The sequence below is a fragment of the Corvus hawaiiensis genome, chromosome 26 (genome assembly GCF_020740725.1).
Source record: "Corvus hawaiiensis isolate bCorHaw1 chromosome 26, bCorHaw1.pri.cur, whole genome shotgun sequence".
Lineage (NCBI taxonomy): Eukaryota > Metazoa > Chordata > Aves > Passeriformes > Corvidae > Corvus > Corvus hawaiiensis.
In genome coordinates this window covers 19,519,325-19,663,503 of record NC_063238.1, presented here as the reverse complement: position 1 = coordinate 19,663,503, position 144,179 = coordinate 19,519,325, and the positions used below count along the sequence as shown (strand labels likewise).

Genomic DNA, 144,179 nt, shown 5'->3' with positions numbered 1-144,179 from the left:
ACTTCAAATTGAAGCTTCCTTCTTTATACTTAGTGTCCACCGGGTGCCAGGAGGGTACAGCAGCTCTGTTCTTCCTCAAATCAAAAGTTACTTTAGATCTTTACCTGCTTTTTTTCAGAGTATCTTACCCAGGTATGGAATGACACTGATATTGTTTGGTTTCATGACCAAAGACTCAGAGGTGTTTCTGACTAAAAATTAACTGCACTTGAAACGGAAAAAAGTGCTCAAATGAAAGTGTAGGACAATATTTTCCTTGTTCCCCTCAAACTGCCCCTCAGAACTAAAAATCAGAGATCAAATTAAAATTGTATATGATGCCAACATTTAGAAGTGTCTAACAAATTTAAAACTACCTAATTATCTCTGTAATATTAATCCATTCAATACTAGAAAAGAAAGTAGAAAAAAGGAATTAAAAGTTTCTTCAAATACCATTTGACTGACATTAGTAAACAAATTAAATGATTTTACAGAAGAAAGGGATCTAGATATTTAGATGTGATATAGATATTTAATAATAATATAATACTTATGGGGTAGCAACCTCTGACAAATAACAAAGGAAGGAATCTTGAGTATATGTAATGTGATTAAGAGGAGATTAATATATTAAATAAAGGTTTTTGAAAGCAGCTGGTGTCTTCAAGATGACCAAGAAAGTGCTTAACGGTTATGGTAACACAGAGAGATGGAGCTGGACTGTGAAGGAATTTAAAACCCATAAACCATTTTCCTGCCAATAAGGATTATATTTTCCAGTGTGAACTGCTTCTTAATTGAGACTGAAAATTCCTCCATTATTCTAAAATTAAGGTTAACTGGAAATAGCACCAATACTGTAAAATAAGTGACAGATGTGCAATCAAGAAAAGATAACATGAATACACTTTACAAGAATGGCAATTCCAGTTACAAATAACAGAAGACGTCTCCCTTTCTGTAAATGAAGACTTCTTTACCATTATAATTTCTGTCTGTCATAATCTACTGTAGTAAAATTAATGCAGCCCAGGAAATTGCAGCTTTGTAACAGCAGCAGCCCTACATACATTTGCATGAGTGTTCTGTAGTGACAGGAATAGAATATATGGCATAAAAAGTTACTGAAAATAGACTTGTCTAGTCACTGGCCAAATGCTACCCGTTGCTTTTGGGAACAGAGGGTGTTGACAGGAGAGACTGTCAGTGCAGCGAGCATGACCCTTCCTGCAGCTCTGGTGTGCTGTTCTCCTGCCTCTGTAGCCCTGCAGGTGGGAAGGAGTGGGTTGGAGGAACAACCACTTTCTGCAGCATTAGGTGCTGTCAGCCTCCTAAGTCATCACTGAATAACATAATGTTCCTTGTCTGTGTTTTGCCAGTGGGAGGGTGACTTATCACACAACTGTAATGGGATGAGCAGTGTTGATGGAGCTAAAGGTAAAATTCTTCTGCAGATAACAGGTTCATATTTAATTCCTGTGCTCTGTAGATCTACTGTCTAATTTCTGCAGAGAAAAAATCCCTTTCCCAATTAAAAATGTGTATGGAATTGTATGCTGTGTTCCCATTTTCATGGTGCTTGTATACTTTTGCATGTGAATAAATTACAGACACATTCGTTAAAAGAAAAAAAAGAAAAGAAAGTGAAACATTTCACCATACTAACTGTTCCAGAGCTTATCACATGGTTGTGCATATCAACGCCAAGTCCCAAGCCTACCTGGAGCTGGAAGTCTGTGCTAGGTTGTGGCATGGTACAAAGGACAGAACTGAGAAGTGTTTTCAAAAGCCTTGCCTATCTTTCAAAATATGCTCTCAAATACTGTTCTGGACGCCGTATTATATTCTTATATTAGTTTGTGTTGCATTACCTGAAACCACATATTCCAATCTATAGTTACTTATTTTCATAACTGGTACAGGATTATTATATCCTGCATCTCATGCTACACCCAGTAATGTAATTACATTTCTCAGACTATCTACAGTATGAAATTTTATCTTGTCATAGACTTGATCTTGCAGCACAGGATAGCTTTGCAAGTGAAAATCTTGAAAGAATTTGTGTGTGTGCATTGTATATGCTGCTCATCTGCACCTCTCTATATAACAGTTTTAAAACATAAGCGAGGTCTTGTATTAGCTTACTTTGCCTCTTCTAGTGTAATGAATCTGGGAAAATGTAAGAATAAGCTCTTTTCCTTCTATTTTTATTCAATATACTTGCCATGAGGAAGAAAATCGGTTTAGCAAACAGTTCCTTGACCCTATTCCAATTCTTACACTGTGAGTGAGAAGCTATGAGAATTTGCATAACCCATATGATGGCTGAATTTTTATTTGTATCTTTTTTGTCTTTTAAGTGATCAGTGTATTTCCCTGTCATACCACAGTAGGTTTAGGCTTGCAGACTCTAAGCATTATTGTGAAACTAAAAATAATAGACAGATAAAAAATTCTTATTGGAGGTTATTTGTTCTCAAATGTCACACCGACAATTACAATGGTACTTGAAAAAATCTGCACAATACAAACAGACTCCCTGAGATTTTTTTTTTTTTTTACACTTACTACTTATTAAACAGGTAAGATTAACAAAGAGTTGTAGTTGTTTATAATATTGATACACAAATACTTTTGCACTTGACAATGATCTTCAACATTTTCACTGGTTGGTCTCATGCAAAAGTTAAGATTCTTTTATCTAGGGAAAATAAAAAAAACAAACCAATGAGAGTGATAATTTTAGAATGAAGAAAAATTAAACAAGAGCATTACCAAGATCTTCAAAAGGTCACTCTAAGCATGGAACATTAATAAAAATAGAGGAAGAAAATATGTTGTACCCTGTTCATTTTATCTCTCTGCTAAATGTAAGCCTTGTCAATAACCAGTGTTATGAGGGCCTTGCTCAGCCCACATTTATTATTCATTATACAGAAGTTTATACAAAACAACAAGACTGAGGCAGGACAGAGAGGAGAATGTGTGATTCCGTTCTGTGACACCGGTGAAGACACCTTGAGAACCTTCTGTAAGGTTGTTCTCAGAGGTACAGTTCATTTGCCTGTGTCACTTTCAAAGCTGCATAGTAGCATGTTTTCAGTAGGAGGCATTTCCCATGGAGGCACGTGCTTGGATTCATAGTCTGTATCATTCAGCCTTCAGTGCTGGGAACCCCTGAGATGCCTTGGCAGCACAACCAAGTACCACAGCAAAGGCTGAGGTGTGCACAGGGTGTGCTGTGACTTGCCAATTGAAGGAGCCCAGGGGCAACATACGCAGAAAAGCACCTGAACTTGTGCTACAACACTGAACTCAAGTCGTGACGTGTCTTCTGGGTAGCTCAGGCACAAGCAGGGCTGCTCAGAGCAGAGCATCCTACCCACCAAACTGCACAGCAGTTGAATTAAACATCTCTTATAAGGCAGTAGTGTCTAGAGGAAGAGGAGCAGAAAGAAAGCAGTAAGTTCTTACTGCCTAAACTGTCTGCAGCCTGGCATTATCTGATGTTTGACTTTTTCCTTTAGAGCTCGGGTAACATCGAAGGAAGGCTTGTCACCAGCTGAGTGCATCCCCTGGTTTCTTGGTACACATTTAGGTACCATCCAGCTTCCCATGGATACTGCAGACAATGCTAGCGGATCTACACGTCAGGCTGCAATGTTTGGTTGGAAAGTCGTGTAGACCTTCGGCTACCTTTAAATACATGGGTGTGAAGTACTGAAAAACAGAGGCAGATGACTGAACTATTCCCTAATTGCTGCTATTTAGACTATAGCAGCTCAAGTGACTAGGGTTTAAAGAACACTGAAAAGTCAAGTCAAGGAGCTAGAGAAATGCTTATTTTTTTATCCCAAATAGGTACTTATTTAGATGACAGTCATATTTCCAAGAATAGGTCAGCATGCTGGGATGCTTAATAACAATAATTCTCAGCTGTATGTGCAGGCTTGAGCAGTCAGACTGAGTTGTGACATAGCTTTCCATGCAGGTCCCTGGGAGTGAAACTGAGGTTTACAAGTCTTCTTCAGAGGCACAAAAGAGCAGTTCAGTGGAGAAGGAGGTCCCACACAGATGAGTTGCTGTAGTTGCAGCAGGATGGACCAGGCATTGGTGGAACTCAGTGCTGCCTAGTTGGCAGCTTTACCAATGTATGAAATCTTTTCTGTCTTTTCCCAGACAAGAAAAATAGTAAAGAAATCTGGTTGCAGCTGCCAGTTCCTACAATAGGACTCCAAAAGAAAGCCTATATCTCTGTACTTGTTAAAAACTGGGCATGTGATAGCAAAATTATGTGCTGAAGATACAACCTTACTGGTAGTATTTACAAGCTACTTTTGACCTGCCAAGGTTGGCCTCACAGTACCTTATCAAGAAGGAGTTTGGGGCACAAAACACCTTGAGCCTTAGAAATCCTCACAAAAATAAAAACCTGTTAAGTATTTTGAAGCTGACTGAACACTGAAAGCTCAATATAATTTATACTAAAAAGACATCTTGCAGGTTAGTTACCACATTTTCCAATAGAAGTTTGCTATAGTATTACTGCATTTCTTGCATGATGAAGACAGCTGGCATAACACTACCAACTGCCTTGTAGCATGCTATCCCTTATATCAGAGCTCACTCATATTCAGAGTTTATTTCTGCAGGATAATAATGTTCAAAAACACAATTTTGCACCAAATGAGTAGTTGATTAATTCCATATTACAGTTATTAAAGTAATAATTTTTGAAATCTTCAAAAAAATAAACATCAGCCTTCATTTAATTTAATGTTTTGACTGTTTCTCATAGGCTCTCAAATACAATAATCTGTTTCTGTAGAACAGTTTGATTTCCTAGATTCAAATATGAAAAAAGGTCCTGCAGAATATTTTCAGAACGATGCAAGAAATCCTGTTTTATTTTATAAATTATATTATTAGAGAAGGGATATGACCAGCGTGTGAACTCTCAGGCCATGATCTCACCTTTACCCAGTTCTTACAACAACATCTGCCTTCCATGCAAGTCGTTTCAGGGAGTGGCTTGGTTCTGGTTAATCGCATTGTATGGGTGCTGGTGCCGCCGGGCAGTCGTGTCCACTTGTGTACGAAGCGCTTCTGCTGTTACTGCAGCCTGGCAATCTGACCGACGGACAGCAGAAGGACACGAGACAGGGGAGACAAACATCAGTTTTATCTCAATATGGTCTGATAAATTAATTAGGGAAGGCTATTTTCGCTCTTTGCCAGAGGCTTCCAGATGGTGCCTGAGTGGGCTGTCTAGCAAAAGGAAATTTAGTCCTTCCGTCCTGAGCGAGCTCGGTGGCACCAGGGACAGACTTCCCCGTTGAGCAGCAGATTTGATAACGAGTAGATTTATCTCCTCACCTTTAGAGCGCCCTTGAAGGTTCCCACCGGTATCACACCTCGGTGAGTGCCGCCTCAGTCCGTCTGCATCCCCAGAGTTCTTGAAAAGGGGCCTGGTTCCACCTAAATCGACTATAGCACTTCCCCGGTACTGATGTCAATATCCAAACACAGAGCTTAAAAAGACCTTACCAAAACAAGCAAACAAATAAAACCAGAAAAAAAACCCACACAACTCAACAAATGCACTTTTTTTTATTTTGGAAAAATTTATTTACAGAAGGAGGTTGGTACGTTTCTCTTCCAGACACCGCCCCCGGCCTGCCCCGCTCATTACCCCGTGCCGGGGGGCCGGCCGGCCCAGTGCCCGCCCCGCCGTCCCGCCTTCCCGCCCCGCTCTCATTCATTCCCAGCCCCTTCCTCTGCGCTCCTTCCCCTTCCCCGGCGCCGCCGGCCCGGCCGCCTCCCAGCCCCGCGCCCGGCAGCGGGCAGGGCCCTCCGCGCCGCAGCCATGGCCGCCGAGGGGGTGGACGAGCGCTCCCCGCTGCTCTCCGCGCCCGGCTCCGGCAGTGTCACCCCGACCGCGCCGCCCTACCTGCCGGACAGCAGCCCCCGAGGTAAGGCGGCTGCCGGCCCCCCGGCGCCGTGCCGGGCCGGGGGCCGGCGGGGCGGGGGGGTGGCCCTGGCGCTGTGGCTGTGGCTGGCGGGGGACGCGGCGCCTCCGCCCGGGGGCGGCGATGCGCGGCTCCCCCCGCCTCGGCCGGGGGCGGCGGGGCCGGGCCGGAGGCCGCCGGCGGGGGAGCCCCCGCCCCGCCCGGCGCCGGTGGGGAACAACAGGTAACGCCGCTCCGTGCCGGGTGCAGGCCGTGCTCCCCGCCGCGCTCCGGCCTGAGCGGCTCAGGAGGAAAAATAGAAGAAATTAAAATAATTGTTTGCAGGGGCAGAACAAGCCCGAACCGGTCTGCTTATTATAACTCGCTCGCATGCCGCAGCTTGCATGGTAATTGTTGGACTTGGGTTTCCCCATTAATTAGGAGCAGGATTAGGTGGAAGATCCGGAGCGGAGAGCAGCTCAGATGGGCACAGGCAGCTGCGGGAGGGGCACAGCGCAGGAGCTCAGCGGAGCCCAGCGCGCAGGTCGCCATCGCCGGTGGCCCTCGCAGCGTCACTGCCCAGAGGTGCCCAGGTGTGGTCAGCGCCTGTCCTGGCAGTCGCATTGAAATAACGAGGGGACTCAGTGCAATGTGGTAGCTGAAGTCCAAAACCACCAGGATGTCCTTGCAAACGCGTTTCAAGGCCATAGCTGGTTTTGGCTTTATTTTTAAAGCAAGTCCGATACTGCGGTTACAAATCTGTAGTCTTGGCATAATTATATGGTATTATCTTTCTTGCACAGATTTAGGAAAAATCATCTTGTTGATCAATACTCACTGATTTAATAAGTAGGTGAAAAAAAATTACTTAGAAAATATAAATTAGGATGTTATCAAAGTACATTAGTAGGGTTTTTTTTCCCTGGGTTTTTTTTCAGTTAACCGTTTTAGAGGAGAAACTGAGGTGTGGAGAAAGCTGAAGGAATGAAGACTAAATAAGATTAGAGTAGCTTTGCCAGCAGTACCCTTTAAAATGTCAGATTACAGTTCTTATCTCAATAGCTCCAGTGTGTTGGTCCTTTCTTAATAATTTCTATTAACTGTATAGATTCATGACATGCATGTAACTCGAATGAGTGAGCATCTGTCTGTTCTGGATAATATTTGAACTCGTGGAAAGCTAGTCCTTTTTGTCTTGATGTGAAAATGTATTTCGGTTAGGCCTGTAGTTTGTGTTGATTGTTTACTTTGATTTGAACTGGACAAAGGAATATTGGCCTAAAAAATAACAGAGGTTGGAGGCTTTAGTTTTTATTTGGGGCTTATTTGCAATCAATTTGTATAGTATTGGCATCATCCCCTAAGTGAAAAAAAATAAATCCATATACCCACCTTAGCTTACATTCTGGTGTTTGATGTTTTTATTCTTAGTGATCCTTATACTGTAACCATTACTTTTGCATACATTTCAATCTTTTTCTTTCTTGTACTTTTTTTTAAGCCTTTATAAATTTAAAAATAATGAAAATGCATTAGATTAGTGACTCTTGTTTGAACCCAGGATAAAACTCATGACCTGGAAACAAGCTGGACTCTAAATGCTCATTTCAGTTGGTAGCTCATTGTCCTCCTGTGTCTTCAATGGGCATCTGTTACTTGTGATAACTGGTTGGGCACTTACGATGGGGTGTGGTGCTTGAGATAAATGGCTTGCTCTCAAAAGTGAGGAGGAACCAACACAGAGCTTTCTTAAATGTTGAATATCTCTTGTTTGATGGGTCCATGAGCAAACATACTAGGTAGCACTTCAGAACTACTCTGATCAGAATTTTCCAGAGCTGTGACATAGGCCCAGTAGCTCTACTTCCCTTGCTCCGTCAGCTTTCCTTAGTGAAAGGATCTGTGGAAGCTAAACATCCTTTTTAGCTAACTGGCAGTCTTTATCTCTCTCCCTAGCACAAGGCTAGACTTTGAGGGAAGAAGCATTCTTGTGGAAAAATTTGGTTTGTTTCCAAAGCAAACTCCTTCTGCAGAGCTTCCTTGATTAACATCACCTGGATAGCGTGGAGTGGCAGAGGAAGGAGGAAGCTCTTTGTGTCAAAACTACCACCTGAATGTACATTAATAGGTTTATCCCTGTAATTATCTACTGTGCCCAATATGTCACCCTGAACTTTAGGTTAGAGAGACCATAGTTTGAAGGTAGCCTTCTCTTCCCTTGAGCTGCAGCTGAGACCCAGCTGATCCTTTCCTGTGTTAACTGGTGGATGGTTGAATCCTGGTAATGGCTCAGTGTTTGTTCTTGATGATGGAAGCAAGCAAGAAAAAATGTTTTCAGTGTGGATGCAGGCCACAGTATGTAACAAACTTTTCAGAACACAAAGGGTGGGACTATCAGTTCTGTTCCCTGTAGTAAGGTGATTAGTCAGTGCTTTTTTTGTTTGTTTCTTTTAGATTTTTTTTGGCTTTATCCGGGCATTCTTAGTTCTTAACAACTTATCTCTGACATCAATCATTTAACGTTTTCCCTTACCCACCCCCTCCCAGGTAATGATAAAGGATTTTTTTTTTAATCAAATAAAACAAACTCATTTCTGTTTGACCCAGGCAGGCTGCAAGTGGTTCTCTGTGGTTTCCACCCTTCAACTACCAAGGGAGGAAAGTGCACAAGCACCACAAGGAATTTCTCAGGTTGCAAATGGGATATCTGCCATTGCATCGCTATCCTGTGGGGGTGAGGAGGAAGTCAGATGTACTGCATGGTAGGGCACTTTGCTAATCTTGCTGAACTAATTGCTGTTAGGTTTTTTTGGTTTGGTTTTTTTGTTGTTGTTTTGTTGGGTTTTTTCCCATTGTTGTTTTTGTGGGGGTTTTTTTTGGTTTGGATTTTTTTGTTGTTGTTTTTTTAAGAAAAATTGATAATGCAGCTGTACACTGGTGTGTCAGCAGAAGGGAATTCAGTATCTCATTAAATGTCTCCTGGTGTGTATGTGAAGCTTGCCTACCACCCAGTCATGTCCAACATGACAGACCTTTATGAACTGGTTTTAGATATTATAGTTAGCCTGAAATTCAAGCTGTCCAAAAAAAAAAAAAAATAGTCACACTAAAAAAAAGGTATGCTAATGTGCTTTGAAACCTTTTTATTAAGGGGTAATGACCAGCTAACTCTGACACAATGTCTTTATTTTCCTTTTCGTCATCCCCCACCCCTCACCCTCCCCCAATATACTCTTCTTTACATTTAATTTTGGTGGCTTTTGCTGGTTTGTTTTTTGGAGCTCTTCAAAATGCATGTTTTCTTTAAGCATGAAGGTTGCAGTGCCAAGATACCTCATGCTTTACTGCTCCATAGCAAATGTTATTTGCTGCAGCACGGCTCTGAAAAGCAGCCATTATTCGCTTGCTATCTGATATTTGCTGAGCCAGCAGGACAGGAACAGCGAGGCTGCTTACCTGGAAGCCAAGCAGCTCCAGTATGAGGCTGGAGAAGTGGCTGGCACTGTGTGTAGGGGCTCACGCACCTCAGTTAACCAGCTTTCAAACTCCTAAGAGTTATCACTTGGAAATAGGGTATAGAAAATTATAAATGTCTAGAAGGTATGGTTGTCAATTTTTGAAGTGTTCCAGGATCGTGGAAAGCTGAAATGCTGGCGGCTGTGTGTTTCTTCACTTTCTGGTACCCTTAAAGATACTGTTTGCCTTAGTACAGCTACCCTGTTCCCAGCTCACAGAATTGAGGAAGTCACACTTTATATGGAGAGGACAAAGTCAAGAACTTTTGTAAAACAATTGTTGCTTTTCAGAAAAGCAACCTTCAAGCTGGGAGCGAACTGTCGAGGTGTCTTGACAGAGAGTTTGGTATTTAGCCTTTTGAACATGCCTTTTGTTTTCTGGCTGCCTGTTCCCCTAGCCAGAAAGCGTCAGCTGCTCACTGCAGGAGCAGTTAAGCAGCCTGCTGACTGCCAAAACCCCCTTGCAGCAGCCTTGACTTTGCCATTGTGGTTAAGACACTGCTGTCCCCATCATCCAAGTCTCTAACCTGGTTTCTGGAGTGCTCTAGTAGGCTTGAGCTTGTTTCTACCAAAATGTGTGGGTTGGGATTTTGTCTTGTGTGCATTTGTTTTTTAATGTCTTGTAATGTCCCATGTCCTGCATGTGGCAGCCTTACTTAAAATAGGGTATCACAGTACTGCAAAATACTGTTACTTAATTTTTTTTTTTCTGGATGCTGCATTTTTTCAGAATGTATTTCCTCAGAAGAAATAACAGTACTGCTACCTGATAATTTGCTTTGAAACTGTAACCAGTGTATCAGAGCTGACGTGTGAAGTTGACTTGCTCAAGAAATGGAGCATCAGTTTGTGTCATGAATTCAGAACTGCATTGCTGCATATAAGTTAATTTTGTTTCTGATCTGAAATAATTCAAGTATATTGGATGTGATTCTGAGACTCTCAAGGTATTAATCTTTTTCCTGCTCCCTCTGTGAGTTAAAAATCAAGCACAGGTCTGGGTCATATGTAGACCAAGTAGCAAAGAGAGATAGAGCATGATGGACAGCAATGCTGCTTCAAAGGTGTGTGATGACTTTTGGATCTGAAGGGCAGACAGGGTTTCTTGTATCCCTCCAGCTTATGACATTCACTTCAAGACAGAGTGAAGGAGTGGATGAGTGCTTTCTTACAGGCTTAAATTTAATACTCGGGCTTGTCAGCTTTGATAACAGCCTGTGATTTCCCTCACCACCCTCCAGCAGATACTGCTCTGCTCAATGCTGTTGGTAAACGGGGAGTAGGCTGATCTCTCACTGCTTCTCTGAAGAGTTTGTTAGCTGCTTGGATGTTATTTTTAAAAAACTTATTGAAGCCCAAGGCTGCAGAGCATTTCAAACTACTAGTATTTAAAAGGGTAAATATGAACTACTGAATATGCCTGTTCTTTATTTGCTTACCTGAAAAGCCCTGAACTTCTTGATGAAATAAAAGTCAGTGCTATTATATGCCAAAGAATTGTGGTGATAAGCTTGTGAGAGATCACTGTGTTGATTTTCATTCCATGGCTTCTTAAGCCTCAGAGGACCTTCAGTGTTTGCTCCCTGTTTTTTTGTGGGCTCAAGACTGACAAAGCTGGAGCCTGAAGTCTGCTCTTCCATGGAGGCCTGAGGCCACTAAAGCCTTCCTTGTGTTAGCCTCTCCAAAGTAGCTAAATACCTTCTTGTGCATTGGTACTTTGGCTCCTGATATCTGAAACCCTTAAAAGCAGAAACTTGGAGACTTTGGGTTTTTTTCTCAAGGCAGCATAAATTTGCTGTTGTTGTACTCAAAAAGGAAGCATTTCATGCCGCTTCCTATCCCAACACCTGTTTTCTTAACAGAACTTTTCTGTGTTTTTACCTGTAGTATTTGCTAAGATACAATAAACACTTGTTTGTATTTCAGTCTTTTTAGATATTTGTGAACACTGTTTATGACTCTGCCTACCTGTGTCTTGTTTTATTTTCTGGGGTCTTTTTCTTCAAAAGCCAGTCTCTGGTTGCTACTAATCTGTAGTAGGTTTGGGGGTTTTTAGTGTTTTTTCTCTGTGTATTCTCTAAAGACTGCAAAAAGTTGATGTGAAAATAAAGCTACACAGATAAGTGTTGTTGGATCCACATTTCTGGGGTGATTTACTGTGTGTTTATGTTGCTGGTTTGCTTTACCTACAGCTGTGGGTGATGCTTGGCTACACAGAAGTTGTGGAGAAGGGGCAAGCAAACTTAGGTTTGTTCTGTGTTTAGTATAAACACTGAATTTTGGGGTGTGTGGGTTTTTTCCTTTTTTGAGGCTGTGACTGCTAGAGATGATATTTGCTGGAAGTGTTTTAGGATCCTCTGGTTTTTCAGCTGAGATTTCCTTGTCTCTTGCAGCAGAGCTTCCTCCTCCGTACACTGCCATTGCAAGCCCAGATGCCAGCGGTGTTCCTGTGATAAACTGCCGTGTGTGCCAGTCACTGATCAATTTGGATGGCAAGCTGCACCAACATGTGGTTAAGTGCACGGTCTGCAATGAAGCTACGGTAAAACGGATTTTTAGCATTTTTCTTTTTGTGGGGGTAGAATGCATGTCCTCAGCTGGACAGGGCGGGTCCCTTCCTGCTATCCCTAGGGAAAAGGACAGTCAGCCCAGCTGACTGCCAGTGTGGCTGGCATGCAAGCTCGAGGCATATTGGCACAAGGATGGTCATAAGCAGTTGGAATAAATGTTCACGCAGTCGAGCTGGCTGTGCAGGATGTCTCCTTCCAAGGAGGACCAAAAGCAAAGATGTCATTTCAGTAATTACTCTTCTGTAAAGAAGGATGAAATTGGTTTTGATGGGATGAAGAGAAATGCAGAATTGAGTTATTCTGAGAGTGGGAGAAGCAAAGTAACTAACCTGCACCTCTGCCTGGATGAATGCCTTTCTCCTGAACTACTATTCAGTCACTTGGTTAGCTTGTAACAGACCACAATAAAACAACTTTGAAATGTTTAAGTCCTAGGTTCTTTTCCAGTGAACACAGACCTATTTGTTTGTTTTCCTCTTAACGGAAGTCTTCACTCTTTGGCCTCCTGCTTCTATTTTTTTTTTTTCTCCTCCTGTCAGTTTTAGTTTTGGGATGTGATACTGCAGTGCTCCACAGCTACTGCAAGCATTTGTATGAAAAACACTGGATTAGATTTATTATATGGATTTATTATATATTTATTATATGAAAAGAACTGTAAATTATGTCCAGAAAACAAGAAACCTTGAAACTGCAGGAAATTTTTTTTCCACTTAAAAGTGAGAGTAGAGAACCTGCCAGTGATAGTCACTTTCCTGGCCCATATATAATGTTTCAAGCCAAACAAAGCATTGTGCACCTTTTGATTTGCTGTATTAAAGGGACATTGAAACTTGACTCCCAGATTGGAGAAGGATAATTTCAGTACAGTTTAAAACAAGATTGCAGTTCAGTGATGCCTACATATTCTCTTAGTGACCAAGAAACAGACTGTGATCCTTTCACTGTTGAATAAAGCCATTGTACCAGGCAAGAAAGGTTGTTTGGTGTTTTGACTGGTTTTGGGTGGTTGTGGTTTGGGGTTTTTTTTTAATTTTTTTTTTAATATATCACTATTTAAGCTCACATTTAAAAAAATAACTGAACTGAAGCCTTGAATTGTCATTGCTAAAATACAGATGTTTTTTTCTGTGAGTTTGCAGAATTTGATTGTTTTAATAAGGAAATTTTCGCTTCTTAAGAAACAAAACTAGAAGTTTTTTCTGTTGACTCTGAAGTTTCCTCTGTAAGAGGAAGTGTATTTCTCTGTTAGCAAGAACTTTTCACTGAAGTTGTTCTGCTTTGTCATCCTGTTATGTGGAAAAAAGTGAATTGCTATGACTTCTGATGTGTGTTCTCTGGTGGTTGTGGTTCTTTGTTTTTTCTTTTGTTTAGCCAATCAAAAACCCTCCTTCAGGGAAGAAGTATGTTAGATGTCAATGTAACTGTCTCCTTATCTGTAAGGATACATCTCGGAAAATAGGCTGTCCAAGACCAAACTGGTAAGAATAAAATACTCTCAGTGCCTTGAGATAGTTTTCTTTAAAGCAACTGTTGTCTTTGTGTTGAGTATTTAAAACTAAAAGAAGTTCAAGCCTTGGTCTCTTTACATGGACTCTTACAGAGCATTACTGAACTGCTACAGACACAGGTATTGCCAATGTCCATTTTGAATATATTTTTTTAAGATTAACTTTAAAGAGGAAAAAGTTTCTTCTTTTAGTCTCAGATGTGTGTGTCTCATTTTAGCTACTTTGTAAGTCAAAACTAATGTAAAGAACAACAGAAGAAAATCCACTTCTTGTTTCTGTGACTTAACATTCATAATTTCATGGAGATTTAGTTATTGTAAACACACAGGATACTCACTTTGCTATGTTCAGAGTAGGGATTCAGAGCAAAATGGGAAACGGAGCAGTAGGTTGGCTTCAGTCCTGTTCTCCTTCTTAGTTATGCTGAGTTTTCATTCTCCTCTCAACTTTAATGTACACACTGCTTATAAAAGAAGCAATTGTGATTGCCATAGTGGTTGTTCTTACCATTGGGCTTAAGGTGTTAAAGACTCCAGAGGTAGGAGGAGTTTGATTGTAAGTGGTGCAGCTCTAAGAGAAGTGGAGAGGAAGGCTGAGCCTGCAGATGTGTGAGTGGGAGCTCTACCCCACCAAGTGCCCAAATCACCAGTCTGTTGGCTGCTCTGGTTTTGCAACATAGTTTGAGACTTGTGGCAATTACTCTTTTTCACTAATGCTCTGTTGGGGAGGACTTCAAAACATTCAAAACATTTTCTCAGAGTGCAAAAATGTTCATGGGATAGTTCAGTTATAGTATTACATGGCTGGTAACTAAACTAAATCAGAAGCTCCTTAATTTTATTAAAATAATCTCAAAAGCATACATCCAAGCTGTTTCCCTAAGATAGTCTATGTATTTGTCTTGCTAGAAACTGAACAAAATTGGTGTACTTTGAAGGAGAGAGTTGGGAGCATGCCCTGAATGGAAGACTCTGGATCGAAGGAAAGCCATTCAGAATAAAATTTTGGTTGTAGGTGGAGAGAGATTAAAAATTAAATGTTGCTTTAATTTTCCCCTTCACTTTTTTTGTTCTAAGAAGTCTCATCCTCATTCTGTTTCTAGTTGGTTAATTTGGGTACTGTCATTTTGGACTCACAAATTGTATCATTAAATTGGAAACCCATTGAACATAAAAGCAAATACTTAGAAACTTTTAAAGTAAATTGATTGCGTTTAGTCAACCTAGGGTGGTTTTCTTTTTTAGTTTACTCAATTTGAAAGGAATCTTTACTGTGCAAAATGTGGATATGCCTCTTATATTGATGTGGTTGTTAGTAGTGTGGGAAGGAGAACTAGGTTATGGAAGATCCTTACTCTTTCTACATGTTTCACATGGGTGTGTACATTTCAGTTCTCGGGCTTGCTCAGCCTGGGTATTAAGTTTTCATTTGTCTGTCACATGCTTGCAAGTCTTTGATCTCTATAGGGTTTAGGCTTGTATGGCTGATCTTAGAGGGAAAGAGAATATTTTTAAAACTGAAAACCCTTTGGAGAGAGACCAAAACTGGATGCATCAGCTGTTCAACAAGTAGATTATAGTTTAAAAGTGTAAGAATATTTGGTAGTGACTGAGCTAATTGCTTAAACGCATAGTGCTTCTCTTTTGGTAGCTTAATTACATGTGTATCTAATGTTCTCAACACAGTAGACGCATCATTACTCTTGGTCCAGTAATGCTGATTCCAGAAGAGCAGCCAGCTCAACCTGCCTTGCCAGTTCAACCAGATGGAACTAGAGTGGTGTGTGGGCACTGTGGAAATACATTCCTTGTAAGTAAAGCATCGGATTCTCCTTCTTGCCTCACCGTGCTGTCCCTCAAGCTGTTTGTTGTAAGCAGTTTTGAGAGTATATTGCCTCACTGTCTGGCATTATTGAGGAACCAAAACTTCTTCTGTACTCATTGTTATGGATGTATGGCTGCATTTCGTTATCTTTATATGTGTTTCGAGAAAACCTTTAACAGTCTTTCTGTGCATGGATAGATAAAGCCCAAAGTCTGTCTTACTGGTTAGTGATGTGAGAGTGGACAGTGCTGGAAAAGGAAGCTGGGCTTCCAGGTTCTGTTGCAGCTTGTAGTGGTGGCTGTGTTCTGCAGGGGCCAAGAGAGCAGTTCTGTCATTGCTGTATGAGCCCCTGAAAGCTGTTGGTTATGGCACTTGCCATTGGCATATCTGTAGGTTGTTGGAGAACTGGGGATTTTGGTTTAAATGCGAGAGTGACAGTTTATCCCATTTTTGAAGTGGAAGGATGCACGAATACTCTTCTGCTGTTGAACTCACTGTAGCCTTCTAAATGGGCAAGGTGCTGCCACACTTGAATTTTGATTGCAGTACACAAGTAAGCTAGCTTTGGCTTCATCATCCAGCTGTGCTTGAATCTGTCAGGTTTGTGAGTTGCAGGAAATGGCTAGGTAAGGGGTACAGTTAAAGGTAACAGTCACAAGAGAGGTGGCACATTCCTGAAACAAAGGATTATAAGACTCATAAAGATCAGAGAATACTCAAGTGCATGTTGTGCAAGGAAAAAGGAAGCTTAGGGGATGCCACTCCGTGTTGGCTTGTACCAGCAGAGAGAGAAGGATTCGCTTGTGATAGGCTCTGTAATGAAATAGGCTTGTGCCTTCAAGTCTTCAGGTTTATGGATCAGTGAGGTGCTTTCATGGCTTAACCCCAGCCAGCACCTCAGTACCACGCAGCTGCTTGCTCACTGCAAACACCACCCAGTCCCCCTGCCCCGGCGGTGGGGAGAACTGGAAAAAAGGTACAACTTCTGCATTGAGATAAAAACAATTTAGTGACTGAAACAAAAAGAAAAATACTGCTAATGGTGATAATAACAATAATAATAGTAATGAAAACAGAGAGAGAGGAATAAAACCCATGAGAAACAAGTGGTGCTCAATACAGTTGCTCACTACCTGCTGGCCCAGCCGGCAATCAGCATCTCCCAGCCAACTCCCCCCAGTTTGTGTACCAAACATAATGTTCTCTGGTATGGTATAGAATATCCCTTTGGCCAGCTCAGCTGAGCTGTCTTGGCAGTGCTCTCTCTCAGCTTCTTGTGCAGCTCTTTGCTGGCAGAGCATGGGAAACTGAAAAGTCCTTGACTCAGGGTAAACACTACATAGCAACAACTAAAACCTTAGCTTGTTACCAACATTGTTACTGAATCCAAAACAGAGCACTGTACCAGATATTAAGAAGAAAATTAGTACTCCCAGCTGAATCCAGGACAGGTGTGCTGTGATGCCTTAACTGTTGTAGTAGGTGATGAGTGCAGGGAGCAGGAGATGGCCCTTACACTTCTTTCTTCTTTATTTTTTCCGAAGAGAAACTATGATGATTTACAAGTAATGTGCTAACAGGAAAGCAGTTAGAGAGATGCTCAAGAAACATTCTATCTACTAATTCTGCTTATATATTAAAAAATATATTATTTCTTAAAACCCTTGCTGAAGAACAGTAGTCTGAAACTGATGATAGCTGAAGCGGGTTTTCTGTTTGCCTTTTTTTTGGCTGATCTTTAGGGACTTTCACAAGCATGGGAGTTTTACTTGTCTTTATCCTCTATTTATTTGTATAAGTACAGTCCAAATTAACTTTGTAGTTTAAGCTGTGAACTACTTCAGGTGAACATAAGGGAGTAAAACCAAATCCATAAAGGCTGATTTTGCCCATAACTACTAGATTATGCCTTAAAAGGCTAAGTTTTCTAGTTTGGGATTTGTGCATGTGACTTCATATCTTCTGGTTGCTTTAGGGAACTGCAACGTTTAGAACTTCGTAGTCCTATCTGCCAGGATAAGACCAATTTGTCCCTTCATAAGAAACTCTCTGAACCATTAGAAATTGGAAGCTTGCTATTTTTTTATGCTGAGTTATCAAGAAACAAACTCTTTTTTCCTCATGTTACACAGCTTTCCCACCAATCTTTTGCTTCCACTTTTTCTGTAATTAGGTCTGAGATTCTGAAAATAAAATTTTTAGTTAAGAAAAATCAGGAAATTGCTTGGATTTGAGAATGAGCAGAGAAGCAACAAAAAAGCATTTTAGCCAGCCTGGAAACTCAGTTTCTGAGTAAGTAATTCTGCCTTTCGATATCTCCTTGTGTGAAGAAAATACGTAGTGCTGGATGCATCTCTCAGCAACTCAGTAGGCTATCCCTTTTACTTTACTCGGCAGTTAAAAAAATAAAAAAAATAAGCAAAGCTAGAATCCCTGGGATGGAAAAGTCAAATTGTCATGTTCTGTGTTCTTTTAAGAGTATCAGCTTGTTCACCACCTTTCCAAGTTGGGTTTGTTTTGGCTTGGTTTTTTTTTCCATTTGAAAACATAACTGTGGGGGCTGTGCTTTGCTTGCCTCTGCATGTGGGGGGATGTTTTTCACAAATTATGAAAAGCATGCTCCTTGCTATGGAGTGCCTTAAAGTTTCTCTGTCTTAGCTGGAAGAATGGCTTAGTACTGATGTAAAATTGTAGCCAAACTATCAGTACTTCACATCTTGTTAATCAGATTTTTTTTTTTCCCTTGGTAACCTGGTAGAAGTTCTTTCTGTGTTAAGGTTTCTACTGTTTCTGGCAGATTTGGACTTGACAAGTGGAAAAAGGGGTAGAATAGAAAAGGAGGGCAGGAGGAGGGTTTAACTGTGTTGCTAAATATGAGTTTGATCTGGTTTGGGCTGTTTTGAGAGCTTTTGGACTTGGGCTGTGAAGTTACTGTTTCTGCCAGCAGCAGGTCATTCCCTGCTGTCCCTCCCTGAGGGGCCTCTGCCTGCAGTGGTCTGTGGCTGTCAGAGGCTGAGTTGCCTTTGGAAATGGGGGACAAGGGAGGGCTGTCCCTGTGTCCTCCCCCTCTCTGCCATCTTTTTGCTACTCTCCTGTTTTCAGAGGGACCTCAAGGACTAGAAGCTAGGAGCAAGCTATGAAAGCCACAGGCTGTAGGCTGAGCGCTGTGCCTTGTCACTTGTGCTTTGTCAATTTTTTTTTTTTTTAACTAATCAAATACAAAAATTACTTCTTATGAAATAATTGAATAGAAAACCCTTTTTTTTCAGAAAACTGAGACATGTTTTAGTTTGCAGAAGTATTTTGCTTTCCCAAAAGACCAGAGGGGAGTGGAGGGGAAGCTTGTTTTGCAGAAGCAGCTGTATGTGGGACTGTGTATGTATTTATGTGCATATGTCTTTTTTTTGGTTGTTTTTTTTTTTTTTCACTGTCTTGTGTTGAATGCACTTGGAACTATTTTAGTCTCAGAAGGAAAATATTTGACTGTTCTTCTAGTAATTCCTTTGATGGATGTCTACTTTTGTCCACAGTTGAAACACTGAAGAGCTCTGGATTCCTCATCTGTTCACCTGTGTTTCAGTATATCTAACCAGGAATTTGGGCTGTATTATTGCTTCAATTTAAAAAATCATTGTATTCTCAGCAGAGAGCTAAATTTCATGTAACTGTAACTTCTTAACAACATGAGTCAATATTGGGTACTTTAAAGCACTTTGGAATATGGGTAAAAAATGCCAGCTTAAGCATGATTTAGAGTGTACATGCACATAACCTTTCCTCACCATGCTAATATGATTTGAATTAGTGTAGTTTGAATGTCTTGTCACAATTTTGCTCTTTTTCTACACATCTGGTCTGTGTAAAAGGCATCATAACAGTTACTGCTTCTGTTATTTCCATGTAACTCTCAATGAAAACAGACTATTGCTGCCTCTTTTTTCCATCAGTATTTACAGCCCAAATACCTTTGAGTAGCCATTAATAATTTAGTCTAATTATTAGAAATTTTAAAACCCTGGAAAGATTGTTAATGAGTAACTAAAGAAATGCAGTTGCCTACACTGTGATATAGAAGTGAAACTGGTGTATGGAAGTGAATTTGAATTACAAATAGATAAAATATAGATCCTGGAATTAGACTCCCTTTTATTTCTGGAACTGCAGTTTAAAAAGCTGAAATAACTGCTCTGGTGAGGCCTCTCTCCATCCCCAGTACTGACAACTGCATCTTATCCCACTTTCACTGTGTAGAACTAAGGGAAATTGAGTAGGTTTTTGAAAGGGATGCAGAAAAATACTTAACTTGCTCCTCTGCCAGGAATGTGGAAGTAGAATTAATGCTCTTAAAATGCTTTGCTTGGATGGGGAGTATTACAGAAGTTTTATTAAGGAATAAAATAAAACTCTGCTAAATCAGTTTGGTCAAGTTTTGTAAGCAAATAATACCAGTTACATAGCTGTTCTGTAAATGTGTAAATGGATATTTCAGAACAAGGAAAAAAAAGATGGATTTCTTTTTAGTGGACATTTATCCCCAAGTAAATAAAACTGAGGGAGATGTTCAAGAGGTAGGAAAATGCTCTATGAATACCACGGTTTGAAACCTTGCTCACAGCAAAATCTCTTCATACTGACAAGGCATGAGAAGACACATGTTTCTTTACTCATAAAATCATAACTTTCTTCTCAGCTTTTAAGTGGTGCTTGCTGTAGGTTGGTGCTGCTTTCCTTCCATGCAAGGATGGGCTCTGATTTTGATTTGTGGTTGTAGCAGTTATAACACTGTTCACTTCAGCAGGCCAGCTTTCAGATTTCTCATGGAGATAAGACAGGTCCTAATGGAGGCATTGGTGATCTGCACTGTGGCTTCTTCCCCTGCTATTAAGTTGCAGTGTGACTTCTGCATAAATCCAGAAGGGAGAGGAGACAAAAACTGTAGTTCACCAAAAAAACTTCCAACTAACCTCCAGCTGAGAAAGGCAACAGAAGAGAGCTGCAGTTACAAAATAACTGCTTACAAGGAGAAGAAAAATAACCTTATTCATTTGATCAAGACAAGCGCGTTTAAAATGCTTGTTTAATACTAAGGTTATCACAGAATGAAATTTAACAGAACCTGTTGTTTTTAAGTGAGTATATCACTGTGTATCCCCTGGTTGAGTTAGTTCCAGGCATTGCTTTCACTAAGGCTATTTCCCACATAGGTTTTAGTCTGAGCATGGAAGGTGGTGACCATGGACAATTTTACATATCACCTTTTGAGCAGTTGTGTAAAGTAGCCAATAGTGCTATTTCCTTGATATAATACGTGATACCTGCTTTCTAAAATATTCTTTAACTAATCTTTCTGTGCACCCATAACTTAGTTTTCATAAATGATGCAAGGGTTGGGAAAAGATTGGAAAATACTTCTATCTGTAATTGTGCCAAAGAAAACACACTTACTTTGATTCAGGGTATATTCATAGTCTTTAAGTAAGATAAGAAAACCTATTAATATTATAATGTTGCCCATACTATGCCTGTGGATGCAACCACATTACATCAAGAAAATTCTATAATACTAAGGCAAGTCATGGGAAATGTTCACATGGGAATACCAATCTGATGTTCCCACTGATGAAAGGGCATCCTATTTCTAGAATAAAACAAGAAACAAGTCAAAGAAAGTCTGAGAAGCAAAATATTTTCATAGTGACATTTGACATTAAGTGCACAACCGTTTTCTCAGGTCGGTTTTTTCAACCTTTTTCTTTTTTTCTTTTTACAGTGGATGGAACTGAGGTTTAACACACTAGCAAAATGCCCACACTGCAAAAAAATGTAAGTTCTCTGAAGGCAAGGTTATACAAATTACTGTGAAGCAGCCAGTGTTTCTTCTGTAAAGGTCTTTGGAGTAAAATGCATTGGCTGTGCTGATTGTTTTTTCATGTTTATCTGAAGTTCAAGGCTAAAGCAGATCTTGTGTGCACGTGAATTCTCCATTCTTTGTGTAGAAATCAATAACTCTGACAAATCCAACCTGCATTTATGAAAATGCTCTGATTGAATTGACAGCGGCAAATATAAGTAGCTAACTATAGACAAGAATGGGTTGCTAAAATTAACATTTTATGTCCTTGAAATTTTACCTCTTCATACAGCAGTAATCAGATGTCATCTTTAAAGGTAGAACTTGAATTGTTTTATTGTAAAAGGAGGAAAGGAAGTAATCTTGTCTTAATTTGAAAGAGGGTTTACTGATACTATAAACTCAACAACTAACTTGTATTAAGCATCTTAATGCATTAGCTTGTTTAATGTTTATGAATTACTGTGGAATAACTGGTCTGTTCATTTGTTATTACTTCAACAAGAACAAGAAAAATTAGAATACAAGATCTATAAGAGTCTTTTTGGTTTTGGTTGGTTTTTTTTCTCCTTTTGCGTATTTGTTTGACCTCTCTTATCTGAGCTCAGGAATTCTTAATTTGAATTGTTGCACTACTAACATACTTTAAATTTGTATGGAATCTCAGCCACAGGATGTGAAATAAGACATAAATACTACTTCAGAGACTTTCATGTCCTGCTGATTTATTTAAATATTTGTCTTCCTTTGACAGTCAAGTGTGACTTCCAGTTAAAGGCGCAAATGTGTTTTCCACTGGGAATGGAGAACCTCAGCTGCGTTGCATGTTGTAAGAAAACTAGTAGGTCCCTTAGGAAGCAGAAGGCTTAGGATAAATGTACTGTAGGTGTGGGCATGGCCTGGCCTTCAACACTGGTTGAAGTCTTTTTGTTGGAGTATTTGATAGAGAAGTCAGTCTAGTGCTGTGTTTAACCTCAGCGGTGTAACCAACCCGGTGTGGAGTTGTGGATATGTGCTAATTTCCTTAGGGTAAATAAACTCAGTCTTGAGGAGATGCTGCTTTGCAGGGGTGTTTGTACTGGCACATTAAGTCCGTTCAGTCCTTGGGGAGGGGTTGGAGTTTTGCTGTTTGGTTTAAAGCTAATTGCAACTGTGTTTTACATTTTATGTCAGCCTTGTTAGCTGACCTTGGCTTTTCTCTTGACTCTCCTTAGGTCAGTATTATTTGTTGTTTAACCTTAAACACCAAAACAAACAGTAAAAACCAAACAAAAGAAATCAACCCCAACAATAGCAGCAGCAAAATAAACCATGCTCCAAGCAACAGTCAAAAGTCACAGCATGTGATCTTTTGGTCTGTCTTCTGTTGATTAATGTTGCTTCTGATTTAAATTCCAGCCGAACTTAAAGGTTTTCATGGTATTTTCTTCCATAGAGTGCAAAGCACGCTATCTGTATGTAGGAAAGCGGGAGCCTCTCTGCAGTGCAATTTGTGATAATTACAGCTTGCATGGCAGCTGTATTGCAGAAGGCAAAACAAATTTTAACAAGTGGGCAAGTCTGTCCTTGGGCTGAGGATGCAAACTGTGGAATATTGTAATTTAGCTTTGAATGAGTTGCTTGGTGCTTTCCCACACTTGATATGTGATGGCTGGGAGTTCTGCACTTCCAGCAGCATAGACATTTCTAATACATGGATTTAGGGCACAGCACAGGTGAGACAGAACTTTGAGTCATGATGATGGAATAAATAACTGTGGTGACCTGCTTTCTATCAGGACTTTGTCAGAGGTCATCATAGCCAAGTAGTTAGAAGGGAATGTAGGGTTTCATCTTATTAATGCAAAACTTCTTTCATGAGTAGCTGAGTAGCCAAATGTAGAACTGTTCATTCCTTCTGTTGGTTCAGTTGATGATTGTCACTGAAAAAAGGATAGTGTAGATTAAGGCAAAGGGCACCTTGAATCACTGCAACAGCAAGCTTTTCAAGGAGACATCAGCGGAGACTTGTAGATTCTCAAGTATTTTTCATAATTTTGTTTCAAATGTTTTTAAAAGTGCAGTGAATCTCTGCAAATTGTTTACGACCTTCCATTTGGTTGATGGGTACTAGATCTTTATGTTAAAAATGCCTTCTAAAACTGCAGGAGAGATCAGAAGTTATTACATGAAAAGGTTAGTAATGAAACGGTGTTCAGGAAGAAATAAAGCCATCATGCCTCATGGTACTTAAACCTCTCATATCTGAATGTAGGGGGAAATAGGATCTTGTTTGTTTTTAATCCCATCTATGTGCTACCATTGTGATACAACTTTGTTTTGTGACACACTTGTTTTGTCTTGCAAAATAACTTGGGAAATGTAGGAAATTAATTGTAGATGTAGAGATGTAGAGAATTAAGTCCTTATTTGGTAAATGACCAAATCTCTTTGGAAGTGGCCTATAAACCTGTCCTGTCTGTATAGGTAAATTGTTTGCAGACGCCTAACTGATGCGTAGTGGCTCTGCCTGACACAGGCCCTTCCTTGCATGTTATCCACTGCATTGGGAAACCAAATGTAGCTAATGAGGAAATTGTCATGATACAGTTTTATTTTATAGTGACACCTGGGAATGGGGGAGAAACTGTTTCTTTTTGCTGATTTAGTGTTCTTCTGTATTTTGAAATACCAGATGTTTTTCAGCTTGTTTTCCAAGAGTGAGAGATTTAGAGAAAGCTTCCAGTATTTTTCTCATTTAATGGTGGAGAAGAAGCAGGAAGTGGTTTTTTGTTTGCTGTTCTCTTTCTCAAGATGTATATTAAATCATCTAGAAAATTCAGGATCATGAATTCAGTTACTAGAAAGAGAATTGAATGGTACAAGTTATTATTTCAGAATGTCAAAAATACATATTTTTTTCTTTTAGAACCTATCTCTTTTACTTTTTAAGGTCTTCTAAAACTATGAACCTGAATGAATTTATAACACCTTTGCCCCTAAAGGACTTCTAGGAAAGAGAGAGATGTTGGAACCCCATCAATACTTTGGAGGCTAATTTCAACAGTGCTATTCAGCTTCAAAATATTAGCATTTTAATTTTCCTCTTAAAAACCTTCTTAAAAGCACGTCTGAAATCCTGGTCATAATTCCTATTATTTGGAGCACAAGAGACCCAGTATTCCTTCCTGTGCTACTTCTTTTGTAGCCTTTGTCCTGTGTGGCGATTTTCCCCTCTTCTAATTACTATCCGATGCTTTATTGGATGTGGCATCTTTTATATCTGCTGCTGCTGCTGCTGCCCAAAGGTCTGGCAGGTGCCTTTGCTTCCTCAGCAGCAGCTCAGGAAGAAGGAACTGCTGCTTTCTAGATAGCTCTGTAGAGAGTTCCCTCATATTCCCACAATGGAACTAATTGGTTGCTTCTGTGATATGAAAAAGTTCTTTTGATCCCATTTTTAATATTGCCAGATGTGCTTGTCAAAGTTGTCACAGTTGGTAGGTTTTTGGGGTAGAGTTTCAGCTTTCTTTATTCTAAGTTAGTTTGGGGTTTTTATTTGTAATTTGGGGTGGGTAGAGGGAAGCTTCACTATCTAGAGTGGGCCGGTGGCTAGTATCACTGTTGGGAGGTGATGGAAAAATGAATTATGATTTATTGGAACTCCTAGGTCTGTTATGTGACTGTATAAACTTTAATATCTTTATTTAATCATTGCTTTCTGTGGAAAGAGAAAGGCAGCTAAATTGAGACATTCTTAACATTTCCATTTTGTGGTATTTGAGTGGATGGTTTCTCCCCCAGCCTTTTTTACTGGATAGGAGGAGACACAGCTTGAGAGAAATATGGATGGAAAATACACATAGCACCTGCAATGTTATGATTACAAAAACAAAACTGTAAGTCAGATCTGAAACTGAAAGTCTCTTTCCCAGAATGAGCTTTGTCTCTGCGTGCAATACACAGCACAGTAAATATCATGTATGTTTTAGGTGTATTGAACATGACACTTTTGCCAGCTTATCTTATGGGTATCCAGCTCTGTAATAGAATTAACTTTGAGTACATAGCCATGAAATCCTGCAGAGGAGTAACCTAAGGTCACTCTGGCAAGCTCAGTCTCTTCCCTTTTCCCCTTTTGTAAAACTACTATTTGGTTTTATTATTTTTAACTCATGTAACTTGGAATTGAACAACATATCCCTTTTCTGGAATGGCTGTAGAGTGGCTTTTGAGGGAGTGTGTGGAGGTGTGAGAAGGTAAGATACCATTATTTGCCCAAGTGGGAATTCTCTTACCCTAATCATACCCCAAGCACCCTCCAGTGTCCCATTTCACTGTGTATTGTGAGGTTTTGCTAAGGAAGTCATTTCCCCATGGAAGCTAATGAGCAGTACTGTTTTGGGGACTTTTCCAGCTCCTCTGAAAATGGCTTGTGAGTAGTCACTTTATTCAACTCTTGCCTTGAAAGATGAAGCTCTGTGTGTTAGCTTGAGGATTGTGGTGGTGTTTGTTTGTTGGTTTTTTTTTTTTTTTTCTTGGAACATTTTAGAAATTCCTTGTAAAGAAATAATGTTGAAGTAAAGCTGCTTAAAGCAATCTATTTGAAGGCTTTCTAAGACAAATGCTTAAAAAATTTTAGTCACATGCTAAGCATATGAGGCCTTGCTATGTGGTTAATTAACTGGAGCCAGAAATTTGGTCAGTCATATGACACATGTACTTCTTCAATAATTTAGCCATACTTTCTTCTATTATGCATTTATCTTGAATATGCTGAACTATCTTGAGATGAAAACAACTTTCTCTTGCATCCTTAAACACAGAGTGAAAGCATTACACTATTTCCAAAGGTGCGTTGATCTCCCAGAAAGGTCTGAAGTACTTAACTAATGATAGCATGCTTCAAAGCACCTCTAAGATAGGTAATACATGCTTTATAAAAGCACTTCTGCCTCTCTAGTCCTTTTAACTGTGTTTCAGTGGACTTAAATCATGTTCCTATTTCCTTCATTAGTAAGCTGTATGTGATTGCAAATGTGTGACTGAAGATGTATTTGCTAAACAATGCTGAGCTTCTGGAATAATTTTCCTAACCTGTAGTAAATAATGTAATGTTTTATTTGCATTTTATATTCTGTTTGAGTGAAGCATTGTAATAGCTTGATGCAGCAGGTAGAGACAGAGCTGTCTGTCCTGGAGTTCATAGCCTAGATGATGAGTGACAGAACTTCCAGGGGATTTATTTACCTTGGTTGTCAGAAGTGATTTGTGCAGCTCATGTAAATTGTAGTAGAACTCAGAAAAAAATTGGAAAGTAAGAAGAACTTGTCATGTTCTTCAAGTTGCTAATACTGACTTAACGGCATGAAGAATTTCAGTATTTGGAGATGTTGAACATGGAAAAAAATTACATGTCTGTGACTAAAATGATTTGTATTTATCTTCAGAGCAGTTTAGCCACTGAACAGTACTGAATATCCAGGAAATGGATAGTGAAGGTTGTTATTAATGACATGTAGGGGTGGTAGAAGTTATTTTCAGTTTCTTAGATGCGGTGAAGTATTGAAGCCATATGCTGATGTACTAAAAGTCAAAAGCTTGTTTTTCAACCAACATGGAAGCTGAAAAGCAAACTTGAGCTTTGCCATCCAAAGGCTATCCAAGACAATTACTGGGGCGCACTGTGGGTACAGAAGGTAGGCACTCAAACTGTGGGTGTGGCACCATTCTCTTTCTTGTAAGCACCTAGATTTTTAGGTACTAGATAATCACTGATAGTTCCCCTTTAAAATAGTTACTGTTGATGGTAGGGGTGGTTTTTTGTGGTGTTTGTTATCTGTTTGGTTTGGAATTTTTTGTTTGCTTTTAATTTACAATACCATTTATTTTCTAACAGTTCTTCTGTTGGAAGTGCGCTGCCACGGAGGCGCTGCTGTGCATATATCACAATTGGAATGATATGCATCTTCATTGGTGTTGGATTAACTGTGAGTGATGTCCCATGATAAACTTGCAACTGTGTGCAGGGTTGTCCATGTTCAAAGGAGCTCTCTTAGTTGACCAGCTATTCTTTCCCCAGCATTTGCGTAAAACTTCCTAAATTGATGTGGTTTTTGTCATATCTATTAAAACTGTGGACTTAATCATCTGAGTTAGCCAGAAAAATGTAATTTTTTTTGTAAAAAAAAGGTATTCTGACACTTCGAGAATCTCTTCTTTCTGATGTTAAATTTGACTCTTCATCTCTAAAAACTGCAGTTTTATGAAAAATGGTTTACTTCACTGTAGAAATACTGGAACATCTTGCTCTTGCTAGAGCTCTCAAAACTTCCAGGTTTCCAGAAATACATGTTGCTGTATAGCCAGAAATATAAGTTCCACTGCAGTGAATGGGATTCCAAGTGCTAAAATATGTGTGTCTTTGTAATTTGTACAAGCTGTAAGGAGTAAAACCAGTTAATAAGCTATTTACAAATTAAAAGGCTCACCTTGTAGTTACTCTGTTATGTGGAAAGCTATCTGGCTTACCAGTATCTCATATGGGTTACTAGAGCCAACTTTCTACCTGGGAATCCCAGAAAAGTTCTTGCAAGGAAATACGTCCAGTGAATTCATAGGTGTAATTCTCATTATGCCTCTAACTTGCATTTTAACTTGAATAATTGCTTATGTGTGAGCCTAAATGAGTTATGAAGGATTTTCCAGGTTCTCTAATAGAAAAAAACCAGCCAGAAATAAAAACAGTGAGAGACAGATTTATTTTCCTTTTTTTAATGACCTTACTGAATTTGAAAATTATTTGAAAACATTTCTCCATGAGGTTTGTCCAGAGGCTTGTGTAGCCTCCATCCTTGGAGTTACTTGGGGTCTAACTGGGTTAAAATCCACCCTAGAGTTGACCCTGCTTTGACTGGGGAGTTGGCACTAGAAGGTCTCCTGATCTCCCTTTCAAGCTCAATTATCCTGTGGTTATGTAAAATTAAGCCAATAAAATACCCAATTTACCCTTATCAGAGTTGAAAAGGTGCTGAAATGCTTCTCCTTAATATAACTTGTTCTTCCCTGAAAAACAGATAGTGCTGTACGTTTGACACTACTCTTTTCTCTTTTTAGGTCGGTACACAAGATTTCGCCAGGCGATTTCACGCAACATATGTTTCTTGGGCTGTTGCTTATCTCTTAGGTTTAATCTGCCTCATTCGAGCCTGCTACTGGGGAGCCATTAAAGTCAGCTATCCAGAGCACAGTTTTGCATAGAGAAATTGTTAGATTATAGATGAACATCTAGTAGTTCTGGATATTACATCTTGGACACTTTTAAACCTTTCCTGTAAGGATTCCATTCTGTTCAAAGTAGTTTAAAGACTGGGGGTCTCTAAGAACAAATGTTCATTGCACTACATAATATGCAAATAGTTTGTTTTGCTGCTAGATTCCCTAGCTCTGAATACTAAAGCTGTGTTTACATGTTCATAACTCTGTCTTTATAGGCGTTGAATTTTATTTCAACAGACAGTATTAAGTTTTACATTTCCTTTGTCATGTTAAAATCTGTCTGCCATTTTTCTAGATGATCGTAAGAATTCAAAAGCAAGAGTGTTTATAAGTGTTTCTACAGTAGCTTCACATTTGTACTTAACATTTTAACTAAAACTATATTCAAGTGGCTTGCTTTAAAACCTAAGCAATAAGCATTTTGCTTGAACTGCTTTACTGCATCTTTTGCCTAAGATCATAGTGACCTTATTCAGGAAATGAAAGTCGTGCGTGTTTAAAAGACTGACACTGTTGCTAGAGAGACATTTGTAAACACTGTATGCTTGGAGATTTTCAGGTAGAGAGATGCTATTTTGATAGTCTAGTTAAATTTCCATTTATCCAGGATTGGATTTCAGTTAGGATAAATGCTTTCTCCTCAAGGATCCTGGGACTGAGGTTTTGGTTTGTTCTGTTTTTTTGTTGTTTCGGTTTTTTTTTTTTTTTTTAAACTGGCAAATCCTAAAAGCCATGCTCGGATTATGGAACTTAACTCTGGTTATTCTTACAAGTTCCTTTACAGGGTCTAAGGGAAGCATTTCATATGACTTGGTTTGTAATACTTCAGTGTCATGTAGATGACAATAAGATGGTGATGGGTTGCCTCTTACTTTCCTCTGATGGCATCAGATTTTCCCTGCTTGGGAGAGTTATGACACTGGTCACTGCAAAGGGAGACACTGTAAATTCTCATTAACTGCTGTAATAAGGAAATGAGTAAACTATTACTTGGACCATTCCATCAAAGTACATCTTGTCAATTTAGCACTGACTTGCCAAGAGAATACGGAAACAGAAAGTTTTTTCTAATGATGTATTCACAAAGGATTGAGGGACCAGTTCTTGCACTGCCCATCTTTATAATTTTAAACAAGTTTTTGCTAAATTCAGAAGGAATGTCCTGAGTGATTTAGACAACTGTAGTAATTTAGATATTGGGGTCAGATGGGTAAATTAATATGGATGTTTCAGGGATACATGTAATTTAAATTATCTATGTTCCTGCTAAGTCAAAATGATATTCGGATAAGGATTTTGGAGCACAATAAATGTAAATGATCAAACTGTAAATGATCTGTCTTTGTATGATGCTAAATGTATAAAAGCAGTAGCTCAGGATTACAATGTACCTTTTACAAATAAACTAATAAAGAAATAAAGATTATTATTCAAACTTAAATATATTTTGTTATTTATATGTAAAAAAAAAAGCATAAGTGGATGAATTTCCTAGTATGATACAGCAACCACAAAGGTATTGTACACCAAAGGTGAGCTCTGCATTTCTACCAAATGGCAGCCTCAGGAATATAAGAGGGCAATAATAAGTTGCTATTAGCTTGATGTTTTAGGAAGAATGAGGAAGTAAATAAGGGATGAAATCACTGTTGGGATTATATATTCTTTAGTCAATGGCTTATTGATGGATTAATATACTCCCTTCTTTTCCTAGTGCTTTTTACATTCCTTTACTGTTGGAATTTGCTGTAATCACTTTTCATTTGAACCTATGAATACTCTTTCTGCTACTTTGTGTTTCAAAGTATTGCCTGCGCTCCACATTGTGAAATGAAGTAGGCTGGGGCTGTACAGAAAATCATCCACTGCTTTTGTAACTTTAGTGAGGGTGTCAGTGGGAGGGGTCTGGGTATAATGTTATTTTAATGAATCAAAGGAATTAGTACTTTTCTCCCCTGCATTAAACTGTACTTTATTTCCTGTCTTGTGTTTCTCCTTTTTCATCTCAATCGTGTCCAGCAGAAAGGATGATACATGGACAAAGTAACTTATTTCTTCTGGAACAGAGTACTAGCACAATGTTTGCTACTACTTCCTTTTGCAAAGTAAAACACGGTAGTTATTTCTGTAAAATGTTACTACATTTCAACCATTGCTGGGTACATAGAATTGTGATCTTTTCCCCAGCTAAGAAATTGAATGGTAGAATCTGATGGGTCTTTACAAGAGACTCAAATGGATGGGGCCATTTATGAAGCAGGCTTGTTTGCAGACAGTCGAGATACTCTCTTCTGAACTCCATATCAATCCAATAAACTTCTCTGAACTTTAAATTTAAAAAAAAAAAATCCTGTCCTGTGCATATGGACCACTGGAACAACTTTCAGGTTTTATAATCACCCATTGTTTTTGGTGACTTTCATGGCCCTTTTTCCTTAAGGTATTATTTTTGTGTTCGGTATGGGAAGGAGTTATTCAAATTCACGATTAAGGGATTAAGGACCTTTGCACTTTGAGGTTTTAGTTCCCCCCTTCCCTGCTCTCCTTCCACTCCATTCCACCAAAGAGCTTTTATGCAAACTGTGTGTCCTTGACTAGGAAACACTTCAGACCTTAAACTGTGTTTAATTTTATAAGTGTAAACCTACTGATGAAGAAGTCATTTACTGATTTTATTTGTTGATATGTTGTCTTATGGGGCCAAGAGGGTAGTGTTTCTGAATATTAGGTTATCAGAAGATCTTAGTCACAAGCAGCATGTTGAAAGAAGCTAGATCTTTCAAATCAGCCTGATAAGAAAGTCAGCATGAAGTGCTTGAAGAAGATGCTGGAGCAGCTGTAGAGTCATTAGTGGTTATTGCTGAGAAATGGATGTTGTCTTTCAGTGTATGCTTTTATAAACAGAGGGAATGCTGGAGCAGCAGCTTCAGATGAAGTGCTAGAAAATCTTTGTAACTAACTTTAAGGACTTGAATAATAAATAGGTGAAAAGCAGCAAGACTATTTGCCATGTTAGATCTATCCCACTGCCTTTTCCAACAGCAAAAATTCCATACTGAATGAAGTATGCACTCCAAAAATATCTTTGAAATGTCCTTCTAAGCAAGCTTGAGAAACACATCAGTAAAATTATTCAAATATACTTATTATCAAACTGGGAAGATGTGGCAAGCCATGCATACCAGCTTTTTGGAAATACTTAATGTTTGTCAAGTTAGTATGCTGTTTATCTATTATAATTCCAGCTGTTAAAAACTGAAAGCAAGTTGGGTGACTGCATTAATTTGATTCATCCTGTTTTCCTACTTAATTCCTTATGTGTCATTTGGATTAACAGTACCAGGGACTGAGCTTTACCTTTCAAAAAAATCTGTTGTGGAAAAATGGATCAGTGTTGGAGAAATGAGTATCACTAAATTACTTGGAATAGAAAATTCTATCTGTAATATTTAGTATAATGTGTAGTATTTGAAAGCTGGGCTCTTACTATATTAAATCCCCCTTCATACTAAAAATTAGTTGCTTTACAGGGGCGTTACAAACCATGTTTGTCTCAGTAGCCAGATTAAATTGTCCCCCTTCCTCAGCCTTCCAACTGTGCCTATCCCAGGGCTCAGCAGCAGAGTTATACTGAAGGAGTGTGAGCAACTGCACTGTACACACATCACTGCAGGACAATACCCTGCTTGAAAATAATTTTGAAAGTCCCTCCTTAATTCAGATTTCTTTCCGTGATTTTATGGGTACTGGCGACCTGCAGCAGATTGCATGAATGTGAAGGAGCAAAAGGCTGGATGGAGGTCATGAAGGAGAGGGGAGAGAGGAACTTAATCCGATTTAAGTTATTTGCAAGATTTTTGTTATGGATATTTAAGCCAACAAGAAAAGAATATCTAGGCTCAGTTTACAACTTTAACCACAAAAGGGCTTCTATTTTAGAACAATAAAGCTACTTGTTAGCCTGATTAGCTAGCAACTCATCATGTTACACTTCACTGGAATCTGGGGGAGTCTACCAGGAAGGTATCCTTGTACCACTTTCTCTGCTTTTATATTCAGTTATAGGCATTAATGTTGTCTGGTTTTGGGGGGGAAAAAAAAAAAAAAGGACGTGACTGTAACAGACTTTGGATCTGGACCTGTATAACCTGCTTAAAACCTGGGTTTTATGGTTCTTCTTAAGAGTTCATTTGAAAGAAGTGTGTTCAGCTAAATCTTGTGAACAAAAGTAACAGATAGGACTATGGACTGGAAATTAATCTAGATGACAAGATGTATGTCATTGCAATGACTTAGTAAAATGATTATCAAGTGGGTCAAGGAACACTTGGCTAAACAATAAAGCTTGATGAGATGCATAGGGTCATATGGACAGTTGCATATTAGCATTTTATCCAATTACAGCATATCATGTAATGGAGAAACAACAATTTCAAAGTAAATAATGAGCAAGTAGCTCTTTGGCATGAATTTATATGAACTTGTAATGACATGGTTATAGTTCCAGCTTACTTAGATTTATGTGCATTACTTAATGTCTAAAACCACCCCAAACAATTGGAAGGGAATAAGAGACTGAGGTTAGAAAACACCTCTGAGGGCATGCTGCTTATTTTTTTTGCAATATTTCCTCGGGAAAATGATTTGGCTGACGGAATTTCAGGACTGATTTGAGTTAAATTGTGTAAGGATTTGCTGACAGGCTGAATAACATACAGCACTTTACCCTCATAGAAGGATCAGAGTCAATTTTTAGTATTTCCAAAGCAATCTTTAAATCTTCATTGTCCATTAATGAAGTCTCTTACGCATGTATAATATCTTTCTTGTCTTGCTTTCAATTTGTTAAAAAATTAGCAAAGTTGCCTAGATAGGAAATAGGTAGAGAATTTTATTTTAATATGGCTTGTCTGTGTAGTGTTATTGAAGTATATTGGGTCTTCTTTAATTTTGTAATGTGATTCTCATATTTTTCTTTGCATATTTTTAAATTTTATATCTGTAACTGATACCACTGTGTGTTGTATCTGCCAGTTTCTCAAGTTAAACTTATGAAGTATACCAAATCCTTGCCTATTTAAGGAATGCTTTTACAACATACTGAACATAATTTCTAACTATATCAGAGAGATAAAACATAGAGTGTCTTCAAGATATGAATCTTTAATACAAAATTTCTGTTCACCAGTAATTTAAAAGGTGTAACACATCTCCCAAGAAGCTCTACAAGCTTGGAGCCTATGCCCTGAGCAGGTTGTATGGCAAGGAACCCCAAACAGCCACCAGCCAGATGAACCAGCAGACACAAAAAATTTTCACAAGAGTTCTCTGGCTTCAGTTCTTCTTCAGTGAAAATGTAGTCACCCAAGGAGTCTTCCTTCAGAAATCTGAGTCTGACAAACTGGCATTCGCTGGGTTTTGGGTTTTTCTCCCCCATCAAAAATACTTGTCTCTAATCAGTGTGGAAAAGGGCTAAAAAAGTCTAGTGCTGTTTGTAGTTTGTGCACCTTTCTTATTTAGGAGTAAGAAAACAATACTTTGCATTCCTTTCAACATAAATGCACACTATTGTTATTTTGATGGACAGGTCAATGAACTAGAAAGCATGCTTTAAAAAATATTTAACTTGCCTAATATTTCCATTCTCTGAGCTTTAGTTGTCTCTTTGATGCTTATAATGCTAGATATTAATCTTTTAGATCAAAATTTTCCATCCCAAAAGTCTCATGTGTATTTTCTGTGCAGTTCCAGTTCAAATAGTACTGTTTTGCCAGGAATGAGAGCAGAGAAAAACTGTTTATGCTTATATAAAACCATATAGCTCTATACAATTTCAGCTATCCCTGCACTCTGCTTTGGAGCAGTTTGGTAGGATCAAGCTGCTGTTTTTAACTCCCCTGCAAAGTGATCTGAAATATGGCTGAGTTACAAGACTTAGGAAAAATGTGTGCTCTCAGTAGACATTTGTTAGAAGTAGTCAGCTAAAAACTTCAGAATATCTGTTTTGTACTGTATATCTGTTTCCTCTGAACTGGTTAAATTGGTGCCTTTATTCTGGAGGTACAGGAAATACACATGACCTTCCTGTAATTCCTCCTTCTATCATATCTGAAAGAAGAAAGGACCACCTCCCCCAGTATTGCAGGCTATTTTGTTGGCAATTGGGCAACATGAAGGAGGAAAATAAAGTAACAGGGAGTGTCAGGATGAAGAAGGAGCATAGAGGGGAATAGTGAGTGATAACAAAACTGAAGCAGGAAACACAATCCATGAGAATCAAACCAAGGAATCGAAACAGAGGAAATCACACTATGGAATCACACAGAGGAAAACACTATTAGGAAACACCTAATAATTTATTAATGACACTAAATTCTGCTTAAACCAACCTTTATGCAGACTGCTACGTTTGTCTGTGTGTGTGTGGCATGGTATGCCTTTTGGCACAGTATCTCGTCCATGAAGGATTGCAGCACCCTTGTGAAGATGCTTTCAGTACTCCATTGTCTATGGATCATTATCCACCTGACTTGGCAGCAATAGGATGAGGATGGAGAGAACCTGGGTTATGAGCTGGTCTTCTGGTCTTCCTCTTTGACACCAATGCTGCCTGCTTCAGCCTACCTTGTATCAGATCATGGAAGCTGGAAGACCTGTAGAGCAAAGCATTCCTTTTTGTGATTAAGACATTATTCCTCTTTGTGGTTAAGAGCACACTTCCCCACAAGTTCTCTCCATCAGCACTGTCCTGTGTGACTGAGGGACTCTGGCAGAAATGTCATGAGCTTGACAGCATCCAGAGAGAGCCTCTGTGTTCCAGGAAAAGGGGGAGCCCACATAAACCATATGTGGGTTAAATCACCCCATGTGGACTAAAACAAGAACTACAAGGGCGATCTTATTTTTTGTAGGTTTTTAAATTATAAATGAGTAAATGTCACAAAGCTGCTGTATTTAATGCTAAATTTAGATTGTCTAAACTGGACACTAGGGAGCTAAAGGAGCTAAGAGGAATGGTTAAAAATGCATGCGCAGTATAAAAAAAAACCTCAAAAAACCAAATCAGAGCCTGCTACGAAATGGCTTAGTTTTTCCTCAGAGATGCAGCTCTCATACAGATGCGCACACACACAAAAGTTTCTCATAATTGTTATGCATTAATCTCTTTCTAAGCTGGTTTGCAGTCAGCTTTCTTTGCAATCCCCAAAAAGGTGATGGGACACTTGTCACTGTAAGCATCTACTGTCTTATACAGTGTTAACAGGAAAACCAAATTGGCCCCAAATTCACAGATTTTATGCTGATTAGAAAAACACTACAGTAGTCTCATCTGCATATTGCTGAACTGGACAGAGGCTGTAGGTTTCCTGAAAAATCATTCAAATCCGCATTTCTAGTCCTCATCCAGTTTTGTTTAAAATGTCCTGTCACCAGTATCAGAGGGAATGGACTCCATGGACTGGGAGGCTTGCAACAAATAACACCTTTTGTTTGTGTTAACAGTGAAAAGAAGACACAACCTTAAATATGTGTTTTTCTTTCCAAATCTGGAAAACATAATGTAGCAGCTATTATTGATAATAAGACCCCTGATGTACAAACATAATTTATTTTACAAAGGCAGAAATGGCCATTTCTAGATAGTATCATATCAGCCTTCTAGATAGTATCAATAAGATACTATCTAGATCTGATATTAAATCTGTAACAGAAAGCTTAACAAGAATGCTTTTTTCCAGTTTAACAAAGTAATAATTAGTGAGAATAAACCTTTCTTCTTCATCTTTCTTTTAAAGTAGAAAGCAGAAAATGAAATCTGTTAAACATAGTGATTTTAAACTGTCATTAATACAGAACACAACCACTCCGCAGCCCTTCTGTTTCAATTTAGTTTAAAAAAACTAGTGCAATTGAATTGAAAAAAAAAATTATTTATTTTTTTGAAATCCAAAGTGAAAGCTTGAAAACTATTGATTTTTCCCATGCTTTAGCATTAAGAAGACAGAGAAGGGCAAGAGTGTGGAGAGCTCACTGTGATGCGTGGCTGCACATGGGGACAGCAGTGTTTGTCACACACAGGCGGCGAGGCACTGCTGGGGTGGGACACTGCCCTTCCCTACTGGAGAGAGGCAGCCTGGCTGTCACAGCAGCCAGCCCTTACTACAGTGACAGGAGGAGGACAGCAATACCATCACACAATGCAGAATGTTGTTATGCCCACGGCAGCTCATGTATTTTAATACAGCATTAAGTGTTGGTAATACTGATTTGATTTCTGAGAGTAGGCAGAGAAAGAAGATAATGAGAAATTTTACAATTCCTATGTTTTTATTTGTGAAATTTAATTTACTTCCCTACTAGGATTAACTGCTTTTGGTCTCACACCTGTAAGCACACAGGCTGGCTGAGCTGGAAAACTTGAATGGAATTTTCAAGTAACAGGAGATCCTAATCTTGGCTTGAAGGAAACCCTTGGCATGAGTTGATTTAATGAGATATTTATGTGAGCAGACTGAACTCTAAGTTTCCCATTCCATTATTATTTATGGAATTTCTGTCATTCTTTAAGTTTACAATATTTTCTAAATTGATGAGGAATATATGCTTCAATGAATATAACAATTTCTGACACTCTGACTAGAGTGATAGAACATTTTCTGTTTAGTACAACTATATAATGTAGTTTCAACAATGCTAACCTTGCTTGGATTCAGGACATCAAGTTCAGATTACTTCTCCTGCTAAAAATGGTATTGCTGATAAAGTGATGGATACCACTGTGGAGTCCCTGAAGTCACTTTCCAGGGGTGAGGTAACAGTGAACAAATTCCTGATCCAGGGCAGCACATGCCTAGTGTTCAGTGGGATACTGACAGTCCTGTTTAACTTTCCTGGGTGGAGAAGGTGGGACAGGTGGAGAGGGTCACAGCAGCTCACATGATGATTCCTCGTTGAAACTGGTATCCTAGTGATAGGCTTGTCTGAAGAATGACTGAGAAGACTCCCTCAAAATCTCAACTTCCTCAATGCTCTTGTGCTTAATTAAAACCTTTGGATTAAAAACTAAATAAATCTCAAAATGGGTTAAATTTGTTGATTAAACTGCAATTAATATGTTATTTAAAAGATTACTCCAGAAAAGTACAGTTTTTTCATAAATGCTGAGTTTGATTGGCAGTGGCAGTTAAAAGCATGAAAAGTTAAATACTTGTTTAAAAATATTTTTTTGTATTTACAAACTTTGAGGGAAAATGTCTTTTTATTACACAGTTTATATAAACAGACAATTTTTTTGCACATTTCTTTCACTACACTCATATGATAAACACTAAATCCAGATTAAAGCTCCATAAAAATACATTTTAAAAAAACTTCTAGTATAAGCTGTGGTATAAAAAATAGATAAATATGATGTACTGGTATAAATTTAATCCAGACCAAGACATATTATTAATGTAATATTTGTAAAGCCCCAGAAAGTAAGATTTATTAATTAAAACAAAGGAACACCTGTACCTGCCTTATGGGGCGAAATGTCTCTGCAACCTTATGCTCAGAGACAAACCAACAAACAGTATTTCCTACAAGGAAAGGAGAACTTGATCTGATTTTTTGATGTTTCTTTTTTATTTTTAGTAAGATGAAGGTAAAATCCTTTAGTTTTTTGGCATTTAGGAGGCCATGATGTGTACTTATTCTCACAAACATCAAACACTTCAACTGTTCATTTTACAAGCCGTGAATTACTTTTCTCAATTCTGACAAGAAAAAAAGACTTTTGCATATTCAGAAAATCAAATTAATGTTTATTCCTGGTGTAGTTATAGGGGTTCAGTTCCAAAATAGAATTTTTAGGTATTATTTTTGCTTTTTTGTGTGTATTTTTGTTTGGGTGCTTGGGGTTTTTTAATTATTCCTATGTTTGGTTAATGACAGCAACAATTCTTTCGTTTCTGACTTGCTGCTGTTACTTCTTTTCATTTGCTGTTTGATGACCTTTGCTTTTTCCCTGCCTTTATGAGACACACAGTAACTGATCAAGAGCATTTGGGTGAGAAAAAGCCTTCCTGGCCAGAACAACCTGAGATACAAACCAGCCAAAATTTGATGGGTCCACTGCCACAATGAAGTGGCAAGCTTAGATAGCTGAGAGTAAGTAAACAATGGGTGAATTGGAGCATAAACTGTACAGTTTCTGGCTTCTTTTAGCAGGATGATCCGCAGTAGGCAATGCCAAGCCAAGGCATACAATGCATTCATTTTCCCTTAGTGCGCCCCAGTGCAAGTGTTCTCTTGCCACACCTCTCCTGCTTCTGGCAATTAGTTTCTATCACAAGGAGTCTCTGCACAGGCAGGAGTTACTTCCCTAAGTCTATGAAACTGCTGTTTCTGGCAGAGAAAAAGCAGCTGCTAAGCAGACAGACAAAACTTGCTGCCTTTGTTCTGCACTCCTCTGAACTGCTATTTCTCAGATTGCTTCAATGCACTATCTTGGTCCTCTCATGCTAGCTCCCATGGCAAGAGATCAGTTCCACACAGTGAAGTGAAGCGCAGAATTTTGTTCTTTCTTACATTCTCACTGTCTTCGGCAGCACACACAGCAGCCAGATTATCTCTGTACAGGGGGTAGGTGTATGCTCCAAACTCTGTTTTAGGACAAGACTAAGGCTTATCCCCTGCCTCTTCTGAAATGGAGATGATGTATTTTGTAATGCAGAAAGATCAAATAGGCACTAAAGTTACACTGACTGCTATCTTCTTAGTTCATCTTTGCAAGCTACTAGGTATTCACTACCTAGAAGAACAGTGAATTGATGTAAGACAGGTACTAACTTAAAAGCTATAGAAATATTAATCTCTCTCATGTAAATAAATAAAAATTTAAATAGCAATATAAGTAAGGAACTTTATTCTGATTCCTTATAAATCAGCCATACCTCACATCTAGCAAAAGCTAAATAAGGTCATAATTATTCCATTCCAATAGTTAGCAATATGCATTTAGTAATTTTACAATATATTTCAAGGTGAAAAGCAAATCTTATTTCCCAGGGTGCATAAAAATGGATTAATTTACAAAGGATTGATTTTCAATTAGGTCATTCTTAATCTCATGCATATATATACATCTGAACACACTACAGCTGTATTAGCTTAAAATTATATTTCCTATTTGGCATGTAAACTAAAATTGTCAACAATTTGGATGACCGTGTCACAGCTATGACACAAACAATTATCTCAATCCAAAGAAGCATGAATGCATAGTTTTAATGTGTGTATTTTTTATAATCACTACTCTTTTGCACAGTTGATACATGTTTTCTTATCTCACATTCCAAACTTTGATCTCTTTTTTATGGCTGTTAATGCTCTTGGTCCTGACTATTCTGTCCACATTCTACTGCATCTTTATTTATCAGTACAGGTTTTGGTGCCATTTGCTGAATCATGCTGATTGAGTCTGAGTCTAAAGGTAGCAGTGTCTTAGTAATACAACTCTATATATACTCATGGTATTAAAAGCTATGACAACAATCTCAATCAGCCTAAGAACTAAACCCAACTCTCATGACTGAAATACTGGAAGGCAGAATTCTTCATTGCATTGAAGCATGAACTGATTTCTCTTGAAGTTTTTTTTTCAGATTCAGAAACTAATTCCAGCATATATAAAGGTCTTGTAATTCAGCTATGATAGATGCATCAGATGTAAGAATTCAGAGTAAAGGAATCTATACAAATAACAGGTGAAATTCTGGCCCAGAAAAAAAGAAGTGCAAACTTTCATTAAATCTATTAAGCCTTGATTTCAGAATTTCAGTTCTCCCAAAGCAAAATGAACTCTTATGGGACTGTTATTACTTATTAAATGTGTGAGTCTCTTTCCCTGTGAATATCTAAAACCACACAAGAGAACTGTATGTATGGGGGTTTTTTTTGTCTTTTGTTTTGTTGTTTAATCTATCTACTACTAAGTGTGTGTGTACAGATTATGAGTTTGTCACAAATAATGATAGATGAATTTTTATTGATTGATTCTAAGCAGAACCACAAATCTTTCCTAACTTCTTTACCTTATGCTTTTTTTAATGTAAAAAAAAAAAAAAAGCAAACAGCAGATACCTTTATACTTTCTGATACCCTCCTTTAGATACAAAGTTAGTTCATCAAGCTATTAGCTGCAGTCTATCAGTTTTCAGTCTCTAGGCATCAACTGTCCCATGGCATCTTCTTCCAGTATCCAATGAATCATGTAGCAAACTCAAGCTCTGCATCTGAGCTGTGCTCCCCACAGGCTAATTCTTCAACAGAGACATCATTTTGTGTATCAAAACAAAAGAGCAACACTGAGAAATGTGCAGTGCCAGTGCTGGACCAGGCAGTAAGCACACACCCTGCTGCCCAGCTACTCTGGACTCTACACAGCAGAGCCCACAGGTTTCATGGGCCTTTCTGCCTTTTAATCCTCCTGCCTGTGGCTTCTGGGATCCCTGTCAAGAAGCAGGATATGCAGCTGTTGTTTCAGAGCCTGCAAACTAAGGTCACTTGAAATGCTGATGTTCAGTGTCTGCACTTACTGAGAATATTCAGTGCCTCCGGAATGCACCTTCAGTTCAGGTGCAGTAATTAACCTCTGCAATTCAGTACTGCCATCCCTCAGCGATAGAGATGAACAAGGCAGACCTCCCCCAAAATAATGAATGTTTAGTTTTGATATACATTTTATTTATAAAATAATTTTATCTGTCATTTAGGGATTTTTTCGTACTTACACAGTGCTTTTGATCCATGTTGTTGAGATTTTTTTCTCCACATTTAAATAAATCAGAAATTTAAAGAAAAATATTGAGAATCTGTTACAATTAATGTTACCAGAAAATTAATTTTAAAGGGAAATACAAAATCCTAATTTGAGAAGTGTGACAGTTGACAGACTTGAAAGAATTTTTGTATGTAGAGAAAATATATTTGATGTATTATTTTATATAGTATTATATGCTGATCATAAACATTCCTCTGGTTACAGATGGTAAGCACTAAATACAGCAATAGCTTCCCACTTCTAATTCAACAATTTCTGTAGTCAGAAAGAACAAGATTAATACTCATGATTAATATTCTGAATTCTTAACTCTATTGAAAAATGAACCTCAATATATTAAGTAGCTCAATTTCAGGAACAGTCAGCAGGTGAAAGAGCTTTTATGTTCTTTCCCTAGGCTGCCCCCCCAGGGCAAGTTACTAGTTCAGCTGAAAGTAGCCACGTCACAAAAATAAAACTATAACATTCTGTGTGTGCACAATATATTTACATGTACATTTACGGTGTTTTTTCTGTTGACTGACTTAATAAGGGACACGACATTGGAAATAATGCCTTTTTTTTTTAAATTGCTTTGTGATTAAATTACTTTGAATGTGGCTTTAAGAAAAAAAAAAGTGTCTCCCAAAAAAGTACTGCTAAATAAACCACAATTATATATGCAAACAGACAGCTTACATTTGGCTGCACAACTGAATATCAAATTACACGGAAAATGGCTTTTTAAACTTGCAGCTACAAGTCTGCCCTCAGGCTGACCCAAAAGTCCCTTCATTTCAGCACAAAGTCATTACTTTGCTGTTAAGTGCCATCCATTACAAAACTAAAAGCACGTGCAATTACAATTACACGCTCATTTAGATGTGCAATTGCTCATTTTTACACGTGCAATGTTGATACTGTCTTTATTAAATGTCTTCTGCTTTCCTGAATCGTATCTAGTACAGGGAGCAAGTGCGACTGTGTCACTTCCTGCAATCTACAGCCTTGTGGAGCACAATCAGTATGTTAAAAAGAAATAATTTCCCTGATTAGTTCACCCAATAGAAAAACCAGTCGGTTCTGGGATGTTTTTTTTCCTACATATAAGCATTTTGTTCACACAGCTACAAAATCCTTTAATATTTATATTTGGCAACATATAGTAAATCTCTCTTGGCTAGACCTGTCATTGGCCCTTCAAATTAATTATTGTATATATCAGGTATTTGAGAGAACACTAGATTATCATCATTTAATGTAAGAACATAAACAATACCCACCAAATGAAGTAGAAATTTCCAGCAGTGTAATTGCCAGCACCAGAAAACTGGGAGACAATTGATAAGCGAACTGTTTTTTCTGCTTTATGTTTTCATTTTCCAGTCAGGAGCACAATTCTCTGCAGGCACAGGCAAAGTTGCTTAGGAGAGCAGGTTGCTGGGATCTGTGAAATGGCTGCAGTCCAGCGCTCCTTACGCCAGGCACTGGACAGCGGCCTCGTGCTATGCTGGCATTGCCAACTCATGGGCAGCAGCGTGTGAGGTGATAACTGTTCCTGCTGGGATGGTCAGCGCCTCAGAAAACAGCCATTACCAGCCCAAATATTCCCATCTTCCCAGCAGGCCCAGAAGCAACAAGCTTTCAAAATACCTGGCACACTCTCTTTTTTTTTGCCCTATTTCTGTTCTTGCCCCTTCTCCTTGCCTTACAGATCAAAAACAGCAGCCCAGTTTACAGCACCTGTGAAAACACAAGTGAGGGTTTTACTGTTTAGTTCATCCTTAGCATATTTAAATCTGTAAGAATACTGGAAGAACATGTACTTCTACATCTGTATGTGATACCATTTAAATATGTCAAGAAGGGTAGTGTTGATCTTGTGTGAATCTGGTTTGCACCTGGCACACTTCTTTCAAAAAGCACAACAGCTCCATGAAAAACCATACCCTTATCTTAGTTGCCCCATTGACTTTCCCATCAGTAACAGTTCTGGAGTAACAGCCAGAGACATTTAATATTTATGTGCACTTACATATTAATAATTGATAATTAGTTGTGATGTAGCTAAGGGAATGGTTGGTAAGAATAGGAGAGCAACTGTTTCACATGACAATCTCGTGAGAATAGATGGTGGGTCAGAAGAAACAGGACATGTCTGAGTATAAACTAATTCACGTGGGAGAAATTACTTTAAATCAGACCTTAAACAGCAGCAAATGGGTTAGTGAGTATGCAGATGTGCTGCATCAGTGCCTGCAAAGAGAAGGTGATAGCGCATCATGCGTGAACAGTTCAGGAAACCAAGTGGAACATGATGAGTTAGGAGAGAAGACTGTAGGAGGGTGACATCTGTATATAATAGCTGCTATTTCTGGGACAGTATTCTTCTCTAAATACCTAAGTTAATAAAAATCAGAGACTGCAGCAAAGAAGAGCCAAGCTGCATGATGGAAAAAATAAAACAGTCTTTATCATCTAGCCAGGAGTATAAATCCTAACAGTGGATATTAATAATTCAGTACTTGAGATTTATGTAATTATGTACTTAGTGTTACCTTCCTATTCTGAACCTCTGGAGTTCTTAGTAGGTGATACGAAATATATATGTTAAAAAAAAATCAACAAAAACTTAAGGACTTTTAATTAATGTTGTATACTTTTAAGTAAGGTGAAGTCCAGCAAACTAACATGAGGGAACTTTAGTCTGCTCCTCTGGGAGTTAGCAGGGCATGCCCATTGTTTTTGTTGATTACATGTTGTGAGAAAAAATGAGAAAAAATTTGTATTTCCAAACCATGAAGGATGCCATCACTTCTGTAACTGAGAAGCCAGAGGCTGTTCTCTGGTCCCTCCTGCCTGGTGCCATGGGGCAGATTGGCAAGGGCAGTTTTCCAATTCACTGACAGCTTTCCAAGGCCTGTGGATTGCCCTTTTCTTTCTGGATGAGGTTAGCTGTAGAGGCCTCACAGTTGTGTTCAAAAGTCGCTTATTTCTCCCAGTTTCCACTGTAAGGCCCTGACGGAACATGACTCCCCTTGTGGGACAGAGGACACCATCTTCATCTGTTTCCAGTCCCTCTCAGGTCTAACCCGAGAGGGAGCTGGGCAGCAGCACCTCATCTCGCCTCTCCTGCTCCTTGGCAGGGCCTCGTAGGGCACCTCTCAGGCGTGCACCGCTTCCCTGAATCCCAAGGGACCGCGGGAAGCGGCGGGAAGCGGCGGGGCAGCCCCGCGGAGCCGCCCGGCCGTGCCCGGCCCGCGGCGCGACGTTGAACGGCCCCGCCCGGCACGCGGCCGCGGCCGAGCCGCCGCGCGAAGACCGCCCCGCCCGACCGGCGCTGAGGGACGGACCGGGACCCACGGGCAGCGGGATCGCGGGGCAGGGGCGCTGCCGGCGGCTGGAGGTGGGCTGGGCATCCCCCGGCCCAAAGGAGGGCACGGAGGCTGTGGAGAGGGCGAGGGGCAGGGCAGCGGAGGGAGGTTTTGTTTCCTGGGGGCTGTGGGGTTCCGAGTGCGGGGCTGTTTCGGGCGAGAGGCCGGTCAGTTTCCCGTTACTCGTGGGGATTTTTCACGAAAATAGCATCAAATCCCCTTCACACATTTAGGAAAAAGCCTTCCAAACACTTCAGATGGGCTCTCGTAAGATGGTTGCTGTCAATGTCCAGCTTGTTAAGACACGAAAGCTGCAGAACTGCTGCTAGGCCTGTTAGCTGGAGCCAGAAAGCTTCCGTTCTGCTGGGCAGGTCTCCCACGGGAATGACCCCAAAGAAGAAGTGTGGCCTTGTAAGGGGGAATTCCCCTACTGCAGTAGTCTCTCATGGAAGCAGTTTATTTCTTAGGTATTAAAACTAATCTTTCTCCACTTTCCTTGATACTGATCAGAAAGAATACTCTGTTAATTGAGGAGGTTGGGCTAGACAACTTGTTGAGATCTTTTCTAGCCTCTTCCTGGGGGAGGGCAAGGGAAGAGGGGCAAAATGTGTTGTTTTGCTGTCACCACACAACTTGTTTTTATTGTCAGAACCCTACAAAAAAATACAGGTGTGCTGCATTCTGGAAGCTAGCCAGCCTAAAAAGCATGCATATCATGTCTAGTCAGGGCATGAAAGAAAACTTGACTGTTTGTTGGCGTTTTTTTTCACTCTTCTGATGCAAATATGTATTATTACAGCATTGCTTTCTGTGGATATTCAGTATCTAGGATGTGTGATTTATACAAGCATTCCTAATCTGGGTAAAATGAAATACGTCATCCGCATCTGTAGTCTTACTTAATTCAGCTACAGGAATTTTCATTGCTGCTTTTGACTACAGCTTTGAAGTCTTCCTTTTTTTAAGATAAGCGGGTAGGAAAATCAAAGAATCAAACCAGATTTTTTTTCCTAGCTTAGTTAAGTTGTTCTAATTCAGACCATTAAACAGTTGGTTTCTAGACCTGAGTGGGCTCAGACTTCGTATGTTGGAAAATTGTTACTTGACCAAGTGTTCAAAAAATTATAGTGTAGTAAATTCTCAGATGATTGTAAATTTTCTTCCTATGACACAAAGGCCAACTAAAGTGGGGTGTGATACTGGGTCTAATAGCCTAGCTTCTCTTTTCCTGTTTCATGCTGAAAATGGACAATGTAATTGTAACTCTTACAGTCATGATTATTTCTTGAATTTTTTTGCTATAACAATTATTTTCTTGTAAACTTTCTTAGAGAAAAAAAATCAGTATAATTTTTATTGTGTTGGTTGTTCTTTCTGCTATTCTTTTTCTATGAAAGAAGCTGAAATTCCTTCAAATCATAAAATCTCCCAGTTTACAAAAGAGATGGGAATGAGAAGGAGATACATTAAGATACAAATATTACAAATCAACATTTTCAAACTGATTGCTTACTTAAAGTGTGAGATTTTCCAGCACAGCACGACCTTAGCAGTTTTTGTTGCTTCTATAGTGGCTAAACTGAGTGGGAAGATACAAAAATGTTTAAATTTAACTAAAGTAGGTATTAAAAAACAGTCCTGTAAGTTTATGTAGATATGTAAGGAACTCCTGTGCAGACAACAGATTGATAAGGGGTATGCTGATGTTAATTAAATAAAAACCCGTTGAACCAAAATGTTAGAAACCCCCTTGTTTTCATCACATCCCCATCTCCTTTCTCCAAATATATACATAGACATACAGGGAAAAAATCTTGAGAAGAAGCTAGGGTAGCTCAATTGGAAGGAAAAAATGAGAGAGGTATCTGATTCTGTCTTCATGCAAATTTTATCCAGCATATTCAATCATCTAAAAAAAAAGTATGCATCAGACCTTTCTGCTTTTTCCTGCCCAGATATAATATTGCCTTGTCAAATGCAACTAACAGGGAGTAGGTAGATTGTTCCTGCTTAACATCCATATGTGAAACTGAATGCTAATGATTTCAGCTGCTTTTTTGAAGTGCGATGTTTCAAAATGTTACAGAAGCAAAAAAGTTTATTGGTAAATCCCTTCAGCCAGCACGACCTGTGCATCAACTGTCTTCTAAACAAGGTGAGTAGCATGGCTAAGGTGCAATTCACTTTACCAAAGTTTGGGTTATTTTTAGGGAAGTAACAAGGATGCGTGTCTTGTTTTGTTTTGTTTTGTTTTGAAGTTACTTTGTTATACTACAGTGGATAAATATCTTGCTGTGTGTTGAACTTAGTACATCATCTCTGTGATAAAATCTGAATTTAAACTATATTAGGTTTGTGCAGAACTCTTGGGTACTGCTCTTCTAGCTTGGCATCTGAAATCTGGCTTCAGAAAGCTGGATCAGGCTTCTCTGTTAAATTTGGGTTTCTTGGGGTAGTTAACTCTATTGAAAACATAAAATATACATAATTTAACAAATAGATTATTTAGGTTTTATTGCAAGTAGAGTACACTACACTGCATTGTTCTTATCTAGCTTTCATACAAGTTCAAAACAAAAAACCCAAAAAACTTTTATAAAAAAAATCATTCAGTATTTATGTCAGGTGTGAATATTTTGGTTTTAATTTTAAATCCCTATTGATTAAAATCCTAGATATTGCAGTATTATAGTTGTTCTTATGGTTAAGTTAGAAATTTCTGGTGACCAGAGAATCATCAGCTGTGCTGATGTGGACTGAAGCTAAGTGACATCATAAGTTTTTACTTTGTATAAAATTTATGGAAAAATGGAAAAGGGGTCATGTGGTGATGTAGAGCTTTTAAGTTGTGAATAAATGCCCATAAAATCTCTGTGCACCAAGGAATGTTCTTGGGGCAAGTATCACAAAATAATACTGTGGAGTCTATTGAAATTATTTTTTCTTAATGTTTTATGTTCACCAGCATCACCCATTTCATTAAACATTCGGACTGAATTACCCAGCAGCACTGAAGTATGTTTGCAGAGTAAGGTTAACTGGGTGAGTATTGAGTGAATATATAATTATTTATAAATTGGAGGTCAGCTGATCCGCTATGTAACCAAATTAAAACTATTTCCAGCTAGGAGTGTCCTTGACTCTGAATGTTTTAAACCAGCAGTGTCAGAACTGTTGAAAAGAGTGATGAGTTTCAGGGAGTTTCAGGAATGCCTTTCCCTGGTATTTGCATGCACTAATAGCTGAAAAATGCAGCTTAGGAATTTACGATTCTTATGAAAGTCTATGTGGCATTTCTTTAGTCTTCACTGAATTTAAGTCAGCTCTTTTAAACTTAGAATGCATTTATTCTGTCTTTGCTTATTATGTGTAAATAATAACATCAGGATTCTTTTGTTGCTACCACATGCACAAATTCATTTCAGACAGCAAACATAAAACTTTATTGCTAGAAGTGCTTGGGTTTGTACATGGTATGGATATGTCCTTCAGACTTGAAATTGGTTGTAGCTGTTTGCTGGAAAATGAAGTCTTCTAATTGGAATGCTTCATGTTGCATAGCCTGAGCTTGATTTTCTGTTGATTCTGATTTGAATGTTTTTTCAGAGCATTGATACAGGTTTTGTTAGAACAAATGCTGGCTCCTAAATTTTTACTTTTTTTTTTTTTTTAAGAGTTTTAGTAATCCTGTAGTCCTTCTTTATTGTGTTAAGCTTCTGCAAGATGCCTTTGACTTTAAAAAAAAAACAAAACAACTCAAGTTCCTGGGAGCCTATCTTTGATCCATCATAGGGAAATTAACACTTACACTTGTCTCTTGAGCAGTAATTACTCAGAAGAACAAACTACTTCCTTTTAAATAAGCCTCTCGTCATCAGTGTTGTAATACTCAGTTTCATCAGTATTTAGCTACATGTAGCTGCATATTGCATTTGTTTGAGGTATAGCTGTATTTTTTATATTTTTTAAAACTTTTTCTTTAACATAGTATACGGAAAAGACTTTTTAATAATACTTTTGACCATGAACTGTTTCATGGGTACCCCAAATGCCATCTGAGTAGTGCCCTATCCACCCCTGCTTGATGAGCAGTTTTCAGTTCTTGCCCCCTTCCCATCTGACTCAGAGTGATGTTAAGATACCTCAACTAAACCTGTAGAGCTTTTTCAGAGCTAAGACAAACTGATGAGGATAAACTGCTTTCCGACTTTCCAAAACACTCTTCAAGGTTTTGGCAGCTGGAAAAAACCTGGCATTATACTCTGGATACTGGGTCTTGATGCTTATGAAGCAAATGTTTTCGCTAAGTGGGAGAATCCAAGTCCATCCTTTGGTCTTAAGGAGAGTCCTTCCTGCTTTTGGTATTCCTGAATGTAGCAGCTTATGGCTGTGTTCTAGGTGGGATAATGGAAAAGGAGGGGATAACTGTGTTCTTTCTAAAAACTAGCAATAGGACTGTAAAATTCTGTGTAAAAAATGTCTCTCAAATATGTTCACCTGTATTGTTTTATTGAACTATTCCTTTACTGTATGTAATCAAGAGTAACATTCTACAGGTTCAAATTAAACTGTGCTACAACTGTTACTTTTAACTAAGAAACATGTATCCTTTTTTTAATACACTTAAAGGTGATTAGCTTCATAACTTTCCTTCCTATTGTAGTCATCTGAAATGACAGAAGTGAAGATCTTAACTCAAACTGTGATGCTCTGTCAACCAAAACAACATGAATCAGGAGCAAAAAAAGGTAAAATATTGCATGGGGAGCTGTGTCAGGTTTGTACTTTCTAGATGGAGGACACCTGAACTTTGAAGCGATGTGGGATGTATTTTATTTTTTCTTATCAGCCAGTGCATCGAGTTTGCAGAGCAATATGAAATTTTTCTGGTTTTCACATAACACTCTAGAGAAGATGTAAAAGTTGACTATAACTGAGGTGGAAAATTTCCACTGGTAGAATTGCTTGCATATAGGGATGTAACTGTCTTAAAAAAACCCAAAGAAACCCAACAAAACAAACAAAAAAACCCAACCAACCCCCCCAAAAAAAAAGACCCCAAACATAAAAATTTTTTCACACAAAATCCTGGGTTTGTATAGATGCCTTTGTGTGTAGAAGTACAGATTTGAGTTGCGTCCCTTAGCCTGCTGCAGGGCTTAGTTGTGGCATACAGACTATTGAATGTAATCAGGTTAAGAGCTCAGCATTTTGGCTTCCTTGTCCTGCTCTTCTATGGTGGTTCTGAAATAACAGTATTTGGGTGGTTAGATATGAATTAATTTTTTTTATGATTAATCCTGGTTTATTTTTGTGTCAGTACTGTCCTTAAGGTTTGCTCCTTATGCTTTTTTCTCTGTACTGACTGCCACTGTACTCATAGAGTATTGCTAGTTTAACCAAGTCCAACTTTTACTTCTTTTTTTTTTTCATTAAGGGATAATCTCAGATTTCAAACAAATTCTCACGGTACTTCTCTGCCCTGCTTCCTACCTGATTCTTCATTCTTAAACATGTCCCAGAAACTGCATCAGTGACGCAGGTTATTGAGACAATTTCTTTTGTCTGTGTCTTCCATCTTTTGTCTGTGGCATCCATCTGTAATCTCCAATCCTTAAGTAATCTCTGAAGATGTGCGTTGTTCTGTTGCTCTTAATACTCAAAAATTGAAAGAATTCTACTAAGTTTTATTGAGTTTTTTGTATTTTTGTCAGTCTGAGGTTGCCATCTCTCAGGTTCTTGAGCGGTAATTCTGTTCTGTCATGTGTTACTGACTTGAAAATAAGTCTTTTATGTATTCCCTTTCAGGTTCAGGTTCATTTCTTCTTTATCTTGATAAATATAATAGAGTTCTGTTCTTTGGATCTCGTTAGATGTCAGACATGTCAAGTTCTATGTGTTTGGTGGTGGCTTTCTGATACTTTCTTATTGTTTCTGCGTGTGGTGGGTAGAGATTGTTTTCTTCTACAAGACCTGAAATGGCTTCTCATCAGATCCTCATCTCTTGTATAAGCCATCACTTTGGATCTTTTTCAGTGGTTAATTTCTCTGTGATGCCTCCCTGAGTCTACTCCACAATTCTCCACAATGTCAAACTTTTTCTCACATTTGTTTTCAAAGGGCTTTTGTTGGTTTGCTGATTGTTGTAATCTTTTCCTTCACCGTAACACAACTTTAGAGGTCCTTCTATTCAGATACTGCTTATAAATAAGTCTTTTGTTTTCTTCTTTTTTTTCCTTGCATGGTAAAAATTCTTCTAGAACTCTCTTTATGTTCAGCTGTACTTAAAGCTCTAGATAATAATTTCCATTTGATATCTCTTCAGTCATACTGTGCTTTCAGTTATCTGTCTCAGCAGTTCTTAAGTGCAGCATGGGGTTCCCATGGCCCCACTTCTTGAGCTTTTCCAGGTGTCTCTGGATGGCATCCTGTCCTTCAGGTGTGTCAACTGCACCACTCAGGGTGGTGTCATCTGTAAATTTGCTGAGGGTGCCGTTGATCCTACTGTCTGTCATTGATAAAGATATTCAACAGTACTGGTCCAAATATGAAATGCTGAGGGACACGACTCATCACTCACTTATCTACATCCAGACACGACCACTACTCTTTGGATCTTAGGATGGTTTGGGTAGTAGAGGATTAAAAGGTCATCATGTTCTAACCCCCTGCCATGGGGACACCTGCCACTAGACCATGTTACTCAAAGCCCCACCCAGCATGATGATGAACACTCCCAGGGAGGGGGCATCCATAGCTTCTCTGTGCAGCTTTTTCCAGTGCCTCAGCATCCTCATAGTAAAGAATTTTTTCTTCATATCTAACCTAAGCCTACTGTCCCTCAGCTTAAGGCCATTCCCCCTTTTCCTATCACTACATGCCTTTGAAAAATCCCTCTCTAGCCTTCTTGTAGGCCACCACTAAGTACTGGAAGGCTACCCAAAAGTCTCCCAAGAGCCTTTTCTTCTCCAGGCTGAACAACCCCAACTATCTAAGCCTGTCTTCATAGGAGTAGTGTTCCAACCCTGTGATCAACTTAGGGACTCTCCTCTGGACTTGTTCCAACATGAGATCAGATGCAGCTGTCCAACCCGTTCCTCATCCAATGAACATCTAATCCATATCTCTCCAATTTGGAGAGAAGGCTTTTGTGGGGGACCGTGTCAAAGGCCTTACAGAAGTCATCATCTCCATAGGTTTTTAATCAAGGGGAGGAAAAAACAAACCGTTAAGTTTTCAAGTATGCTCATATTCTTTAAACTGTTCTTTTCAAAGTTGCTCACAAGCCCTGCCATAGGTTCACCAGTTACTGCAGTCGTTTGTGTTCAAAGGCAGGAAAAAATTAGTGTCATAGTTGACATCAGCTTCTTTCTTGTCAACATCCTACAGTCTGAGAAACAAAAACTGTTGTCCATCAGGTGACAGTGTAACAATCTTGCAGGAAGCCCGTAATTCCTAAAGGAATAAACTTCTTTGTCATCAAGGACCAGAGATGAAGTTTGTTCTTTCTTTGCCTAATTCCTTTCTTCTTGCTTCTGCTCTTGTTTGAGAATATCAATATTTTAAATACTTTAAAATACAGGCATTGCTAGAGATACTGTATCCAAAGCTATGCCACAGTAGAGATAGTGCTGTGAACTTGAATGAGAAGCCTGCATGTTCTGAGCAAAAGCCCTGGCTCTTGTTGGTTCAGCATAACCCCTCATAACTATTTCACTGCTATTAGTATGTTTGCCATTTACGTGCAGCAGATCTCGTAATTACTTTTAGGTGTTAAAAGACATTTAACTTACTAACTCTAAGAAAAGAGACTCATGGTTTTTGTTATCTCTCCCCTAGAAATACATGCCACTTTGGAGTGAGTTATAAACAGATTTTCTTGTGGGTTTCAAGACTAGTTTGTGGTGTTTCTGTTAATTAGAACAAGATACGGGAGTCTGTCTGGTGTAAGGTTGGATTCACTTTTTTTCTTCTTTTCTCTTGATTTACTGTGTAGGTTTGAAACAAAGTGAAATGCTCTGTAATTTACTTCAGATTTTCCTGATGCAAGATAAGACTTAAATTACTCCTGTTTTTAAAACTGATTTTTATATACCACATGTAGCATTTCTACTATTCTATAAGTAACCAAATAATTTTTCTGAATTCCCAATCTTAATCCCTTAAACAAGATGTTGAACTTAGTGATTTTGTATATTCACAGAAAGAATCCAATACAGCAGAGATTTCCTTCTGAAGCTTTCAAATGTTTCTCTCTCTCAGAAGAAGCCAGAGTTTCTTCCTGATCATCCAATCGTACTTGAAAAACCAGTAAGTACAATTTTTTTGTATTAAGTGAAGTTATAAAATCATCCATGGAGGTTTTGATAAGCCACTTGAGAGGGAACATTTTCCTTCAAACTAGCCTGCCAACTTGGTAAAAATTTCAAAGAACAGATTGTGCAGTTCAGCACAACTTCTGTATGTAACTTCTCCACTTGGTATTTGACATCTTACCCTGGTTAGTACCACTTAAAGGGAAAGGGGTTTTAATTTGTTTTCAGGAAAAATATCAGTTATCTTTCCATGTTTTCAAAATAAAAGAGAACAATCTTGATACATTTACATCTTGGTAAAAGTCTTAATCCAGTGTTTTAGTTGTCCATGCATCAGTGTCCACTACAAAGCCATTAATGAGCTCAATGCAGTTTGTATTATCATTATCTTTGATTTTGGGGAGAAATTAATAGAAATGAATGATGAATGTGAAGGATATCCATGTTTACTACCTTAATGTTTGTGATGAAATAATCCTCAAATATTTCACATGCTAGGAGAAAACATCTACTGGATCACATTCCAAACCCCAAGTGTGGGAAAATCTTCCGTGTAAACATTATCTTATTAAGTTAGGCTACATACTAGGTTGCTTTTGAGACCATGGGGATATAGTTCTGCTAGAAATAGGATTCCTCTTATGGAAAAGTATGTCCACATGATTACTGTGTTGGCCACATTTGGAGGCATTTTTAAGCTTTTAGAATTTCTGCCCTTCGAAAAAACAAAAATTAAGTAATACATGACCATAATCAGCTTTCCCTGGTTCTGACATTTTATGTCTATTTGTCCTCAAGATGAAAGCTTTATTTATTTGAAAACCTGCTTTCAGATTGGGAAGTTTCAGCTCCTTAATTTCCTAATTTACCCCCCTCTCCCACCACCTGTGTTTCTAAGGGGGACAGATTTTGATAATCTGTGTGCTTTCACGTTTACATTCCTAGGAAAAAGGAGGGTCCCTGCAGAAATCCCTGCTGAATTTTGGCTAATTCAGCCAAAATTCCAGTGTGTTGACTCATCTCATCATCCATTTTACTGCACAGAAACCAGAGGGATTGATGAGATGCATGTGTAAATTAAATGAATGATGGTTAAAAGTGGCAGAAGGTGGCCTGCGAATAAATTTCTAATGACAAACAGACAATCCTACAGTATTGTGTTTTGGAGCAGGTGGTTTTCAACAATTTGCCGCTGAATTGAGTATTCAGACAGTTCATGCCTATCTTAAGACTTTCCAAGTTCTGAATATTTGAAGCCGCTGCTGAACTATGTGCCCATTTATGAGTAAAAGTTGTATTTTCAGATGAAGAAAACTTCCTAGAGGGACTTGTACAAGGCAGATGCAGTTGTTACAGTTGGTGGACTGTGGACTGCATTTGTCCTGAAGGATACTGGGGGTTTTTTTTTAGATGTGGGGATCAGGGCTACCAATACATAGCTCAGCATTTGAACAGTTACTGTGTTGACACAGTCTTCTAGGAAAATTTTAGATTAAGTCTCTATGATTAATGAAAATAGCGCTGTTTGCCATTAAAAAAATCCCAAAACAAATTGTGAAATGTACATGGAGTAGAAAAGAGTTGCAAGCAGACCCAAATGAAAACTTTAGGTGCTCTGTTATAACTGAAGTAATTTGAGGTTTGGTTTCTCTTACAGGTGAAGAATAAACCTTTCATTGACATCTGCAAGAAGTGACATGTTGTTTGGAAGATCAGAAATCCATCAATGAGAGAGCTACATTTGATGTAGGTCTTCAAGATTTGGGTACTTGGGTGCCTGCAGATGGAAGGACGACCCTGGGAAACCTATGAAAATGCCTGTTTCTTGCTGTAATTGCCTAAATGCTTTAAGAGACAAACCTTTCATTTGTAAAGCCTGAAATGGTAATATGATTGAAGTGAAAATAAATAAATTTCACATATTGGTGTGGCAGATTTTTGTCATTGAATTGTTTGTGTTATGTAGCCATATATTTTGCCTGACCATAGATTCTAAAAAAATACTTGACTGGGACTTCTTGCTTTCTCTCAACTCCCTTCCTTAGAAGTAAAGATGGAACAACAAATACTGGCTGTGTCAAATAACAGATGTCTTAGGGCATCTACTCCTCTAGTTTTTGAGGTTTTTTTGGCAAAACTTGACTTGTTTCTTCTTAATTCGAAATCTTCATCTTGACACAAGATATTCCTTAATGTTTTGTGGATACACATACCTTCTTTAAAGGTATGAAGTCTCTTGTTAGTAATAGTTCCACTAACATGAGAAATCTTTTCTCATCACGGATCAAAACAGGAGACCTGCCTATGCATTGCATTCCTTAAAGTTCTTTGTAAATAATTGTCTTGTGTTCTTGAATGTGAAAAGTGAAAGTAATGGGGAAAAACTGAGGAACAAGACAGATTTCAATCATATGTCTTATACAGGTAAATGGGTGTACCAATGCACAGTTAATTCTCTTTTTCCCTTAAATGAGTATGGTATCCAATAGGGAAGTGGAAAGTAGTGGTTCTGTTGGGGTTTTAGGAGCTCTTCTGGGGTTTTTTTTGTTAAAGGAATTTTGCCCATACATGTTGCTAGGGGGACAAATGGCTGGGTACTTAAGAAAAACAAAAGAGTTGGCTACTCTTTGTTTCACCTGGGTGTGTGGGCAGTCGGTCTCCGGCATTTGGACAGAGAGGGAGGCTGCTTTCTTCGGCTGCTTTTCCTTCTGCCAGAGAAACCCTGAGATCCCCAGCCCATCTTCCCCGCCCCGCTGGGAGCTGGGCTGTGGCCGCCCTGCCCCTGCCGTTGCTTCGAGCCTTCGCTGCATTGTAGCCGTGCTCACCCTGCCTGCCCAGACCTCCGGGGGTTCCCCGTGTGGATACATCTCGTCTGCCACCAGGAATTTGTGCTCGTCCCTGCCGTTCCAGCCTGCCGTTCCCAAGGGTCCGGCCGGACACCGGGATCGGCTGCCCAGGGGTTTGTGAAGCCTTTGTCCCATCCCTTCCCGGGATCCCAGGGCACCGGTGCCGCGTGCTCCCCGAGCTCGCTCCGGAGCGCCCCCTGCAGCCGCGGGGGAACCATCGCACCTGCCCTGCTCACCGGGAGCCGCCAGCGCCCCTGCCGGCTGCGAGCGGAACTGCACCCGAGGGGAAAGGGCCCGACAGCCGAGAAGGCTGGCACTGGGTTTGTGATTGTTCGCTGTTACTGCCAGAGTTATTGCTGTTTGTTTACTGGTTATACACATATAGATATATAATAGTAAAGAACTGTTATTCCTATTTCCCATGTCTTTGCCTAAAAGCCCCTTGATTTCAAAATTATAATAACTCGGAGGGAAGGGGGTTGCATCTGCCATTCCAAGGGGGGCTCCTGCCTTCCTTAGCAGACACCTGTCTTTCAAACCAAGACATGTTCATTTCCTGCAAGCATCTGTCAGTTGACAGGCATCAATAATAAGTATTTTGTATGAATATAATTAGCTTCTAAATGTGTATTTAGACCTATAATAATATAATTTGGGTACTGCGGGCAATTTTTACCCTCTGTCACAAATGGTAATGAAAGCTAAATGGGAATGTGCTAAATGACATGTTTGCAGTGATGCAAACATCTGTCAAGTTGCATTTGATAGGCGCTAGGTTTCTTTTCCTGAATGATGCAAATAAATCTTTTCGTTAGTTAGGTTTTAATCAGTGGGAGTTTCTTAGAGTGGGTCATATGGATCTTTTTTCCCAGTATGTGTCCAAGACAGTTTCTGTGTGTAGCTCTCAAAACTCCTAAGTGAAACTTCTCAAACTTCTTTTTGTGTATGATTCAAAGAAGTGTTTATAAATAAACAAACCAGTAAACTGGTAAATATACAAAGATTAGTAACTCTTATAAGGACATATGACCTGCTACAACTTTTTTCACCCTTCCAGCACCTAATTGACATGAAGTTCTAAAGCAGGTTATTTTAAGAATTTTTTTTTTTTTTTTTTTTTTGTGAAAAGGAAGAGTGTTACAAACCTTAGTGAGTGTGTCATTTTTCGCTTAAGGATTTTCCCTGAATCTTGTCACATGTCGCTGGATTTCCTTTGTTGGTAGGTCAGTAGTGACAAAAAACCCTCATGCTTTACACTAGACTGACATCTTGGCATAGGAAAAACAGCAGCCAGTTGTTCAGGAGTATAAGTAGATTTACTTTGATAAAGAAAAGAAACCTTTAAACTTATACTGATGTCATTTGTGAGGGTAATTTCAGTGTCCTTTTAAAAATGGACAGATTGGTAGCTGGATCATGTCAATACAGGAAAGCCGTGGACTTCAGTATTAAAAGCATTCATTTTCACTGAGTTACTGTGAGAGATATAAACGTGAGATTTGTCTCTAACGTGGGCACATAAATTAAGATGGGCATGTATCCCTCTCTGACATCCACATTTGTGTGGAGAAGTGAGGCCTCATGAACTTTATTGGCAAAGGGCTTGATTCAGTTGCTTAAAGGTAGGCACCTGTCTCATCCGGGGCTCATCTGGAATTCCAGTCCACATGCTGCATGGGCCTGGCATAAATGACAAACTACCTGTAACACATGTCATCCTCAGCTGGGAGCTGGAGACCAGTTGGTGTCCTCTACAGTATCTCATGTGCCAGGTGCCTTTGTTTAGGCAACTAACTTGCCTCAGAACTCTACTGATAAATAAGAGCCGAATTGCCTTGGTTGCATGCAGGAACATAAATGTGATGCCTTTCTTAATCTTGAATTCAGATCTTGTAATGATTTCTGGAATACAGGACCTTAACTGCAGTGAATTCTGCTTGTTTGTAGTCTAAACTGCCCCCTTTCAATTACATATGGTAATTTTTTTGAGAAGACATAATACTAGAAATAATACTACAAGAAGGTGTTTCATTGAACATGACTTTTAAGTTACTTTTGGGTACTGTTTGTAACCTTAGACTGCTAAGTGAATGGAGAGAGTGGTCATGTAGCATGTAGAGCTTGTCAACCTGCTATGAAGGTCTGAGGTTACAGTGGTTGCTTGCCCATTCTTGGGCTGGAGTACACACCTCAGATGCCGGGGGGAGCATCATGACTTTTTGGGGAAGCAAGTATTGCTACTTCCAGGTCTACAGAATCATAGGATATCCTGAGTTAGAAGGGACCCACAAAGGTCATCAATGTCCAACTCCTGGCCCTGCACAGGATATGCTAAAACTAACACCGTGTGCCTGAGACCATTGTCCAAACACTGCTTGAACTCTGTCAGGCTGGTGCTATGACCATTTCCCTGTTCCAGTGTTCAACCACCCTCCAGGTGAAGAACCTTTTCTTAATGCCTAACCTCAATCTCCCCTCATACAGCTTGATGCCATTCCCTTGGGTCTTGTCACCGGAGAGAAGAGATCAGCGTCTGCATCTCCTCTAACCCTCATGAGGAAGTTGCAGACTGCAATGAGGTCTCTCCTCAGTCTCCTCCAGGCTGAACAGACCAAGTCACCTCAGCCACTCCTTGTACAGCTTCCCCTGTAGGCCCTTCATCATCCTCATGGCCCTCTTTTGGGACACTCTCTAATAGCTTTATATCTCTTTTATATTGTTGTGCCCCAAACTGTCCCCAGCACTTGAGGTGAGGCTGCCCCAGTGCAGAGCAGAGCAGGACAATCCCCTCCCTTGCCCAGCTGGTGATGCTGTGCCTGATGTACCCCAGGACACGGTTGGCCCTCCTGCCTGCCAGGGCACTGCTGACTCATATTCATCTTGCCATGGACCAGGACCCGCAGGCCCCTGGACATGAGGGCAGTCTGGCCACAACATCTGTCACCCTATAATGGCCAGATTGATTGAGCTGACCTGGCTGGCTAGGTGGGTGTCCCCTTCCTCCCTCAAGGCGCCATGCACGTCCCTACCAAAGCTGCACACTGGTAGAAGAGGGTGATCTCCCCCGCAGAGATGGTGTTGTTCATCAGTCAAGGGTATACAGTAGCCCTGCTCCCCTGCTAGAACCTCCAAACAAGCTCAAGGTTTATGGCTATTTATGCTGTAACAGCAGTTTCTCTACAGGAACCTGCCAGAGATGTAAAGAAAGTATTTTCTGAGTGGTCAGGCCATAGAAGTTGTGAAATGTCAAGTCTGGGGATCTATAATGACAACAGATAGGCAGATATGTTTCCTCTTGTGAGGGTAAAGGCTAGAGTCCATTAAGAGAAGATAGTACTGCCTTGTCTTGTTTTGAGCAGAAAATATCCTGGGCAAAGTTCTGTATTAGCACAAAGAGTTGTCCCTATGTTTATTCTTTTCATTAAGGACTTAGCTTCTCTGCAGACATGTATGAAAATGTGTGTTCAGATTCATACTAGTTTTGTAAAAGGAGACCACAGCAGCATTAAGTAATGATTATTTATTAATGCAATAATAAAACTTTTCACAAATATTTAGTCATACATTCAAGACATACTTTTCTGTGACAGTTTGGACTGTATATACAAAATAAATAGTTTATCATGTTGTCTTATTTTAGTTTTTAGAATGCTTCATTTCACTGAACTAGTCACAAGAGGAGAAGGTAATGAATACGCAGTTTTCCAGATTTTAAAATGGATCGAGTGGAAAAGATCCCATCCATAATAACGAACATTATCACATCATAAATGCACCTGTACACTGCAATATGAATGATAGTGTAACAAAAGACAATACATTAGCATTACTTGGAACCACAGCTTCTAGTCGTTATTGAGGACCCACCACGATGCTGGAAGAGAGCAGAATTTATTTATTTGTTAACATAAAGGGCATTTCTTCTTTGACCTCTGGTAAAAATCCTAAATAAAATACCTATAACATATATAAAGAAAGATTAGTTTAATATATGCAGCTAATACTGGTGAGAAAAAGTGCTCAGAATACAGGGAGAGATAAGTGGTGGGAAGGTGGCTTTATCACAAGCATTATATCTCCTTTTGATAACATCAAAAGAAGCATTAATGTGTCATAGGTGCGGTTGCATAGAATTAAGCACCCAGATACCCAAGTGCAAACCACATAAATCCTCAATCCTGTGCTGCTGTGTCAGTTTTTAAGCTGAGCACTATGTTCCCTGGTTGTGTTACCTTTAATGACTTGCTTTCCTTGTGACATTATTCTGATCTGGTGGTTTTTTAACACAACTCTAGGAATTAATAGCATTTTGTCCTCGAAAGTAAGAGAATTGATGAACTTGTAAAATGTCATTCCCATAAAAAGTTCTGTAATCACCAGATTATAGACAGTGCTGGGGTGAAACCAATTTGTGTTTGTTCGCCTTTGGCCTTTTGAAATGGAGCCTTATGCAGAGAGGAACCACAAGATTTATGGAGAGAGATGGGAAGGAAGGAAAGGAATTGTGACTGGATCTGAGATGCCAGAGATGGGAGATGGGTGCTCTCGGCTCCATAGGTTTCACACTACAGAAATTCATTACAGAACTTGTTTCTTGTGTATGTATCCATAAATGCTGCCATTAATGCTATTTTAATGAAAATTGTTATTCATGAAGAAACGTGATGAGAAAATACTCAAGAGTCTTACCTGAATTCAGGCTATGAGCCTAGTAGTCTCTGAAACATCAGTGGATTAATGAATTTCAGCCCCCAAAAATGCAAATTTAACTATTTATTTCTCATGGGTTATAGTGTTATAATTGTTCAATGGTTTCCCCTTAGCTTATGTTTTCTTCGCTCAAAGGTTCTCAGGAGTCCTCAAGTCCAGATCTTGTGTAAAAATGAGATATTCACTGAAGGTGAACTGAGTGATTCATGCCACCCTGGTAGATTGGCTGAAGCAACTGGGTGAGTTAACAGGTGTATGAGTGGTTGTAATAGGTTGTGGTTCTTATTAACCGACGGGAAATTAATTCTCTTTAGGATAATACTGGACCAAACAGTCTTGAAAACTTGTCTTCCTGAATCATTCTTGGCCACATAAGTGTATCCTTATTAATTTTACTTAATTGGTAAAGACTTTTGGGTTGTAAACTTTGATCGAATCAGATTCAGATTACAATTTGCAATTGATTCAGTTCTTAGCTACCCAGATGTGTAGAGGAAGTTTGGAAGTTTCTCATCCAAGGTAAATTTGCTCTTAAAATAGAGCCTATCTTGTGTTCTAATTGCAGACAGGTTTGGGGGTTTTTTCTTCTGATTTTACGGTGATGTCACTTTACGGTGTCTAAAATTCTTTTCTAAAGTGTACTGCAGTGTATTGCAGCCATCATTTTATACTTCAAGAACATTTACTGTCTTTCAAAGACATAGATGATTTATATAGATCAGTTGTGGGATGATCTATACAAATCATATTTCTATGAAACAGGGTTCAAATCAGTGCACAGATTTCTAAATTACAGGTAATGTATAAAATTGTATGAAGAGCTGTGAGTGCATTAATTCCCATTGGTCCCCCCACCCCAGCAAGGAGTACACAGTGAGAAATGCTGTTTCTATGGCAACTGTCTGCTAGATAGAGTGCTGCAGACTGAAATCTTTCTTAGCAGGCAGAGTAAATGCTTTAATGTGTAGCTGGAATCCAATTTCAGACACTTCCATATTTAGGCATTTAAAAGTTACGTTTACATTTTATTTTATGTTAATTGTACTTTACCCGTGAGAAAACTACCCTGGAACACTGGTGGATCATGTGCAGTCTCTTGGACACAAAGAATTTTGGGGAAAGGCTTCATTGTTTGCTACAGTCAAGTTTGTCTTAAATCCAGCAATATCCCAGTAAGATACAAGATTTACAGAGATTCTTGGTTCATTAACTGCAATCTTCTGATTCTGCAGGGATCCCTGGCATGTAATTTTGTGTCCAGATCAGGCTCATGAGGTCCGAAGATGTCTTGGCCAGTTTCTTTTAAGGAGAAGCCCTGGGTACAGGACTACATTTATTTTTCTACTAAGTGGGGTTTTATTATTTTAAATACAGTCTGTACCCAGACATACAGGAAATTAGGGCTTCGTTGTAATAGATTTGTGTTCCTTAAAATAAAAAAACCCACCAAAATTGCTCTCCTCTCTCTGTAAATATGGGACTGATGCTTTCTTTGCTTCATCCTGCACTGTGCCTTTTAACTCTTTTTTCTGGGAGAAAGATGTTACATGCTCATTGGTTTGTATTAGGAATAATAATCTGAATCTTTACCACTTTGCTTTTTTTAACATAGCAGGAAGTATGTACAACAAGTTGGTTAGTAAATATCAGTTATTGGTAATTAAGGCTCCCTTCAGTCAATGTAAGTAGGAATAAGTTGAAGTCTTAATCAGAAAGCATTTTTTTTCCTTGAAAAGATTAAACAGGGTCTATTTTACCATTCACAAATAGTATTGTTTATTCTAGATATTTTCTCAAATAGTGTATGTTAGTGTAACTTCACAGTATGTAAAATAAAGCACTGTGGGTCTTCTCCGTGCTGATGCATTTTATATTTCTGTAGCTAAAATAAAAACATTTTGAGTCCCTTTCTCCTCTATACTTTACCAAAGCAGATCTGACTAAGGGTGATATTATGCAATGGTCTTGCATATGGAACACACTAATATAATAAAACCTTTCATAAGGAACAAACAAAAAAATGTGAAAAGTTGATATTTACCAGGGACTAGCATTGTTGTGATGAGCTCTGGAGCTTCCAAGAAATCCACATTACTTCTTTGGAATGCCTTGCTGTAATTCATTTGAAGGTGGCTAAATAATTGTAAAAAATAAAAATGTAACAGGTTTTTTAAAGGAGCTCAATTTTTTAAATGAGCATTAGAAGTTACTGCTAAGTTAATTACAGTTAATGCTGTAACAGAGATTCTGTGCTTCAAAACCTACGTTATTGTGGGAGAGGAGACCAGATAAGCTATGAAGTTCTTGCATGTTATATTAAACACAGTTTTTTTCTGTGCAGCTCACTGTCACTCTGATGCTCATCTCTTGGTTGTGACCCAGTTCGATGCTGACGTGTGTTACCAGTGTTCTTGAGTCTTTGTGATAGGAAACCCAGTAAAACTGGGCTTTGGTTTGAAAGGAAAGCAACAAAGCTTCAAGAGACTTCTCCATCTCCCTAAGAACGAGTTCTGTCTACAGATTTAGGATCATAGGGTTGGTTTGTCTGAGTTTTTTTTAACTAAATGTAGATTATCTTTTTGTCTCAATTTCTTAGTCATCTGCCTGCCAGAGACTAAAATTCATCTGGTAGGATATTTAGTCACTATAACTTCTATTTTGGGCCCAAAAAGAGACACTGGGAGTCTGTCAGATGAGTTCCTGTGATGTGGATTGGGAAGTTTTGGGAGAGTTCCCCATAACTACTTGCATGCTGAAGTGTGCTGTGGGGTGGCACATCTCCTGTTTCAATAATTGGGTCTTTTTGTTTCTTCTTTACTGTGAAGCTCTGTTAATATTGCTGTCTTCCTGGTTTTCTGTCGGCGATGAACTAACATCTGTCTGATGCTATATCTTTATCTACTCACTTTCAGACTTTTTCTGTTTTGAATCACCTTTTTCTTTCTGGCATTTTTATTTATGTTTCAGTATATTCAAGTCTTTAGCAACTGAAGTATTGTTCTGAAGTATTAATTGTGATATATTTATCAAAAGATCAGTTAGCAGTATTTAAAGTAATTTGTACTCAGTCTTTCTACACAATTGATTTCTAAACTTCAAAACTTTATGTATTACCAAAAAAAAAAAAAAAAAAAAAAAAAAACCAACCCAAAAAAAAATACTCGCCACCAAAACCCTGAAAATGCCACCAAAACTTACCTATTCCAGGCATTGCTGTTTTCCCAGAACTCATAAACAATGAAGCGGAAATTAGTTGGAAACTTCTGTATGGAAACACTAAAAATTTCACAGTAGAACTAATTTAATGAAACGCAATAAAGTTATTTGACATATACATTTTATTCCTAACTGCTTATGATTAGGAATAAATGCAGTGATTTTTGAAAAAAACCCCCACAGAACAAAACAACAAAACCAAACCCAAAAAACAACCCAAGTAATAAACAAAGTTATATTATCATAGTGATCATATACTGCAAATTATGTGAGCTTTTAGAAAATAAATCCTTGTGTATTTATTTTTATTAGTTAGTATTGCCAGATAGGCTGATATCTGCTGCAGATACACCTTTAAAATAATATTTTGGGTACTAGTTACTTTTCATAAGTTATTCAAGGAACAGTTTCTCAAGGGTGAAAAATGACCCACAGAATATCTCTTGATCCTCTACACAGAATCATCCTGCTTATTATCCTGAGCATAAAAGCTTTATAGCATGTAGGGCACTTATGCACTTGGGTACTCAAATTGGTGTTTCAATAAATGGCACAGAAAGTATATATACAGATTTGTCAGTGTGCCCACATGTGAGATTGCTGATCTCACTAAGGATGTGCTTGAAAACTGGTCTCAGCTTATGCTTCATAATGTGGTCAGCAATGTTTTATGATTTATTGGTTTTCTCCTGCTGTATGTGAAAGTGCACAGTAAAATAGCAAAAATATCAAAAGCTGTTGGAATAAACAAGTCACTGTCAATTATAGCTACAGCAAAACCCATCCGTTAGGTGGCATTACAGACTTAACAAACGCCTGTAAACTTGGGCGAGAAAGGAACTTTGTGCCACCATTTGCTGAGTTGCATTCTGAAGTCATGTAATCTCTCTTCCCTGACAAGTCTGCAGTCACTACAGTGTTTTGCTGGTTGTTCATTTCTGGGAGGGGGCTGGGAGGGCTTCTCATGGGGTTTTTTTCCCATCTCTTGGCCAACAAGAAAATTTTATTTTCCTTATCAGTCTGCCTTTACCACTGCAGAAAGATCACTCTTCTTCCATCTTAACTTAATTTTTCTGGTCTATGTGAACACTACTGATAAAATCCTAAATGTGATAATCTCATAGTAACAAGACTCATAAATTAGAGATGTGATAGGCAGTCTTTGAAGCCCTTGAATATAAAGAAAGATGCAGTATTGTGTACACATTACAAAAATATGTTTTTCATAATGGTCTGTAGGATGTATGATAGTAGATCTCTCCACTATGTTAAATTCAGAAATTAAGTACAGTGGTAAGCCGCTAAAATTTATTCTTAACCCAGCTCTGATGTTTTATTTAATTCTAAAAGGAGCAAAGTAGAAACACAGTTTCATTGACAAATTTGCTTTTTAATTTTTCCAATTCTTTCTTATGAATTAAAATGCTACAATGACAGCCTAAAGGGAAGATTCTGAAAGCTTCCAAGCAGAGAACTGGCAAACAAGTTGATAAGTTGCTCCATTGCCAGGTGAGCACAAATGAAGGATGGCAAATGAGTTTTCCAACAAAGAGTCTCAGCCTAGGAGCTTCCAGAAGTCATGACTTGATGACCTGCAGAGCTAACAAGCCTGAAAAGATTGTTTAGCATCTTTGGGATAGCCTGTACTGTCATTTTGTGATAGTACCTAAAATCTGCACATTCTGACATCTCTTTCTAGTTCTAGCTGTCTTTGAAAAGCTCTTACACACACACATAACCCACCAAGAAAGGAGTTATAGGTTCTCTTCATAAATAATCCAAGAATTATTATTATTATCTTATTAAAGAAAAAAGACTGCATTCCTTCCTTCAGCCCAGGGACAATAACATTGTACTTACTGCAAGCAGCCACCTTGAGCAGAAGCAGATTCCACATACTGCTTCAGGGCAAGACGGAATTCCTCCACTTTTTCTTCTATCACAGACATTTGATGCTGAACGATCATTATGTGCTGATACAAAACCATTACACTATTACTGCCATATCTTCCTCTGAATTCCTTGTACTTTAAACTCAGAAAAGTCTATCATGAAACAATACAAACCACAATCATCAAAGAAAACGCACAAAAGTTCCCTTGAAGTTTGAAGTCCCTGTCTGGAGTGGAGAATTAGAAATGCATTGTTAGAAAGCATGGTTTTTATGTCTAGGCATGAGCGTCCACTTCAGAGAAGAAGAGTTGTCCAAACTCGGGATGAGAGTCTTTTCAGAAGAGGGCAAAACAAAGGCTGATCTTTAAGATGTTCAGTAATAAAGTCAGTGAGTTTCCTTGGATGAATGTATGCCAGCAGGTGTGAGGTTTGGGATGAGAGCATATCCCCACAATCTGCACTGGATGCATTGTTGCTTTAATTGAGGTGCTTTCATAGTTTTTTACCTTTTAGAGCCCTGAACCTCAGGTGAGTGAGAGGCCTAAGATAGCCCATGTTAAGTGATGGATAGAGAGGGGGTCTTCCCTCCACAATTCTGCAGGAAATGAAAAGTCTTTATAAACAGGACTATGGAAACAGTCAGTAGTACAGAAGACCTATTTATCCTGAATTAATATAATTATCATTTAGCTCTTTCAAATAGTTAATTTATTGATTCATCTACTGAAGCTTGTCAACTTCACTAATGGAATATTTAAAGGAACACTATGTTCTTCTTAATGAGTACAACTTAATGTCTTATACAGGTTTTTGACTTGTTTCTGCTTTGATTATGAATACTGTTATATCATGGATTATAAGCAGTCTGTGTAGCAATAATGCATAATCTCATTTAAAAAAAAATCTAATGCAACTCCTGTTACGAAATAATCTTTTCACTTGCATTTGATTTGCATTTTTTAGGTTCAAAGCCGTGAATTTAGGAATGCTAGTGTATCAATCTTGGGACATAAACTTGTTTAACAGTAAGTTTATTTCTGGTCACAGTTTTGGTTTTGTAGGTTGTAATGTTGATTACTGGTTAGCACTAGATACTCTTTCATTTTACCTCATAGGATTTCCTACAGCAGTTTTTGGAGGGAAGGAGGCTGTAAAACAAGGGTTTAAAGTATGCATGCAGCATTTGGAGCAGAGAAGCCACCACCCCATAAACATTGGATAAATCTTATTAATGACACATTTTTCTCCTTATGTGTGTTAAAGTTTTGGCTCACTCTATCCTTTGAAAGCAATGCAAAAAATTAGTATAAAAGTTTTGCCCACATATTCTAAGTTTTGTTCTGTTGCCTTTTGCACAGTGTATTCTGCTAACTGTGATTACTGGAAAAAGTGAGGATAAAGATTTTTAAAATTATTTTTTAACAGAAGAGACCAGGTACGGTCTCAATGCCTAGTGTTTCAAATCCAATGTCAAAATCATTATCTTGAAAAGTACTTACAGATCTTGCATTTTCTTCCAAAACTTCCTCTTCAAGTGGCTCAAGCTTTAGATCCTTTGAGGCAATTAAAAAGAAAATAGAAATTGTAGGAGTCAATACTACAGCTGTGTTCTGCTCTTACATTTTTAACAAACTATTCCAATAACTAGATTCTGTTCTACCTCAAGAAGTTAAATCTCTTCTTTATTAGTTCTAAGTCAAACAGAAATGTTGCTTACAAGATCTTGCATGCCTCAGTGGTTAATTCCAGCCCAGGCTGACTTCTAAAGTTTTATTTATAGTGCTTGGCAGGTGATTTTTCATTTTAACAAATCTGCTTGTTCCCAAATGTATGTTGGATTTAATTGAGAAAAGACAGACATCCTCTCAAATTGTCACACAGACTGTGGAGAGCAAGAAGGGTAATTTGAAATGAACTATCAGCCACTATTGTGCAATCATAAAACTTTACACAGAAGAAATTCCCCTACAGGGACTCTATGGTTGCAGGGGGCTGTTTTCTAGCACTGAAAGAGATGTGCATGATGGTCCAAGTCAGGTTTCTGAACTGCTGCCCTTGCTGTGAGGACAGGCTGGGCAGCAGCAAAGAGATGTGTCTCTGAGTACACCTGGTACACAAACTGGATGTGCACATCAGGAATCAGTGATTCACTCAAACACCAACCAGCAGAGCGCAAAAAATTATTCTTTACTCTCCAGGCACATGCAGTACTTCCTAACCCAGTGTCATTATGATATTCTGAAAAACACCCATATGCCTGAAAAGAAAAGCAGATTGATTTGCAATAAGCAGCTGAAGCAAAACACACTCTTTGTTAGTGGTGCTTCGCTTCTCACTGAACACAGCTCTTGTGTAGCAAAGAGAAAAATTTTCCTCCGCTCCCAGCATGGGTAAGGATTGATTAACCTCAGGTAGCAGCTGTTCTGCCAGCACAGATGCTGTACTCGCTGAAAAGCCAGCAAGAGATGTGCAGGTAGAGTTCAAATGAACAGAGGACCTCCACCAGCAGCAGGTGGCAGAGCAAGGCAGGAGTGAAGTATTCAGAAACTGCTGTGTAGTTGTACATCTTCTGCGGAATGTGGATAGAAAGGCATGAAAGGTGTGTATGAAGGGAAAGGCAGCCAGCTTTATGGTCAGTGCAGACACTTCAGATAAAAAAACTGAGGGAAAAATGTGTATTCCTGTAGTTCTATACTTTCCCTGCTATTTTTTTCTTGGGAAACATATGGAAAAAGAGAGGAAAGTAATGACTCAAGTTGTACTGCAAAGTTTCTCTACAGGTAACAAGAGAATAATTCTTTTCTTTGCCAGTATATGTAAATTTAGAATTTGAGTGAAAATAGACAAATTACAGGACTGATTCATGGTCAAATTCCCCTTTGACAGAACACAGCAGAAGACTTAGACAACGCTAAATCTACCCTTCACCAGGTAGTATTCCAGTAGGAACACTGACTCATAACTTGCTAGCCCCCTCTAGGAGTTAAAAATAATCTCTAGTAGTTCTTCAGTAGTGTTATGTCATTAGGCAGAGCGTGCCTGCACAGATGGGGTGAGTCTGCACAGCCAGCCTGTGTGGCCTTGGAGCATGTGAGCACTGGCACATGGTCCCCATCTGTGAGGAAAGAGGGCTCCTGCACTGGGTGGCTTGGCTTTTGAGCCTGATGGAAGTAGCCTGGTGTGCAGAACAGAGGTTCTGCCAGCCCAGTACCGTGCAGCCTGGAAATAAAAACTTATGCAGCTCAGAGCTGGGGCTTTAAAATGCCTCTGCAATCCTACCCCACCTCAGCTGAGAAGGGGTGGATTCTGGAAATTTCCCTTTAGCATGATTATGCAATCCTTTCTAATCTGTTTCAGGGCAAAGTCAGAAAGAGGGGCTGTTCGTAGCTGCTGAAAGGCAGCTGGTATTTAATGCCTCTCACAGTCAGATGTGGCTGTGAGATACAAAATCAAGCAGCTGCAAAGTTAGGCAAAGGTGGATATAAATAGGTTGTCTACTGGAAAAATTGGACTTATCTAATTGCTATGGTTTATTAATCAAGTTTTATATTGACAAGGAGGTAATTATGGGAGGTATATGCCCTGCCACTGTATCCCTTTGGCACTTTTCAGGCTGAGGTTCTCTGTTGTTTATCTGTAGAAGATTTGATCATTTTATAACATCCTTGTTGTTAGTATATTTACCACAAAATGTTTGGCTGCTTTCTGTAACATTTACACTGCATTATTGCTGTATGCCAGGTATATTTCTTTTTTAAGTAACATTCTTTTAAATGTTTTCTTTTGACATCAGTCCATGTCAGGTGGCAACTGTGGCAGGACAGTGAGCTGCTGTTTCCAAAGCAGGGTGGGGAGTAAAGCCAGACTAATAATTTGTGATAGACTTTGACATTTCAAAATCCAATTTATATCTATTTAGAAAAAATCAAGCTGCTACTAAAATGTCGTTAATGTGGCAACTGCTGTGTAATTGCCTTTCCCATGAAGAAATGACCTCTGGGAGGAAGCAGCTGGATAGAGGCTCATGGGTATTCCCTGGCCAGAGCTTGCTGGACCGAGCAGAGCATGAAGAGCTGCAGAGCATGGCAAGGAACAGAGTAAGAAGCTGACAGAAGTCATGGACAGTGCCACAAGGAATGGCTGAATTTCACAGCTGGTGAAGGAGAAGTGATGCAAGAGACTGTCAGGCTGCAGGGATAACCTAAGGGAATACTGGGCTCCTTTTGGAGCAAAGCCAATCGTGCTGGGGTCACGTGACCATACGCAGCTAATCAGTAATAAAGCTGAGATAACAGAAATACCAAACTGAGACCAAACGGGAAAAGTAATTAAGGGCAGTTTTTTCATTTGGGAGGGAGCAACAGCAGGGAAAGGTCAGTATGCTTCTCTTGCTGACCGCTGTGCCAAGTCACCACCATTTATTGGTTTGTTTTTTTTTTGTTAAATCCCTTACTTGACTATTTTCTATGTGTGTAACTTGCTACTGAACTCAAGTTGGACTAGTGGTGGAGTAACAGAAGACATTTTTCTGCCATGAGCCAAGGTTTGAGCCAGTGCCTGGGTAAAGGGTATGGGTCCAGACACAAATACTAGATGATAATATTCATGGGGGAATATCCCAATCAGCTAGAAAGAAAGAACGGGATCAGGCTGTTTCATGTCCCTGTGAGTGCTGGTGAAGAGACCCATGCCAGTGTCTTTGGAGTACAGGTACAGTCTCGCTGCTGGTGAGCACTGACCTGTGGGGAGGAACAACATCAGCTGCACTGGGATGGGAGCTACTCCTGAGTCTGAGAGCACTTCAGCCTAAAACCTCACCTCTAGTAGACAAGGAGGAAGAAATACCCTGGGTCACAAAATCCACTGAATTCAGCCACTCCCTTAGCGCCTACCTGAAATTGTCTGTCTGTCCTTCAATAGGGAAACTTAATGCAGAGAACAGCCCAGGAATTTATAACCTTGCTTTTTCCCCTCCTGTTCTTTCTTCTCCAAAAAAACGAAGTCATCACACACAGATTATAAGATAACTTTTGAACACCAGGGTAGCAATCAGGTCTCAATAACAAGAGGAATAGATATTTTCTGTACTGACAGATGTGGCTCAGGATTTTACAAGTACTGGGAAGCCCTGGCATTGTTGCATCAGATGGGTCATATGTCAGACTCCTGGAGGGCTCTGCTTTGGTGTGGAAACCACGGGTGGTTTCTGGGTTCTGGGAAGTGGTACAGCCAGCTCCCAGGCAGGATTTGCATCAGATTTTGGTTGAACTGTACTGACAAGGAAAGTGGTTTAATCTTTATAAATGAGTATTCTCTGATGGGAAAGGAGGAAACAAAACTTTCTGTCAAGCTTTCACAGGAATGTTTGGAGAGGAAGAGGAAAATATCAGATGCTAAAAGGGGAAGGTTGTAGCATGTTCCCCTGAACAAGCATAATTAAATACATTAACATCCTCCAGTCATAGAACAATGCAGCTTTTCATATCTTTATGAAAAGTTTAATCTGTGGTGATGGGAGAGGGAAAGGAAGCATGGAAAAGCCATGTCGTGAATAGGAAAAAGGAAGGTGGAAGAAAAATGTAGTAATTTAATGAGTGTTAGCTCTCTTAGGTAATGTTGCAGCTGGGGCATTGAAAACATTTGTGTTTTAAGGATTGCTTTACTGAAAGTGAAAGAAGAAACAGGTGAAAAAGCCCACACACCTTCTTTTCCAGTCTATCAATTAGCTTCTGGAGTCTGTTTATCTGGATGACCCATTGGCTGTCTTCCTCAATCCAACCTTTGGAAAAGATAAATGATAAACATTTATAAAATGTTACTAAATTGCTCATCCATAGTGTAATCCTGTATTTTATATTAAAAAAAGGTTTAGCATGCAATTTATTTTGCTTCTCAAAGATTGTGCTGCAACTAGTTCAATGTTCATTTAGGTGAAACTAAAGGAAAGCATGATCTGACTCTATGAATGATTTTCCTTCTGTTTAAAATACAATAGAAATTCATACAGAATGAAAACTACATTCTAGATTAATGCCAGTGCTTTTGAAATCATACTGATAACCAAAGAAAAATCTTCATCTCTACTGCAGGTATATTCCTGCCTGTGTAGTGACCAGATCATAGAATCTTAGAATGGTTTGGGTTGGAAGGGACCATAAAGATTATCTAGTTTCAACTCCCCTGCCATGGGCAGGGAAACTTCCACTAGATCAGATTGCTCAGGCCCCATCCAACCCGATCTGATGTCATATAGCAAGGGTGGAGCTAGAAGATCGTGTTCCAGTGATGCCATGATGATTTTTTGCCTTTTCTTTTTATATACCTTTTATGTATTCTCAGTACCCTTAGCATGCATACTTGTAATTCTTTAGGTCTGACATCTTAGCATAGTCCCGGTATTCTTCTAGAGCAGAAGACCAAACATCCTAAAGGCCTCACAGTTGGAGGCCGGAAAGCCTTACGCTATCTTAAGAAACTAAGGCCCCTCTAGAACATACCCTGTAAACTAGAATTAGGCCCATCTAGGGGGGAATAATTTAGCATAGTGAGATGTCACTCCATTCAAGCCTCTCACTGGGGGGCATCTCTGTTAAATATGCTAATTCACAAGGTCTATAAAATTGTACACGCAATCCACCGTGTGTGTGCATTCCATCTTGACTAATTGTTGCACCATAAGGATTCTTATTAAATCCCAAGGTAAAAACCCTTTATCCCTTAACCACGTCTGGCTCTTAATTTTAGGACCAAGGATAAGACATCACTAGAAAGGCACAAGCATCTGGGCTATGAAGATGGTGAAGGGCCTTGAGGGGAAGCCGTATGAGGAGTGGCTGAGGTCACTTGGTTTGTTCAGCCTGGAGAAGAGGAAACTGAGGGGAGACCTCATTGTAGTCTGCAACTTCCTCATGAGGGTGATGCCTTAGGTTTTAACTTTTATATTTTTCAAATCCTGTACTTCTTAGTGTGTAATTCTGAAGTTTCCTGTAGCCTGTTAACTTCTGCTCTCTCATGCTAGGTAGACATAATAAAGCCTCTCTGGTCCTGCTCTTCAAGGACACCCAGACCGTCCTAGGCCCAAAAAGTATAAACCAAAGAGCCTCTAAAGGGGGGCAAGCTGAGGGGAATTACACCATTAAACTAAAGCTTTAACTGGAGAATTAACCCTGATATGCAAATGAACCAAACCTATAAAAGTGTGAAGAACTCCTGACCTGTTATCTATCTTGGCAATAGCCTCTGGCCCCCAGGGGGTACCTTTGAAGGCCTTTCAAATAAATACCTACTTTTATTCCCTTACTCCTGTCTAGTCTCTGTGTCTAGGAGGCCTCTTAAGGCATCAAGGGGAAGAGGAGGGACAGGAATCCGTCTCTTCTCTCCAGTGAGAGTGACGAGTGACAGGACCCAAGGGAATGGCATCAAGCTGTGTCAGGGGAGGATTAAGTTGGATATTAGGAAAAAATTCTTCACCCGGAGGATGGTTGGGCACTGAAACAGGCTCCCCAGGGAAGTGGTCACAGCACCAGGATTTCAAGAAGCATTTGGACAATGCTCTCAGGCACATGGTGTAAGTCTTGGGAACGGTGCTGTACAGGGCCAGGAGCTGGACTTTGATGATCCTTATGAGTGCCTTCCAACTCAGGATGTTCTGTGATTCTGTGAGTCCCTCTAAAGTCTCTGGAAAGTTTTGCTTTGCTAAAGTCTCCTGAAAATTGTCTGCCAAATGAAAAGCACAATACTCTAGGAAAAAAATGTGCACTAATAAAGCAGTTCCTGACATCACCCACCATGTAAATGTGTACATAAGTGATAGCTCTAAGGAGAGAGAAGGGTTGTTTATCAGAAACTGGAGATTTTTCAATAAATGCTCTTGTTATGCACATTCATTAATCTGCTCATTTTCCAGCTGAGAGTTCTTGTGGCACTTGCATGGTTTTGACCAAACAAAGAAATCCTAATGCTGAGAACATTCCACAGCTGTGATCTCTAGAGGAGGCAGGGTGTGGTTATACCTGAACAAGTACACAGGCTGAAGAAATGCTGGCCTGAGCCTCGAGTGCATACACACACCACAGTGTTACTATGCATGTGGGCAGCAGGGGGTAAGCAGGAAGACCAAGTGCCAAGACAAACACAAATCTTGTGCAGGAAAGTGGACAGCTGTCAGCTATTAGTAGAGCTGTGGAAGTAAATGTTAGCTCTTTGAGATTACACCAATGCAGTGAATGGATTTGGTAGAGCTTGCATTTGCTTGGGTTCCTTCTGAATTAGGAGTGCAGCTACAAGGTTCTGTGACCTTCCTTGTTAGGAACAACATCAACTCACAAGAGACTGACCATCATCCTGCATCACTGCTCTCAATGAGCAGCATCATTTGGTGAATGAAAGGGAGTGAGTCATGAATGTGAGTGACAGAAAGGTCCTCAGGAGAGGGTTTAAAAGGAAGAGGTCAGCACGTGGCTGCAAGCAGTGACTAGTCAAGAAGTAAGCTAGACCCATCACGTTTTGTTATTTCAGTCATCTTCATGCCTTGATTCTGGGACACAGCACTAAGCATGGAGATGTCTTCACTGCAGCCTCATGCTTAATGTCACTCCTTCCAAAGAATCCCATTTACCAAAGCAAATAATTTTCTATCATTTTCCAAAGCACAATTCTGCTTCAGACTTTTTTTGTGTTATCTTAAATGAAATATTCTTTTCTTTCAGGTTTTGTATTTTCTCTTTCTGTTTCTTATTTATTCCCCTCAGCTGGGATGTGAGTCATGGCAGAGACTCAGGGTTGTATATAAGTTATAGCCTTCACCTTTTCATTCAAATCTGCAGGCAATAAAGATTGCCTAAAAAGTGTTGGAGCAATACAAAATACACAGTTTGGCCTACAATTATGTTTTTATATTTTATAATTTCAGATCTATGGGTATGCATTGATTTTCCTCAGTTTCCTCAGTTTTGAGTTAATATCTTCTGTATTAAATTGAAATTGTCTTCTGCCAGTAAAGTATCTGATTTAGTTAGATGTTAAAATTAAATTTTTGTGAGTAAGACATGTGCATCTTTTTCTGTGCATGAGTGTAAGCACATTTTAAATATCTTTAAAATGTGAAATACCATACCTGTGCTAGAATGAGGATTATTTGATGACAGGCTGTTGTTCCTCTGAAGCCTTCGAGCTAAGCGTTTTCCTGGCCACTGAATTGAGAGCACTTCTGGTTTTGTTGGATCTTTTCTGCACAGAAACACAGGAGACTTCTTAAGGAAAAATATGTAGGAGAGCTCTTCTCTCTCTGTTCTCAAAAAATGTGCTTCTATGTTCCCTTTTTAATTCAATAAAAAAGAAATACCTATTGAGAGCACTGAATTATTTTCTGGATTTTCACTCTTATTTGGTGTCTTGGGGTGACTTTATGATGTGCATCTCATATCGCTGCCCTATGCCCAGAAATTAATTCTGGTGCCTTTCTATGCCTTTAAACTGAGTCTGAGAGGAGGAAGGAAAAACTGAGCAAAACTTATTCAAAGCAGTTTGCAGCTTGTTCAAGGTCACACAGAGATAGCAACTTTTTTTTCCAGCTGCAGCAGGGGAGTGAGGAAGCACCCAGCTTGCAGGTTTTTTTTTCCAGTCAGATTTTGGGCAGTTTTTCAGTTTCTTTTTCTCCAGAGACAGACTGAGAGTTGAACTTTTTTCCTTCATAGGAATTTCGGATTTTCTCCCTTTTCTACAGGACTGCTTCAATATCAGAGCACATCAGGAGAACTTTCCACTGGGCACAGAGGGCCTGGCCCTGGGCCAAGCCCCAGCTCTGAGGAGACCAAAGGGAGGACTCTAACACTTTCCCAGGCTTTTTCTCCACAGAGAGAGATTTTATTATTTAGCATTATTATTCTTTTCCCGTGTGTTTGTTAAAGAAATAGTTTTTATATCTTTCAATTTCCTTCGAGGAAAATTTATTTTTCCCAAACCTGGTGCGGGGGTAAGGGGGGTGGGCGGTGGTTGTGCCTTCTCTCAGAGGATATATTTCTAAATTTGACCAAACCAGAACATTTGGTTAGGTCATTAAAGAAGTTAATAGAAAAAAAGAAGAGGCTTAAGCTGGCAAAAACGTAAATCTTTTAGGGAGACAAATCTCAAGATCAGTGTCCATGATATGGTTGTGACCTGACCTAAGTAATCATTCTTCATTCACAGTTTCTTCATTCACAGGAGTTTCATAGCATGACTGCAAAGGAACTGTCAAGAGGTACAAAAATACTGTGCATGGTCGGTGCACCCTCAGACTTTCAAAACCTGCTTGATTCCTACAGTCAAGATGCTGGCACAAAACCACAGGGTATTACTCCTGTACTTCAGAGATCTCAAACCCAACAGCAAAACAAACAAGAAAATGACATTTCCAACAGAAAAACAAGAAAATGTCATTTCCAACAGAAAGGTCTTAAGATCTTCTTTGTCCATGAAACACAACAGTTTGTATTTTGCTTACCCTATAATCTTTAACAATAGCATACTGAGGAAAAAAATACATATAGACAAGTTACTTTTCAAAAATATTTTGATCCTTGAATCTACAAATCCTCATCACTGAGATCATTGTACTAAATTCAGCTAAACCCCTTGGATGGATAAAGGCTACCCAGGTGACTGAGAGTTTATAGAGCTAGCTGTTAACCAAGACTATGGCCCAATATTCTAGGAAGAAGCTGTGACAAACAAAAGCCTGGCTATTTCTTCTTTTAACATGAAGACCATTGTGCAACCAGGAATGAAAACAAAACCATAAAGCTGGAAAAACCAAACAAAACAGACAGTCATTATAGTAATTTCAGAGCTCTTTATATTGCAGTGGTCTGGTTTCTACATTTGATATTAAACTCTCCAGGTATTTAAAAAAAAGTCAGCAGAGCCTAGTGTGTACCAAAATGATTGTCCTACATACAGCCCACCACAGGATCATATGCATTAAATTTCAGGAAAATTCCTATTAGTGGGTTCCTATATGGAATAAAAAGTGTACCCTTATTTCTCCTGTTATTCCCTATATCAGATTTCTGGGTGAAATGTAAAGTGGTCTTGGAGGTTCTCAGTGACCTCACTCCTCACTCCCTTCCCTGCATCTGAAGAGGGGTTTGCTCACCTCTCCTGCCGGGTCTGCTCCTCTGTCGTTTCCATGGCACATTCCAGGGAGCTCTGGAGGGATTGCAACTGGTTCAGTGTCTCCTTCAAAAGAAAGCGAGTCACAAACTGCTCCAAATTGGAAGCTTCCTGATAGTCCTAAGAATTACATGAAAAAAACCCCAAAAATATCAGGCTTTGCTTACTAGGTTAGAAATACGCAAGGGAAGGTTCAGACTTCATTCAGAAAGGAAGCAGGTTGGATGTCTCCATGTTTACACATGTAAACCACACAAGCAACCTTTGTTTATGGACAAAAAGACCTCTGAATTTCCAGGTGTAGACACAACTCCCAAGTACACACTGACACAACACAGTTTCTACTCAAAAAGACCCTTTTCTTTACATCTTTAAGTCCAGTTGATGGCAGCACCACATTACTTCTGAAGTGTGGAAAAGCCAAAATAAGATTGACAGCTGCAGAATTGAATTTAAAGTTTTAATTCAGATGCACTCTTGTGAAAAGATGTTTATCAAGCCCACTGGCCTGTCTCAGACAGTGATTATGGGAATAGTCTTTGAGCAGGGCACATGCTCAGGATACTTCCCTGAAAAACCCCACTAGCAGTTGGCTGAAGGGATGTTTGTGCAAGAGAGGTTGCCTTCTGAATTTAACAGTCTTACTGATCTCTTACTGATTTTTGTTCCTTTAATTTGTTTAATTATTTTTGAAACCATATTTCTGTCTATTTCACAATTTCATGAAATGCATCTAAATGTTATTTGAGCTAGAAGTTTGGTTATTATAAAAGTTTGCACCTATACTTAGCAATCTGTAGTGCTTCTTTGAATAATGACATTCCCAATGTATTGTATGTATCCAAAAATATTTATGCTTTTTTTGTGTAGATAATTTCAGGAATAAATTTTTATGCCTGTTGTCTCCCTGACCAAATAAATCATGTTTCCATGGCTGGAGTCAAATTTGATGTTTCTGGCAAGTCCAGATCTGCAAAAAACCCACCGTGGTCCCTTCCACACCCATTATGTGATTCTGTGATTCAGTAGTTCTGCAGTAGGTAATGCTTTGTGAGGGGGTGACCTTTACAATAATATAAACACCTTCTTTCTTGTTTTCTCATTAATAAATGTAATAGGGAGGATAGAGCAGACCCCTAGAGCCTCTGCTTACTGTGTTGAGGTCACATCAGAAACAGAGAAAGAAAACAGATTTACATCTCTTAAACAATGAATTTGTTGGCTCCTCACTCAGCTGATCTTGAAAACGTTTGGGTACAATTCCATCTGAAATAGTTTCATAAATATAAGGTGCCTTCAATGAAAGATTTCTTTAATCTCCACACCTGAAGAGGGATGATAGTCCCCTATGTCCAAGCTTTAAAAAAGACCTGTCACTTCAATGGCATTGCCTCCTACACTATCCGAGAACCCATGTGAGTAGTTTTGGCATTTTTAAGCTCTTCCATGTTCTTTCCAATGTGAATTGCCGCTGAAATACCTTTCTGATTTCTAGACTTCTCTTAGAATTTCTCCATGTATGTGTTTGCAATCAGAGCACAAATACAAGATGTTTCGAAATTTGAATGTAAAATGACAGATTGTCAGATAATAGCTTTAAAAGCATTTTGCTCTTAAATAAGCGCAATCTTTTCACAATATATGTTATTGAGTCTTGTTAGAAGACTTCTGCTACAGAAATTTCAGGTGTCAAACCACTCATGAATCATCAGAAGTTACTTATGTAGCCAGAAGCTTCGTGTCTTCTACATTTACTTCTTCTATCTTCAGATTAATCAGCTGTGAGTCACTTTCCAACAAATAATTTTTCATTGATACAATTTAAAAATAGATGCTCATGAGAGATTGTCTGCGTACCTGAGGGACTCATACCAGTCTATAAATAATGTTTATGGCAACCTTTTTATGATTATTTAATATTTTTGTCAATAGGAAAGCTGATTTTTTATTCTTCTTCTAAACTGTCTCCAGTGTAATTTATTTAAAACTTCAGTGGACCTGACAGAGATCATTTCACTACCAAAAATTTTTATTCTCTAGCATGTTAGAACAACATGTATGAATCTGTGCAGCATGGACAGGTAAATGAAACCCTTCAGTAAAAAATCATGGTATATTTTCATTTTTTTTTCAGATTTTGACATTGCTCTTGGAAATAAGTAAACAAATCATTGCAGAACTGACCATTTCTTGTAAGTTTTTGAATTGTGTTTTAAAATTCTGAGCATCCAGAAAGAAAATATTGCAGATATCTCCATATTGCTTCCTGCTGATACTCATGGTAAATCTGATACAGGCATGCTGAATTACAACTTAAATGTACATCAACATTGTTTCATTTTGAAAACTCTTCAGGTGGGCTCTCACAGATAGGGGGATCATATAAACATTAGCTGTGTAATACTTGCTGCTGTCTGAGGCTGCTGCTTTCCAACTCCTTCAGAAAAGAAGTTACCTAGAAAAGCTTTCCTGCATCTGAAAGTAAGATTTTTTCATTAGAACTACTCCAAGTTTGTGCATTGCACTGGGATTTAGTCTTTTTTTCTTTATATTTCTGTCCCATAACTTCTATATTTAAAGGCTTCCCTACAGAAAAGATCCTTGTGATATTTAGATATGTCTTGGAGTTACATTATCAGAATATACAGAGCTACTTTTGTAAAGATGGGAAAGGTAGGCAGGATGCTAACATAATCTGTGGGAGTCTAGAGTTATCAGAGATCTTTCCTTATGGATATTTTACCCAAATATTAGTGCTTACAACTATTCTATGTGCAATTACTTAACTCTCTTAATGCACGTAGTTGAGCAAATAATTACGAATTATTACTCTTTCCTTTAAAAAATTGCTGAGTCCAGCAATTCTGAGGTCACAGCAATGTTGAGCAGCTTCAACTCCTGCCTAGTGAAAGATAACTACTCCTACCTGTCCTTCTAAAGTTCTTCAAAGATCACGGAAGAAGGTATTCAGCATATACAAATGATCTGAATAATTATAATTTAAGTCATGGAGGGAAAAAGATTGTGCATTACAATTCAATTTATACCTCAAGCCCAGCTCTCAGCACTGAGGAATTAGTAGCCATGCTTTGGTATTGTTTCACCATGGTATTTCCTTCAAAAAGTACCTTATTTTGCATTTTACTAAAGGCACACTGGTAAAACACTTCTGTATCAATTTATTAAGTTTATATTATGACAGAATCAGCTTGACTGGCATGCCCAGCATTTGTATTGTCAGTGTATCGTGCCATCAATCAGTAATGGGACCCATGGATGGTGTCTGTACATAAACTAGAAAAATGGCCCATTTCTTGAATTTCATCAGCTGTAAGTTACTGTTCATTAGTGTACACATTACACTGCACCACAGTTTGGGCAGTCCAGATGAAATAAGTCTGTGTTAACATATTGTTCTGCTTGTTAGTTTTACTGATTGTGAATAAATGAGGGTAATTTTCCACATCTTCCTCATCAAGAGGCAACGGTGACCTTTGTGAGCAGCAAAGATTTGCATTTCGTTTAATACAATTGAAAATACACATAATTAGTGATTTCACTGTGGAAAAGGTCACTGTGGTCTTTAAAGGTGTCTAAAGGCTATCTTAAAAAGTGCAGAAGAGGTTCTCCTTTAATAAAGGCAGAGGAGGCAGGGTTTAGGAATCTCCTAGTGCAGTCTCCATCACAAGGTTACCACAGGTTCAGCAACTCTTGATCCTCTCGGTCTCTGGTGCCAGCCTCAGCCCTCTTCCCTGGGTGACTTGACCATGCTGCTCCATTTATCAGAATAGCAGCTCCTTGAGATGCAGAAGGAGTGGGACACTTCTTACTGATGTATTACTTAGCAATTTTCTGTTTCCTATTTATATGTCATATTAAACATAATTTCATAAAAATATTTATGCTTATTTTTACAGAAAATACCTTCAAGTCAACTGAAAAACATTTATCACTGAGTAGAACTCAGTAAGGAATAATCGATTTAAATTTCCCTTTATCATGGAATGTCTCCTGCCCTGTATGTTCAGATCCCAAATTAGTGGACAATACCCTGTGTTACAACTTTAAATTGAGGATATAAAATTAGTCAGAATAACTTCACTAAAATGAAATCCCTAAGATCTAATTCTTTAGACTTTAGGAAGAAATTAAAACAGCATCAGAATAAAATCATAATTTCACCAGAAGCCATATGGAGACATGCTCAGTGTACTGACTCCACACAAATTTAACCTTTACAAAATCCTCACCTTAAGAGCGATCAAAGGCAGGATGTGCCCAATTATTAGATTCAACTTCGAATATGGAACAAGTTTTACAGTTTTATCCAAGTATTACATTTAGCATAAATTATGTGTTTAAATTCTACCTAGAGAATTGGAACAGTGACAATTTCTACTAACCGTCTGCAGTGCTGATGTAACAGCAATGAAATAAAATAGGCAGCCATGGCTGATTAGAAAGAATACCATCACACATTTGTAATAGCGTCAGAACAGTCTATCACTCTCCTGTACTGGGACCACTGAAGGAGTAATACACTGGCATTGCAATAATAGTATGCACAGAATCCATGCATGGATAAAAAATAACTCCTATTTAACTGCTATTAGGTGCATCACATAGCTTAGAGACAATAAACTGTTTTGGATGTGTTTGATTTTAGCAGGTAGCAGGGAAATGTGTAATGCCATTGCTCCAGGGAGAAGGTTGCAACAATATATATAAAACATCAAAGCTGCTGGTGGTTTTGATAGGTATCAAGAGGAGAATGGCTAGTTAAATGTTTATTTTTCTGCTGGGAAGTAATTTCTATTTAGAGGTATGAATACTAAATTAAGGGGGTTTTCATTTTGTTTTATCTTTATTTCTGACTAAACACATCTTCTCTGCTACTGGCAAAAATTTAAGCATTGTCTCTTCCTGACCCAATAGGTATAAATCTTCCACAAAAAAAGATCAAAGAAGTTCCCAAGAGTTTTCATTACTCTGATAAGGAGCTAGAAGAGGAAAAGTGTGAATCTCTGGAAAGTCCTTGCATAACTGCTCAGAATTAATTGCTTGCAGCTTTTTGAATTTATCTTAGTTTGTTTTGACTTGCACTAATAGTCACAATCTTAAAATTAAATGAAAATAAAAATTCCAAAACATAATTTAAGAATGTCCCCAGATGAAAATAGCTTTTATTTGTAGATTCCTCTCTGCCTTGTAGCAGAACTGGTGGAACTGGTGATATATTTAGCATTATCACCAGCATTCCTCTCTTCAGCTGAGAGACAGTCAATTCAGTTACTGACTGGAACAGGCTTCTCAGGGAAGTGGTGGAGTCATCATCCTTGGAGGTATTTAAAAGATATGTAGATGTGGCACCTGGGGACATGGTTTAGTAGTGGATTTGGCAGGAGGTTAATGGTTGGACTTGAGGAATTTAAGGATTTTTTCCAATTTGAATGATTCTAAACCTTAATGATTCTGTGATTTTTGATTGACATGAAAAAAAAATTAGCGATAAATCTAAAGGAACAAATGAACTATTTTCAAAGCCAGTGCATGAAAATTAGTACTCAGGATAAACTGAGAAATACTTGTTATTCTTGTGCAGCAGCTATTCATTGCATTAATTCTGTGAAAGGTGCACTTGTAAAAAGTGTGATTTCATAGAGAACAAGACTAGATTCTGTGAAAAATGTTAATAAATTCTGACCACACGTAAAAATAGGTGCCAGCTAATTTAACACAGTTTTTGTGAAAACAAAAAACCAATTTGAAACTTCATTTTTGCTCAAACAGAATGTTAGTTGTGGAACATTATTGTCAACATATCCTTACCTTTCTTCCCAGTTAATTTGTTTTGAGATATAATTTACATAAATGCTACTGTTACTGTTACTCAAATACGCAATTAAAAAAAAAATCTAAGTATTCTGGTTTATAATAGGTATCAACCCTCAAGAGTTCAGTGATTTACATAATTACCATAAATGCACCATCAGTAACTAAATTTCAAGCCTTGTGTTACTCTCTCAGCTCCTATAATCTTCTCTTTTACTTTACTGGCTCCTATTTTTAGACTATTCAAGAAATTTTCAAGTAATAATAAGGCTGCACTGACTTTGCTTAGCTTTGGGGTTTTTTGAGCAAAGCAGAAAGATTAATTATTTCACAGAAGCAGATAATTAGCCATACTGTGTTGGTCACTGAATCCAGCATCTTGCTGTTGCACACCACACACCTCCCTTTCTATGTTTTTGCAAACAACATGTAAAAAGCAGTTAGGGTTTTTTTTCCCCCAAAATACTTGGAGGCTTTTCAAGAACTTAGTAGCTCCACTGAAAAATTGTGTTGTTGTCATCCTAAAATTAATGTTTCTGTTTTGTGTATGTAAATCGTGGGTGGAAACCTGTCTTAAATAAACCAGTTTTGATAACTACTGCTCAAATGCATTTTGCTAGTTCACTGAGTCTGGTCCCCTGCTGTCACAGATACATCATTAGGTGTCTTTCATAAAAGAGCTGCAAAGGAGGGAAGAAAGTCCCTCCAAAGCAAACAATCAGACTTCTACGGAGTCTGAAAAGGAGAAAATTTGCAGTGTCCCATCCCTCTTTTCCTGCGTTGTCTGCCATTTCTTTCCATGGAAGCCTGCAGTGCTTTTGTCTCCAAAAGAAGAACTGTACCTCAGTATTTACAGGAGTAGTGTGCACTCAGAGGTCATCACTTTGAAAAAGTGTGTGTTAACTGCTGTAGCCAAAGCACTTTCTGGCTTTCACCTGTGGAAGAAAGAAATGTTTTCCATTGGCTGTTCAAAAGTCCTGCCCAAGTCTATCCAGGAGATTGTTGCTGCATTGTAGTCACTGGATTTGCACTTCAGATACAACTTTATATCAGGTCAAGCTACACTCTTACTGGATCAAAGTTTCACTTTTATTAGCACTGTTAACTGTAAAAACCAGTTTCAGGTTTGTTTGGTTTCTTTTCTTAGAATCTATAGCACTATTTCCTTTTGAAATGAGAATACACTATCCAATAAGTATAACCAATATAATCTAAGTAGCAGCTCAGATATGAAGCTTTTTGTTGCTGGAGACTGGATCACATTTACAACAGCTGTGGTGGCCTTAAGGAACTTTTGAGACAGCTCACAGGCTGAGTGAGTGTGAGTGCTAAACAGACCCTGCACTTGCAAGGAAAAGAAGTGCAAGGGCACTTAGTGCTGCTCTCCTGAGGAAGCAGCTCTACCGCAGTTACTCTCGATGATTCCCAGTCCCCACCACTTTGCCATTGTGCCACTGCAAACAGTCTCAATTCCAGTCGTTGCTCCAGTAAGTTAAGAGCTGATACTCTCTATGTCAAGACCATTGTCAATTCCACAACAGACTAGTAGGTTAGGCTAAAGCCAACAGGCACTGAAATCATGGAGCAGGAAGTGTGTCCCATCCTGAAATCCCCCTGGCACAGTCACTTGGCCGCCAGCCCGCTGTGGTTAGACTTTTACCAACACTGAAATTGAAGGCAGGAGTCAGGAAGAGAGGGGGGTTCTCTTCAGCCAATGAAAAACTGAACTTCAAATGGGTGTGATGAGTGATAAAAGATACTGTCGGATCAAGGTAAGCATCACCAGCTAGCTCTTCCCCAGAGAGACAGTTCCTCTGGGAAAAAAGCCCTTCAGAGACCTCAGAGCTATTCAAGTATCTAAACTGGAGTTGGTGCCCTATGGAGACCCACCTGGTTTCCAGCTGCTGCCCCAGGAGGAGGTCCCATCCTGCCCCTGGCTCTCCTAGAGTCCTGAGTGCTATTTGTCAGGCCTGTGGAGACATCTCGGACACTCTTGACTATCCCAGATCTTCTAAAATATCTTTAGATAACTGTTTAAATCCCTGAATACTTTTATATTGCCATTTTAATTTCATATGGAAATCAGATTTTTGGTGATTAAATGAGAGGTTATTGAGGTTATTGAGTACAGAATAGCTCACCACCAGCAGAAGGCTGCATTTGCAACAAACTATAGCAATACCAGAAATCAAAATGATAGAGCAAAACTTGTTCTTACCAAATAGCTGACAAACAACAACAATCTTACAGCTTGGTAACTTAGGGAAGACATGTTCTTTAATCTCTAAATTTCTGATTTTCAATATTCACAAGGCAATAGAACTGAGCTGTTGAGCACATTAAACAAATGGTCTATTTTTGCCTGTCTACATTATTACTCAGTGACAGATTTTATTTTCAGAGCTGTGGGTTGCAAAATATTTCTTAATTGTATTTATATGTGACTGCAAGCTAGAGAATGTAATAAAAAATGCAGCTTGCTGAACGTGTTACGTTCATGTGGGTAATAAAAAAGATTAAGTATTTAACTAAATATGCTTTATAAAAATGTCAGAAAAAAAGGCCTAAAGAATGCATTTGTAAAGTTTTGCTGAGTGTTTAATTTTTAATGCTTCCTGTATGTAAGATGAAGAAGAAATGCAATAAACAGAACTATCCAGATAGTACTTTGATCCAGAAAATATTAACTTGGCAAGTGCAAGAAAACCAAGGGGCACCAAAGAGCAATCTGTCCTCACCACTCCAGTATAAGCAACTCAGGCAGACTCTCCAGCCTAAGGGGAGAAATGATCAAATATCAAATGCCACAAATCCCTCTAAAACTCCTCAGATGTTTTTCCTTCCTGCTGTAAGGATAAAATACAGGGAGCAGTACAAAACCAGAAAGACTGTAGCTCCCCTACCATCTTGTGGTTAGATGGGGTTTGTATTGAAATATACTGCTTGCAAATACAACTCAGTCTTTTCCCTGCTGAAAGATGTTCCTGCAGAAATCCATTTCTCTGCATTTTTAGCTGAGCACCCTCCCATCAAGCAATGGAGCATGAACAGTTCCTACGCTCCCGAGGGCTTCCTGTCTTTCTTCCCAGGTGCTGTTTAATTTGCTTTGGTGGGAGGGATCTGGCCCCAGAGCAGTGAAAGGAACTCAAAGCTTCTTGAACCTGCTAACACACTGGAACGTTTTCTGCCACAGATGATGATGGTTTTACTTTCAGATAGCAGAGGACTGGAAGACTGGAGAAAACCTCAATTCAAGAAAGCTGTGCTGACAGCTCTTTCAAACTACAGAGGGCAATGAAGTACAGAGAAATCATGCTGAAATTGCCTTGCAGGGGCAAGGCTCCTGCTAATCTGTTGAAGAAAAATATCTACATATGGAAATCATTCGCAGTGATGGGGACAATTTGGTTGATCTTGATTGATATCCAGGAGTCCGTAGCCAAGCCAAGTTCCAGTCGCTCTTGGTGGGATATTGTATTCAGTTTGTTTGGCAAGGTTTGGGGAGGGGGGAAGGGAGTGACTACAGGGATGTTTTCTGTGAGGAGCTGCCAGAAGCTTCCCCCATGATTGATAGAGACAATGCCAGCCAGTTCCAAGTCGGACCTGCCACTGACCAAGGCTGAGCCCATCAGGGCTGCTGGTATTGCCTCTGGGATAACAGATATAAGAAGAGGGAAAAAGTTACTGCAGAGAAGTGAATTGCAGCCAGAGAAGAGAGGAGTGTGAATATGTGAGAGAAAGAACTATGCAGACACCAGGGTCAGTGCAGAAGGAGGGGCAAGGGTGCTCCAGGCACTGGAGCTGAATTCCCCTGAAACCCCTGGTGCAGAGCATGGTGAGGCAGCTGTGCCCCTGCAGTCCATGGAGGTCCACAATGGAGCAGAGATTCACCTGCAGCCCCTAGAGGAGACTCACACCAGAGCAGGGGGATGCCCAAAGGATGCTGTGATCCTGTGAGAAGTCTGCACAGGGCAGACCTGTGGCCCCCTGGAGAGAGCAGCCCATGCTGGAGCAGGTTTGCTGGCAGGACTTATGACCCTGAAGTGGACCCACGCTGAAGTAGCCTATTCCTGAAGGATTGCATCCTGGGATTAGATTAGGGATTTATATTTTTCAGACATACCAATCCATGCTTTTCATTGAAGACCGACACATCTTCCTTCTCAAGGGTTTCCTTGGAAACTGGACCTGAAGAATTTTTCTAGGCCTCCAGTTCTGCAGCTGCCTTTTGAGCAAAGTACTACTGAGTATGGGCAGCCTTAACTGATAGGAAGTTTCTGTAGGAAGGACTGAGTGGTGGTTTTTTGTCAATTCTAATGTCAATAAATCAATAAAGTACCAAGTTGCTCCTTTCCCCACTAAATATTTAAGAATGAACGATCTCTCCATCTGAAGCGGCACACACTCTGGAAAGGTTTAGCAGAGACTGATAGAGGTGCCAAGTTTTCTTCAATCCATAAAGTCAGAGGGGATGGAAATCTCATGGCAACTCTGAGGACTGGGACTGTGATCAGTCCCATGCTTTGCAGGGTGGAGTTCAGATTCAATCTCAGCAGTCTACTCTTGGTTTTTAATAGGACAATTTAGTCCTTGGAAATGTGGTCCAGGTCATTGGAAACTGACTCAGCCACTGCAGATACACCATTTCCTGGTGGGTCTCACAGTGTAGGTCTTCAATTCCAGACCCTTTTCCTATATGTGAATTTTCCAACTAGGTCATCACTTAGAAGAGAGTAATAAATGCTGTTACTACTCAGTGACTGTTCAAGGGACTCAGTGGCTGCAGTGGCAGAATGGTGACAAAGTTTTATGCTGCACTAGGAGAGGAAACCCAAGTCTTGCCTGGGATGCATGTCAATGGCCATTTAAAACCAGATCAAGCGTTTCTGAGCACCTGTCTGCATGAGTCAACTCAAGCTTGGAGCTGCCTCACATCTTGTGTGTCACTGGTGATGAACATCAGTTATCTATGCTATCTCAATGTGCTAACTAACTTTTGCTGCACCTCCAGCTCTGATTTTAGATGGCTGCAGCCCAGATTTTAGACAAGAACTTCAGTAAACTTGAACTATTTAACATAGAAATTTTAAGATTTATGATGCAATGATTTATCAGGTAGTGAGTTCACATAACCTATCTATTTCCTGAGAACTGAATTCCTGTTGAACATAATCCAAATTTTGAATTGAAAATTTAGTTTCCATACAAAGATGTAGTGGTTGAGCATATCCTTGGCAGCAAGCTCTATTTTAGAATATTTGATTACACATTTTTTTGTTTGACTGTGTTCACACACAGTTTCTACCAAATGGAATTAAAAGAGTTTTTCCAGTGTTAGCCTTGCTCTATTTCTGCCATCTCTAACAAATAGTCAGCTGAAGTATCCCTGAAAGACAGAAAACCCTTTAGGCTTGAATCCTCAGTTAAGAAAAAAAAATTCAAAGAAGTTGTGGCAGGCCAGAATACACATTTTATAATCTCATTAGTCTGCTGGGACTCCTCCTTGTAATTAACTTCTGAAGTAATTCTTAAATGCTGTCTTTTATTTACTTCCAGTTGTTATGAGGTTTATTTACTTCCAGTTGTTATGAGATGACCCGCCCTTTACCAGCAGTATTTTATACACATGGCTATTTTTTAAAATTATGCATAGCTAAAATTAACCAATCTGTTGCTTTTTAATATCCAGCTCAAGAAGACAGTGAGTTGGTGCCCATTCACTTCATTAGGAGTGGAAGATGCACAGCATGAATGAAGAGACATTCAGCTTCCTGGCTCAAGCTCTAAATAAATAAGCTACACTTTTGAGTTTTTATTTTGGCAGTTTATGTAAGATGTATGAGTGCTTTACTCCTGCAAACACACAAATACCAAAGATAACAGCTTCACTAAAGAAGCACAGCTTTCTCCACATTGATCTCTCCATTGATCGACTGAAAAAACCACCCAGGGTTTTTTGACCCCACGGGATCTCACAGAATAATTTTGGCTGAAATTTCTGTTCTTGATGACTAGCCTGGTGTGGATCTGTGGCTGGGTTTGGAGGATCTGGGTTCACTTCCCTGGTTTGTGCTTTCCCTCACCTTTTGAAGCTGTTCCACCTTGCACGGGATATTTAACTGTTCACCCAAGGAAGAGGAGCGAATCACCCAATGTATTGATACACTTTTAGTCAGACAGGTAGCTGGGGTGTGGTCTGACCACAGGAGCAGCTATGACCACAATGAATGGAGAGCCAGGTGGATTGGCTGCCTAGCATGTCCTGCAGCATGGCCACATTCCCAGTCAGATATGTGATGGAGAAACTGATCTTCTCTCCCTCCAGGTAAAGGTCCCCTAGCTGTGCTGGTGGAAAACAGCCCCAACCCTTCCTCTTGGCAGGCTATGTGACCACTGCTTTTGTTTAACATGCCTCAATGGGAAATGAAATCTTCTTCTTTGGTCAGGAGGTTTCACTCAACCCACAACATTAATTTTTCAAATTTGGTCTATTTCCAAATGTTGGTGCTAATACTTACCCAGACTTGGCAGGGGACGTAGAACCACCTTCGTACAACAATGCAAAGAACATTCTTCAGACCATTCACAAAGACAAATTTGGCTATATCCAAACTGTAATAGTTTGCAGATAGGTCTTTAAAGATTTCATATACAATCATTTTGACAAGCTTTTTCTTACTGGATTTTGCTACAAACATGTATATTTGGAAGAACTTAAATATGAATTAGTAAATTCAGATAAGAAAACTACTGGAAATACTCCAAACAAACAAAATATACAATGTAAAGAAAATTTCACAGTTTTTACTTACTTTCTTTGTTTTGTCCATTGCCTTCAGTATGGTTATGTTTAAGTCTTCCAAGACAGCTAGAACATTTTCATATTCTCCTAGGTGCTTTGAAAAATAATCTAAAAGAAGACAAAACCCCACATCACCTACAAATGACCTGAAAATCAATATTTCATCAAATATCAGCTTTATCAAGTCTGAACTAAGTTACGGCATTATTAGGTATCTAAATACAAAATGAAAAGGAGTTACAATGAAAAGGATCATTTTCTTTTTAAATTTTGTATTCTTTCTCCGCAAAAATAATTCCTGGCATACTTAAAATACCAAAATCAGTATTTCAAAACATTTTCTTTCAATAAATGAGCTGCCAAATTCACAAAAAATGTGAAATATCAATTTGACAGCTGATGCAAACTTATTTCCAAAATATCTACATCTTCTTTGTAAACTAAATTTTCAGTCTAATAGTCTACAATTATAATCAGGAAATGAAGTTTTCATACGTGTGTGGTGAATTTGATTATATTGATACGAAAATTAATAATTCTGGTAAAGTCCTTAGAGGAGACAATAGCAAGTGGGGGCTGTTGTGAGGTGGGGTTGGTTGAGGCCAGTTGTTTCTGAAAAATGAAGAGACCATGAGTTGGCCAGATAAGCTTCTAGTCCCAGGAGCTGTGATATTTTCAACAAATATGATGCATGCAAATGAAATTTTAATGAAAATCGTGGAGATAACAAATTGCAGGATGTCCTTGTTTAGCTTCTCAAAGCAGAGGACTTTTTAACAGAAAGAACTGATGTAAAGGCCAAGGGATTACAGCAAGAGGAGGAAGCAAACCTGGGAAATCATGACCCGAGTTCCCATTTGGTTGATGTGGTGAAGTATGGTAGAGGGAAGCACAGGAAGGAAAAAGTGTGAAAAATAACTAAATAAAATTATGGTAAAGCTTAGACACTGTGTTAGACAAGGCATTTAGACATCAGATCACCTGGAAGAGCACGAAAATCAACATCTAAACGGCAGACAGGAAGAACAAGATTACATAGGAGCTTTTTGAAATAATGAATAGCAACACTTTGGGGCTTTTAAAAGGTCAGCATGAGCTTCTCAGGGGAATCATGAAAATGTAAGTTACCAGGAGCACTGCAACAAGACCTGATATTGCTGAGAGGTTGAATGAAATTATTTAGAATTAAAACGTATTGTGAATTAGTACCCTGGATGTTTTGTAGCTTAATTTCTGAGATGAACTGATATAACTCAGAAAGAGCTGTATAATCACAAGCTTAAACATACGTTGAGTAGACTCAGTATCAGATTCACAGATGAGAAACACCCTAGTGGCAACATTTAAAAGATTTAAAAGGCACTTGAAACAGCCTGTATTCAATCAAAACAGGCAGTAAACAGAGTCAGTAAACAGATGGACACCCCCCTCAGCCCAGCAAGCCTGTATGCCTCCAGTGCAACAACAACTGCAGTAAATCCCTTGTGGAACAAAACCACCTCTCTTCCTCAGCCAGGTTTATACAATTTTGGCCAGATGCTCAACCAGCAGAAGTTGTCACAGCCCAGTTCACTTCAGATGAGTCTCTTGTCATATATTTATAAGCCACAAGGTGAGGTGTATTTTAGTGGGTTCTTGGCCATGTCACCCTGTGGGTGAGAAATTGAGCAGGTATTCAACTTGACAGTATTTTCAGCTTTTAAAGTTCTTCAACAGTGTTGACCACTGGAAAACTTATCAGTCTACCATCTTTCCCTCAGAAACTGGCTGGTGCTGACAAGTATGATTTTTTTTTCTGACATTTTTGTGAGAACCTGCAGAAACCTTTCTTTGTAAATTGTTTTCTGGTGCAAGAAGCACTCCTAAATCAGGTGCTGTAAGATAAGCTGGAGAGCAAACAGGGTGTCGGGGAAATGACTCACAGCCTGGAATGAGGTCCAGAAATAGGTAATTGGGCCAAAATCTAGGCCTTGCAGGAGTTTTATTGTGACAAAGGATCATAGAACTTGTCAAACTTGCTGTTCTCCCTGGCTCAAGTAGGAGGAAAGTAATGAATTTTCTTTTAGTGGGGTATATGACAAGCGTTAAAGGGAGAAACTAACTAGAAAAAATATCTCACACAAAAGGGAAATAAAATACAAGCATCTATCTATCTATCTATCTATCTTTATGTCAGAACAGATCTTGAATCTCAGAGAGTGTGAAATACTGACTAGGAAAAATATTTTTGAAATAAATTCTGCACATAGGGGATGACAGAGTCTGAAAAGATTATGAGCCATCTGCATTTTCCCAGGAGTTCTCTGAGTGGAAATTATTTTCTGTTTGAGCTACAAAGATTAAACAGAAAAAAATAATCACATGGCATGTTTATTTGTACAGGGCTGCTGCAGGCATAGATTATGTTCTTTCCCAAAAAAGAACTTACCACAGAGCTCTTCTGTGTCAAGATTGCTGGAAAGATAAGAGTATAGAAGGTTAGTGAGGTTAGTAATGGTTTTTTTTGTTGTTGTTGCATTGGTAAATAGTGCAACTCAAATATTAGCCTGACTGGGATATGAAGCCCCCCTGCCTGGGCTGCAGCAGGAGATGCAAGTGCCTGGCTCTTGCTGGCCTTGCTATGCTGCCTTGGGGCAGAAGGCTGCAGCCTTTCCAAAGCTGGCTGCAGGTGCAGCCTCCCTTCCTGGTCACGTTGCCACTGGCACCTTCCTACTCACTGCAAACCCACTTTGAAATTCAGCCTTTGTGCATCATGATGCAGTCACTGTTCCTCAGGCCTTACACATTTGGCCCCAGTTCTGGCAGGAATCCATCTAAACACCAGAAATGTTTGGTTTGGGGTTTTTTTCTCCACCTTTCTGCCTGTATTCCTCTTCTGTGGCTGTCATGCTGGACAGCAAGGCTCAGAGATCTTGACCTTCCTTGCTAAAGAAGAAGAAACCCAGTAACTTTCTCCTGTCTGCAATCTTTGCTGTGCCATAGTGTTCTATGGGAAAGAACACAGAAGGAGGATAGAACCAGACATAGCCTGTCAGCACACATAATTCCTAAGACTTTCTGGCCATGTAAGACCATTTCACCACTACTAACTTTGGCAAAATTAGTGATGTGAAAAGTATAGATGTACTGTCATATTCCCATGTCAACATTATATAAATTCATAAATGCAGGGAAGTACTCTATTCAGTCAAACCTGTTCACTGGAAGCAGATTTCATCTTGATCAACTTTGGAGTGATATTTTCTCTCATAAGTAAGGCCTTAATAGTTAAAAGAGGAAAAAATTTGACCTACAGCTCATTACTGAAAGTTAGCATACTGCCTTTCTTCTGAGAAGGAAAAGAAACAGATTATTAAAGAAACTTAAAAGCATGAATGTCCTCTTTGAATCTTGCTGAGGGGTGAATATTGAACGGCTGATTGCACTGAGTATTTTTTCACTTATCTTTTTAAAGGGATTTTTTAATTGACCTTTTAATAAAATGATGACACAGTACTATCTTAAAATCACTTTCTTCACTGCTAACTTCCATACATCTGGCTTTTATTTCACAAGGGAGAGAACCTGATAGAAATTGCAGGATCTTGGAGTATCACAGACTTGCATACTCAGGGCTATAAGAACTTCTGAACACTTTTAATTGATAATGTAAATGAGATTTTCACACAACATTTATTAATTGAAGGTGATCTTACCTGCATTCAAACAGGCCAAGTTAGATGGCTGCAAATGAGACTTGCACCTGACTTTTCCAATGACCTTGGTGGCAGGTATAAAGGAATTCAGAGTCTGTATGAACTGGTGCTGAAGCTGTGAAACTTAACTCTTAGGTAAACAAAGTGTGTGGTGGGAAAAAGTGTCTGCAGCTCCTTAAGGCTGTTTACCACAGATCACTACGGCATCTATGGTCAAGCGTGTCTGACCAACACTTCTGCCGTTCAGCAGTCAATTTTGGAACAGTCCAGATGTTCATCTCTTAAATGCAATCTGAAACCCTGAAAGCTGGAAAATTGCCTGAGTCAAAGAGCCTTGACAGAATATGATGAGGTTAAATGACAGGAGTTTGCTGTTATAATGCCTACTCTTTTTTCATCATCCCTACATTTTCTGCTCCTTCACATCATCTGCCCTAATGACTTAATGTAAAATATATTTCTGCATTATTTAATGCACAGCTTGATAACTGTGTTTAAAACAGCCTTTCACACTGTTAACCAGTCAAATTCATGCTCTCTTTTCAAATTTTATATTTCAATCCCTTCTGGTCCCTGTTCTTTTGCAACATCCTAAACACCATGTTAGTGACATAGGGAGGGGCTCAGAGGCTTTCAGCATCCCTGTTTTCAGCATGCTGTTTGTCCTATTGACAGGAGTGACACAGCTGAAAATGGACTACCAGTGAAAATGGAAAAGTATTCAGCTGCTGAATTCATTTTCAGTTAGAATTGGACACCTGAATAACCAGAAAATATTATCCAAAACATTTTGTGCAGCAAGCCTGTGAAAAAACACAGAAAAGACATAAAGAACATAAAGACATAAAGAACATGGATTTCTGTGTAGCATACTCAGTATTTCCTTCTGTTACAAATACCCTTGGAGGTCTCATTGTTCTTGGCATCCTGTTTGAAGGGGATGCTGTTCTAGGCAGGGAAGCTATAATTTTGTGTCAGTGATTATTTCATTCTCCCGGAAATAATGGCATGCGGCTTCAAACACAGTTGTGAATAAACCTAGGAATTCTTTTGCTGCATACAAACAATTCTGAGCTCCCTGCAAGATGCTACAGAAATAATTAAAGAAGTTTGGCAAGAATTTATTGGTACAGGAGTGAGGTGCACACCAGAGGGCTGTATCCGTAACTCAGTACTCAGGTTTACAGCAGGCACCTGTTCACCATTTCAGTGGGTACATATGCCAAGGATGCTTCTGCTTAGACCCATAATCTGGCAACACTGAACATGTTATTAACAATATTTGCTGGATGACTCACATCCAGGCACCAGCCCTCCACTAACTATAAGCAACCAAAGCATAGGGTGAGGCAAATGCATTCACATCATGTCAGCGTGATAATTCTCAATTTGCTTTCTGACTGCTAGATGCAGTTCTTCTACCTGTCTTTGTCTAAAATGTTCTCTACTTAAAAACATGAGCGATTTTTAAAGGATTATTACACTGAGCAGTCCTGATCACTGAAAAGTTGATCATAAGCATTGGTCAGTGACAGGAAAATAAGCACATTCACTTGAATGAACTGTGGCAAAAGTGCTTATTTGTGGTACCTCTGGAAGTGGTCCAAAATGTAGAATTACAAAGCAGCTGTGCTCTTGTTCTGCCCACTACAGTTAGCCGTGGGCTGGGGGCAGCCAGGGAGAAGGGAAGGTTAAAGCCATTCCACTCATCCACTGCTGTGGATCCATGGATCCATCCACTGACTGGCACATACTGTTCCACAGTACAAAAGGCACCTCTAGGCAAAGGAACCAGCAGATGATCTATGTATTTTCCCTGGACCATAAGAAGAGGAAATGAGATCTTACAGAGTATGAAATCTGGAATAGAAAGCAGTTACTTTATTGAAGAATCCAATACTATAAGAAAGACTTTATGAACTAACTGAATTTAGGAAAATCATTGCCATGACTTACAGCTGGACAAGGATAACATTTTCTTCTTCAGATCTTTCTTCATTCTCAGATATGAGAAGGATTTATTTTAGAAGCTTGATCTAACTCTCTTTTCAGTCCCATTTGCATGTCTTTTTGCTAAAATTGGTTTTAGGGGTGGAAGTCTGAAGCTAATATCGCCTACTGTTAAGTAGAAGCATATAATTTGTGAGTAAAAGGAATTAGATGTTACTTAAACTATGCAAGAGTAACTGAATAGGCATGCATGGACAATCTCAGCCAAAAAGCTGTAAGCTCTTTGCAACAAGAAAGCCTGTGTACCATCTCACTGTAAGTCACCAAAATAAGATAAGTGCTCCAACAGTACAGAGGCTGTTTTGCAAAGGAGTCCTATGTGCGCACTTCCATTTCAAGGATTTTCTGCCTCACAGCTCCTTTGCAACAGCAAACAACACCTTTTTGTTTAGGTTTGTTCAAGGTTGCTTACCAGTGGAGGCAAAACTTCTTCCACGAGGATGCAGTGCTGCAAGAGGCCCAGGCGTTGGCCTCTTGTCACAGAACAGGGAGAGGAGGAAGAGGCGGAAGAAGTGGGACAAAGCTTCTGTCCCTGGGGAGGCAAACTTCCTGCTGCACCAAGGACACTGCTGCTCTTCAATCCCAGATCCACCTAGACTGTGCACCCTCTAGGCTCTCAAAGGCAGCAGCCAGCTTGGCTCTCTGGGCTCTGACTTGGGCAGCAGGGTTACAGATCTTTTAATATCCCATATTTTGCTTCACTAAATAATTATCTAGTTAGTTCCAGGCTAAATGATAACTTCAGAATCATAACTTACTGCTCTGCCTGTGGCAGGACTGAAGGAGAGACTAAAAGGTTTTTTTTCTTGACTAAGAACTCATCTGAAAAAACAACTCTCTAGTCCTTTGCATTCAGCAGTGATTCACAGGGATGCGATAGTTGACTACATAGCTGACAAGTCACTTTAATCATCCCAGCTATAACAGCCTTTGTGTTTCTAAAAGAGGCTTAATAATTCTATTAAAACTTGTTGTGTACGCTAAAATTTGTAGAGCAATATACAAGGGCTGCAGAGCTATGATTTTTCGCAGAGTCTGAATGACATAAACCCAAATGAGGTGATGAGATGCAGCATCATGGTGGCTCTTCTGCCACAGGGAGCAAATTTCAGAGTTTTCACCACGTAGGAGACAATAATGTTTCAATTTCTGGTTTTGTCACAAAATGTTGGGGTTTTTTTAAACCTGATATTAAATTATTTATTCTTAGACAAAATAAAATGTTTACTTTGGTTTCTTACACTCCTTGGAAATGCACAGGAGCAGGCAATTCCAAAATGTCAGAAATCAAGCAAATGAGGGAGAAGGTTGGCTTTGCTGAGCAGGCATCTTCTTTTGGAAAAGGAAGATGTATGCCTAGTGTTAGCAAGGTCAAGGGACATGGGAAGAATAGAGAGATGCAGCTTGCCAGTGTAGGGAGAGAACTCATGCAGCCAAAGATTAACTGGAGTTGAAGCTGCCCAGAAATGTGTGGAAAAATTAAAAGGTACTTTAAATGTATTATTGGCAAAAGGCAGCACAGAAATAACAACAGCCTGTTACAGGATGAGGATGGGCACTTCACAGACAGGGACATGGACAAGGCAGAGGTATGTAAGGCTTTCTTTGCCTCTGTCTTCAACATGGATGATGGACTAAGAAGGTCCCAGTGTCCTGAGCTGGAGGACCATGGCTGCAAGAACATTTGACTCCCGGTCGACCCTGAAATTGTGCATGATCTGCTGCTTCAGCTGGATCCCTACAAATCTGTGGGGCCTGATGGGATTCATCTGAGAACCCTCAGAGCTATCTGATGTCATGGTAAAACCTCTCTAGATGGTTTTTGAGTGGTACTAAAACTCTTGTGGTTCTCTGGGAAACTCACCTTATGGAAGTGACTAGACCTCCAAACTACACCTACCATTAAGCAAAGAGCTTACCGCAGGGGAGCTGACATTATCTACAGCAGAACTGAAATGAAGCACTTTAAATCAGCTCCATTTAGTTAAGTGTAAATGAAAATAGTCATTACCGTTTGATCTTTTTGCTGAGAGGGATTGTAATTTTTTTCTGCAAAAAGCTGAATTTCCCATTAAAAAGAACCACTCATATGGAAAATTTCCAAGAAAAATTCTATTTTCAGCTTGTCTGTCTGACCAGAGGATCTGATAGCATCAGGATTTTGTAAATCATTCTTTGTGAATTCATTTTGATCAGTCGTGAAATACTAAAATGTGTAATCATCTCACTCTGACCAGTATCTTGCCTTTGTCTCTGTGCTTCATTTCCAAGCTGATTTCCATAGCTATGGTCTTGAAAAATCTGAGAGTTAAAGCCAATAGCTGCAATTGCATGTTTAAATATTAGCAAGCACACCTTTCTGATGCCAATGCTGCACCATGTGCCTGAACTTCTCATTTTATCTAAAAGAACCAGTTTTTTTAAAATGGTCAAACCCCAATATATTATTTTACTCTTGCAATTTTTGCATTCAAAAATTCCTTTTAAAAAGAAAATTTACTCACCTGCAGTTCACCTAACTAAAGATCCTGTCTGTATCTCATATTGTTCTTAATATTTTTTTATTTTTCTTGTTGTACTTAGAAGTTAATTAGTTTTTTCTGTGTACTTGTATTGAACTGTGAAAGATCAGCAATAGCATGAGACTGAAATATGCCTTCCAACTAAAACAAAAGGAAACCATCCAAGGCAGAGATAATTAGTATATTTAGAGTACCCTTAAACTACTGAGGACTTATTATTATGTTTACAAGCAGAACCTTGAAGGAAGCATTGTGGTCCATATAAACATGCCTTTCATTTTAGTTTCAGTGCACTGTACTGGGCTCCAGGCTCAAGGGTTCTCACAACTGCAAGGTTTGCTAACCAGCCTCTTACTCTCAACATCCAACTGTCACCTTTTGGAGTTCGCTGCTAGGGCAGATGATCTCACCACTTCTCTTTTGACCCACGGGAGGAACTAGGGCTCTGCTAATGAAGACCTGGGCAGGTGGGAGGAAGGTTTATTTGCTTTGGGGTGAGTCCTAAATGTAGATGTCCATGTGTGCGGCGGGTGTCCAACCTCCCATGCCAGGCAAAGGAGTCCCAGTGTTTTCAGTGGAACTCAGAGGGTTTAATGGACCAGCTAGGAGACTGAGAAGGAATTTGATATAACACAGGCATCAAGTGTTGGTTCAAATGCTCTAGCATTTCTTCCACTACCCATGTCCCAACTACTTCTCCTTTCCACCTTGGGCTGATTTTCAAGTGTGAGCATCTTAAATGCCTAATGCCTGGGCAACTGAGCTGAAGCCCATGCGAACAGTATCATGTCTTAGGTGCCAGTGACTTCCCTGGCCATGAGGGAGCCTTAGACACCCTGCTGACACACACGTTTGCAAGTGTAGATGTGTCTCCATAGTGTCACATCCCACCCCTACATCTGCTGTGCATGCAGCATGACACACTCTCCCAAATGCCCAGCATAAGCTCAGTGCTGCACGTGGCTGAGGCTCTCAGCTCCTCACCAAGCTCATCTCTGGCTTGTGCTCAGTTTAACTTATGCCACACACAAAGGTTGAATGGGATCTCCCTACCTTTGGGAGGTTGCTTGTGCCCCATGTCCTCAATAGTTCTAGCACCCCTCCTACCTTGTAACAAGGGTCCTGACTGAGGACTTCATTTTGCCAATGAGTAAAGTGAGAAAAACAAGTCTGATTCCCCACAGACTCCTGTGAGTCAGTAATCAGTGAAGCATTTATCGCAGACTCTCCAGCAGTGCTGCAGACTAAATCCCCTTGAGACCTTCTGTATATCTCCTAGTTGTAACTTTGCCAAATATTCTCACTATCTTCTGACACCTTTTCCCGGAGGATGCCATTATGCTAAAACAATTTCTATGGAAGTCATGACTGGGGGGAGGGAAGGGTAAAGGATAAGAGTAAAAAGGAGGTTTATTATATTTGCAATGACTTTTGCTAAGACTTATTCACTAAACCATTAACCATGCCAAGGATTCTTGCTCTGCTGAAACACGAGCTCATCAGAGTTGACATTAAAATTAAATAGGAGACAATTTACCAAAGAAATGAGTTGCAACAGCCATCACCTGTTAAACCACTAATTTCAAACTTTTCCTGCACATTTCTCTTCATGTATAAAAAGAGCTGTGCTTCTTATACCTTTCTCTACTTTCGTTACAATTATTCAGGCAATAACACATGTAAACAAAACAGCTGTATTTCTGCAGAGCTACCTCAACTGTGCTTCAACACTGTTTTGCATGCGAGATGTTTTGCTATCAGTTAATGAAGAGAATGCTCTGAGACAGCAGAGTATGTGGGTCTTCAGCTCTAAAATTACTTCAGCTCCAAAATTACTGCAACCTGCAGACCATGTCCTCCATGATTCTCCTTGTCAGCACAAAGAAAGACTTCTGGTGCCTTTGCAGCACTCGCATTTGCTCCAACACCCTTCCCATTGTGCCCATCAGCCCTGCAGAGCTTCACTGAGCACTGTATAGCTTGGAGCTGAGACTGGGGGAGGAGAGAGGGGTGAGGAACCACACTAGCTTTCCTTCACCCTCACAAACCTCCAAAAAGGTTAACTCAGATTTCAAATAGAGTGCTTTGAGAGTTTTTGAAGTGTTAGGACAAGTACTGACCAGGTCCAAACTGACAGTACAGAAGTATAACATGGATGTCATGTCAAACACATGTCAAATCAGCCCACAAAGATAAGCTCTTCCCCTTGCCCCTCCCCTGCTCACAGACATGCACGTACGTTGGTCTAACTCTAACTCTGGAGGCCTGGCTCCTACTCAAGAAACTGTGGGCATCTACCTTGGCCTCCTGATAACTTAAAAAGAGCTTAAGATGTTTCTCAGATGCTTATAGTGTGTTTACATTGGGGCTATCTGCAAAACATTTAAACCATTATGAATAAGGGGAGGAGAATCACTGTACAAACTCCAGGTTGAAGCTTAAGTCACTGCTCTTGATTTCTTGCTTACACTTGTTTGGTTAGGGTTTTTTTAAGAGTCTTTAAATGCAACACACTGCTTTGCAATAGAAGCAAATGTATGCTAGGAAACAAGAACCTGGAGATGTGGCTCTAACAGCCCAGACCTGATTATTGCTGCATCAACGCAAAGCCTTTCCTTACACTGGCAGAGTGAGGGCATCTGAGTGTGGGCCCCCCACAACTACTTCTTTATACCATTTAATGGTATGTGTTTGAATAAGGATTGCTCAAATTTTTCACAAGATCCTGGAAAGCACAAATAGAAGCGACTCTCAGTGGCAGTCAAATGCCTAATTGGCTTTCAGTTTCACTCTGAAGTAATGATGATACTGGAAACTTCACTTAGAGAAGAATGGTTAACTGCTACCCCCCTGAAGCAGTCACCTTATACTAATAACATGTCAGGAATGCTCATTGTATGGCCTAATCAAAGCTTACCTTCGAGAAAGGTAAAACATCACAGCACTACTAAAAGATGGAAAAATAAATTACTTTTTGCATGGATACACTACTTCACCTAATTTGGTTGTCTTATGCATTTGTTTCTGGCTGTACCCAAAGGAAAAGGGAAAATAAGTTAAAAAATTTAGGCAATCAATTTGTACACTGTGTCTTTAGTGGTATTTATTTAATTGTTGGAACCCTGGGTTTAGAGAATTTAGGTTTCTGGGATATAATTATATATATAAGTGTAACAATATGGAGGATTTTGGGTGTGGATTTGTACTTCATCTTTTCTCCTTCTTCTTCACAAATCTGAGTGTTCTCGTATTGGGTCAAAAAAACCCACAGTGCAGATCATGAAAGGTTAGTTATTGGATTATAAGTAAAAACGTATTACTTGGTATTTCATAATTGCTTGATTTGGACTTTAAATGGCCTTGGACATTAGAACTTGGGCCATTTTCCACCCTGCCAACTAGAAAGCACACCCTGTGCAGCTGTGCTAAAGATAAGAAATAACAAACATCAGTAAAGAAAAGCCTGGCATCTCCTGCATTGTAATCCAAACTCTGAGTAAAAGAACTCAAAATTCAGAAACAGAGAAAATTAATATCTAATATAAATATTTCAAATGATACAAAAAGGAAATGTAGATTTTTTTAAAATAGAATGAAAAAATAGTATACATGTAAGTACCTTCATGAACTGCAAAATATATGTCCAAATTATGTCCTGAGGAAATACCCTTAGCAATGCAAATTTTCAGTAAAAGCAATGATCTGCCCTGAATGAATAACATGTTCTTTAGGGTCTAGACAAGTCGTGCATTTAAATACATCCTGCCATAACAAACTCTTCAACCTATGTTTTGGAAACTTTATGTGGCAGTAACTGATTCTTACTCATCTGTTTTTCCTGCTGATTATGCACTAACGGACTCTTCTTTTACTTCGTAAAAAGAAAACACCTGACTGCTTCAAATACCAGGGTGCAGATCGTAGTCAGGCAGACACAACCTGAATTACTGGGAAGTGAAACCCTCTGTTATTTTCCCTGTTATCACATTGGAAATGGTAATTACTCATTTTAGCAACCTTCCACAGCCTGTCTGCTTTGTGACAAGCACGTTGCATTAGCTTGGATTGGTCTTTTAAAAGTTAATAATGTAAATCTCTCTTCAACATGACTGACATTAGGGCCTGTGTAATAGCAGAGTTTAATACCTGTTTAATTTAGTTCCCTTAAAAGTGTTAAACCAGAGTAAGTCTTTCATGCTTTTAATATTTTATTGAAAGATTGCTGCAGCATAGCTGAGAAGGGAATTCAAATCGCCTGAGTTTGTGGTCCATGGCTATCACCCCAAGGCCACATCTCCTTTTTTATCTTCAGGCTTTAAAGTACAAAGACTTGTGCACACAGACAGTGAGGTTTTGAATGCTGGCAGAGATTTAATGCAGGTGGAAACAACCCAAAGTCTGCTCTTGTGACAAGCTGGTTATGAAATCTTGAGATACTCCAAGAAATGAACTAAGGCATCATGACATGCTTCTCTAGACATCTGTCCTAGGCATTTACGTGTGGTGTAAATCACTGCATAATCTCAATGCTTACAAAATATTTCTGGGATAGGGAATTACAGTCTGCAATTTGTAAATATTGAAGTGAAGCAGAGAGAAGATAAAAGATTTGCCCAGAGTTTGACAGTGTCTACATTTTAATTGGATAAGAGAGACAACCTGTGCAAGTCTCCTCCTACTAGCTACAAAAGTGAGCAGAATTCTTCATCCTCCCCTCCTAAAAACCAGCCATAAACTACTTCTGACTTGCATAATTTTTATTAATTCCCTCGGATAATTTGGAAGTGAAAAATCTCAGAATAGATGGTTCGGGGGTTGTTTGATACGTAGATGATTCTCCTAATGCTTACATTAAAACACTTCCCAAGGTTCAATGAACATTTTGCTATTTTTCTTAGCTAGCTCATTAATTTGAGACATTTTACATAACCTGCCCTTTTCAGGAAATGCCAGTGAGTAAAGGTTTTGCCTCTTTATATCTGCTCCATGTGATTTTTTTCTGAAAGCTATGCTAACAAAGAAATCATATTATACTGTCCAAGCTGTCTTTCTTTGCTATATCCATCTGATATTTGGCATGTGACATCTTGCTGACAGGTTCCTCAAAAGCTTACAGAGGGGCTAAGGGAAAGCCTTTAAAATGTATTTGCTACTGCTAAAGATCAAGCCTTGTAGAATACTTTTCAGATACGAAGTCACCCTAAAGCATTTTATCAGTTAAAGACTTCATGAAAAAACACTCAAAAAGCTTTTTCTTGCTGTTTTAAATCCAAGTTTCAAGTACATTTTCTTGTCTGTATCTAGGTCCTCCTCCTGTAATAAATGCTAATCCATCAACACCCTTTCTTCTGGTTGAAAAAGGTCATTTAGTAGCTTGTCTTAATTTTCCACTTGCTCCATTCCTTGAAATACATGAAAACTGGACCCTTTGGTATGTATTCTGCGCATTTTGTGCCCAGGTTTTTGCCAGGCTTTTTCTGGACAGTGAGAATGATCTCTCAGATGTCTGCTAGGACAGTTTAATTGCCTATTTTCAGTTAATAGCAGAAGCCTTCAACAATTACACCAATTCTTCAGGTGTGCCTTTCTACCAGGAGGAAAAACATAATGTTATCTTCACTTTTCTACATATTTTTCAGATCTATATAGTCTCTGTTCAAGAGAAAATGGCGTACAAATACTAATAATAAAAAGCAAAATATTTTACAAATTAAAAAGCTTTACAAATAAAAAGAAAGGAAAAATAGATGTAGACCATCTGACTTTTTTCTTAGAAATCTTGCTTAGTATCAAGAATTTCTGCCTTTCTCAGGATGCTTGCAGACCAAATGGAATTATGGTAAAATAAAACCACTTATGCAGATATGTGGTACATAGGAGGAAGTCCAAAGCTGTTCAAATGAGTCTGGCTCAAATGAGGTTTTTTACTCTGGGTCATTCATACCATTCATTGACCTTCGTGGCGACTGGGGCACATTGTTAGCTAATGTTCAAGTTGGTGTTCACCCAATATCTTTTTCTGCCAAGCTGCTTTCTAGCTGGGTGGGCCCCAGGATATATTAGTGCATGGAACCATAGAATCATGCAATTTTTTGGGCTAGAAAAGACCTCTAAAACCATCAAGTCCAACTGTTAATCTGAAACTACCAAATCCCCCAAATACCTCCAGGGTGGTGACTCCACCACATCCCCATCTCCATCACCCCATCCTGTGATCGTCTTATGAAGACTGTAATATTTTTCATTCCCCACAAGTCCAATAGATTAAGTACCATTTCTTCTGCTTACTTCAGGACATTATTTTGGCACAAACTCTAAAATCTTGTGAATTCTACTATGAAACTACATTTAACTTGATTCCATTTTCCACAAAAGTTTGGGGTTGTTCCTCCCCAGAAGCAGGACTCTGCAATTCTCCTTGCTGAACATCATGTCAGCTTATTTTCCCCGTGGCATTGTTAAACCCAACCATAACAGGAATATCCCAAGGGACAGCACCCAGCACAAGTACCATGCCACCAGAGAGGATGGCTTTTTCAGCTCTTTACTATATATAGTTGCTTCATTTATTTTATTTCCTTTTCAACATCTGCTCCAAGTATTCATCTCAGTATGACTCGGTGGGATTGAGAATTGAGAAATTCATCTTTAAGCCTGAAGGAGGCCCCAGCTCCTTTTCTTTCCATGGTGGGGGAATACAGAAGGCATCCAATTTCCACCCCTTGTTCTCAGTACCCAAATCACGTTTATTGGAACATGCAAATATTTCAATGAGCTTTCAAAACACTTCACTTGTACAGTTTATAGCCATATGACACAGCCTGGCTTCCCTCAAGCAGCTTCCTACATAAACTTGTTTCCTAAAATCAGCCTGATGTCTGTTTTCCATTCTCAGATACAGAGAGAGGCATTGGAGTTGTTAGAAGGGGGCACTTACTCAGTATTGTGTGTATCAATGGTGTGAAAAAGGTCATGCAGTTCTTCTCCACTCAGAACTCCGTCAGCAAAGTAAGCTTTGAATTCATCAAAGGACAGTTTTCCATCATCTGAAACAATGAAATTGCCTTAATGTCATTCATGTTTTTTCTTGTTTACTTCATGCAGTAGCAGAGGAAAGTATTAAAAACCTCTAGGTCTTCAGCTTAAATGTAGAAACTTTACATTTTAAATGCAAGGGTGATAATCAGGAAACAAAATTCAAATATTCACATTTTCCTGTTATTTAGAAGAAATTTGAAAGATTAAATTGTATTTAAGTATATTTAAGTGTATTTAAGTATATTTAAGTATATTTAAGTACATTTAAGTATAATTTATCTAAATTGATTGAGCCTTTGCATGAAGCATAAAGAATATTTTTATAGCCTAACACTTCATAACTCTTTTTTGGGTAGCACTGATTTCAGTTCACATGTTCCTTTCTCTTCCGTCAGTAACGTACTGAATGCCTCATAGGGCACTAAACAACTGTAGAGGATAAGACTAATATGTCCTAAGCATCAGACTAATCTACAGTGTATTATGGCTTAATTTCAAAGTGGTGAAGAATCTATTATAAACATAGTATCTAAATCCTGTGACTACATGCTGTACTACAGCAGGCAGATTTGAAGAGTAGAGCTGAGAAGTTTCCTTCTTCTTTTATTTGTTACTATTTCATAATTTTTTTGATTTGAATATATGGCTCAGATATCTTGAAGAGGTTTCAAAATTGTACAAATTAAATGTCTGCTTCAACAAAACAAATTTGAAATGTTTAATATGAAAAGACAGATTGTAGCTGGAGATGATAGTCATTACAATCAAAATAAAATGTCAAGATCTACAAGAGCCAGAAACCAAGATGGCACAAAACTGCAATGATTACCTAGCTGAGGGTCTAAATACATTTGCCATTTGGCTGTGGTTACAGAGAAGGAATATCAAATACTGAGTGTGTTGAGGTGTGTGTTCTCACAGCTATGCTTCCTTTGCCTCTTACAGATACAATCAATTGCTTAATCAAACCACCTCTGCAGCTTTATCATTTGCTGGGAAGGGTGACTTGCATGCAAGTTATACACATACTAAAGAAACTAGTGACTTTTGGCAACTTTCCTGAGATAAACATATGAGTTTACCCACAGAACAGCCTGGAATATGACACAAAATCTGAAACAAGTCTTTTTCGGTCCTTCAGGATCATTGGCTTTCCCTCAATCCAGAAAATCCCTGATCCAACAACAGATTGGGTACTTTAGCTATTTTCTTTAAATTTTTATTATCCAAGAGAAGACACTGCCTTTTGGTTCATTGCTATTTATTCTCAGTAACATTCTGAATGTTATTGACATTGAGTGACGAATCACTGAGCTTGTTGCTGGCAAGACACAAGGACTTTTGAATCCATTTGGTACTTACAGACTTCATACAGTTACCTTTACTAAGAAAACCTCTGATTATCTAAGGCATTTATCTGATTTTGTGTGAGTGTAACTGTTTTGCCACAGCAGCTGGCGAGGGCTCAGCCGCTGGTGGCCACCCTTGTGCTTCCTCAGTGCTCAGATGAAGCTCAGACCCAACACTGAACAAGTGCTCCCGGTGCTGTTTGCTTGAAGACACATTTGCCTAGCCAGTTCTTTTTTCCCCAAGTGTCAAGAATAGAATTTTAAAGGATGTGTCATGTATCCTCTACACCACTGCCCTGGGCACACTTTCAGGCCCTTGGAGTGCCCAGATAAACACTATCTGGCTTAAGTGCTACAGAGTAGCTGAGCAGAAAACTCTATTAGAGATCCTTCCACTGGCAAAGTGACAGGGGAAGGATGAGTCATGAAAGGCAAACTTCTCTGAAGCTATGCATCCATCAGAGAAATCAGCCTTCAGCTGTATCTGCCTTGGCAATTTTATTTAAGAAGCTGTTTTGCAAGACTTGCTTGCTTTTGTCTATTTTCTCTGACATTTTTCAAAAGAAGGGTTGCTTCATAAACAGGCACTGTTCTCCTTTGTCTCCCAGCTGGCAGACAAAAATATAAACAATAAAATGAATCTCCCCACGTTGCACTTGCAAATTTAGAAATAGATTCACACAGTGGTTTACAGGAGTCTTCTTTCAGTTTACAATTGCATTCTCACATTTATTTCAGTAAAATTCACCTGTCTATTGAATAGATGTTTTTCTGTGTAAAAAATGCCCAAGTGATATCTCCCAGCCAGACTGCTGCAGAAGCGCTAGTAATCTCCAGGACATGCTTTGGATAGCTGATTACTTCAGTAGAGAACAGCATATCAGACAGAGGAAAGTAGCCCACACTCTCTGAGTCGAAAGGTGGTTTCAAAAGGTATCAAGAGAATAATGGACAAGGGCACAGACGTACTTGGAGTCTGCATGCACAAAGACAATGGCAAATGGTGAGACTACAGCCAGTGAAGGAAGTCAGAGTGATGTAGAGAAGAAGGATGTCTCACAGAGATCCCAGCAAATGCTAGAGGACAACTTCCACTGACCCCTATTTTGGGAATCCTGTTAGGATTGTGAGCCATTCTTAGCAGTTAAAAAGCAGTCTTTTCATAGCAGGAGCCACAGCAGATGGAGCTCATATGGCAGCCCTAGGGCACTTGGAAGAGCCACATGCAAGAGTTTATGGCAATCAGAGGAGAAAACCACACTTGGCTAAAGCTCATCCTGAGCTTCACCTTAGAAGGATGTGATTTGGAAAGCCAAGACCACAGCCATGGGAAAGCCAAGGGCCAAAACACAGACCCATCCAGGCCCTCACAACTCTTGATGGGAGCTCAGTTTCTAAATCTCTCATGAGTGTTGTGACAGCCCTTTATGGCTTTTTGAGAACCATCTGCCTTTGAAGATCTTAAAGCCTTCAAGTGCCTCACTTGAGCCACAGCCGCCTGCGTGGCTGAAGCAAAGACAGTGGGAAGGCAGTGCAAACGTGGGTCCTCCTCCCAGCCCACCAGCTCCTGGGGGCCTGCTGTGGGACTTGTCCTTTGGAAGGAACTGACAGTCCACCCTTGCTGTAAAAGGTTTGGATCAGATTACTTGAGTGCTGTAAGATACTGCCACATACACAGAGAAAATGGATAGACACATCACAACAGACATAGGTGGACTGAACCAGATGCAAAAAAATGAAACCCACATGACTTATTGGCACATGGCACATAGGCTGGAATCAGATCAAGAAAGATCTGCCAAAATAACAAATTTCAGTGTGCCAAAGCAAGCATGCTAATAATATCCTCTAGGTCCCAGTCGTAAGGGGCTGCATCAGAAAAAGCACAGACATAGGTGAAGATTTAGAGTGCGGGCAAATGCACTAAGCTTTTATTGACTCTGATCTGTACTGCATGTTGATATAATCAGAAATAAGGATTTTGAGCCATTATTCCATCTGTTATGCTGGAAAAGCTTCACACGAGTAACCAAGTGATTCCAAGGCTAACAGGGAAAGGGTTTATGTTATCTCTATAGAAATATTTTTGGGGATCTGGAGTACAGGGTCCAGCACTGCAGTGCTTGAAGGACCCAGGGGGGTGGGATGGGGAATCCCACCCCAGGCAGAGCCTGGGCTCTGAAACAGGAGTCAGGGTGGTGTCTGCAGTGGATCCAGATGGTCAGGAAGCAAACAGCAGTGTGGTAAGAGTTCATGGGATGCACTGCAAGGGTTTTGCCTTACTAATCCATTTATTGAGGAACTTGGGAGCTTAAATCAGGGATGCTACAGTTCAGAGAATTTCTGTCCTCTGGCTTCTGTTCAGAAAATATGTTATGCAAAGACATTCAGTAAATCTACAGCTCAAACATGCTCACTTTGGACCACTCAGACCTGGGTATCACAGTGCATAGAGCTTCTCCAAGGGATTCCTGCACATTGCTGTTTTTCTCCAGAAGGCCACCCAAGAGCCAGGTCACCCTGTCATGCTGTGACCTGTCTGGCCAGTCCCTATGGAGGGGAGAGCCCGTGCATTGATGCAGCTGCCACTGAGCGGAGCTTCTGGGGCAGTCTCCGGGCTAGATGAAGACCTCATGAGATGTCAGGATGTTATAGCCCCAGGTTAGGAGATACTGGCCTAGATAAAAAATGCTGAAATCAGGGACTTGGCATTCCTTGCTTTGGCACAACTCCAGAATCTTTCATGGAAAAAAAAATTAATCACTACGTGGCAATCTTGAGAGCCTGCAGGCCAACTCTGATGGCTCTCTTTAGGGAAGATTCAAGAGCTCCCTTTCCCAAGGTGCTTTCCCTGCATCTCAGAGGCATATTCCCTTAGTCCTCTGGCATGGTATGAACTAGCACTCTGGTATCCAAGCTAGAGCCACTAAGAAGTCACAGTCTGAGGACTGCTGCAGTGAAGCAGCTGTCAACCTTCCAGAGCTCACCTACAGACTCAGGAGCTGACACAGATGGTAGAAGACTTGCCTGCAAAGTCAGTGTTTATCCTGCAATGGCACTGACAATAAATAATGAATAGGAAAACACCTATTCTGATCTCTGCAAAACTGACTCTGGAGTAGGAATTGCAAGATTTCCTCCTGATGACCATATAGGTGCAGTTTAGTGGCTTTTTTGGTTATTCTGTGGAAATCTTGTCGGGCCACTCAAAAGCATATGATCTGTGAATCAATCCCTTTGGTCACTGACACCAGTTAAAGGGACAGGGTGCTACTGCTGCACTTGCCTTATTTTAAAGAATCCTTTATTTATGACCCACAGTTTTTTGTTGGGCCAATGTTAGCACGGTTTTAGAGCTGGGCTGAAATCCTCAGATTATTGTAATCAACATACTGCACGTATTTTCACAGTATTTTATACAGTTTCAGAATTCTACATTTAAAAGTCTGGTGTCCCTGCTCTGTATCATGGACATCAGGGGTAGTACATGAAGACATATGACAGAATGCAAAATTAGTCTCATCTGACTATTTTTCATTTTACAGATTCTTGTTCAAATACATTTAAAAAAAGATATATGGGGAGGGGGTGGCGGGGGGGGGGGGGGGGGGGGGAAGATTTCACTGAGAGCTTGTTTGAAATGCCAGAGAAAAAAAATTAAACCAGACATAAATGCAGTGATTCTGACATTAATAAGATTCTGTTGCAAGTCAGCTGCTTGTTTGATAGTCAGGTTTGTCAATCTATGGAGCTTTAGTCTTCTTTTGTTTAGTCAGTTTTTAAAATTTTCCCTCATTTGTTTGCAGTCATTCCTGACTGCCTGCAGCATACTGTTTACAGTGTTCCTTACAGTTCAGGCTTTTCAGGTTTTTTTGAAAATGTCTGCTTCTGTAGCAGATATTACCAATGATGTTTTCAAATATCTTTCTCTTAGGAGCTTTAAGAATGTTTAAGACATATGTTATAATCAGTGCTTTATCACAACAGCTGACTTGTATTTGCAAATCAATGACAGCATCTATATACAAACCATCTTTTCTAAACCTGTCATATTAGAGTTGCCCTCCTCAGGGCTTAGAGGTATCCAAGATCTTGGGGGCAGGAGCTGTTAAGTTTGGAACAGGGCCATAATCAAATACCAGTTTGAATTCTGTGGAGGAGAGAGACAGCTGAGAGGTCCTCCTCCTGGGGGACAGGGCTAGGAGTCACTTCCTCCGGGTCTGACTGGATGGATGTTTCCACACTGAAAAGTGCCAAGGGGAGTCTCAAATGCCATGTTTCCAGAGCTGGAGATGATAGACAGACTCTGGTAAAAGGCAAAGGCAGTGGTCTTCCCCAGAGGGACGGGAAGAGAAATGATCCCTACCATAATGCCAGCAAAGGCAGGGCACTGTTCTCTAGTTATATTGTGGTGCTCCTTGTCTTTGTCTGTGTTGAACCATCGGTGTTGAGGCACCCTGCTGAAGGAAGACTGTTACTCTTGCAAGATCAACAGTTGCATTCTCAGATTATTACTTTTTTTTCCCAACCATTTTGACAGTCAGACTCTTTGTGATTGGGTTTCTGCAATGCAGTTTGTATTTGAAATTCCATTTCTGTGCTAAGAGGAGGGGATTCTGGCAGGAGGCAATTCTAACTGGGCACATGTCACAGCTGCATGGTCAGAAGAGGCCCCTGGGTGATATTCACCAACAACTGATGTCATTTCACCTGACTGCAGGCCACTGCAAGGCTAATGGGGTGCCCCACGTCCCTCCTGGCATATCAGGAGATAAAAGATACACCTCATGCAGACAAGCACATACAGGTGCTGCATTCGCACATATGTGAGGCAACCACTGTTGCCTGTGAGATGAGGGAAGTAACAATTTTTTTTGGTTAGGAAAGACTTCATTTGGCAGTTCCAGTTTCCCATTTTTCTTCACTCCCTCCCTTGCAGGCTAGGCACAAGATTTTACTTTTCAAGAGGAATTTAATGAATTTCATTTTGTTTTAAATAGCAACAGAAATTAAACAAATGATTTTTCTTTTTAGCTGGAGCTTTTCCAAATTACTTCTGTGTGAAATCCACATGCTTTCCTTTGAGAACATGGAGCTTTATAAAATAAACCTGACCAAAATTTCATTTTGACATACAGACCTGAAACTTCTCCTTTCCAAAAATGCCAATGTACAGCATCTCACCTTTATGAAATTGCTTTTTTCCCCTCAGGATTTTCTTTCGTTTTTTTCAATATTATGAACCATATAGTTCTTAAAAATCCTTCCCTATGCCTTGTTCTCCCTTTAAAAAAATCAAATGACCTTTTCAGTTATGGGAGGAGTATGGATCTGCTCCACCAAAAGCAGAGCTGCACAGCCATGAAATAAGAATTAGAGTTTATGAAGCAGATCCTCTCATGGAATCTCTGCACAGCTGATATTTCCAGAAACAGGACAGTAAGAGAATGATGTATGTGGGCTGGCAAATTGTATACCTGGGCTGGCAAAGAAAGAAGCCATTTGTATGACTTCTTTCACATGACTGTTTGCTAAAGAACTGTCTTAATTAAACACAGATGTCATAAATTATTGTAGCATCTTAGTACAAGCAGTTCAGTGGCTTTTCTTGGCTCTTTTGATCTCTCATTTTATATTACCTTTGCAAGAATAGTGGTCTTCCGCTGCTGTGGAAGGCTTACCTGAAGTCCCACAGTCCACTAATTCATAGTAAAAATGCTACCTTATACAATACTCCTATTTATCTGCTTGATCCATTTTTTTTAATATAATTTTTCCTTGCTGTCTAGCAAGAATCTGGTAAAGTTTTTGATGACGTTTTCTGTGAAGGTATTTTAATCTCACAAAAGGAATGAACACAGCAGAGAAAGTTCTATTAAAAGTATATTTGAGAATTTAACAGGGCTATGTCATGGACAGTAGTGTACTATTTGTTATTGAAAGCCAATACTTGGTTTCCTGTAGCACAGAAAGGTGACACTGAAAGTGTAAGTAGACCAGTCATTAACCAAAGCTAATAATCTATGTTGACAACAGTGTAAACATGTTCAGTAAGTGTTCACATATCCAATAACCTTTCTGAAAATGTGCTTAACTTTACAGCCTTGAAACAAATCTCCCTATCAATGTGGCACAAGCATGTGCAGTGCTAGATTAGCAAAGTAGAAGTCCCATAGGCAATTGATGGTTGAGCAAACACAATTAAGGCCTAAGAGCTGAAATAATTCAAGTTCATGGACTTAAATTAATAGAACTGAAGTGACTGAACTTAGCCACTTTTCTGCCAATAATATGTTGTAAAGAAACCATATACAGGTAAGAATACCAGTGACCAAAGTCTCTGGGGCAGATATGGTTTTAGATCGTTCTGGAACAAGCAAGTTTGTCACTGATTGTGTGAGCTGTTCCCCCTATTTTCATAGCAGTGTAGTCATGAGCTGTGGGAAAACCCAAATGAGGACTGGAAGTGTTCCTAACCACTGAAGTGCTGTGGATCCACCAGGCCAGGGACAGCCTGAGCCCAAAGTCCAGGGCAGGGACACAGAGCTGTAGAGTCCCTTTTAGACTCCAGGGGGATGGTGAGTCCTGCTCGGTACCCTGCACCCTGACCCTCATCAGTCTTCAGGGCAGATACACACATTATCCCAAACACCATGAGAAGCTCTGAGAGGGATGCCAGCAGAGCTTGGCTGTGGTTGGCAGCTAACTAAGCTAGAGATGCACCACTGAAGGGGAGGTCCTTCTCCTCCCCATGCCACCTTGGAATTCAGCTTGCACCATCACTGCCCATACAAACCACTGGCAAGCTGACTGAGTGAGATAACAAAGAAAACACTAACAGAACACTTTCACAGTGATGGATTCTGTGGCTGCTGAGCTCTCAGAAGGAGCCTACCATGGTCTTGTGGGAAGTGCCAGTTGCTGCACGTGAGCTGGGGCAGCAGTAGCAACCAGAAGTGGACTGTGGAGGTGAGATTTCTCTCTTAGCCACAGTAAACAGTTATTCAATGTGCTCAGTTACACCCCCAAACTGTGCAGTAACCACTTGCTGTCCAAGAGTTCTTCTCTTGTAAGCTATTATCGCTGATTTTCTCAATGGTATCCATTTGCCTTCTCTTTATTGAATGCACACGATATCTATTTTCTGAGGATTTACTGGACTGGGAATCACTTGTCAGGGTTAAACCTGTCTGATCTGGGTGTTTGACCCTGTTCAATGCTTCTCTTGTTAATAAAAAACTTATGACTTCTGTGCTATAAATATATGAGTTGAATTCAAGGGTTAATTATTCCCATTGACACTGAACAAATACAAAAACAAGTCTGATTTCTGGATGTAGTCTAAGGTGTTTTTAAAAAGTAGTAAGATGGAGCTACTAACAAGTATTTCAAACCTTCTTGAGTCAGCGTCACTAAGAAAACACCCACAGGCACCCAAAGTGCAAATCAAACACACATGCCAAATTTTGAAAGCATAAGATCTGTACTTAAAGAAGGGAGGATCAGAGCACAACATAATACATGGCACTGAACCTGCAGAAAACATTAAATGAGGGATGGCTGATTTTTCTGTCAGGATGTTTAAAGCATGACTTAAAATTCTGAATCAATGATGCATTCTTTTTTCCAAAGGGAGGGGACAAGACATGAGAGCAATCTTACCATTCTTGTCTGCTCTTCTTAATATCTAAATAAAAAGAGAGACAGAGATAACATAATCAATTTTTATTTTTTCTTGTATGAGTTAAAAACAAACAATGCTCTTTATAGTGCACATTTATAGTTTGAGCTTTACATCACATTTTCACAAAGCTGCATAAAATTTTAAAGTTCTTAATGTGTCTCCATCCTTCCCTCAGAGCTTTTTTGAGCTCCTCCTTTGCTGTGTGCACTAAAACCCAAGACCATAATAAGAACCAGCTTTATTTTCTAGATTTTTTTATGGATTATAAGGATGATGTTCAGGCCCAAAGCCTGAGACTGTATGGCTTCTATGGTACTGGATTCAGGGTTGAGAGAAGTGGCCTAGAGAAGCAGAGCAAGAGTGATGGCTGGGAGGATGTGCTGAGCATCTGAGATGGTGAGAAAGACTCGTGGTTTATGTAGGTGGAGGAAGCAAAGGGTAAGTCAGGAGAGGAGCTGGGTGGCATGAAGGGATCAGACTTGGTGTCACAGGCTGCTTCAGCAATGGGGAGTCATCCAGGCAATGCTGCAACAAATGTAGGAAAGGGAAGAAAGCAAATCTTCCAAATACAGTTTCTATTGCTGCTGTGAATATCCAGTAAAGTGTTTCAAAATGGGCACATACATTTTTGAGATCTGACAGCAATGGAAACATTCTCTGGTTTATTAAAATGTTAGTAGCATTTAAACAGCTTCTCCAGCACATGCCACAACTGCTCTGCTCCTACGAGTGAAACCAGATAAGATGGATCCAAGTGCCAAGCTCTGTTGGAGCATCTTCATGACTGTTTTCTGTAGGGTGGGGTTGGCAGGGAACCAACAGAGTTGTGACCCACATCCAGGACTTCACAGATGGTCTCTAAGCAGAACTTTGCATTGGACCAAGTTTACAGCACATGAAGCATGAAATATACTTAACAAGATGACAATTTCCCTCCCTATTTAAATAAATCATACTCCAAATTTTCAGTATAAGGATTGGATTTTTGAAGGGCTGTGGCAGTGGAGTTTCAATCAAATTGAAATGTCCCATAAATATGGGTCAAGAGTGGCAAAAGTTTCTGCATAAGTAGTTTTAAAATTTTGATTTTAAAATTATTTTATGTATTTATTATTTTTATTATTTATTATTTAAAGTTTGTATTACTTTGTTTTAATTCATTACACCATCACCACCCCCCAAACCAGGAAATATTAAAATCCTTTAGACACTTGAGAGGGACTCTGACAAAAGACCAGGGAGGAGGTTGCTTTAGCAATCATATATCACTCTCATTAGGTCTCCCTCTCTGGAGAGAGATTATTTGTAAGAGCATGTAGTGACAGGACAATGGGGAATGGCTTCAAACTGAAAGAGAGTAGGTTTAGATTAGATGTTAGGAAAAAAATCTTTACTGTATGGGTGCTGAGGCACTGGTACAGGTGGCCCAGGGAAGCTGTGGATGGCAGTGTTCAAGGCCAGGTTGGAGGAAGCTCTGAGCAACATGTTCTAGTGGAAGGTGTCCCTGCCCATGGCAGGGTGTTTGAACTAGATGATCTTTAAGGTCCTGTCCAACCCAAGCCATTTTATTATTCTAAAATTCTATTCCCCAGTGGGATCAGGACCTCGGTGCCTGCCCTTTCTGTGCAGCCTTACAACAAACCTCTTGCTGCCTGGTAATTTAAAGGGAAGTTTTTATATAGGTGGGGGTACTTCACTGAGGGGTAATCACACACCTACAACTCCCAAATATCTAAAATATCTGTGAGATGAACGTACTCACTGCAGGCAGGGCCCCAGGGTCCAGTCCCTGCTTTGAAGCAGGCAGACATGGTTTGAATCTAAGGTTTTCCTCCAGATATAAGAGGAGAAACACAGAAACAGCCTCCCTCCCTCCTATTCACAGGTTTGTTCCTATAAATGTGAACCTGATGCTGGTTTAAGAAAATGCTGAAAATGAAACAATTTTATTTTGAATTTTTTTTTTACTCTAGTAAAATAAAAAATTTTCAGTTTATCAGATAATCTGACCATGTGCAGTTTCCTAACCCAGTGTGCTGAGTTAAACTGGGGAGTTGGCTCCATTTAATGTTTTTTAGCTCTTTCCTGGCAACTTAGAGTTCTCTTCTGTTTTTGTGATCTATGACTGTAATTCTCCTGTTTCTCTTATAAGTGGTATCTCTGAGACAAAAAAAAAAAAAAAAAAAATCTGCATTTTCAGTATACACTTGAATTGAAATAGAATAGAATCCAACAAAAATTCTTATTTAAATGATTTCTTATGGAAGCTAGAGCAATCAGGAGATGAGCAGATGAGGGTTGCTCGAAATAATTTGGGGCAAGGTTGGGGAAGTTAAAGTGGGTACATTAGAGAAAACATCTAGATAAAGAGTCCTTTAACACAGAATATACCATTTCCAGCTGATATTGTGGAATAATGCCAATACAGGAGCTGCTCTGAAGCAGATCAGAGTTGGTAGTAGAGCTGGTCTCAAGATTTGTAGGTCTCACCAAGGTCAGGGGATTCTTTGAAAATCTTTGGGTGGGAGTTTGGCTTTTACCAGGATTTGCCTTGGAATAAAGAAATGCTCTGTGCTGTGCAAGTTTAGACAAAAAAACTTTACAGCTGCATCCTGCGAGATGCTGAGCCCTTGGTGAGAGTCCAGCACAGCACCCCTGGGGAGTTGCATGACCAGATGCACATCAAGGCACATCCCTGGGCTCACCCTCAAAGGGCCGAGGGGCTCAGGATTCTCTGCACATTGATCTCGGGCACCTCAAACTCATCAGGGTCTAATGGGATCGGAAGAGCCTGCACGGTTTGTGAAAAAAACCCACAACTTTTATAGGGTGAGAAATTGCAGTGAAAAGCGCCTCCCCTCCCCCATCCCAATTAAAACGATACAATTTGAAGCAACTTATTTGGAAAGGTGACTTTTCACCCAGAACTTCTCCTAGCCACCCCCAAACACTAACCTGCTTCCCTCAAACAAGCAGCCATTAGAAGCAAAAGGGGAAGGGGAAAGGAAAAGGGAAAGGGGAAAAGGAAGGCATAAGGACGGGGAAAGGGGAAAGATCCACAGTCTCACTGGGCTTCAGCCCCTTCCACAGAGGGAGGAGATAACAGCTCAAGAAAAAAAATAAAGGAAGAAGAAAAGAGGAAATAAAAGGGGAAAAAAAGAAGGATGGAGAGAAAAAAAGACAAGAGAAAAAGGCAAAACATAACAAACCACGTGCCCCCTCCCCGGACGCTCGCAGGTGCCCTGTGCGGAAGCACGCGTTCCGTGCCGGGGTGCCGCGTACTCACATCGCGGAAGATGCGCAGCCTCGCTCCCCGTTCCGCCGCCATCCGCCCGCCTGAAGCACCGCCCGCAGCGCCTGCCCGGGGCCGGGGCTCCTCCGGGGGCCGAGCCGCCCCGCCTGCCCCCGGGAACCCGCCCCAGGAAGGGCAGGAGCAGGGGCGGCCGCGGCTGCTGCTCCCTGCGCGGGGGCGGCAGGGACACACACCCTGTTGCATCCCTAAAGCGTGCTCGTGGCGACACTCGCTTTCTCTCCGTGAAAGAAACTTGGGTCTCGCAGGCTGTCAGGCCACGTTTGCACCGTCGGTTTGTCTGCCTTCCCCTTCGGCACGGTCACGTTTGGGGAGGTCTTTCTCAAGAAAGCCACACGACCCCAGAGCGAAGGGCTGATGGGGCGGCTCTGCGCTTCCACGCTGCGGTGCGGGGACCGCCGGCAGCTGCGCTCTGCAAAAGCCATCGGGCTGGAGAGTAAGATGCTTGAATATAACATATCCCTCCAAGTGGCCCGGCCAAAAATCGAGGGCAGAACTGGTGTTCCTGCAAGGGAGCAAGCTGTGGGATGGGGCAGGACCGGGCTCGGCGGGGTGAGGGCAGGAGAGGAAGAGGGTTTTGGGGTGAGGGAGAGGGAAAGCAGTTCTGGGGGGAACCCACTCCATGTTATTTCAGACTCGTGCCAAGAAGTTATTGCACGGACATGGTGTAACAGGGGCTTTTACTTTGTGCTCCCACCACACACTCCAAGCAGGTGGCATTGCAATTATGCATCATATAATACAATGGTGTTATATATTACATACTACATTTATTGACTACTGTGTATGATACTATGCTTCTTAACAAATATTAGAGTGAAGTTTTTGTTTTAAAACACCTTCATGGATGAAAAGCCTCAGCCGTGGTGTGACTTGGGAGTTCTGCTTCTCTCACCTCCCTTTCCACATTTCAGAGGGAAACCGGAGAGAGGGGGGAGAGAATTGCCCAATTGCAAAGACAAGGCATTTCACAGGGTGAGCAATTTTTATGTCAAGTCATAAAGATGGCTTGAAAAAGAGATGGAAAGATCATCTCAGGCTATTTTTGCTTTTTAATAATACTGAACGGCTTTTATTTAATCTGATTTTTATGATGGAACTATGGGAATATATTTTTTTACAGAGAGACAAAAGAAGAAAAAATTTCAAAGATTGTCTCAAGAGCCAGGAGGGTGAGTGGAAATAAGAAAAAGTTTCTTTAGACTATAGAGGGGCTTATTTTTGTTAACTTTTATAACAACAACATGAATCATTTACATGTTGATCTTTTTTGACTAATTTCTATCTCGGAATAAAACGACTTTTGATGAAGAACCAGTACCTTTCCCTTTTGATTTGCCTTAACATTCACTAAGAATATTTTGTTTGGCTAGAGAAATCTTCCTTCAAAATTGTAAGAAAAAAAATTGTGCCATCTTGGTATTTTTAGGGTAAAAATTACACATAAGAATCAAAAATGTCTCATAGAACGTTTATTATATGAGGAATTGTGAGTAGAGTATATGTGAAACTTACTGATTTTTATACCACTTTAATACTACCTGAAGTAATATCTCAATTTTAACACCAAAAGCAGGACCAGAGCTCTGAATCTTACTAGGTCCCATATTCATCCAATGATCTCCCTCTGTCTCTGAGCAAGAAGATGTGAGGAGAGGGGAATGCAGCTGTGTGTGAGGGGAGGAGTGCCCTGTGGTGTGGGAGTACAGGTTCTGCCTCAATGGGAGGATGATGGCTTTGTGACCTGCCCAGGTGAGGTTAGCAAAGGTCAGCACTCAGTGACATGCTCCCCTCTGCAGCCACAGACCTGTGCTGCTCACCATCTATCACAAGAAATAAAAGTTGTTCTGTGTGTGTCTGAGGATAAAACCTAAAAGAGCCTGCTTTTTTCCTTCCGTGTGTCAAATCTTTAAACTTTTATTTAGAAATCAGCAACTTTACCAGCATCTTGGCTCATGTGAAGTGAAGTGGTCAGCCAGTGTGTAATGATTTTGCCCTTTGATCTAGGAAAAACAAATGAAAGCTGGCAGCAAGAGCTACCTTCCACTTACTGTGCAATGGACTGTGATGTGCTACAAGAGCCATCGATGCAGAGATAGACAAACAGCAAAAGTTCCTTTTTACCAAGGAAATGCAAGCTGTCTAATCAAGTTACTAAACCACTCCATGATTCCACACTCTACGTGTGTGGCCTCTAACTGACAGGAAAAACACTTTGTAGTGCTTATGCCACAATATAACCTTTCCAGCAGAAGAGCAGTACTATTTGCACTTGGCTAAGGGAATGGATCTGCTTTATGGTCTTTTTTTTTCTTCACTGCAGGAGCTGACTGGTACGTATCCAAAGGGCTGAGTTAGCATTATACAGTCCCTCTCCATGAAGCTTTCAAAACCTGTTGTTTTGTCATGGTTTGAGCATCTGGTCTGGAGCTCTGTAGGCCAACCCCAAACCAGCCCCTGGTTTGGGTACTCAAATGCTGCCCCTGTAGTAGCTCCCTCATAACTTTTCTTGGTCATAAAGTAAAAACAGAGAAAATTCAGATTTAGTATGTTTGTGGCCATGGCTTGTAATATGAGCAGTAACAGAGGAAGCAAGAGGCCACCTTTATTTTCCCATCACTTTGTGTCTCACACATGGACTAATCTGACCCAAGTGACGACCCAGTATCTTTACAGCTTTGTGTTTCTAGGAATTGGACTCTGATGATGAAAAAGTGAGTCCTCCTCTATAACCATATGGTAACTGTGCCAGTGACAGCAAGGGTAGGTGTAAAAATCCCAAAAGGAATGTTGATGTTCCTGGAAAACCATTAGGCCATCCACCTGTACCAGAGCGTGTGGCTACGTATAGTTCATCAGATGAAAATCACCTCAAGGTTCCCAGCTCTGGGAGTTCACTTTACCCTCATTGTGATCCCTCCTGGGACAAGGCCTGAGTCTGCTCCCATGCCTTTCCTGCCCTCCTCCTTTCCCTCTGGTCCCATATCCACTTGGTGGTGGAAAGGAAAGCAAGACACAGGCCATACTGGAGCCACAGGGCAGTTCAATGGCAAGCCAGTGTAGACAACAGGGATGAACATCAGCAGGTGTGTGGGAGACAGAGGAGTAGAAACTCCTGCAATTAAAGGAGGCTTTGATTTACAGCCCTGGAAGAGACTAGGTCTGGCTTAATTGACAGAGATTTATAGATCTTAAGCAAAAGGATTACAAGGTTGTGTTCCTATAATTATAAGTAAAATTGTACACTGGGTGTTCTGGTGGAGGGTTTTAAATAATAGTAGTGTGATTTTATATAGTTTAAGTTAAGAATGTAGATGGTATAAGAGAGACATCTGTGTGTACATGACATGAGAAGTTATTGGTCAAGACACGGCTGCATTGCAGTGGCAAGTGCCACAGGTGATAGGTCTTTAATCTAAAACAAAGTGTCGTTTTAAGTGCCTATTGGATTAGAAAGTTATAAATTACGATGTAACCCTAAATCTTGTGACTAGTCGCCATTACTCAGAGGTGTTGTGAAATCTCACGCCTCGACTGATGCATTTGTTATTTTAAACAATAAATTCGTGTAGTTGCATAGTCCCATCCCTGAAAGTGATTTCCTCTGACACGTGAAAGTGCGGGAAATTTGACAAGGTGAGCCTGAATGCAGTCTGCATGTGTTGGACATTTTTCCTAAATCACTAGGAAAATAAGTGCAAAGCAGTTGTGAGAGACTGAAATGTTAGTGGTTAATGACTCAAAACAATTGGCCATTTGTGGAGGCAGCAGGGTGCTTTATTGAGGCCGGGTTTGCACCCCCTGGCCGAGGAGGAGGAGGGAGTGTAAAGGGGCATCCAGCAGAGACTATGGCTCATGTTGAGAGAAAGCCTGCTGTGAGACTGGATGGATAAGGCAGATATCTATTTATAAGGTCTAAGAAAAAGAATAAAGGAAAAGATCAAAGCATAAGGGTCAGAAGCAAAACAATGCGAAAGCACAGTGAAAATTTTGTACTTTTAGTCTTTGTATTTGCAACATTCCCAGGAAAAAAGGTAGAAGAAAACTGCTATTGTTTGTCTACAGCTAAAATGATTTCATAATGTCCTTGTTCTGGCCAGGACAGGGTTAATTTTTTGCAGTCGCTGGGAGGGGGACATGGCTAGGGCACGGAAGTTATTCTAAACCACCTCATGTCATTGCTGGGGGCAGGAGAAAGGGACACTCATCCAGGGAGAAGGGATTCCTTCCGAGAAAACACGGTGTTTTCTATTATTGGGGTTTTTTTTCCCCATGTGAATCACTTCTTTTCTTATACCCTCTGTCATTAGTATTGTTGCTGTTACCGTTCATTTTTCTTATTTCTTTTTCCAGTAACAACTTCTTAACCCGTGATTTTTGCCTTTTGTGCCTCCAATTCTCAATGTTATCCCACTGAATCAGGAAGGGGAAAGGGGAGCAGGTGTGGAGTTTTGGAGAGTCTCGGAGGGGTCACTAAACTGCAAAGTACCATTCCTAAACCATGACACATATTTAATTTGGATTAAACCCAGAGAGTTTCAGTTCACAGTACCTGTGAGGCTCAGATACAAGCAATGGTCCTGAGCAGTCCATATACCCCTGCTCCGTTCCCCCTAAGAGGGGGGATCATTTGTACTGCAAAGCTTTAGTCACCAACTGTTTATCAAACCTGGGAGAAGAGTTTCCCACACAGCTGAAGATGGGGAAGACTCTCCCCCAAAGAGTTAATTCCAGTCTTAAGGGAATTAAGGGCTCTGTCTATAAGGGCTCAGAAGGGGCTATTAGCCACAGAGTACTTTTAGGAGTTTGGTTTATTTATTCAAAGGCTTGAGGCTTGTTGAAGTGTGTAAATAACTACAGTTTCTTCCATGACTATGTGCCCTGCTGCCAATGGCAACCTATACATAACATATTTTGTTACTGTGACTGCCACTAAGAAAAAGGCCAAAGGCCTTGTGCCTCACACCTGGGCCAGAAATGAGCACACAGACACATATAATAGACAGTACAATCTGGGACAGTGTCTGAGACCTGTGACATGGAGTCAGGGGTTTGACTTTGGCAAAGCTTCAGCGCCTTGGCTCTGCTTTAGGTGGCCAAATATTTTTCTAGGTGTAGGCCATTGTCCTTTCTATTCATCTGGGATTTAATTACATGAATCCAATAAAAAGATCATGGAACTGGGAAGAGTATCTCAAACTCATTTCTGTAGCTGGATTTGAGAATTTTTTTAAAAGAAAAATTGTATTATTCCAATGGGTTAGTGAAATGAAGAATTTTCTCTCCACCTTTCCCAGGCTGATTCTCAGATATACATCTCCCATGAAACAGTACCAGCTCTTTTCTTTGCTTTTCAGTTTGAAAGTCCTTGGCAGTTGTTGAAATTCTGCTGTCTGAAACGACCTCCTGGCTTACACCAATTCAGTGATTTCATCTCTTGCAGCCTTGTTGACGGCTCAGAATCTGCAGACAAAACCCTCTCCCCAGTTGGGCAATGCTCACAGCCTCGTGGAACATCTCCTGGTACTTCTTACCTCAAGGAAAGCCAAGGGCTCTTCAAGGCCTTTTTGGCTGATGTTTTCATCATATTGCTACAACTGTAGATGAGACTCTGTTTTGCTTTCTGCAGATCTTTGGGGGCAACTGAATTCTTGCAGAAAGAGCAAATTAGGGCACCATCTATTTTAAAAAAAGTCTGTAGCAATTTTATATGGCCAGAGAATTCAGTGCCAAGCACTGTCTGCTCTCCAGCTGTTATCATGTCCAGCCCTAGGCTAAGGAGAATAATGCAAAGGAATGTAAAAAAAAGGAGGGACAGATGTGATTTTATCTGTTATTGATTTTAACAATAATTAATACAATTAATAATTCAATATTTAATATAAGAATTAATAGATGCCTACTTGAAATAAAGAATCATTTCTGCTAATTGACAGAACTAAAAGCCTCAATCCAAACAGAGCATAGCTTTGGAGAAATTTCTATCCAGATTTCTATCCAACCCTGTACGAGAAACTAAAATAATTTCTGGGAACGAATGTCAAAGTTTTGGCCTGCTTCTGAACATTGTGCTTCTTTGGAGAAATTCTGCCTAAAATACTCCCAGAGAACTTCTGCTTACAGATGGGATTTGAGATTGAGACTAGCAGTAAGTGATTTGGACAGATATATCCCACTAATGCTGCTGTTATCCTGGTGCCAGACCTGTGGGGGCTGGTTCAATGCCCCAGTGCTACTCCAACCCGAAGACAACCAGGTTAAATTCCTGGCCATATTCTGTAGGGTCCTAGACAAAGAACTTAGTAGCACTGGTATGCCTAGAAGCCCCTGGATCCACAAATTATCTGCAAACTTGCTGAGTGCACCCTGTCCCATCATCCTTGTCATTAATGAAGACGTTATGCAGTACTGGTCCCAGTATCGGTCCCTGTGCTGCACCACTTAGTGACTGGCCTCCAGCTGGCCTGGAGAGGCTGAAAGAGCTGTGACTGTCCAGCCTGGAGAAGAGAAGGCTCATCAGTGCATTTTCCTATAAAGATAGGGACAGGAAAACGAAATTCTACAGATATGCATATGATTTCTGAATATGGTCACTCACTGCAACACAAACAGGGAACTGAAAACAAGATTTTAGGATGTGTATGCTCTACAAAAGCCAAAACACAATCATCAAAGGATGCAATAAAACAAAGGGACATTTTATGTATTTTACTGTGAGAGGTTTTGCCTTCAGAGACTGATTGTACAAATCACTTTAAAATCAATGGGAATTGCAAGATTGAGTTTTCTACATGGGGTATGTATACTCTCAGAAAATTTAAAGACTCTTTATTACCCTCAATTTAAAAAATAAACAGACAGTTTATACATTTTCTTGATCTGTTTCCATGCTGAGTTATATCAATAAAAGCAAAAGAATGATTGTATTCTTTGGTGCCAGTCTGTTGAGCTCTGGAGCAATGCTACTTGGTGTGAGTACAGGATCTAACAGTAAGAGATAAGAAGTTCACTCTTTTCATTTCAGTTACCATGAGAGCTGTGGGAATGAATCACCATTTCTTCTCTCCTTTTTTCCCTTTCCCTTTCCCATTTCTTTTTCAGTTTCTTTTCATTTTTCTTTTCCTTTTTCCATTTCCTTGTCCTCTTCCACTTCCTTTTCTTCTTTTTCCTACAGAGCTCTAAGTGTGGACTCCTTCTCTGGGAAAGATTTTAATCTGAAGAATGAGTCCCCCCATGATTACAGGCTTCCTGAAACTGCATTCTACATTTGAAGAATTGAGTCCTGAAGCAGGTACTATACTACAGTGAGTGATAATGAGAGAAGTATGGGAAGAATTAGAGGAGGAAGAACATTATGTATTCAAATCCCTCAGGCTGCTTTGAAAATTGTATCCATGATTATTAGTGAATGTCAGTGACTTAAATTCTTACTTACTAGGATAGTCCTTATAAATATTACCCCAGGCATAGCAAGGATAGTCACAGGCATTTCCTAGTTACTTACGTAAGGAAGGCTGTCAACTCAAATAAAAAATTGTTAATTAAAGTTTCAGATCTCATTAAAAAAAATACAGTTCTGTGAGTCTCCTCACTGTCCAAGTCAGAGAACAGTTTTCCTAGATGAAGTGTAGCAAATTTGGAAAAGTCAGTTTTTCATTTGAATGCTAATCAGGAATAATTTTGATCTTCTACAGACCTGAATAATGAAGTTATTATTTTCCTTCTTTTTGGATATAGATTAGATGACTAGATCTAGATATTTCTGGTGGACATATATCAGTATTTAGATGACTTTATGTTTATATTTTGATTATTCTGCCATTAAGTGGCCTCCCCAAATCCCTGACATCTGTGACAATTATTGACAAACATGGCAGCACATAAGTAGATAGAAAGTAAATATTTTTATTGCAGACATTCCTAGAAATATTAATCATGGAATATCAGTCTGTTTTGCTAGATGCTTAACAGCTGCAAGACAAATGGCAAAACTCACTGGTGAATTATATAAATCTTCTAATTTCTGTTTAAAAAATACATAATAGAGATATAATGAAATTCCTCCTCCCTGCATAGTTCTTGATATATGACTGCTTCTCTTTACCTCAAATAATGTCCTCAGTAGTTAAGGGACAATAAAAGCAAATATCCTGGAGACAGTATAGCTGCACCATCCAGTCCCTTGTGACATGCTTTCAGTGAATCTGAAACCTATAAATCCATATCACTAACTTTATTGTATCATGGAGTGCATTCATTGCCTTGTGGTTGGTTCATAAAAAGGCTATTTTCAAAAGGTCATTGGTATCTGACATCTAATTAGGGATTGTTCTCAAACTCTTTTGCTCTTCAAAGATTGAAAATTGTTGCAAATGGAATTGTCTGTAGGATAGACAGTGTTTGTTGGAATTAAAGAATTTTCCAGCTTAAAAAAAATATGCACTAGAAAGCTGTTCCATAATGATTGTACCATTTGACTGAAAAGAATCTAAAATCACAGGACTCTGTTAGATCTCAGAAAAAACTGATTACCTTGTTCAAAAGTAATTTCTGCTTTCAGTTATTTCATTCTAAATATATAAGCAGTTGTTAACTGTAAATAAAAGATTTCGGCGTTGTTGTTTATAGGCTCAGAGAACACTGTCCTTCAAGTAGAAATTAGAGTTTTTTCACCAAAATAAGATATTTTTCACTCCCCTCCAATGCCAAATTGATTTTATACTCTACGTTGATTTTTATTTCTAATCTGTTCATGCTGGGCTGCCTTATGCCGTCCTATATAGCTACTACATCTGTGCCATCTTGTGGTCTGCACAAAGCTTGTAATGTTTTCTACTTTGGAAATTAATCAGAAGTGCAACAGCTTGTCATCAGCCACAGCCAAGGGGGGATGGCTCAAGTGGCACCCCCCTAAGCAGTGGTCCAATTGCTCTGTTAAGGAGAGGATGTCTCACAGACAGACACATGCCCAAAGCAAAGCTTCAAGTCTGCAGGCTACTGGTTCAGCAGGCACAGAGAGCAAAGCATGTCAGGATGCCATTGTGTTAATGTCCAGTGATCTTTTTGTCTTCAAATTGCAATCATTTCCTACCTGGAGTTTCAATAATTCATAGCAAAACTATATGTAAGCTTTTCTCTAAGGTCCTGCATTTTTTCCAACACAGAGAATTTATAACCAACCCTCCGCCATTGCAATCAGATTCACCTGTGGATTTGAATGTTGGCTGAAGTTCCTCATTGTGGGCTTGGTGCTCTTCTTGCCATTCTTTTTGTTCTTTGCTTTTAGGAGCAGGAGCAGATGGATCCAAAAAGGGCCAGATAGGTATGATTCCAAGTTCACTTATAACCCCAGAGCCAAGGAATTGCTTGTTCTGGTGTAGGACTGCCCTTTTAATCCCAGCATTAACATACTGCTTTGAAAGCAGTGTATCCCATTGAGAAAAGAAGTGGTTTTACTTAACTGCCATGCAGTTTGGTATCCCTTTGGCTTCTATATGTCCAGCTGCAAACTAAAAATGCCTTTTGACTACACGTTTTGTTTTTCATGCTGCAGAATGGTGGTGTTCAAGGTGGTCCTTCCACATTCTTAGTAGCTGCTGTCCTAAAATTGCATATGCTTTTTCTTGCCTTTACTGGGAGACAACCCTGCTTCCTGGTAGTTATTTCCCCCCGTTTTCCAGCCCAAACATATTCATGGCCAGGTTATTTTCATGTCTTGCTGTGTCAGCTAAAAGTCCTTTTCCTTCCCAGAGGTTTTGTCTTGATAGCTTTACAGAGAATAATTGTTTCTTCCTTCAGCTTTGATTCTGCTGAGCTAATTAAGTTAAACCTTTTAGTGTTTCTCTCATTAAAAGAAGGTGTCAGTTAGTTCCCTCATCATGTCTGCTTCTGTGCACTGATACTCATTTGCTCCTCTTTTTCAAAGCAAGGAACAAGGGTTTTATGCCACCTTTCAGAAAGGGCTCACAAGGAAAACGTCATTACATATCCGTCCTCTTTTCTAAAATTAGTGCAGAATCACAGAATGTGTCAGGTGGGAAGGTACTACAGTGGGTCGCTGTCGGGGTCCCTTCCCCCCTGCCATGTAGCCCTGGGAGAGGGGCTCTGGGGGGAGGCACGGGGTTTCCCTGCCCCTGGTCAGCCTCGTTCCCCACTGGTTGTTTTGTGTTCCCCTGCGCGGGCAAGGACCCTCGGGTCCCGTGATTGAGCAGTTCCTCAGCATAGCCCCAGCCATGCGGCTGGAGAAATAAACATCTCTGAAACATCTATCAAGAATCGGTCCATATCTATTTCTTTTCCATGGGACTCCTGGTTTGATACATCATGTTACAGAATCCCCACTGTAACAAATGGTGGACTTGTGAGCAGAATGATCCCTGATCCCTAAGCAACTGATGTGTGAGTAAACCCTAGAAACTTTGGATTCCTCTTCTTGTTTTTGTTTTGCTATTCCATATCTAAACTATGGAGGAACCTTGGAAAGACTCTTGGCTCTCAGAGCTGCATATGGACATTTATCTTAAACTTGAAAAGATTCTCGAACAACAATTTGTAAATTTTAGCTTAATTCAAGCTCAAAAGAAACTGAAACACTTCCTGGCATGGTTGTTTAAGAACTTTTTCTACATTTCTTGGGATTTGATTCTTACCAAAGACTTTTGGAACACTGTTTGGACACAGTTAATTTCTGAGTCAAAATACATGCCGATGGAAGAATATTTTCGTGAATATTATTTAATTACCGAGACTGTTGAGCAATGTCAGCTGTGTCTTGGCGAAGGGAAGCCTGCCTCAGGGACTGTGCAGCCTCAGCCACGTGCACCGGGTGCTCTGTGAGAGGCAGCGAGGCAGTTCCCATGCATGGGCAGAGCCACGCGAGCCGCAGTGTCGGCAGCAGAGCGAGGCGTGGCGGGAGCCCGCCCGGCCCTATGCAGCGCATGGTGGAGAGAGCCCCGTGAACGCCCGGCCGAGAGAAGTGGCAGCGCAGCTGAGAGCAGAAGCAGTGGAGCGCAGAGAGCTGAGCAGCCCGGCCTGGCCCACGTGGCCCCGAATGCGATCCCGGGAAGAGCACGCAGCCACGAGCAGCCCCGACAATTCCAACACGGGAGCGACCAAAAGCGAAAGAGAAAGCAAAAGCAGAGCGAGACAGAAAACAGCAGCCATTCGGAAAAAGGGAAAGATCACCGTAGCTAAGGTTTTAGGAATAGTAAAATGGTATAATGTTAAATAAGATTATGGTTTTATAACAAGATGTGACAACCAGTAAGACATATTCGTTCATAGAACTGCTATTAAAAAGAATAACCCTGAAAAATGCATCCCAAGCTTGGGAGATGGAGAGGTGGTGGAATTCAAAATTGTACAAGGTAGAAAAGGGTTGCAGGCAGCGGAGGTCACTGGGCCTGGTGGTGTTTCTGTAAAAGGCAGTATATATGCTAAAAATCGTAGTCATGTTAGACAAAGTCTCCATTGTAGGCCCCCCTACAGTCTCCCTTTCCTGGTCCCACCTTTCCCTTTTGCACTGTGTCCTGTTACCCCCAGTTTATTCCTAATCCATTTTTCACCCCATGGCTTCCCTATACAATTCCCTTTCCCTACAACTCCTCTCTGATGCTGAGGGGGGGATGAAAAGGGGGAGGGAAGAAATTAAACCCTCTCCTGCATCAGTTTCCCCACAAAGCATGCCCGGAGAGTCCTGTCTCCCTTCTGTCAGCCTTAAGATGTTCCAGAGAATCTGTTTGGACATTTAAAGACTCAGGAGGGTGGCTTGTTTTGTTTTGAAACTGTTCTTGTTATGTTTATCCAGTTGTTTTCAATGTTAAGTTTTAAATCTCTTTTGTTAAAAATAAACGGGTGAAATGTCGGGGTCCCTTCCCCCCTGCCATGTAGCCCTGGGAGAGGGGCCCTGGGGGGAGGCACGGGGTTTCCCTGCCCCTGCTCAGCCTCGTTCCCACTGGTTGGTTTGTGTTCCCCTGCGCGGGCAAGGACCCTCGGGTCCCGTGATTGCAGCAGTTCCTCGGCAGAGCTCCGGCCATGCGGCTGGAGAAATAAACATCTCTGAAACATCTACCAAGAATCCGTCCATATATATTTCTTTTCCACGGGTCTCCTTGTTTGATACATCGTGTTACAGAATCCCCGCTGTAACAGGTCACCTGGTCCAACCTCCCTGCTCAAGCACATGGCACCAGATTGTGTCCAGATGGTTCTTGAATATCTCCATTAGGGAGATTCACAACCTCCCTGGACAATCTATTCCGGTGAAAGGTCACCTGCACAGTAAAGAATTTCTTCTTCATACTCCAGTGGAATTTCCTGTGCATCAGTTTCTGCCTTTTGCTTCTTGTCCAATTGCTTGGCACCACTGAGAAGAGCCTGGCTCCATCCTCTTGACAACCTCCCTTCAGAGACTGATAGACATTGATGAGGTCCCCTCTCAGTTGTCTCTTCTCAAGGCTGAACAGGCCTTTCCTCCTAAGTGAGGTGCTCCCATCCCCTCATCATCTTCATCCTCCGCTGGACCTGCTCCAGGAGCTCAGACAATACTTTCTAGGTGCTTTTGTTTCTTTGAAAATAAATCCCTGGTTTATCATCTCCCCAGATGATGCACTCTCAGTCTGTAACACAAATCTCATTGCAAGTCCAAGGGGAAGGATCTTACAACATATTTGATGAAAGATCATTACACTGCTTTGACTCCATGCCCTAAAGTTCCCTAGATCCTCCTGAATGATACCACAGCCTTCTGCTTTGTCACATCATGCCAATATCAATTAAAAATAACATTTTAAAGTAGGGATGAAAGCTCTGTGTTGATTGTTTCTGCCCAGCACAGTAACCTATTTTCTTAATGAGTTGAAAGATGACCTGGCAGTGCTGTCAATTGGACTTGAGTCCGGAAGGTTTTGTGGTGTTAGTGCAGCCCTGAAAATTCTTCTGAAAGTGTCCATGCTCAAGGAAAGTAGGAGTCACCCCCTTCCCTGCACTTGCTAGGTACTGAAGCCCTCCCTGGAGCATACAGTTGCAGTCCAGGGGAGGATTTCCCCAGGAGGAAGGGAACTGCCCTGCAGCACTGGCTGGGTAACACAGCCCTCCCACGGGCTGGGTAACACAGCTCAGAGTCCAAGGCAGTATTGCATTCATTTGCTGTGCAGCCCTGGAGCACCTGGTCAGAAAATCCCTCAGGAATCTACGGAATTGAAGGGGAAGGAACAGTGTAAGTGCTGTTACAGAAGATGACTAACCCACCACAAACCCACAAGAATCTCTACTACTAATTTCCTTCCAGTACAGCAATTTTCTTTTCAACAGAATCAGTTTGTCATCTGTCTTGTTCCAAACTTCATGCATTTTTCCATTTCTCTTATGAGTTCCTTTACCATTTATCTAGCAGATATGGTCCCAAGTGACAGCACATTAAATGTTTTCCTGAAGTTCAGATGGATGAGATCTGCATTTCCTATTCAAATCTCTCAGCACATCAAAGAAGCTTGGTCTGGCATGATCTACCATTGGTAAACATATGCTGCCTTTGATCTCATTTTCTATTAACTTCTGTGAGCCAAAATTATAAGAGATGTGCAGTGTTTCTAATTAGAAATCAGAGTTCCCATGAGTCTCATTTTTTATTTTTATTTTTGTTCCCTTCACAGTTGCTTATGCATTCATGAGTGGCAATGCAAGTGTAAATAAGTATACATATCATGTTCCTGAAAAGCGGGAGATTAACAGCTGAGGTTGCTGAACTCCATTAATCTACAGATCAGGTACAGCACAAGCTACAGCCTTAGGAAATGCTGCTGCTCTGGAGAAGTCAGGACAGGAATAGCTCATGCAGAGGGTCTAGAACTAGGGCTCTCCCCTGCCCAGCTGGGCAGCTTGGGCACAGCCACGGGCTGCCCTCCGGCCATAGGGGCAAGTGCTCTGCCTGCAGTGGGCCCTTCTATGGAGTCTCTGAATAGCATATGGCTCTAAGGTTTTTATTTTCAGTAGCTGACTTTTGTCTTAACTTTCATGGATCTGCTATTTTTCACTTCTCATCTGGTGCAATTTTGCTGTAAAAAGAATACAAAATCCAAAAGGTTTTCACCTTTTAGCCAAATGACCCAGGCTGCAGGCATGCTCTGGTCTCCCCTTTGAACAAAAAGCTGCCATGAGACAAATACTCCTCCTTTATTTTAGATTTTATTTTTCACATTATGGCCTAATACTATCTAGCCAAAGCTCTAGGTAATTTTCTCCAGCCTCTCTGAATTAAAGTGCTAGAACAGTATATTTTCAGCAAATGTGCCTTCTGCTGGCTCTCAACCAGAATTAGTTGAATAGAATAATAATGTTTGAATAATCTTTCCAACTCCCCACATAAAAGTGTTTGCTCAGAACTAAACAAGTAAACCATCAAATATGTTTGTGAATAATGACTTGACAAAAGTTGTAAAACATTAAGACAAATACTCTAGACAAATACTCTACTTTAACATGTAAAAGGGACAGAAAATGTATGTTACTTTTTTAGAAAACAGAGTTTATACATCTATTATTTATATTTTGGAGAATAAACATGATGCTTATATTAATTTTAACTCATTTTGAACTTATCATATTTAAATAAAAATAAAAATTGTCATATGATGAAACAGCATGAAGGTGGTTTGAATAACATAACTTTTTTGTTTTATTTGCTTTGAAGTTGCCGCTGAGTTTCTGACATGGAACACATCAGAAATTCTGAATCTTGCCTAACAAGTCATTAAAACAAGAAATTTAAAGCTGTGCAAAGCTAGTCTCCTATTTCCCTCTGATGACATTCAGCAATTTTGTTTAGTCTTTAGAAAGCTGTGGTGCATGGAAAGACGTTTACCAGCCACATCAGGTTCATCTTATTTTCTTTCCCTCCATTTTGTATTTCAATTCCTACAATTCAAAGGGCGTGAACAGGTTAAATGAGCACGGCAGAAATAAAACGCAAACATGTACAAACTCCATCTGCACAAAGAGCATTGCCCACACTAAGCCTTTCTCATGGATAAGAATTTGGGAATTAACAAGGGTTAGTAGTGTTTGCTGTATATTTGATTAAACCGTGGAAGCTATTAACAGGACGATGACTTAAGATACCTACTAATGGGCTATCAATTTCTACAAACCACAAATTAAAGCGGGAAAAGTGCTTACAGAGAGAGAGAGAGAGAGAGACATGGGCAGTGTTTGCAGAAGCTGGCACAGTCTGTTGAACACTCCTGTCTGCTGAATAGCACTCTGTGTTTAATTGCAGCATCTTTAATAACTCAAAGCTGTTAGCTGTAAGAGCTTTGTGGTGGTTCGGACAGACGGTCGGGACGGACGGAGATCTCTATAGTCAGATCTTGGAACATGCGGTTTATTGCAAAGGGCGTGGGCATAGGGGCACTGCTCAGAGCTGCAGCTGGCAGCTCTGAGCAGGCCCAAGAGAGCAAGAGAGTAAGCAGGTAAGAGAAAGAGAGAGCGAGAGCAAAGAGAGTGAAGAAGAAGTGATGAGAATAGAATGGAATGGTGAAGTCCTGGTTACAATACAATAAATCATCTTCTGTACTGAATATTCTAATTGTCACTAACCAATCTAATACAAGATACAAATCCTATAGCATTTACATACAGCCTATAAGAGTTCTTATATTACCATAGAGTGTTACATCTTAACTTCTAAAAACTACTCTTTGGACCCCTTCTGCTGAGCTAGTAGGGTCTGCTCTGACCCTTGGACCTGCCTGCAAGCAGAGGGTATTGTTCAATCAAGAGGGGATTACCTTCAGTCGGCCATACCATTGTTTTCCAGTTGTTCAGTAACTAAGACTTGTATTTCAAAAGTGGCTTTCATTTCGATGTTGCCTGTAGTTTTCATATTCCCAAAATCTTTTGTCAGGCAATCATATTTATAAAGCTTTCCTGTTTCATCTTCCCCAACAGTTAGCTCCTGATTTCATTTTTTCAGGTTGAAAGTGATTTATTTTCAGAAGTGATTACAAGGAGGGAGCTTTAATTTTGATGAATATAAGATGAAATCCTGTGATGGATACCATGCATAAAAAATTACAAATATGGCAGATTTAATAATCTCCCCATTTGTCTTTTCTCAGATCTTTGATTTGGCAATATGATTATTCTTAGGCAATTCCAGTTTCTTGACTGAGCGAGGTTTTAATGTCTGAAACCTTTGTAGAGATAAAAAAGTTTACAAAGATATGTAGCAGATGTATTTTTCCCCTTCTATTATTATTCTTGTAAATACTCACAGGAGCCCAGCTGATGTCTCTTTTATCTATAACAGACAAGATCCTCGTAGCCCCAGGGTCTTGGTCCACAGGAGTCTCTCCCTTCAGTTGCCTCTGCAGTCATGTTATTGCCATGCCAGCTTCCTTCCCACAAACCTTCTAGATTTGCACTTTGCAAAGCATTGGATGGTCCATCCTGGTTGTGGCTATCCTGCCTATCTGCTCAGCAGACAGAAATGGAAAACAGGAGTCTGCCTGGGAGGTGGCATGCACTAGAGGAAAATCTGTGCTGAATTTAAGGATAGCTGGTGAATGACATATAAATTCTCCCTTCCTGTTTTGTAGCTCACACTCAAACAGTCTGCACTGCGCTCCCTGCTTCTTGCATGTGGCAATAATATGTGTATTTATGGCAGAGTCCTTGACTCTCAGCATACCCTTAATTAACAGCTAAGATTTACCATCCTTTCTTGCTTTGTGTTGCCAACAATGAGGAACATAAGGCAGTTGAACGGTAAACAAAAATATTTATCAGGTGGATCTCACTTGAAAAGGAAGCAAGTTATGTGTAAGACAGTTCAAAGACACTAAAGCAGCCCTTAGTAAAGGAGCATTACCACTGCCCGTTGCAGCCTGGGAATAACTCCTCTGCCAGCTCTAGACTGTCTAGAGTAAGGGCAAAGGTGCACCTGCAGAAGCCCCAGGACCTACTGGAGAGGCTGTAGCCAGATCTTACATGCCTCACCGACCTGCTGAGGTTCCCGAGCTGCACAGAGGGTATGCACCCTCTTCTTCTCTCCAGGACAAAGGGCATTTTTTGCTACACAGGTGACACATGCCCAGAATGTGCTGGTCTTTCCATTATAACCCCAGAGCACTTCAGCTGCTGCTGCTTCTCATGCTGTCCTTCAGGGGGAAAGCCACACTGCCTGTAGTGTGCACACTGCCTAATTACATCTCCTTGCCAAAGGTCAGATTTTCATAGGTGTGCTCAGTAATAAAAGTCGGTAATCTCTGGCAATAAGCCTTGATTCTTGTATTGGTATTTGTTTTACAATTTTTTTCCCTGTCCTTCAGAACATTTGTTGCTTTAGAATGAACCAAAACCAGCCTGACAAATATTTGTCAGTGGTTACCTCTGACAGTTTCCCACCCACAAATCTTTTGCTTCAACTCCCTTTGGCCCTGCTGTGTCCTGCCTGTCCTGAAAGCTGAGCATTATTTCTTAGTTCTTTTCCTTGTGTTTGTGAAAATGGGCTTCCAGCTGAAGCAAATCTCCATCCACTTCAATTGCAAGAGCAGGCCGGGAAATTACACAACAGGTCTGCAATGTGATTCCATCCTCTCTCTAATTCCCTATTAACCTCAAGAGAACCAATTAATATTTTTACCATGCTTCAAGTACATTCATTCTTTGGAAAGCTTTTTCTTGTTAATTGAGATACTGTCTATGTATTTTTCAACTTCAGGCCTTACTCCTCCCTCCTAATTTTTTAGATAAGCTTCTTTTCCTAATTTACTCATTTCTCTCTGATCACCTCTTTAAAAGCAGAAGGGCCTCATTTAGCCAGCACTCACTTCTAACATGAAAAACTAGATTAAAGCTGGGGTGTGCTGTAAATTTATAGCATTTACCAGTATAGTTTGGTATCAATATTTAACAGTTTGACAATCTTCCATCTATAAAATGCCATATACATGCAGCTGTAATGTCTGTCTTGTAATACATTTTTGTTCTGAAAGATGGAGTAAGAGACTCACACCTAGAAACTGTGGTAGTGGTAGTGGTACAAGTGTCTGTCCAGCATTTGTATAACTGTGTCAGATGAACAGAGTATAGAAAACAAAGGATAAAGTTAAAAAGGTAAGAAATTTCCTGTAGGAAAATTTCTCATTTGGGAAACGAAGCTTCATTAAAAACTGAACTATCTGAAAAATGCATTGCTTTTCATGAAATTCTAGGATGAAAATAATTGAAAAGCATTTTAACAATGTCAGTGTGATTAATTTGGATCCTTTTCAGAATAAATTGTTTCATGATTGAAACTCAAACCTCTTTACTATTTAATTATCTTAGGGTAATGCATTTCAAATTTCCTGAAACAGCATCTCCTCTAGAAACTGTCCTCTTAAGAAACTATAAAATGTTGATTTTGTTCCCATTCAGAACGAGCAAAACTTTCAAGGAGTCAGAACTTCCCTACAAATTCTAATTGGAATGATGTTATAACAAAGGTAATTTGAGAGTCTCAGTGGATACAATAGTAATATTTAGAAATTAATTCCAAGGATTATGAATTAGTACCTACATACTTCCATCACTTCTGCCTAAGTAAAATTTTGTGGGAAAGGTAATATGTTTTTTGTTCTGTGTCTTTCTGGAAGAAAACCAAGTGCTCTTGATCTCTCTCTCTCTTGCTGATGTCTTAACACTGATGTCAGTCTAGATCTATAGTGTTGTAAACAATGACTGAACCTGACTGTGTTGTCTTATGTTTAATGTTGGTGACCTTCAGGACACCTCACAGAAATGTGCTGGTGTAAAATGGTAAATATGTACCACTGGAAGACATTACTGGGACATACATCAGGGCTAGTTGGTTCATTATTAATCTTACAACCCACGAGTCACTTCTGTCATGTATACTGCCACCAGTCAAAACTTCTGCACCTGGCAATCTGCTGATTCTGGGAACTTTACTAGTAGGTCATGGGACAGAGTAAAACACTGGCTAGTTCTGCTGCCTATACAGTTTTAACAAATGAGGTTAAAGCTTTGCTTTGTTTCCAAAATAAGCAAATTCAAGCAAACCTATAGAGAAGAAGGGTATGATTAGTTGCTGATGATACTTGCACAAAATTCAGTTGGGTTAGCACATCTCCATTTACACTACAGCCATAGGTTTAGACAATCACCTAATTATCAAGATGGTAACTATTTATTCATTATCATTATATATCAGTTAATTGTATTAGTGGGAACTGAGTTCTCCCTCTTACTGGAGATTTTCTCTCTCCTTAACTCAGTGACCCTTTCCTTCTGCTCACTTTCCTGAGTAATGTAACTCCCATGAGGAAACAACAGTATAATGGAGAGTACTGCCTAGTGAAATTTTCCTAAGATGGCTGAATGATTTGGCAGCTGCACTGGTTTCAGTCAGACTTATAGGTCTAAATGCAAGTCTTTGCTTTGGTTTTGTACTTCAGAAATAGCAATCAGAGGTATCCTTGGTGCCTATGAAATGGTTTCCATAAATAAACTCTTTCTTCTCCTTTCCTTTTCTTCCTTCCCCCTTCCTTCCCAGGTTCCACTGACAAGTCCTTTGTCTAACTATAAGATACATATTAATCTAACTAGTACTAATTAACATGTCCATCTTTAGTTTGAAGGATGAAAGTGGTTCTTGATTGGACAAGGAAGGGAACATGAAGAAAGATCATTACATACAGAAGACAGGTCTGAGGTTGAGACTGGGAGAACTTCTACACCCAGATACAAAAAGGGCTGCATATGCTGGTTTGGAAAAGTTAGCTTCAGAACTAGAGGGATGGAACTTCAATTCATCAGCAAAACCCCTTGGAGTTTAGTCATTGCATTTTTGAAATACTGAAATTTAGCAGAGGATGAATTTGGCAGCTGTAGAAACTTAAAAGAAAATAACAAAAGAATTTATACTTCCTTGTTGTACAGACAATTTCGCCGTCAAAGCAGGCAAGAGATTTTTATTCCTCTCTTCACTTTGCTTTTGTGTGTATCTTGCAGGAACTACAGTTTATAGTCTCTTAAACTGTCCATCAACACTGAAAAAACCCATGGATTGGATGGTTTGGCAGAGGTTTTGAAAAAAAAAGCATTAGTGGAAAGGCATTTGATGCACATTTGCTAGCATAGCAGTGAATATGAACAGAACTATGCATGGAAACATCTTCTGTGAGCAGGGAAACATCATTAAGACACTCTATTTCCCTTAGGACTACATACTTAATCAGGGGCAAAATTACAGAAATATTCATTTTCTCCCTTGCTAAGGATATGACCAGGGTGCAGCCATCCTCACCTTTTGGCACTTCTGTGAGACCTGTTCTTCCCATCATTTTTGACTGAGCAGCTCCTGAAGTCTCTCATGTTTGTGGGCCAGAAATTCTGATCTCTTGTAGACTTCAGGTGTACTTAGAAATTATAAACACATTGCTGAGTATTCTGAGTATTTCCCGATAGAGAAAAGCCTACTCTCTTGTCTTTTTCTCTGTGGCTTCCCTTTCCAATGCTCTCTAGCACAAAGAATAAAGCTTAATAATTTATTTTTGGCTAGCAGCAAAGGGAACATTCCAGGTGCTGAATAACCTGAACTAATCAGATTATTTTAAATATAAATGGCAAGAGAATCTAGATAAACACAAGCACTTCTTTTATTGGATGGCTGTATTTGCACTGCTCTTTCTCTTAGGCTCTCCAGCTCTAAGTATTCCTGTTGCCTTTCCCTTCAGTCCCTGGCCCTAAAGCTGGCTGTGTAAGGCTACACAGCCTGTACAAAGCTATAATTCTGCTAAATTATAGCTACTTAGTGTGGGTAAGCTTTCTAAGAAGTATCTGGAGATGGGCAAAAGACTGATAGTTTTTATCAAGGTCTCGCTCATGACTATGTCTGCTCACCATGGCCAAAATCTCTCTGGACAATGCAATTAGAGTTGCTAATTCCTGACGTTTTTCCCAAGAGGGAACGTGGCCTAATTCAGGAACTGATGGAGCTCTACCCGCAGAGCCAAGTGGGAGGGAGTCTCACCTGCTGCAGTGTGTGCATCCATCCAACAGCATGACTGAAACCAGCACAGAGCTGGTCCCTGCAGGGTCCTGCAGTGCAGGGTCCTGTAATCTGTTCAATTTACACTTCTTTCTCTGGAGTTATTAGCATTTTCCTTCTCCTGAGCTAAAGGAAATCACAATGGACATCTTTTCAGTCTCAGAAGAGACTCCCACTCCCACGTTGCTGGGCTGTAGGAGTTCCATAAAGGATGAGTATTTGACAGGATCCTGGGCTCATATTGTATACAATACAGCTAAAACCAACAGTTTATTCTAAAGGGCAAAGATTAATAATATGCTCTCTGGGAAAATCTGATTGTCATGCTGATATTCTGAACATGAGATGAGGACAGACAATATACATTATTGTGGGGTCATGATGGCCCTAAGCAGATTAGTTTCACTTTAAATGTCTTCTAAAAGATACATGGCATCTTTAGATTCACTGCCCTGTAACATTTTTAAAGGAGCCTTACTGCATGCTGAAGAGAGCTGCCAAAGAGATGGCCTTCAAATGTAACTTTTGATTTTTGTCCAATTGTTAAACAAGTGTTCTTCCAGGAGCTGGCCTGTGTTGGCTACCTAATAAATGCTCAGGAAATAAAAAAAAAGAGAAGAAGAATTTCCTGTTTTATTTTTAACCCTTCTCATTCCTTAAATAAAACCTAAATGATGATACAGTCCTTATTTTCTTTATTTTTTCTTTTTTATTTTATTTTTTGGTTACATAGGCTGAAAAGTGATGCCTGAAGTAAGCACCAGGAATAATCCCTTTGTTGCAGCTCCCCTTTTCTGAGGCTGCATAAGCAGGCTCTCTCGCACATACTAATTTTGGTCTCCTCTGCACTTAAACAGGACTGTTTAGTTCAGTTCAGAAGCCTGATGAGATTATTTCCTTTATAGGGGGCTCTTCTGTCTTAGAGTCATGTTCATTCTTTTAATTTTGATTTGTGTTGCTGCAGAAATATAGGAAATAAAAGATAACCACTGTGGTAGCAACACTAGCTGTGCTAGTACAGTGTATGTTTAAATTTAATTCAAAAAAATATGAAAATGGAGAATCATGTTTATGTGATAATCTGTATCTTAAAGGATAGGACTTAATGCAGTACTGGCCATATATGTCAGCAATGAGGAAGAGTCAAAAAGTCTACCCGTGTCCTGAGTTCCTCTAAAAGCAAAGGTCTGCTAGAAACAGGCTGGTTGGCTTCCCTCAATGTGGCTTTCTCCTCTCCTCTCCTCTCCTCTCCTCTCCTCTCCTCTCCTCTCCTCTCCTCTCCTCTCCTCTCCTCTCCTCTCCTCTCCTCTCCTCTCCTCTCCTCTCCTCTCCTCTCCTCTCCTCTCCTCTCCTCTCCTCTCCTCTCCTCTCCTCTCCTCTCCTCTCCTCTCCTCTCCTCTCCTCTCCTCTCCTCTCCTCTCCTCTCCTCTCCTCTCCTCTCCTCTCCTCTCCTCTCCTCTCCTCTCCTCTCCTCTCCTCTCCTCTCCTCTCCTCTCCTCTCCTCTCCTCTCCTCTCCTCTCCTCTCCTCTCCTCTCCTCTCCTCTCCTCTCCTCTCCTCTCCTCTCCTCTCCTCACAGCAGCAGACCCCATTGCCACACTGATCATTTCCCTCATGTTGTGTTTCTTTGAAATCACAGCTTCCTTCTTCTTTGCTTCCAAACCAGAGACAGTTACAGTCTGTGGGAGGGCAGGAAACATGGGGAAATATTCTGGGGCTTTTTACATGTGCTTTGCTCTGAAATAAATGCTGGCATGAAGAAGAACAGTTTATTGTCCAGTCAGATGCGCTATACATCCACCACCAGCCACAGCTGACCTGGCCTAGACTCGTCTTAACAAAGTGCTTAAAACCAGCTGGTTTTATGTTGACAAAAGGAAATACAGGCTACATATGTGAATCTACTTTCTTAGGAGGTCTAAGTGAACTGTGAATCCCACAGCTGTTTCCAGGGGTGGCAAGAACAGCCTTTTCACATTCCTAAAGAAAGGAGAGCTTCCTGTGCTCTGAAAATAACCTCATCAAAATTGTGCACATCAAAGCATATAATGAAGATATTGCGTGCTTTTGTTAAAAAAAAAAAAAAAATAGGGAAAATAGAACACCTCACTTTAAAGCTCTCCTTTTGCTGAAGTTTCTCTCTCCTGTGTGCTTCCCTGGGACTTATCATTATTTCCCACATTCAATCAGTCATACTCCCCAGTGAATCAGCTCATCCACTCATCTTCACCTCCCTGCAATTTCCCAAGGAGGTTAGAAACAGCAAATTGCTGTAATGTTAAGCAATAAACCCCAACATTGTTATGACTTGGCTGTTGCATATTTTTCTGTAGTGGATACCAATAAAATAGAAAGAGCTCCCTTGAGCAGCACATGTGAGAAGCTGGAATGCTTTTAAGAGTGACAGGTTAGAAGAGGTCCAGTACTCTCTAAAATTATCTCCTTGGGGAAATCCTAAGTAATTCTTCATAATTAGAAACTTTGTAATTGGATGCAACAGAGTTACAACCACCTTATCACCTCTGTTGTTGAAGCAGCCTCCTGTTACACTGAAGGCTAAGTAGGCTTGACTGCTTCTGTCTCCCTATTCTGCTCATGGAAAATCCCTGATGACAAGGAGGATAATTTCTTCTATAGCTACTGTAATGCCCTATTGAATCAGATCAAGTCTTCAGCTATGTACTTGTTATATAGAATTTTATTAATCTCCCTCCTCCAGTTTGTTACCTGTTTACAGAAATAGTTCCTAATGAGAGGACGGTACCCTGCAGGAAGGGTTTACTGCAAGAGACAGGGAGGGGAGACAGGAAACATGGCCCTTAACCTTCTCCTTCCTCCGGTTCATCCTTTTTCAGCCTCTGGCAGTGTGCACGTGGATTCAGATACATTGTGTGAAGCCCCACACACAGCACAGTCCTCAGATCTAGATCAGTTGGATCCAGCCCTGTTTGTGTGACATTCTGTGATCATGGTAGATGTACTGTACCAGAAAATAAACTGTGAAAAATATGTAGCAGGTAAATGAGTGAAAAATGTATTCAGAGTAAAAATATATTCTGAATAAATAATTTCTGTATGTTATCTGAAAGATACAGAGTTCAAATAAAGTCTTCTGAGAACATGAAGAAGAAAATATATGGGAGTAGTCATGGATTTGCCAAAGGAAAATCCTACCTGAGCAACTCTATTACCTTGAATAGACTCAGTTTGTAATTTCTGAGATAAAGGAATAACAACAAAGATGGGAAAGGGCTGCTCAAACTTAAATAAGTAAAACACTAATTAAAAATCAAGGCATTAAAGAATAAATGCTTTGTGGATTCCAAATGCCAGTGCAATGAATTGTTCCTCAATTTGGTATGTCTCTAAAGGGTAAGTTTGCAAAAAGCTTCCTATATCTCTTGGGAAGCTACTGGGATTGACTTTATCATTATAAACTAGGTTTATCATCAGTTGTCTCAATTCTGAAGCAATCTCCAAAGGTATTGCCTAAGAAATGCAATCTGCCTTCTGACCAGCAAGTTTTGGTCAAATGGACAAGTGGACCAATGAAGTAACATGAAGCATCTGAAGGGTTGAAAGTTTAAAGTGCATGACTAATTTTAAAGAAAGGGGCAACTAGGAAACAACAGGGTGAAATCAAAAAGACTAAAGGTGGTACAGAGACTCAAGATAAAAGATCTTTGCTTTCAATAGAATCTCAACACCTCACATCCCTTTTTCTTATTTCTTTAAGGAACTGCTTCATGAGACTCTTCATGAGACATTTCTACCTGTGAGAAAGAAAAGGAAAGAAAGAGAGAAAGAAAGAGAAGAAAGAGAAGAAAGAGAAGAGAGAGAAGAAAGAAAGAGAAGAAAGAAAGAAAGAAAGAATAAAGAAAGAAAGAAAGAGAAAGAAAGAAAGAAAGAGAAAGAAAGAAAGAAAGAAAGAAAGAAAGAAAGAAAAAGAAAGAAAGAAAGAATGAATCCAGGAAAAATAACATTAGCTACTGCAAAACAAACCAAACACAAAAACATGAAAACTCTAAACAACTTTTTAATGCTATGGATTCAAATAAGAAAGATGTGATCCTCCTTTACACTTGTCAACCTCCGTTAGCATATTAACCATGCATAAGCCAGACAAGTAGTTTGTATTCATAACACAATTTTCCCTGGATTAGTAAATTAAATTACATTACTGTCATAGTTTAAGCCCATCTGGAAATTAAGCACCATGCAGCTGCTCACTCAAAGCCCCTTCTCTCCTCCCAGTCCAGTGGAATGGGGAGGAGAATCAAAGTAAAACTTGCAGGTTGCGATAAGAACAGTTTAATAATCAAACCCAAAGTAAAATACAGTAATAATGGTAAATGATAATAATAATGACAATAAAAAGGGAAGAACAAATGATGCACAATACAATTGCTCACCATTCACTGACAGATGCCAGATCACCCTTCCCAAACCCCGACTGTCCCCGCTTCTGGGTAACTCTTCCAGTTTATATACTGAGCATAATGCTCTGTGGTGTGGAATATCCCTTTGGCCAGTTTGGGTCACCTGGCTATGCTCCTTCCCATTTCCTTTTGCATACCTCCTCTCTGGCAGCGCATGAGGAAAAAAACCCAAAAAACAAAAAAACCCAACCCAACAAGCCAAATAAACCCCCACAAAACTACACTAATCCCCCCCCCCCCCCACTCCCCAAATTAAAACCAAACCCAAAACCAAAAACTCAATTACAAAATCAAAGTCCTTAACTTAGATAAACACAATTTAGCAAGGACCAAAACATCAGTATGTTATCAACACCATTCTCATTCCAAATCTAAAACACAGCACTGTAACAGCTTCTGAGAAGAAATTAACTCTATCCCAGGTAAGATCAGGACAATTACCTACATTGAATTGAGTCTTCACAGTTTGGGATCTCTGCACATTTGATGTCAGTCCTCCTCCAGGCAGTACGGGTCCTGAGGTACAGCAGGTGCAGTTTGTCCATGGATTCAGACTAGAGGTAATTTATGTCTCTGTCATTACTGGTGTGCATGTCTATCCTTGAAGGAGATCTAGAAAGAAATTCCTAACATCTGATTTTGTGGGGACATAAAAGCTTCTCCAGGAATCCAGCAGTTCTCTTTTGGCACCTTATATCAAGGTATGTGATACAGAAAAAGTCTGTAACTTCACAGGTCAAGAAAAAAGGCACGATAGCCTTTTTCTCATGATTGCAATAAGTCATTGTGGAATGGAAAAGCTCATCACAGAGGTGCCATGGTCATGCCAGAGTCTTACTCCAGCCATATTAACTCCTACAGAGCATATAGTGTGTTTGAGATTACCATCAAAATGCAAATATTGGGGGTACTTGGTTGCTCTTTGTACTTAAAGATAACATTAGCATCACACACTGTAACTATTTGCTCAAGTTATTAAGTATCACACCCAGTCAACTCCAAATTATTTTTGTCTTTTTTTTTCCTTGTCAAATAATTACTTTATGGAAATTGTTGTGCACTGTAGAGGGGGTGAGGTAGAATTTACACTTTAAAATGTATGTATTTAATAGCAAAATTTTTCAATATTTTTGTATGTCTAGTTAGATGTCAGACTAATCTGGAAGGTCTTGATGCGTAAAGATGAAAATTAGGAATACTTCACATTAAGGCAAATTTTTGCTGGAGTGGTGTGGAGTTTCATTCAAAACTCATTAAAAATTGTGCATACATATCTACATAATAGCTCTTCAATATTTCCTTTGTTATTAAATGATTCCTGTCTTATTTGACAAATATTAATAAAACCCATAGAGAAGAATTAAACTAAATTTTGTTGAAAAAAAAAGGTAGCTGATTAGGTTATCCAGTTTCCAGTAAGGAATATTTACAGTGGTGCTGCTGTAAGGATGGAATGGCATCTCAGCTGGTCCTGGATTAGGACTGGTGCCTGCTGCCCATCTGACAGTAAAGTGATAAAGCAGCAACAGCTGCTGAGGGGCATGAAGTTAATTTGAAGAGATCTGCATGCCTGAAGCAACTGGTGTAACTGCTTGATAATATACGCCTGCTACCCCATGGCCATAGGCAGAATGCCAGGAAGGAGACAGAGGAGGAAGGGAAATGGGGGTGAACCTCCC

At 39.8% G+C, this 144,179-nt stretch overlaps 3 protein-coding genes and 1 long non-coding RNA gene across 6 annotated transcripts; 2 read left to right on the top strand and 2 right to left on the bottom strand.

The window, feature by feature from the left end:
- Positions 1–2,425: 2,425 nt before the first annotated feature.
- LOC125338414 lies at positions 2,426–5,575 on the bottom strand. The gene is made up of 2 exons (XR_007208296.1): positions 5,362–5,575; positions 2,426–5,115 (listed from the first exon to the last, which is right to left on the bottom strand). It is a non-coding gene; the product is annotated as an uncharacterized LOC125338414 (long non-coding RNA).
- Positions 5,576–5,784: 209 nt separating this feature from the next.
- On the top strand, positions 5,785–29,899 carry PIP4P2 (phosphatidylinositol-4,5-bisphosphate 4-phosphatase 2). Of its 2 annotated transcripts, none has more exons than XM_048286782.1 (7): positions 5,785–5,957; positions 11,842–11,990; positions 13,393–13,499; positions 15,215–15,338; positions 21,124–21,176; positions 27,080–27,170; positions 28,297–29,899. In XM_048286782.1, exons 1-7 carry the CDS (start codon positions 5,852–5,854, stop codon positions 28,438–28,440), a joined length of 774 nt encoding a protein of 257 aa, XP_048142739.1. In that variant the 5' UTR covers positions 5,785–5,851; the 3' UTR covers positions 28,441–29,899. The 2 variants fall into 2 exon arrangements, with proteins under 2 accessions (XP_048142739.1, XP_048142740.1); XM_048286783.1 differs by lacking the exon at positions 5,785–5,957 and adding an exon at positions 8,580–8,695.
- A 14,688-nt stretch (positions 29,900–44,587) lies between these two features.
- C26H8orf88 (chromosome 26 C8orf88 homolog) lies at positions 44,588–54,874 on the top strand. The gene is made up of 6 exons (XM_048286806.1): positions 44,588–44,669; positions 46,687–46,792; positions 47,603–47,679; positions 49,301–49,385; positions 52,841–52,947; positions 54,610–54,874. Exons 2-6 carry the CDS (start codon positions 46,705–46,707, stop codon positions 54,646–54,648), a joined length of 396 nt encoding a protein of 131 aa, XP_048142763.1. The 5' UTR covers positions 44,588–44,669; positions 46,687–46,704; the 3' UTR covers positions 54,649–54,874.
- A 4,429-nt stretch (positions 54,875–59,303) lies between these two features.
- On the bottom strand, positions 59,304–117,394 carry NECAB1 (N-terminal EF-hand calcium binding protein 1). 2 transcript variants are annotated; one of them, XM_048287142.1, is made up of 13 exons: positions 116,987–117,394; positions 113,679–113,703; positions 104,567–104,675; positions 91,831–91,856; positions 89,413–89,510; positions 76,752–76,834; positions 74,733–74,845; positions 71,320–71,396; positions 67,117–67,170; positions 65,585–65,697; positions 63,707–63,784; positions 62,550–62,641; positions 59,304–59,672 (listed from the first exon to the last, which is right to left on the bottom strand). In XM_048287142.1, exons 1-13 carry the CDS (start codon positions 117,194–117,196, stop codon positions 59,644–59,646), a joined length of 1,107 nt encoding a protein of 368 aa, XP_048143099.1. In that variant the 5' UTR covers positions 117,197–117,394; the 3' UTR covers positions 59,304–59,643. The 2 variants fall into 2 exon arrangements, with proteins under 2 accessions (XP_048143099.1, XP_048143098.1); XM_048287141.1 differs by having other exon boundaries at positions 76,752–76,888; positions 116,987–117,393.
- Positions 117,395–144,179: the final 26,785 nt, after the last annotated feature.

Excerpts from the sequence above, each read along its gene's own strand:
- PIP4P2 (XM_048286782.1), top strand. The coding sequence starts at position 5,852 with ATGGCCGCCGAGGGGGTGGACGAGCGCTCCCCGCTGCTCTCCGCGCCC. Across the intron at positions 5,958-11,841 it reads GCCGGACAGCAGCCCCCGAG|CAGAGCTTCCTCCTCCGTAC; the intron begins GTAAGGCGGCTG and ends TGTCTCTTGCAG. Across the intron at positions 13,500-15,214 it reads GGCTGTCCAAGACCAAACTG|TAGACGCATCATTACTCTTG; the intron begins GTAAGAATAAAA and ends TTCTCAACACAG.
- C26H8orf88 (XM_048286806.1), top strand. The coding sequence starts at position 46,705 with ATGTTTCAAAATGTTACAGAAGCAAAAAAGTTTATTGGTAAATCCCTT. Across the intron at positions 47,680-49,300 it reads TGCAGAGTAAGGTTAACTGG|TCATCTGAAATGACAGAAGT; the intron begins GTGAGTATTGAG and ends TTCCTATTGTAG. Across the intron at positions 49,386-52,840 it reads TGAATCAGGAGCAAAAAAAG|AAAGAATCCAATACAGCAGA; the intron begins GTAAAATATTGC and ends GTATATTCACAG.
- NECAB1 (XM_048287141.1), bottom strand. The coding sequence starts at position 117,196 with ATGCAACAGGGTGTGTGTCCCTGCCGCCCCCGCGCAGGGAGCAGCAGC. Across the intron at positions 65,698-67,116 it reads TGGAAGAAAATGCAAGATCT|CACATAATGATCGTTCAGCA; the intron begins GTAAGTACTTTT and ends GTTTTGTATCAG. Across the intron at positions 62,642-63,706 it reads AACAGCAATGCCTGGAATAG|CCACCTTCAAATGAATTACA; the intron begins GTAAGTTTTGGT and ends ACAATTATTTAG.